Source organism: Trichoplusia ni, chromosome 2 (genome assembly GCF_003590095.1).
Source record: "Trichoplusia ni isolate ovarian cell line Hi5 chromosome 2, tn1, whole genome shotgun sequence".
In the NCBI taxonomy this organism is placed as follows: Eukaryota; Metazoa; Arthropoda; class Insecta; order Lepidoptera; family Noctuidae; genus Trichoplusia; species Trichoplusia ni.
In genome coordinates, this window is record NC_039479.1 from 14,095,869 (window position 1) to 14,208,299 (window position 112,431).

General features: G+C 35.4%; 6 protein-coding genes across 6 annotated transcripts; all 6 read right to left on the reverse strand.

Annotated features, from left to right (window-relative positions):
- Positions 1 to 35,152: 35,152 nt before the first annotated feature.
- LOC113508304 (proton channel OtopLc-like) lies at positions 35,153 to 51,990 on the reverse strand. The gene is made up of 15 exons (XM_026891257.1): positions 51,706 to 51,990; positions 49,012 to 49,185; positions 42,031 to 42,106; positions 41,752 to 41,814; positions 39,874 to 40,027; positions 39,200 to 39,305; positions 38,904 to 39,053; positions 38,608 to 38,761; positions 37,690 to 37,886; positions 37,188 to 37,353; positions 36,741 to 36,881; positions 36,492 to 36,594; positions 36,127 to 36,282; positions 35,754 to 36,003; positions 35,153 to 35,610 (listed from the first exon to the last, which is right to left on the reverse strand). Exons 1-15 carry the CDS (start codon positions 51,862 to 51,864, stop codon positions 35,290 to 35,292), a joined length of 2,370 nt encoding a protein of 789 aa, XP_026747058.1. The 5' UTR covers positions 51,865 to 51,990; the 3' UTR covers positions 35,153 to 35,289.
- Positions 51,991 to 54,271: 2,281 nt separating this feature from the next.
- LOC113508307 lies at positions 54,272 to 58,551 on the reverse strand. Its single transcript, XM_026891259.1, has 8 exons — positions 58,377 to 58,551; positions 57,410 to 57,571; positions 56,955 to 57,307; positions 56,309 to 56,474; positions 55,692 to 55,787; positions 55,149 to 55,247; positions 54,711 to 54,922; positions 54,272 to 54,553 (listed from the first exon to the last, which is right to left on the reverse strand). Exons 1-8 carry the CDS (start codon positions 58,530 to 58,532, stop codon positions 54,310 to 54,312), a joined length of 1,488 nt encoding a protein of 495 aa, XP_026747060.1. The 5' UTR covers positions 58,533 to 58,551; the 3' UTR covers positions 54,272 to 54,309.
- Positions 58,552 to 58,604: 53 nt separating this feature from the next.
- Positions 58,605 to 60,940, reverse strand: LOC113508306 (organic cation transporter protein-like). The gene has a single exon (XM_026891258.1). It carries the CDS (start codon positions 60,918 to 60,920, stop codon positions 59,304 to 59,306), a length of 1,617 nt encoding a protein of 538 aa, XP_026747059.1. The 5' UTR covers positions 60,921 to 60,940; the 3' UTR covers positions 58,605 to 59,303.
- Positions 60,941 to 61,745: 805 nt separating this feature from the next.
- Positions 61,746 to 68,173, reverse strand: LOC113508308. Its single transcript, XM_026891260.1, has 8 exons — positions 67,931 to 68,173; positions 67,578 to 67,695; positions 66,460 to 66,565; positions 64,844 to 64,988; positions 63,587 to 63,679; positions 63,056 to 63,154; positions 62,086 to 62,300; positions 61,746 to 61,987 (listed from the first exon to the last, which is right to left on the reverse strand). The coding sequence occupies exons 1-8, from the start codon at positions 68,075 to 68,077 to the stop codon at positions 61,765 to 61,767; spliced, it is 1,146 nt and encodes a 381-aa protein (XP_026747061.1). The 5' UTR covers positions 68,078 to 68,173; the 3' UTR covers positions 61,746 to 61,764.
- Positions 68,174 to 71,610: 3,437 nt separating this feature from the next.
- Positions 71,611 to 73,719, reverse strand: LOC113501090. The gene has a single exon (XM_026882102.1). It carries the CDS (start codon positions 73,647 to 73,649, stop codon positions 71,667 to 71,669), a length of 1,983 nt encoding a protein of 660 aa, XP_026737903.1. The 5' UTR covers positions 73,650 to 73,719; the 3' UTR covers positions 71,611 to 71,666.
- Positions 73,720 to 83,213: 9,494 nt separating this feature from the next.
- On the reverse strand, positions 83,214 to 105,035 carry LOC113508309 (delta-sarcoglycan-like). Its single transcript, XM_026891262.1, has 7 exons — positions 104,217 to 105,035; positions 102,722 to 103,220; positions 85,090 to 85,315; positions 84,799 to 84,988; positions 84,466 to 84,658; positions 83,903 to 84,026; positions 83,214 to 83,592 (listed from the first exon to the last, which is right to left on the reverse strand). The coding sequence occupies exons 2-7, from the start codon at positions 102,805 to 102,807 to the stop codon at positions 83,398 to 83,400; spliced, it is 1,014 nt and encodes a 337-aa protein (XP_026747063.1). The 5' UTR covers positions 102,808 to 103,220; positions 104,217 to 105,035; the 3' UTR covers positions 83,214 to 83,397.
- Between the last annotated feature and the right edge of the window lie 7,396 nt (positions 105,036 to 112,431).

A 112,431-nucleotide genomic window follows, 5' to 3' on the forward strand; every position in this document is an offset into this window, starting at 1 on the left:
TTTTTATGACTGTACCCAACCGTTGCTGCACATTGCAATAAAATACATCATCCGTAAAAAACAACTGGCTTGAGGTTCATGAGATACAATACCTTGTCAGACAGAAATACCTTATTTATAAAGTTCCGTTATTACCATTTGGGTACTGAACTATTACTGTTTGACTAATAGATACTAAATGAGTAACGTTACACATGTCTTCTAATTACAGGTTTTACAAATTAAAACAATATACCATATGTTTGATATAGCAGAAAATAGATGTTACGCTTAATTAAAATACAAACATTGAGAACATAAGCTCGAAAATTGCAACATCAGCTTCGCAGGACGGAATGCATCAGAAAAACTAATCAGGTCCACGTTAGTTTTAGTTTATGTAGTACAAGCAACATTGGCTGGAGTTGCTTACAAAAGATATTGAACACAATCGGTTTTTGTAAAACTCAATCAATAGTACTCCAGTAAATTTGTGTGACCCGACAAATGCTTGTTCTGAGTCTGGGTGTCTTGAGCATGTGATTTGTATGTTTGTAAAACACCCCGCGACACAAGGATTAAATTCCTTACTGCGGGAGGCGTTAAAAAAAATACATACAATGCTTCATAGGTCAGAATGCGAGGTATTCTCATGCAAGGGGGTAAGTATTTGCTCTATGTTGATTTCTAGGGACTTAATGAAGAATAGATTACGTCATTTTTGTTTTGGTGTTAGAAAATATGTTTTAATTTTGTGCCTAAAATAGATAGGAAGAAAGATAATGAAATACATTATCATAGTGCAGCGGGATGCCCGCAGGGGCGCGTGAAAAGCGCGCCACCTTCGGGGGGTTCGATTCTAGATCAAGAGAAGCGTTTGTGTGATCGAGTGCTTATCCTGATCCTGGGTGTCCATGTGCATCGATGACACAACGATTAAATTAATATTACAGTGAGAAGGTTTTATTTCAAGCAGGACCTTTTAGGCACTTACCACAGTATTGCTTCTAAAAATGACTGACTTACTTTAAAATAGCTTAGACATAAAACAAAATAAAAAAAGGATTAAAAAATATATGTACTATTGAGAAACTTAAAGTCTTAAAAACCTCAAAGGTTATTTTACGTATATGTTTGAAATCAAAGTTATAAGAAAGAAGTAAGTGCATTTTTTTTCCTGCAAAATAATAGCTGTGTGTAACTTTACACCTGGTTTCATGGTGCACGATCGGATGATGCACGATTTTTCTTCCAGTGATGTTGCTTATCGTATTAAACGAAAATTTTGTAATGATTTAAAAGTTTCTGTGTGTAATTGCACTTGTTTAGTGAGACTATACCACCGGATATTTTAAGGGTTCTGTAGCTAATGTGTGAAAACGGAATTATATTACTGAGGCTCCGATGTCTGAACGACAGTTGTCACCAGATTTACCTCATGGCTATCACATAGCTAGACAGTTGACAATTTCACACATGATTATATTATATTATTTCTGATACTGCTGAACATTAACAGGCAAACTACGGATATACCAATATCCATAGTTTACCAATTTGTTTTTCGTTAGCTTATTTGTGCAGAACCGTCGGTGTTGCAACTATGACTTTTTTATCATATCAATATAGTGCCAAAATTATTGCAGTGATGAGTAACAAACGTTTATTTAGGTCATTATTAATTTTGCTCTACCCAATTTTCGAATAATCTGAAATTTTGGCGTCATTTATATTGGGTGTCCACGCAATAAATATTATGATATTACATATAGGTAAAAAAAGTTTAAATTCGTTTGAATTGGTGTTCGAGCACTGATTCCAAACCAAAACAGCAATCTAAAAATCTTTTATTTGAATCCTAACTTATTGCCAATACAATTTCATATGAAAGCATTTTATAATATTCTTAAAGCATCTATAGAATTGTTTTGGTCTTTTCAGCGGTGCTGATATGAATGTGCTATTTTAGAAATAGTTTTAAATTGTAATCTCTACTTTTTGCAATCGTTTATTATTAATACTTTATTTTATATCTATACTAATATATAAAGCTGAAGAGTTTGTTTGTTTGTTTGAACGCGCTAATCTCAGGAACTACTGGTCCAAATTGAAAAAATATTTTTGTGTTGAATAGACCATTCAACAAGGAAGGCTTTAGTCTATAAACCAACACGCTGCGCCTAATAGGAGCAAAGATACAATGGAAAATGTGAAAAAAACAGGGCAGGTATAAATCATAACTTATATCTTCTACCCACGGGGACGAAGTCGCGGGCAACAGCTAGTTGCTTATAAAACAGTGATCCTTTTAAAAAAAGTGTTCAGATATTTTTCCACAGAATTCTGCTTTGTTATTTAAAAAGAAAAATAGTTTAAAAACATGTTACCTGTGTTCTTTGAAGGCGTAGGCAGAGTTATGACGCACGCCCACACTGCAACAACATCTACAGTGAGCTAGAAAACAGCATACAAAAGGTGTAACAATAGACGCAGCTCACAGAAAACGCAGACAATGTATCTCTTACACCTACATACTAAATCCTAAAGGACAGATTTTATCCATGGACAGTATTAAACTCTCTGTAAATATAATATTTTTAAACTAGCTGAAGGTATATTTTGCATCGCCACGCTACGTGAAAAAAAGATGCACTTGTTTCACGTGTATTAAGTGTTTCGAAAGACGTTTTCTCTTAAGTTATCGTTTATTTTCTGCGAAACTTACTAATACATAACACTCAAAACCGATTGACTAACTAAACGAATCCTTTTATAATGTTAGTTATCCTCCTCCGAGCGGCTTGACCGATTTTTATTTTTAATGTCTTTTTATATTTAGTAGTTCTGAGAATCGACTACTAATGGCAAAGCAACGATTGCTAGCAAGCAACGGAGCCGGTTCCGGAATCTTAATACAGGCAGTGGTGGTGGTGGCAGGTGGCAGCGCAACAAAATTTTATCTAAAGATAATGAATTGACAATGGTTTTTTTATGATAACTCAAAACACTAATTTTATCTATTAAAAAAGCCTGTTATGGTATGTGTTAATTTTTAATGTATTAAAATACACACACAATATATACTGATTGATTTACATATCCGTCAGATACTTGCCAAGCATTTAACCTCAGAATGTTACTCTGTTTTCAATAATAAACCACTTTTAAACCATTTTTTTCTAGTTTTTTTATTTACGACTAATTCTTGCTCACTATGCTTACCTATTCTAATGAAAAGTGTCTTGTTTCAGTTTTTGTCGGAATTTCTGTTATTTCATATAGATATATTTTCAAACTATTTCCCTCTTAGCACACCTACTTATAAGGTAGTTTCCGTGTAAGATTTACAATTTTTAAACTTGTGTTAAATTATCAAATATTTTTACTTAATACTCTTGTTACTTTAAACGGACTTCATACTATGTAATACACACAGTTTATATCTTTAAGTAATTATATGTACGTATGTATATCTTCAAGCATATTGTTAAACCAAAACAATTTTTTAATTAAAAAAAGAAAATTTTGGAGTCTACTTTTTATAATAAGGGAATAATGTCAACTTGTGACTTACTTATGGCCTATACATATATATATCGTCAAATACGACTTATAAATAAATGAACTCGGTAAATAAAATACAATAACTGCTTAAAAACATTTTTTATTTCGTAATAGCTAACACAGATAAGATGGCGTAGCGCTACGGCACGGAGAACTGCGTAGCGACCTGTAAATATATTTGTAGCAGGGTGTAACCGTAGCAATCCGTAGTAAGCCTAAGGATTAAAATTGGTCAGGTCATGCCGAATCAGTTTCAACCCAGTTATGAAACGTTCGACATCAGAATTGAGAAAGGCATATAAATATGTATGTTCAACATTGTCAATATATTTTTAACCATTTTTTTTTACCTATAAATAAAGGTAAACAAAATGGTTCTATTTAAGTACTTTTGAGATGAAATTTTAGAGATATATTTTTGTTACCATTAAAGCAGATTTTATTTAAGTCATATATCTAAATTATTATATTTATGTTTTTTTACGGACCAGGACTTTATAAAATAAAAACTGTGACGATATTGTTAACATCCAGTCGAACATAATTTCAACCTATTTATCATAAAATTAATCAAAATTGGTGTCATAAAGACATACAACTGATCAATTTCATACTAACAAGAGAACATAAAACATGGACCGCATTGTGAAACAACATTGTCAAGAATAGCAACATTTTACACTGTCTTCTGAAGTAAATACTTTTAATCTTAATAAGGACTATCTAATTACATAATTAATTAGACGAATAAAGAATTGCGTACATTGTTCCACAGATAATTTGTTAGTTAAATTAATTTATTAAATAACCACTTTTTGTACGATTTTACTTAATTATTAACAGCATATTCTTATTATTTTTTAATATTAAAACCTTTGGATTTCTAAATAAATTCAATAAAACAGGCATTATGTTCAATTATTATTTTTGCAAACATAAACAATACTGTCACATAAAAACTGTATATCTTAAAAAAAATACAAATTTTTAATTATTTAAGAATTATTCTACTTGCGAAGAAGTCTAAATAAAGTGCCTAAAAAGCTCTAATTAAAAACAAAGTTTAAAGGTTTGATTATGAATAAACTATTGATAATTGAGTCCAGCATACAAAAAGTACCTAAAATTCAAGCAAATGAATACAGAATATTAGCATGAACATCTATTTTGGATCATAATATGTTCCTTACAGGCTGTCTATTACGTGACGTCAAAGCGCGCATCAACGTTGGTGCGCAAATGATGATCATAGTCCGACATGCTAATGATCCCATTCATAGTCATCTGCATTGATATGGAGCTATTATTACTTGCAACTACAGACTCCATCTACCATTTGTCAATGAAAACCCGATGGTTACGTTACACAGACTTATCTCCTAATTGAAGACCAATCATGTTTAATTGATTAATGGACTAATTCTGGTGGCAAGTGGATCTAGTTTCTATTATTGTTGTCTTCATCTGTGTACTGATAGTACCAACCGATTATGGTATTGGAGGATTATTACAGCAAATAATGGAAAACATTTGAATGTAATTATTGTTATAACATAGTTAAATTAAATTATATTTATTAAACGCTTGCACTTAATTTGTAGTCCGACCTATTTAAAAACCAAGGAGTTTGGTATAAACGTCACACTTATTAACATACTAATTAATAAACAAGTAATTATTTTCATTTCTTATGAATCCTCCGAGGTCTTCTTTTTCTTAATTACGCTCTTATAGCTTATTAGTGTACTTACTAGCGAACGTAATTTGTTTTTGTGTTCTCATATACATGCCTTGAAAGCTTTTCATAAAAGTAATATTAATATTGTTCCATAATGAGCACTATCTGTGATGCGACCTAAGATATTGACATCCTCTTCCGAGTATAGGTAAATGGGTTTTAGAGTGCTGCGTAAACATTATATTAACTTATATCGGATACAATGTCGTTGACTCATTTAATTATGTTGCATTCTGGTCCAGCTAATACTTACTAATTAAACCAGGCAAGCATCAATCCATTAGGCCAAAACAATTGCATTCAAATTGGCAGCAACAGAATGTCAGATAATGTTCGTAATTCAGTTATCGGTGTTCCACATCGGCGCGGGCTCGCCCACCAGGAATCAGCGCTTGCCATTTGCACCGCTCAATGCAACGAAATGGCGAAAAAAATGATTTGGATATTCAGAAAGCGAGAAACGAATGGCCACCCGGTTATTGTCGGCTCCCATACAGCCTCCAAATGGACAGCGCTCGTTCAATTTCGATACTTTTACAACACAATAGGTGGGAGTAAGGCGTGTTCACTCACCTGTCAAATTAAAAAAGCACTTGCACATTCAAAATAAACTATAGGCCGCGAGCATTCAGAACGTAACAATATCAAGAATACATATATGTACGTGTAGATAGGATTTCAATTATGTTCTAACAGGACTTAAAATGATTGAGTCCTAGGTAGTATCCAACTTGATGGGGTCTTTTTGTAGTCTGGTGTTCTCTCTCGCCGAGTGACGTTCACCGCACATTTTGCAGGTTTCGTCGACAACGAACCAATTTTAATCACGGTTCCGTTATCCCGAAACCCGAATTATATGCGGATTCTTCATAAACATCTTCATGTTTCTTTCTTCATTTTGAAGGGTACTGCTGTACTTGTAGGGTAAGCGAAAACTAAATATGTATTGTAAAATAAATTTTGAAAACCACACTGCTTAAAGAACATGACTATGAGTTCAATTTCTCCTTTTGATATATCATAATCATAATCTGGTTCCATTATATATTATTCACCAAATCTACTGCAATTCAAACCGCTTGGCATTTTCAATTATGTAATTAAAGGCATTATAGTTCCCTTAAAATAAAATTATGATTAGTTTGCAGCGAAAGTAAGTCTCACCATAATTTTAATCAAGAAATGGATGGGCAATTAATTAATTAGGCAGTGCCCTCGCTTAGCAAACAAACGACTTGATTACTGTCTCTTGCGGCCATCGCGACAAGTCTGTTGTTTTGTTTTTAAGAATATTTTCCTTCCGTCCCTTAAATAAAGATTTACTTAACAAGTAACGGTTTGCTTTGCCTTTGATATTCGGTATATAAAATGAATATTCATACACAAAAATGTAAAAATGTACACACAGTAAGAGGCCAGTATATAATAACGTAAAAGTTTCATGTTATGATAACATAACAGGAACTCGTCATTCAAACTATAACAAAGCTCATACATAACCCAATTTTCTGTAGTAACACTACCTCATATCTTACACAAGCAAAAAAGACACCAAAAGTAAGTAGGCCACTAACAATTAGTTCAACAAAGAGTTTGTCTCCCCTATCGTCCGTCTGTCGTACAAGATTAACGGACGTTTAAGCATTCCCTCCGCAACAGATGACCAATTGTTCGTTCTCCCATAACGGCAGCTAAAAGTTTTCCCATTTATTCAGTGCTCATACGTCAAGTGAGTGTGGCGGGACGGCGGCGGGGCGGCGGCGGCGCGCGGCGGCCCGACGCGTTCCGGCGCGATAAGGCGGCGGGCCCATTGTCGCAGCGTCGGCGCACGTTTCCTCCGCTGCCGTCGAGCCTACCGCATTGTTCCCCTCGTAATGAACAAACTTATTCCCGAGCCTAATGCTGCAAAAGCGCTGCCGACTCCCAAATTCGCTCACTTTACCGTTATCTCGCAATTGTCAACTTGTACCTTTACATTGTACATTACACGCATCGCGACAATGCCGCTATAATAGTCCGAAACCCATCGGCCTACTTTTGTTTGAATAGTGTTAGAGGAATATTGAATGTGTACTCACATTAGCACAATTTGGCGTAGGGTTGTTTGACAAGGCCCGAGATCTATCAAGATTCAAATTCTGTTAAGTACTTATAAAGAGTAATTGATGTCATGTTGATCGTGTAAAACTTATTGATCATACCATTTTAAATTATCTGATTCAGTATATTACAGTAAATATGATTTCTGTCATAAGCTGCCGAATTCAGACGAGATAAATTCTAATTCCAGTATAAGTAGATAATATATAAATTCTACGAACGTAGTAATTTCATAGAGATGCTAAATGTACAGTTACATTACTACATAAATATCAAATCAATACGACGTTCATTAATTAGCGACGGCCGTAAAAGGCTAATTGATCGTCTTATATTTCAGTAAGCAAACCTGTTCGAGATCCGATGAAATGCTTCACCTGTTAAGCACAATGTCTGTTTGTATATTTATTGGTGCATTTTCAGCGATATGAATGATGGCCAGTTATTTGAACAAACAATTACGTTCGTGTATATTTTTACTAATGGTTCGGTGTGGGCGCCTCGCTCCCGCTCTATTATCCGGCAGACGCCCGCCAAGAGACTGCCTCCCCGACCCTCTCCAACTCTTAGCCTACGTATTATGCATTCTCCGTGGCGCCAAAATTTCTTATTCATTCGAATATATTCAAAAATATTTCATAGTAGTAGCTCTCCATTTTCAATGACGAAAAAATTTGAGTCGAGCCGGCAATAGCTCCGAAGGGAGAAAATCGTATTTCGATCGAAAAGAGGGGCAAATCTTTTATGTAATATGAGATTGTCATCGCGATTATTACAGGCAAATAGAATACGCCGGATCAGTAAGTAGGTTATCTTCTTGCTTCCTTTGGCCGGAATCACTTTATTGGATGTTGTTAGGTACTCACTTTATTTTTGCGATTGTCACTTCTAAGAAACTGTAAAAATTGTTGCCGCTGAAATTAACTTTAAAATAAATTTTGTTTAGGGAAGGCTGTCGACTAGAACCATATTGCTGAAAGCAAAGTATATTATTTAATTGATTAAAACTAAGAATACATTGTCCGTATATCTAAATACCTATACTCTTACTTTATACTGACAGATAATCTTAAAAACAAAATAAGGTGTATGAACTGGTGCGTTTCTTTTCTTTCACAAGAATCAAAACTTTTATCGTTCGTGAAGTGACATCAATTTGTAAGAAAATGCTTTTCCGTCGCCGGTGAGTCGAATTACTCCCAAACAAATGCCTGTCGCGGGGTTGTTATCTCGTAAGTTTATAAGAAAGTGTGTGCCATAGTAGAAAAGTTTATAAGGGATGATTTTGTAAAATCGCTCCGCTGCGCTGTATGAATTTCTCGATAAAACGACATTGTGTACTGTATCATTACTAGACTCCATACGCGCAACACGTATTTACAAGTCTTTTATGCATCAAAGCTTTAATTGCATCGAGTTGAAGGCGACAGTCGCGGAGCGCTGCGTCGCGCTAAGGCACCTTATACAGGAGCAGATGTGCGGAAAAATCACAGATTATTAGCCGGCTCATACGGAAAGCGCCGGCAACGACATATTCATATTTAAATGTCACGTTGCGACTGCAGCCCGGGAGAGTTAACTCATGTGTGCGCGACGACGCGGTTTGCTTAACTACGATAAAATGTGTCGCGCTCAAGAATTACATCGTTGTTTTTACATGGCTTCTTGAGTCTGCACGTTGTGCGCAGGTGAAATTAATTTTACTTTTTCCATGAGATAAAATTTTAAAATGTTGAAGCACCAACATATTTTGTGTCGTCAAGTGCTATAATCTCGTCTTGCATAAAGCTTTATTTTGTGTTACATTTCAATCTTGATGACCGCCGTCGGTTGGATTTCATAATGCTTAATACACGAAACCCTATTGAAAGAGAGATTAAATTTTTCATCAGCTCTTTGATATACTTTCTTAAACGTATCGGTACTGTCGACTTGTGCCGTCTCGAGAAAAGATAGTCACTCAGTGCTCAATATAAGAAGGAAGTCCTATAAAGAAGAAATTGAATGGAATTTTATCTCCGGGCAAAATAAATATTATAAAACTAGGTTCGCGCTGGTTATATGGTATATAGCCGCCGAGATGTAAATAAATTTACTTTCTAGAGAAAAATTGTGTTCGCAAACTTAATTTGGCGCGAGGGGCAAACGTTTCCTCGTGTTTTTGTAGACAACCTCAGTTTGGACGATAATTATCGGATGCCTTTTTACCTGAGTTGAAGAGTCTGAAAACAAAATCTTGTAAATACCTCCAGTCTCTAATATACAAAAAAAACTTATAGATAATTCTAGGAATTAATTCAATCAAAGGTCGTTAAAGTTTACAAATAAACATTATTAATTCACAAAAGAGTGCTTTTAAAACAACAAGAACATTTTCGAAGTTCCACAATAGACTCGGAATCGCCGACCACAATGAAAATAATAGCAACAGAGTATTTTGTCGATAGACAATCAAAACGAGTTATAGAATTACAAAGAATAGAAAGATCCTCTCTTAAATTTCCAACTAGGTACAATACAAAGGGATAAAAATGTTGGTTGCAATTTTGCGGAGAGTCACCGGCTCAATCCCGCCTCGCTCCGGGGAGCTAAACCGAATTTATGGTTTGAAAATTAAACTTAAATTGGATATTGCCGGGTTATTTTTAACCATTTGCATTTAGTTATCAAAAAGCCTTGTATTAATTTCATATTTCGTTAAAAGCTCTTGATTGCATGCTAATTTATTAAATACAAATTTCTTTTTAAACGATGCTTTATTAAGATAAAGAAATTGCAAAATAAATTACAAAAATTTCGGAACAAAAATTTTGTTTTAAAGAAAAATTTTTAAACCTTTCTCAATTCTAATTGTATTTACATATCATTGCCTTAAATGTTATTAATGTAACAGGATTATTGTTATGCTTCTGAATGTTGATACATTTATACATGAGCGTGCAATATGAAAGCTCTTGGGCTAATTGTGGCGGCGAGCGCGGGCTCGGTACACCACTGCCGTGTGTTTGTGGCACTAGGCTTTTCTGTAACAGCATCCATTCTAGCCCACTATTTATATCATCATATTAGAACTATAGTCACAACTCATCTTCATCTTCAGGTGTGGCTACCTCTTGATAACCCTTGAATACAGTGACGTTTTGTACTAATATAGCTGACACGTGTACACATAAAAGTTTAAACAATTACCAGTTCCAGTCAATCGGACGCACACATGAGGTGAACTATTTGTATATTGTATATTGTTTGCATTGATTTTGTTTTTTATGAAGTTTATATAAAGTTCGCGACTCTTGCATTGTAGTACAAACAAATCTCACAAAACAAATATCGTTTTCAAGTCGGATTGCACGACGCACGCACTCGTATGTTTTGTTTGGAGAAATAACTTTTTATTGTTACTGGTTTCGAGAAATGTATTTCGAAAGCACGGAACCTCAAAGAGATGTTAAAAAACGATTTAACGTAGTTTAATGTAAATAGTAATTTTATGAAAAAAAGCAAAATAAGATGTGAATCTGACACGTGTTTGTTGAATTTCGATTTATGTTATGGCGGTTTTACTTTCGTACTAACAATTTATCAAATGGATGAAGCTAGTAGTTCAACAAGTGCACAAAAACTGTGAGCGAAGGAAAACAAGAAAAACTGTTGAGATTACTTTTGTACATCGTGTTGACATAGAAAGCTTTTATCACCCTTTTTATAGGGGGAGAAATCCCTGACACATATTTAAATAGGCAAACAATACCACGGCAAGAACAAACAGAAATGGAACAGTGGAAGGTGTTATTTTTTTCAAAGGAAAATAAGTATTTTGAAAATTAAAATGTCTCTAATCGAAGATCTTAATTAAATAAGATGTTATTTAGTACCAAGAGATCGACTTCTCAGAAATCATGCCACTTAGATGTACTTGCTGAATTTCATTGATGAATAAGATCACTCAATATATTCGACTTCGTAACCCCTCATTCAGAGCTCGTTTGTAAGATGTATCTTTCGAGAAGCAAGGGTTGCCACACGCTAAATGTAATCATTTTGCCAAATTATGAATATAGCTTCAGATTACGAGAATGATTTTTCGCTAAACAACCGTTGAACAAATCTTGGTGTATAAACGAGTAACCGGAGCCGGGAAAATGACACGCCATATTTTAAGTATCGGAGGAAAGTCGACACGAAGGCGACACCTGGAGGAGGAGACAGGTGTTCACCACCCCTGTTCCGCCTTCCGTCGCCCTCTTTATTGATATTACGGTCGGCGCATTAACCACTCCACGCGTTGTGTATTGGCTTTCACATGAGGGCACTACAATAAAACTAGATCGTGCCTTGAAATAAACCAGATAGAAACACGTCACTCCGCTGTATCAGTCATCTTCAGGGTGATTTCATTCCAAAGACAACTACAGCGACATAAAAGCCCCTGTATACCTCGTTGTTACTCCACTGGGTTTGTATTAAAATGTATTGAATGCACCCAATAAAATTGCAATATTATTGCTTATTGTTTCATTTCGATAACTCGAACTCAAGTGGAAATATAAAGCAATTGGTAGAAATGCAAACAGGGAATGCGGATTTTTATAAGAATTGAAGAAATATTAAATGGGCAGTCTACAGATGCCTTTGGTTGATGATTAATAGAAGATGAACATTCAAAGTGTAGTGTGAGAGTGCAGCGCCGGTGGGCACGGAGCCGCGCCGCCACCGGACCGCAATAACGAGAGAGAGCCGCTCCATTACGGATAAGAGAGCTTATATTTCTACGGTCGCCGCGACGATTGCCGTCTGTAATTGTATCCGGTTCGTCTGCGACTTACAAATACGCAGCTCTTAGCTTCAGCTTTTAGTTACCTTTGCTGTAGTTTCAATCCGGAACCTATAATTTTGTTTAACGATTGAGCTACCCTGGCTAGCGGAGGACGCTCTATCATTTTGCAAATAATTGTGGTCTTTGATGTCCGTATAAATTTATTTCAAAGGCTATGATCGCGTGCACTTCGGAGTAACTAACTCTACAAATGTACAAAATGAAGCTACGTAAAACGAAACCGTTTACTTGGCTTGTTAGTCTCCAGTCCACCTGGGATAAAAGTTTCCAGCTAGCTGGCTTCATCTGGCGCGACCACACAACATCTGCCAGACTTAGGAACACTTTAATTAGTTACGCCTACCTTTACTTCCCAAGTAGTATGTTTGAATATGTTTACTACTTAAAAAAGGTTAGTCCAGTTTAAACTTTGACTGTCAGTTTTAAAATACTTTCAGTTTGAGGAAGTATTCGGGTTATTTAGATCTTTGATTAAATAACAAAGCGTAAAGTTTGTGAGGGGCCAGCTAATCAATTTGCGAGTTACAACAAAGTAAGTATTAATAATGTTATTTTATCCCGTTAGAAGTTGATTAATTTAGATTCGCGTAAAATTGAACTTAATCTTTTGAAAGTTAAGGATATTATTTTTAAACATTTTGTTGGAATTGAAATGAAACTACTTTTACGGATTTTATCGCGGTTTAATTTTAGATTTTAGTTCCCGACGTTTCGAAACCTTTGCAGGTATCATGGTCATGTCAACCTAAGAAACCACTATTTTGTTGGAAATTTTACCCATTCAAGACGTTACATCGTTGATGGAGTGATTAATTATGCTCATTAAGTTAAATAAATAAACATTTAATCTTACTGAGTTGACTAAATTGTTCAAACCGTCCCTCTCCATTACTTAAGTTGAAAGTTAAAAAATAAGCAGCAAATGGATATTATTAAGTAGAGCGACGACGACAAGCTATTCGGGATTTCCCTGTAAAGCCGTTTTCAATAGATGGCGCGGGTAATAAGCTCAGCGATGGCCTATTACGAGCTAGCGAGAGAAATTCGTATCACAGCCCACGGAGTATCAGTGGCGTGCAACTTTTATGGTACAGCTGCAGATTGAACCATAGAAACTAGTCACAATCGAAATCGATTAGAAATAGCCATGGACTGTCCGCAAATTACAACAATTGTTCGCTCGACACGTATGGCCATACACTGCAATTTGAGATGAAATTTATGCGCTGTATGCGACGCGTTACAATTTTTTCCAACAATACATGCGCCAGGTGTGGGTTAAGATAATATTTCTGTGTTTTTTGTTGGAATAGGTTTTTACTGAGACTTCGTATTGTGTCTGTGGTTTTTCAAGCGGCTAGAGGATCTAAATCAACAATCCCCTTTTCTTCAGCAGGATAAACACGACTTGGCTAATGGTGCGTTGTTATTTCAAGGTTCCGACTGCCGGTTTGGTATTTCTTACCTGAATCTCTGTACTGTGCTCAGTCATTGTGCTTAAAAGCACATGATGTACAAATATGGGTAAAAGAAAATCCTCAAGATTTGGCAGTGCGTTAAACAATTGTAAGTGTAAAAATAATAATAGTGCGCTATACGTTTGTAATATTAGCAACCAAAAATATTTTATTGTTAATTTTCAAAATTTAATATATGGCTTAATCAGATTTTCGTGCTGGTTAAGAAAATGAACCCAGGACGTCAGCCTAGCCAATCAAATATCACAATGAACAAAGCGTAGGCTGTCACCGCGTTATCCTCCTCTTAAATGAGCTGGCTGAGATTGCTATAATGTCGCCAAATTTAATTGAATAAGGCTCGCTTACATTTTACGACACGGCGGGCGGCGCGGCGAGCTAAAGCCGCGGCATTAATCTCCTAGGTAAAATCAATTGCCAAAAATTGTATTTACACAGACGTAAGCCGTTCAATTTAAAGCCTTATCCGTGAGTGGTAAGTTGTATTTTCGCATGAACGACATGTCAAGGAAGGAGAATCATATCAAAGTAAATTATTTTCTGGTTTACCATCATTTACGAAAGTGCACATCTCTCTTGTGTAGTTTGAGGTCGGTAATAGGTTTTGGGTGGATCCCTGAAGGTTCATTTCAGGGTGACTGAAGGTGGAAGCCGACTTTTTATTGAGAAATTTATAGAGCGGTGTTTAAGAGCGTCACCGTGCGGCTGGAGCGCGCGCCACCGACGCGGCCGTCCCGGTGAAGACATCTCGCTGCCCCTTTATTGCTTGCCTCAAATTAATGTCTCGACCTCATAGCAAAGGATTTTCTACTTTGTGGAAACGTTTAACGGATTTTATTACGCAAATATTTTATGAGAAAAGGAAACAAGTATTTATTTTGATAAGTCTTTGGAGTAATCCAAACAGCCACAAAATAGATTATGTTTTAATTGTGTTAGTGTTTGATATTCTTAGAAAGGCGTTACAATATATAACAATATGTTTGTTTTCATATTTCTATTAGGCAGTAGCACTCGATTTTCATGCAGTCCGTGCATCTCAGTGATCACAACAATGACTAACTAGAAGCGGTATATTCCATGGATGTTTTGTTCGTCACGGTATTATGGCTTGGTAAGGACAGGCCGGGGCGGGCCGGTGCGTGTAATTTTCAGATTAGTTTGTTCAGTAAGCGAGGCTGCCGGCGAGCCGCAAATATGTGGGCAATAATAACGTCAGGCCGCCATACCCGACGCCGGCGCCACTCCGGCCACCGCCGCTAACGAATTCTTCTGATAAAGTGACATAATAACACACGGAGCAATTACTTATATTAGATACTCGTCACGTGGTATGACCAGTATAGTACTATGTGAAAGTTAGCCTTGCATTAATTGTGAATTAGTTCTCATAAAGCGTTAATTAATTGTTTTTTTAGAGATGATTTTTATTGTAATATAGTATCGAAAAATAAATACTAGTTCATCCAGATGTTTATTATCAGTTTCGCTGGCAATAAATAAAGTCGTATTATATTCTTGAGCGGACGATCTCGCAGCTCTATAAATCATTTTTATTGTGCTGTCGAAGGGTCCTCGGTAATGGTGGAGTTCGACGGTAAATTGGGTCGAATCTTACAATAAATAGATAATGCTTAACACCAGACTCGTATCAACAAAAGCACGCTGACTTGTATAATATCTGTGTATCATTTTCATTTGAATTCAGTTAAGGAATACGTTTTATTATTCGTAGGTACTTAATGTCTTCGCCTTGTCATGGAGCTGTGAAATTTTGTGTCATGGAAGATTGCAGAAAGAAAATATGGCGTTAAAGATGACCATTTCACATACGGTAATGAGCCCATAATCTCTGTGTTAATAATTTTATAAGGGTCTGAAATATCTTTTGAACATCGATTATTTAAAATAGAACAATAAAAGTCACTGCATTACGATGTCAAGTTACTGTGATAAATTACAAAGTTTATGAACCGCATCAATATTCACAATAAAACGTATACGCGGTTCACTAGTTTGTTACTATTAAACCGTTCACAATAAGAACGATCGCTCGGGGACAGGAGCGGCGCGCGCGCCGATAACCTCGCCTCGGAAACAATGAATGCTTTGACATTATTTCCGGTTGTTGGATCGCACGCTATCCAACACGCCTCATTTCATCTCTCCTTCACAATGCAGAAAGACTTACACAACAGATACAAATATAAATATATGTAACTAGGTATATAGACGAGCCTCGACTCCATCCAGTAGTCTATATGCAAATACCGTTTCACTATTTCATCATTTATCGACATAAGTGGCTGTGACGCAACTACGTAAAGCCCTGCGTATCTAGAAAACATTAGAGCAACCGCAAACTTTCCTAAGTAATAAAAACTTATGCGTTTGAGATGATGTTTGCAGTAAAATCTAGTATTTGCTTTGAGAAGTAACTATGAGTTGTACGGCTTTAATAACAAGATTTCTTGGTAAATATTAATATGATGTCCGTTTAATATCCCAACTGCTTTACTGTACCTAGTAGCCAACTTGCTTTCATAATGTTTTAATATATCCAACGTACGTTATAATAACAATTTTCTAAATTGTTTCACTATATGCTAGAAAAAAGTTCCCAGTGTTTGTGTGCAAAACAAAAGCTTAGCTTCAAAACGGTTTCAGAGAATGTTACAAAATGTTTCCTTGTTTTATATCATTTGATGTTTATAAACTGTTATAACTCTGTTGGGTTAATAGCCGCCCCGTGCCGCTCGTAACCAAACTAACCTTTAAAATATAAAACAAAGTATTTTATATAACGCGGAGTGGGAAAACAGAGATGTTAACGGCGTGTAAGTTATGTAGCCTGCTTCTCGGTCTACCTGCCGAGACCATTATGCGTAAGGAGCTTATATGAATGTATGGATTTCATAATATTCTGCTTTCTCTGCTTGTTTAAAATAAAATGTGTTTAACATTGTTGGTTTTTTAGTGCTTTTTATAAACAGCCTGTATTAGAAAATTTTCTTACAGGAAATAAGTAAAAGACAGAAGTTGTATTAAAATATTCGATCTGTTAATTTAGAATTATTTTGAAACTAACTATTTAAAGAAATCCGAGCTCTAATAGGAGCAATATCTCTGAATTGCCTAGAATCCCTATAATCAGTGTGAAGTGCGAAGGGATCTGCAGGAAATATACGGAAGGCAATTGCAGGCGTCTTGGCACGATAGTGTCTCATTTAAACGTAACTTTACAACAAGTACGTGTTTACTGAAATATCCATTTCGCTTATCGAGTGTACCCTCAATAAGCTTCTCGATATAAAACTGGTATAAAGGGAGGTTATTTGGTTCCGCAAGCAATAAAGCGGTTCCTTGAGGACAATGAAAACTGCACTTGTCGTCTGAACGGACGTTCAGTTTGCTCCACTAACTTCAAAATATTACCCATCCGATGTCCCTTTTATGTTATATTGTAAACTAATAAAATATCTTTAAGTGATGTTTTAATAGCTTTTTTAGTGTCATGTCAATATTCGATACTTGACGATCTTTATTCGTTTATATTTTATAAGATTACTGTTAAAAGTATATCACAAAATGGAATTACTGTAATTACAGTTTACGTAGTTTAAGTTCAAATCTTAAAAAAATCCTATCAAACATCTAGAACAATAGAGTTAGTTGTTGTGAGTCGAGTGATCGGCAAAGTGCAGCAAGATTGGGTCCATTGCGGCGGCACAAAGGAGTCGTCTTGACGAGCTCGTTAGGGCCAGAGGTCGGTTCACACAATCAGAGTCAACCTCGAGGCGACAACTAAGTCTTCTCTAAACCACTTGTTAAATTCAGACGTACCGATTTGATTTATTGCATAAATAATTAGCAGTTTGTTTGCAGTGTAAAGTTTATTTTAATAAAGATTTATTTCACTGGGTCATGATTTCAATGATTGACATGATTTAAATCAGTTAATAGAAAAACTAATAATTAATAAACAATAGAAAACTTTGATAAATAAAATAAACGAAAATTTCTATGGAAAAGTGTTCATATATACGATGAATAGTTAACCAAATTGTTTAAGCGAATTTATTCGCCGTATTCAACGCTTCGAATAGTTTACTGAAAACAAAAACCTCAAGCTGTAAAATAAAATCATATAAACGAATACTGCGAAGATAAAAACGGACAGCGCAGTATTTTTGATAAAGCAATTCCAATAAGCCCACGCACGATTACTTTTATTGAGGGGATTAAAGTGCACTGGTCGTGTAACGAAGTTCATTTATGAATGCGGCTGGAACGGCCGCCATTGCGACGGGAAATCTTAAAAATCCTTTAAATGTTTCTCTCAGGTCGCCTTATTAAGCGATCCTAGAAGTAATTGTGGTAGACTTACAAAGTTAAGCGAGCGGAGGTAAGCTCGCCGACCGTGAACGCTCATAATCGTTATTTCGTCTGCGGACTTGAGATTGTAAGCGACGCCGGCCTATGTTGCCGTCTGCCTATTATGCCTTGTCCGAGATGGGGATGTTTTAATGAACTTATCGGTACGGTAATCAGCTTTTAGAGATAAGTCTACATTTTAAAACGGTTATTATTTTTCGACACGATTATTCCAGTGATAAATAAAAACAAATGAACGGTGAATGTGAAAAAGTGAATGAATAGTGTCTGTTAAGAACAAATTAATATATCCTACAGATACTGCGCTGATACAGAAGAAGATCAATACGATCAAATTACAAAACAATTGTCTACTAATTAATTGGAAGTACACAACTTATGCGGAAGACGTCTTATTACGTTGTTTATGGCTTGGCGTAGGTGAATTCTCCGTATGAGAATATAATATATCAGATATTAAGTTCAATATGTCACAGTATTGACCAGTAAGTCGTACAAAATGAATTGATAAGCCTCATTGCCACCTTTCTTCCGACTAGCACACTTTATTGGCCAGTGTCCGGAAGGCACGCTGTCTTTCGCCGAGCAATTCCAATTGACATACGTGCGAGTGTATGACTCGGTGAAATGGTGAAGTTATCGAATCAGGGTACATTCGAGTGCATGCATGACACCTAGTGTGACGTAGAGCCGCCAGCCTATTCACGCCGGCGCGTCTCTCTGTGCGGCTCTAGCCGTACGTGTTCACAATAGTCGCTCTATGGCGGGCAGAATTCGATCAATCTAGTTCGTCCTGAACTGCTTCTATATGCCTATTGGGTAATGATTGTGCGCTGTCCATTGTCCGCTTGTATTAAAATGACAATGTATGGAGAGCTGATAGCGCGTGACGACGGTCGGTGCTTAACATCTTCGAACGGCTGAAATTACTACCTCGTAAACTCTCGAATGCTACTTTGAATATACCTTGATTTGAACGTGGACTTTAGTTACCAAATCATATTTCAGAAGGAACGATTATTCTTTGCAAAAGATATAAAGTACTAAAATGTTTCGACAGATGGTAACAAAACGTTTACGCAAAATCTCGAAAGAAGTCTTGTAAAAGTATTAGTTTTGTTTTCATAATGATGACGTAATTTGTAAAGTCCCTGCTAACATAACAAAGTTTGATTGGTTTCAAAATCACACGAAGTCGTGGGATCGTCAAAACTCATTAAAAAGTAAATAGAAATGTCGCAAAACCAATCAAATGTAGGAATGTGAAATGTGTTTGTACGTTTTTTATACAATCTCAGCAATATTTGTTTTCAATATAGCCGGCGATGATGTCAATAATTTAAGATAAGAACGTATATTGAGCCCCTTGAAGTCGGATGTCCGGTGCGACTCGGGTATTAGATTGCCATTACGTATGAGGCGCTCACTAAATACTTCCTACTAAAAATGAAAGGGAAGAGCCCTTTATTCTCTTACTCGTGTAGAGGTTTCAGTACTAGGAGCATAACAAAATTCTATAACGGCCAATTGAGGTCTTGAATGCATTTTATGACATCATAAAGCGTATATAATAAAACACTACCCAAGTATTCAGTGAGTGAAAATAAAAATGATGACGAGTTTGTACACAGTGGTTGGTAGAGTGGCTCTGAGCCACTGTTTCATTACTAGATGACTCGGCCGATGGGTGAAAAGCTGGAATTTCCCTTTGTTATAAAGCATTTTGCTGCTGTCCTGTACTGTTAGTTGATTTTGAACTCGAATCTCATACACAATGAGATCATTTCTCAATCGTACGCGCTCTTCATTAATCAAACGGTACAGATCCGCGTGGGAGCTTTTTCAATTTTATGGTATGTTGTAGTAAGTTTGTTTTTCAACTTACTCTCACCACTTGTGCTTACTGTTGTCGTTAAAATGAAGATTTTGTTTTATACTTATTAAATTCTTTTTTAATAGCTTATGAAGTTAAATCGGACTCAGATTTTATGAGGAAGGTATTAAAATAATAAAATAAATTTATTTAGTCAATTTTATTTTTAGATTATCTAAAGATATTTTTACTTTAAGATTTATAGAATATTATACCATAAAAATATTGTAAACCTAAAAAAAGAAGATCTAGTTCTGTATCATTTAAAAAAGATAAACCTATGATAAATATATATGAGATAAATATATTTTTGTTTTAATTTTGTAATGTTTTTTCTGACTGCTTTTTATTTAAAGCGAATAAAAAACATAACACCAACAAAAGATCTGACTATTTAAAAATATTCCGTAGAAATAATTAGGTACTCTGTTAATAAACATTTCAAATAAAATAGGCAAAGTAATACCGGATTACATTATGAAATTGATTTAAAATGTAATTAAAATATCAGATGTAGTCGGTAAAGCTCGATAAATTGAACCGCAAAGCAAACATAATTATTAAACTTATTGTTAAAGTGAAAACGTTGTGTACAGAACAATAGAGATGTCTTTCCTTATTGGAAATGATAAATAAGCCGATCGTTTTCTACACAATACTTGTTTTATTATTTTATTTCGCGTAGTTTGAAAACTTCAATAAAGATTGGAGCTTAAGTACTCGTTTCATTCCCTGGTATGTTATTTGTTCCAAAATTCGTTGTTTGTGAAAGGCGCATGTCATTGCATACTCTATCATGTTTAACGGCAAATGAGTTACATTGTTTTATTTGAGTATACGATACAACGTAAATATAGATATTTTAATAAGACGCTAATAAATAAAAGTTGCCGAAATTCGTAACTTTGACATCTGTTTCTGTATTGTTCTATATTGTTTAAGATTTAAATTAATTAAAAAAAAAAAACAATTTTTTGAAACTTAAAAGCATATTGAATTCGCTTACTGATGTTTCTTTAAATATATCTTTTTTTTTCTTTTTTATTACGAACATAAAAGTTTAAAATGTCAAAATGATTGTCGACATAAGGTTGTCATTTTCTTTTCAGTAAATGATACAGGAAAATATGACACGTAGCATATGTTTTTTTAAGAGTCCGAATATTTCTCTGATAGTATAATATATTTTTTACGGACTCTATGCAATGTCGAGTTCTATCAGAAATCTTAATTTTCATTGATTCTGGTTATGAGCTTCTTTTTAATTAAATTACGTAGTAAATACAATTTTTAACTGATTTAACTACTAGTTAATTTTTGTTTGTTAAAAATGTTTTTTTTTATTACGTACGTATTAAAAAAAACGAAACCGCTTTCATTTAAATCGTGAGTATTCTCAAGAAGATGTTATTTGGAGAAAAAAGGGTCAGAAATTTATCAATACGGTGACCAATAGCCGTCTTAATCACGGCTGACGTCAGTATGGACAATGTTTAATACGGTGATACACAAAGTAGGTCAGGTAGAAGTTCCGCGAAATACCCGTTGATGGCATAAACTATAATTACTATTATATAACTCAGCAACTCTCAGTAGTTCCTAGAAAATATTTAACCGACTTTTTAAATATTATACGCGCAGAAGAAAATCGATCGAGAGTTAAAATCAATGTAATAAATTCAATAAGTGATGAAAATAATGTATTTTGGACTATATATCTAGTTTTAATTGACTTTAAACCAGAAATGAATTATTTGACCCGAGCGGAGTTGAGTTACAGTCTTGTTCTCCAACTTTAGTACTTTAAATTGTTCCTGTAATCTGAAAGTTTATTAATTAGATGTAAAAAATCGTTTGATGGAGGTAATTTAAGTTTATTCAAATAAAACTCTGATTTTATTGATAAGCCCTTTATTTACGCGAAATCGGTTGATCAGAAGTTCGCGGAAAGGCAGATAAATTTAAAAATAAATATTTCGAAAAAAATAATCAAGTTTTAATTTTCCACCTTAGCCAAATTGAAGTTAATAGAGCTTAGATAAAGGTGTATGAATTACACTTCTCAGGAGAAATTGCTTTTTAATCGAATGAAATGTTCACTTACCCTGGAGGCGGGCGGCGCGCGGCTCGGCGACGGCGGCGGGACTGCGGCCGGGCCCGGAGCGAGCCGCCCGTGCGGCTCCAGCTCGCGACCACAACTGATGTTCCAGCGCGTAAACTTCCCTCGAGCGCGTCATCACTCACCCCATTCCCGTGCCGGCCAATCATCTGTGGGCGACACCGGCGGAGCCTACCGGGCCCGCACGAGAGCCCCCGAACGGTGGGGTGGCGATTGGATCTTTTAATCTGAAACGTAAATGCATACAAAAAGAAAACGACTGAGCTGTAAGCTACCGTGCACGGGTTGTAGGCTGAAACGAGTCGTGCAACAGGTAAAGCTTTTCAGACTCAATTTGAAAGACTGCTGCTTAAACAACTTGCCCATAATTTGTCAAGTGGGTGTTTTGGGAGAAGAATTTGCGAACACTCAATCCTTTTCAGAGTGTCTATTTTTAATGCAGTGGGCATCGAAAACTCAGCGCATGTGAAACATTTTGATTTTTATTCTTTCAAAAGCTTCAAAGAAGAAAACGTTTTTGATTTGTTTGTAGATCTTTTTGAAGAAACATGCAACAAAATTATACTATACTATAAAATAATAAATGCGGACAACATCACATACATTGTTCTGAACCCAAAGTAAGTTGCTAAAGCACTTGTGTTATGGAATTCAGATACAACGAAGGTACCACATACACCCAGACCCGAGACAATGTAGAAATGTGATTTTTTACATTGACCCGACCGGGGATCGAACCCGGGACCTCAGAGCTAGCGGCACCTTGAAACCGGTGCGTACACCACTCAACCACGGAGGTCGTCTACAAACACACTATACAAACAACAAAATTATACTTTTTATAAACCTTCATAGGCCCCTTTCCCTATTGTTGTATATGAACTTATACTATTTGTAAAATTAATAAATTATTAATACACAGGGATTTATCGCAAAATAAAATTTAAATATATTTTTGGAATTAAGAGTAACAACCAATAAACATCATCAGCAAAGTGTTTTCCCAACTTTGTTGGGGTCTGCTTCATGTCTCACCAGATGCAGCTAAATACTAATGTTTTACAAGAAGCGACTACCTATTTGACCTCTTCAACCCAGTTAGGTATCTTGGAAGCACGATATCCCTTAGCGAGACTGGTTGTCAGACTTTTTAGCATCTTCGATTGTGAAAGATTGCACGTGTTGACATACATAGTCACCCATCCACGGACCAACCTTATCAAGCGTAGCTTAACCTGCGATCGCCCTACTTGTGCAGTTGTAGCTTAGCCACGAGCTCAAGTAACGAACGAGAGTAATGTGAAAATTTGTCAATTTATAATTTACCCTATTTACAATTCTAATTATTTGTATACATTCGCGAGGGAGACCGAATTAAATCATAATTTATTCCTGGGGCGGGTTTTTCGTAATAGACTGGATGCTCGTGATTTTTCATTCCTGCTTAACTTTACAGTTGAATCTTTAGTTATAATGTTCAATTTTACCCCAACAAAGAATTCAACGACACAAAAATTCTATAAAAAAATGGGTTATAAATATATCAAATATAAAGCAAGGACCTTTTACTTATGCGACACGAAACACTATTTTAAATACCGATTCCATTAGTTGCGTATCATTAAAATTAATTGGTCTACCTCCAAAATCCTATTAGCCTGCACCACAAAAGACGTGCTGTGTATGTTTAATTGGAATCCTTTCAATTATATTGTGTAGGAACACGTTACTAGTGGGACATTAGATTACTTGTTTAATTCTTGACCACAGAAGCCGTAATCTAAGTTGTAAACTAAATCTTGGGTTTGGTTCCGTCTCACATATCCCGTAACGCCGGTAAGCCGGGCTCGCCTGCTATTTGAATGCTCCTCGAACGACCACGAATTAGTATGCGCGCTCCATTCGGGCCACCGCCGTCCCAATGGGCCGTAAGCGCCTCTATTCTATACCACTTAATCGTCTGGCAATTTTTTGTATTTAGATTTGTAGCGTCAATAAAAATGTTGAGATAATTTTCATAATTTTGTGAGTTGTATTTGATAACTGGAATTTACTTTGAAATACAGTAGCAGTGACATTAGTTCCAGGCATTAGGATAAATAAGAAGAGATGCGCTGAAAGGCTATGTCTTTGACTCCAGTACTTCTAACAAGAAAGTAAATCGTTAATTGCTTATGTTCTGCGTTTACACTAAAAATATCTTAATTTTATTAGCATCAAAAATAAAATAAATGAATAAAAACGCTTAAAAGAATACGTTCAGACAATAAAATAAGCGTTCTTGAATTCTGCAACAATTAACTAAAATACGATTCGCCAGTCTACTACATATGTTAGAACATTCAGATTACAGAATAGCCCACCGCCGAGGTTCAATTTGTAACCGGGATCTTGGGATATGTTCATTTAGTGTAATACACAACTACCACGGAATCATTCCGCCGGTGCCTGAATTATGTAAATATCCGAATACATATTCGTGCGAATGTTCCTACAACTTGAACTTCACTTGTTTTCATATTTATTATGGAAATATTGGTATGAATGTTTGGGAAAGGATTGTAGACTTTTAAAGAGATTCGTTTTTATATAGTTTTTTTCGGAATTGAAGCTATACATTGCCGGCTTTCTTCAATATAGATTCGGTATTTGATTTAAAAATCTGTTTGGTCCGTCAAACAGATTTCCAAAAGATACTGGATACGTAGTTTTTCTTTTATTTCGTAAATCAATAATAAAGTGGATACAGTGGTTAAAAATCTTGTGTGACGTCGATTACATGTACGCTTTTTACTAGCAAGTGACCCTAGCACTACAATATTAAAGTGCTTTTTGTCTTGATTACTTTTTAATATTTTAATAAAATGAAAAATACCTATTAAATATTTTTTGGAAAACTGTCAGACGGACTAACCGGATTGATATTGTTAGATTTAAAATGTTATAATGTAATGTTTCAATGTTAGAGTGAAATATTATGTTATATTTTAACAGAGCTATAGTGTGGTCAATATTTACAGAAATACTTTGAGTTTCTTCTTCTATATGTAAATTTGTTATACTGGGATTTACAATAGAGTACTGGTTCTAGTATTTTCCTTTTGTTTGAAAGTCTTGAAAAATATTTATGTATCCATGTTATCTAAGCATTACTGTATTTTATTTCAAGAAGCTTGAATTCAATATTGTATAAAGTTTTGCAGTCGATACGATACATATGATTTATTCTTACCCTTTATGTGGGTTACAAAGATTTTCTATTTATGATATAATCATTTCAGTACTTATTTACTTTAGTTTCTGACTAAAAGCTAAGGAACACTTGATACCGAAACAACCGGTCAAGGGAGAGTTCGAAGGTCACTTTCAAGAAATTTGTGGCTATTCCTTAAAATTTATTGTCATCAACCAACAAATTTATGACCGTAACCAGTGTTGCTTAACATCGGTCTTTAAAATTAGTATTTCTTGTTTTAACTGGAGCGAAAGCTAAACAGTAGCTATCATGTTTTATGAGATGAAACCTGATGAAAGAAGGGCGGACGTACGGAAGGATAGACATATTCTGAGAAAGCGGACTCTCATTAATAGGGTACTGTTTTTATTTTGAGATACGGATATAACCTAAGAAGCACTAATGTTCCTGCAAGCTAATCTGTCATCTTAAAGAACCTAATTCATTCCAAACAAAATTAGACTAGTACCACAATCACCCCTAATTTTCTAGTACACAATATACATATTCTAAAACAGTGGTGAGTCATATCAAATGTCTAAATAGCACGGAGATACACGTGTAATGGAAACAATGCCACCGGCCCAAGATAACGCAAACCACATCAAGATACGTAAAAGCCCACTTCGGAACTCGCACTGCCTGGCCTACGCTACGACCAGTTTCTAAGCTTACTATGTTCAGTCCCTCTCTATGTACAGACAGTAACAAAAGTCCCGAATACTGATAGATTTGCAAGGCTCATTGGCCCAAATTCCGAAATTGTCGATAAATGAATGGAAATTGGACCAAGTTGACACTATTCGTATTATTTTAAACATTTTTCAAAATTCAAAATAGGAATAGTATCAAATTTTATCCATTTCCCATTCATTCATCGGCCATTCTAAATAGCAGAATCGGGGCCCTTGGAAACAATCTAAAACAACAACTCAGGCAATGAAGTAGCTAAAGTAAGTAAATACTTGAATTTTACTTCAAAGTTTGTGAGTGTCAAGGTTTTGTTGTAAATATGTTTATAAGTTCGAAAATATTTATTATGGCCCTATTTTGTCATGTTTATTGACGCGCTGTCGGGATATAACTCAGGTTATTAGGCGACTTTCAAACTAACTTTATTGAATAACATAAGCGGTTATGTTAAAATGATTTCTAATTTTAGTTTGTTTAAGGTCGATTGAATTGAATGAAATTTGTTGTGTTTCGGAACTGTTGACAAAAATAGAGATGTAAGGAGTTTTTTTGAATTAATTTACCGTGAAACCCGTTAAACGATTTTATAATACAGGATAATTTTTAATTTTTGTCCTTTGGCTGGGCTGAAGAATGTATTTTTTTTATAGATATAAAAATAAAATAAAATTGAAGATAAAACTGTTAATGAAAATGCATGAACACAATTTATGCCACTCTCTCATATCATCAGTCCTCCATTTCGAACTTTTATGTATCTTCTAAAATAAAACAATAACGAAGACGTCCGAAACAAAAGTTAAGTAAATGCGGACATGTAGGTAATACTCACTGGATGTTAGGGGTTTGGAGAAAACACTTAATGTGAGGTCGAAAGTCTATCAAAAAGCGAACAGCATGACTTGAAGGCGGTGCGGAACTCGAGACCCGTTTGCACTACTTGCTATTTAGAAGAGGGTGAGTTTCACTGGAATTGGACTGAGTTTTATTTAGTTTCTTGAAGGTTCTTTTCTATAAGAACAACATTGTAACGTTTTGAAGATGCCTACGTAAAATAAAATAAACTTTTGATTTTGACTGGTAAAGGTACTAAAGATTGACATTCTCTGTAGATATATGATTATTGCGATTGAATATTGGTAAGGACACCGCGGAGTAAATATATGACTATTTACTTTTTCTTCATCATGTTCGAACTAAGCGAATCGTGCTATAATTTGGTTTTAGTTTTAGAAAAATGAATCTAGGCAGTTACAGTACTACACAACCAAAGCGACTAATGACGATCATTATTTATATGACGGATGACATCACCATTGAATGACATGTATCTAAATTACAATCATAAAAAATATTAAATTATTATTCGCACGTAAATATTTATTATCAACTTATCGAGGCGCGGGTTCGATCCCAACGCAGCTCAGACAAAGTATTAATGGGACTTTTCGAAAGTTATATGCATGTACTTTTTTAAATTATTTTAACAGGACAAACTGACAAACGATGAGGAAAAACATCGTGGGGAAACCTATATTCTAAATTGCCAACTAGGAGAGAGCTACCGTGGTGATTAATGCTTAAATAGCCTATACGGGAAGAGGCCAGTGCTTAGCAAAGGGACGTATAGAAGCTGGTTTTATTATCATAAATTCATATATTACTATTAAATTGTGCGAAAATAAAATAACATTATAGACAATTATTCGTGACTTTACTAAATTTCCCTTGTCTTCTATCATGATTTTATCTATACCGACAACATGTCATAATGAGTAATGATTGACTTATCTATTCTTTATCTTAATTAGCATTTCATATTTCTTTCATTACATCATGTAATCTATAGATGTCCATTGATAGAAACGGAAAGGTGATTAATGATTGTCAATCTCTTGAACGTGCTCTATCACATGTAGATATAATTCTGAGAATCGATTCACATTCCGAAATGTAAACTTTTGTACCGTACACTGATCTATAATTTGATCGTTACAGTTTTACACGTTAATTGCCTACACCGAAAAGTCAAATATTTCAGTCAAGTAAGGTTATATTGACTTGACTGTGGCTCATGGAAAAATCAATTATCAATCAATTATCTTCCATGTATAAAAAAAAATGCAATACTAAAACCACAATAACAAAGTGAAAAATACTGTTCAATTAATATGGATGCCACTCGACTTCACAAAACAAAGCTAATTGTTGTAATGAAAATTGCAGGCAAGTGCAGTGTCGTGTTGGAACGCGCCTCAGTGCGCCCGGAAGCGTTGTTAAAGGCATTATTATCCGGACGGTCGCGCTGCAAATAAATCGTCTGCCGAGCGCCCGCTCTTTCGATTATCTTCAAATCTTCATTACACCGACGTATGCTCTCACGCCTCCTGCACTACGTTTTATATTGCAGGCGTGAATTAAACGACGATTGGAAGGTTATGATGCTAATGATATAAGGGTGTTTATTGTTTATTTAAATTTATTTTGTTTTCTAATTAAAGGCTAAGGCTTATAAGGTTAGACAGATAAACAAATTAGTTTCTGTCAAAATACCGTAACAAATTAAATGTAATTTACTTATTCAGTTACCTTATGTCATATGTACAATATTGAGCCTCATTAAAATGTAAAGCGACTCAAACATCAATGTGAGAGGAACATGTATGAAACTCGTAATACCTAGCTACTAATTACAAAAGTTACCAATACCTCTTGAAAATATTAATGGGAGCTTGCAACGTGAAATGCATACAGGTACGAAATTTAACGTGAATACATGAAACTGGCGTACCGAGTTGATGGTTACTCGTATTACGAATTGAACATTGCAAGAAAATTCCATCCGACATGTTTCAAACTCAATGAAGCAATGGAAGTTTAGCTCAGTTACAAACTTTTAATGAAACACGGTTAGTTGATCTCTCTACAGGATATTTTGATGAAGTATAACGTTAATAAAAATCTTGTTAATATAACTAATTTGATGATCATTAAAATTTACATTGCCTTTCTTGATGAAATTGACGCAACATCTAAAGTCTATCAAAAGTTGTTTACCGTGTATATTTTTTTCCGAATGTCTAGAAAGTGTATGACGTATTAGCAGATCTATTTGAATAATATATTGATATTTTTTTACGATAAATGGCTGGGAATAATTGAATTTGTCGTGTGTTTGATGATTATGGAATCAAGTGAATTCAAACACTAAATGGTCGACAGCTGTGATATAAAAAAAAACATCATAATCCACATCGTAAATTCCAAAGTACTCTTTTCGTTATCTATAGATTAATTACTTAACGTTTTAAATAAATATACCGAAACATTTTTGTACAAGATTTATTAATTAATCTTAAGATTATAAAGATTAAGATTTCGTAATTGCGCTTTAAATCAATCGTCTTCTTTCATTCGCTACTTTTAAATTCAAACTTGTTACTATACAGTGCGAAAAAAGGTGATATGGCATTATTTTCATTGAGCTGAATGTTTACGAAACCTTCCGCGATACAGGGAATTAAATCACTAGTGGAAAGTTGATATAAAAAGTACACCAATTTTCAACGTAGATTGTTTGATGCACCACGAAATGTATACAAAGTTGACTTTCAAACAACAACAAAATTAAGGGCAACACAAACAAGCGTAATTGGTGCATCAAACTTGAGAAAGTAGTTAGAGTGATTTTATTGAAATGTCAGCCGAAGTCCGGTGACAGGCGCGCCACCGGATATTGATTTACAGCGGCCGATGGCGGCGGGTTCCGCTGCACAGATACACTGGCACATTAGCTTTGTGCGTCAACGTGCCTAATTAACTTCCTCGCTGTACTGTAATGGAATGGAAGACTAAATGCGATTTTGTTGACGTGATCTATTTTAACTGGCCTCTTTGAGGAACCTGTTTCCTTGTAAAACTAATTATTGATCGTTAAAGCATGACAGCCTTCCTAATAAAGTGATATTTATTTAGTAGCTTATATAGCTACTAAATACACGGAGCGTTTTAAAATAACCCTTCGGTTGAGCGGTAAGCCTCACTACCTCTCACCTCTCCACCATCATTCAGAACGTTGCACAAATACTCGGTAAACTGCCCTCGCACTTTTGCCAAATACTCCTTTGAATAAAGTTTAGGTAGGACTGCCGTGTTCATTAGCTGTCGATAATACCCTGCTGATTACATAACTGTTAATATGGCTGAGCTTGACCATCAGGTAAATCCAAACAGTCGGAATCAGAGTAATGCTCTCTAAACGTTTGATATGGAATGAATAACATCACAGGCTTGTTACAAATGGATGAGCTGCGCGGCCCGACTCACCAATCGTGTTTACGTGCATTCTATTTGTTTCATATTACTGGATGTGGCGTTTCAATTTAGTAATGTGTCTACTTATGTGTGCCTTCAGTTGCTGTTTGGCTATTTTACACTGTGTAGCGTTACCGAAATTGAGTTGTTTTGTGAATGTTTTGAACAGTTTATTTATTTAAAGCGGGAAACGTTTAAAGACTTTAGATTATACTACTATTGGAATAAATATGGATATTCTGTATCGTATTCCTATTAGCCATTTATTTATGATTTGAAAAAATAATAAATAAGATACAATACACTTATTAGATGAACATAAATGTGTGTTGAAAGCGATACACAATATTTAGTAGTTCCAGGGTACAGCCGAGTGGGGCGAGCGGCGCGGCGGCGGGGACACGATTCTCTCACTCGACAGATCACCTGAAAGTGTACCACTTAATAACTCACATCCTCTCGCGGTTCAGTGGGCAGCCGCTGGATCGTCACATATCTCTAAATATGGCCGGCGAAGCGTGACGTCGCCGCGTCGCCTGCACAGTTACAACACTCGGATTAAGCCACACCTCTGCCTCTGTCACGTGCGTTACACCGATTAAATACCAAATTAACGAAGCGCTTTCATCTCTCATTTTGTGTGTAACATACTATTATTTGGGTTCAATGTTTAACCAAACATATTAACAACAACATGATAACTATGCATAAACCAAATGTGCTATTCCAAAAAGGGGTTATTTCTCGACAATGTTCCCAAAAATGTCAGTAAACAAAATAAATGCAGTATCTAACGTTGATAAGAACTACAAGCAAGGAAGAGTTACTGATAACAATTACTGGATATTTACCTAACTAGAATAAACTACGTGTATCTATTGAAGAGTATAATAATATTCATTGGGCTCGGGCAATTTTCCGGGTGAGCGGCGACGCGTCTTTGATCAGTATTAGCAGCGACTATATCCGAGAATAGTAAAATTTAAGAATTTATGTTGTAAAACATTTTGATAAACTTGCATAATAATTTTAAACTCCGTCACTTTTCCATAATACTTTACAATATTGTTGTGTGTGTAAGGTTTTACACTTAAAACAATCTAAAGAGTTCTCGTGACGTAACACTACCCTGTATTGAAACATGTCAAAGAACATCACTAAAAGCATTTTCCAAAATACTTGTTCCCCAAAGTAATTCAATTTTACACCCCAAATAAGTGAACGCCAAGCACGAGTGGGTTGATCACTGGTTGTTTGTCTCAACATGTCGAAGGGACGGGTCGCAAGGGTTGACTGACACGTCTTGTAAGCCACGCATTACCTTTAAGCATTACTTCCAGTATGTTTAGAAGTAATTATGCATACCACAATGACTTACAAACGATTTAGTGTAATCAGGGAAAATTGAAACGTACACGAGAAAATTATTCAATCGAACGAAAATTTAGCTTAAACATACTTTCAAAGTGTTGATTTCGAAAATAATATGTTGGAAGAAAAAACGTTACGTGTAAAAGTAACCCAGTGTAACTTTTAGAGCATTTGATATTTCCGCCGGTCAGCACTTTGCTTTTAGCGAAATATTTCAGTAATATATTGAATCTGTTAAGGAATGTCCACCAAAATTGGTACATCATATTTAATTAGGTGACTTTGTACCTTCCTAGGAAAGTGTGGTGCGTTTGACATTTTCTTTTATCTTTGTCACAACGGTTTAAGTATTATGTAAAGACAAAAGACCAAACTAGTAATAAATTGCGGTTTAATATCTGGTATAAAATTCAATTCCGATTGAAATAATTTATAATATTTCAGGCAGATAATAATAACTGTATTTTTATTTATTTATATAAGGTAAACTTCATATTACATTTTGTAAAAGAATATCAAGTTACAATAAAACATTTAATTATCTTAATTATTTTATGTAATAAGTTTGAAAATGTACATCAGTGTTATTTATTTCGACTACAAATACTTGCTTTGTTCAAGCCTTAAACCTCCGAACTGTTTGATGAATTAATCAAGTTACTCTTTTGGGAAAACATGAAACAAAAAACAATCAGAACGTTACTATATGATACTACAGGGTACTTCAAAATCGGATTTCCTTCACACATACTGATTTCTAAGACCGAAACTAAGTTGGTGCGTCCTTACCTGTAGAGGGTGTAGAGTAGTGGAGATAGCAGATTGCCTCTTAATGTCGGCGAAGCGTCGCTCAGATCGTGGAGGACTTCCCGCACTGTTACACTCCTAATGCGATTGATGTAGAGCTAATACCTGTGACGCCGGCGCCTGATAATGTTTGTTAACGTCGGGAAATACACAGACAGGACCGATATTATGTTTTACTAGGAACTCCTTGGAACTTGAGAATTTTATTGGGCTTTCAGCTTGCTATAGAAAAGGATATTGGTATGAGTGATAGTGATAGTGATCGCTCAAATGTATGGAATCGACATCACTTCTTGATGAGTCACTGGTGATTTTGACTTTTCACTGGTAAAAATAACTTTCAAAATATATTTGTAGGTAAGTAGTGGTTTTTTAATGTGAAAGCTAATAAAATGTTTGAGGAATAAAGTAGTTAATTAATTAATTTTGTATATTTTATACAGGGATTTTAGTGTTATTTAAGAATTTAATCAACTGTTTGACTTATTTTATTTTGGTTTCAATAAAGATGTTTTTCCACAAGTTAGATGCAGATCGCGTGCACGACTGGTGGACAACAAAGCGCGTGTGCGCACATAGGTCACGCGTGGTGGGGAGGGTTCCGGCGTGTCGCGCCCTTCCGGTGTGCGCGGGCGCCGCCTCGAGCGTGACCGCGGCCACTACCGTGCGCCATAATATCCCATTGTCATCTAATAAATGGAGTCTAGCCATCTATAACAAATATTTCATGCACACACGAATAATGCACACTAAAAACTATTAAACATTTTAAGCGTGAAGGCTCTTTTAGGTTAATGAATACCATCAAAAAGCTTTAATATTTCAATTAACAATTTTAAGCAAAACCGTATTTAAACAAAGCACTTAGTAACAGGCAATTGACGGAACGTAGTTCGCGGTTTCGTTTCATTAGTCTTAAATGGAAATTCGATTTAACTGTTGTTTATTACAAGGCCCATAATATAAACCAATTAGTACGCACGGAAAAGGCTTTCATGATGCAATTAATGCACACGGGTAAAAGTGTCCTGAAAAACAAAGGGGTATTAATTTTAATAGTGACATGCTATGTGTGTAATGGCAGGCGGCCACCTGAGCAGCTGCCGTAAAATATTTTCATTATCTTTATTTACGTTGGAATTGTAGTTAAAATAAACTTTTCATTATGCTACCTTCAATCGGATTATTGGGATAGCCAAATGTGGACTAAAGTGAAAGATCAGTGGAGCATTGAATGCCTTTATCAACCGTCAGTCACGTGTTCAAATTTTGTCAATACAACGCGGTGGTTATTCAGAAGAGATCGGAAACAATTAGACAGCAGTGGCATTGGTCAGCCGAGCGCATATCCGTGCGTCGCGCTGCCCTACTGATTTACTCACGAATATTTTCCAGTACCGCTCTGACATGGAAATAGCTACACAACTAAACAATTTTAAACCTTATTTCTCTCCATAATAGGTTTGTTATCGAAACTCTAGGTAACCATTGATGTATATTCCCTTTTAAAATTAATTCAACTTATTTTAATTCATGGAATGAATATGAATATCGGTCAGCATGTTTGTATGAGATGGCATTTAATCAATGCTCACATAACTGAACTGAGGGGTGGGGCACCGTTTCACAGAATTCGATGTTGGTACATATAAAGTATAATTGTTTTCTGCGAGAATATAATGAACCCAATAAGTCTTTATATTATTATTGAAATAAACTTGAAGAAAACAAAAAACCTAGTAATTATTGTTACGTAGTATCAGATTATTGAAATAGTCGTTTTGTTGGAAACGAAGCAAGGCATAAATTCGTGTAATCAAATCGCCTTAAAGAATATTCTGAAAGGATAATAAATTATGTCGATATGAGCGTGTGATGCTCCGTACATTCTTCTCAGTCCATCTAAAAAGTATATTCATAGCCATTACAAGGCAAACAAAAGCGTTTACCATTTAGAGGCATGATTGTGAAATCGTAGCAACATATTGCGTGCTAATTATAATGATGATAGATGCAGTTTATGTATGCATGCAGTGTCTGATGTAACCGTGGCCAGTAACTAGTTTGTATCTCGGGCGGCGGCTAAGTGCGCTGCTCCCGACTGTCCGAGTACTTAACCTAATATTGGGTAATTGCATCAGGGGCCGCAACATTAATTAACAAGCTCTCAGCTCCCTCAGTTGGTCAGCTAAGACGCTGTATTGATACGTGCTTAGTGGTCGCGTGCAACCGCCTACACCTGTCCGATTAGTTAGCACTTGTATTAAGTACTGTGTAATATACAGTTATGGTGAACATTTACTTGGTATAATTACCTTATAAGTACCATTTTCATTTTCACTTTGTGAAAGGTATGTCTATGATTCTTCATCTAATTAAAAATACAACTATAAATCAATTTACAAAACATTTATTGTATAGTTCGTGTAAAAATCTTAAATAATATTTTAAGTATTATAAAATAAAGCAATATACTATTTAATCTCCTTTTAAAACTAAATACAAATAGGTTGATACTTATAGGTTAGTTTTGTGACAGTATATACATTCGTTCATCTGAAATTCCTGACTAGTTGTAGGGTTATCGATATTTATATACAACAGTTATCTACGTGATGCAATTAAATTACGCACCAAGTAATTGGCGTGACAATAGACTACTTAAACTAATATGGGCTACGTGTGATGTGGATTAAATCTAAGGCTATTTACAAAAACGTGTTGAATTATAAATGAGATGAGAGTCATCACGAAATTAGCTAAAATGATGAATGCCGTCGAAAGAACTAATGCTCTGAGCCAGGTTTATAAGCGGAGTCCCAGATATCTGCAAAACAAACGCTTGAATGGAACCTGTAGAACATGATCAAAGGCAAGCTGATATGGCCTAGTATTGACCAGATGACTTTGCCGTAGTACTCGTATCTCTCGTCGAGGCTGTCAGGGGACTTGTACGAGAACGTGTTGAAGATCCACATGGCCACGTTAGCAGTGAGGAGGAACATGAGCACCTCACGACCTGGTTTTTTCCGCCTGAGCTTCTTGGAGTTGCTGCAGCGGCGGAGACCGTCCATGATCAGCGGGGTCTGGATCAGTACTTGTATGACCTGAGGTAAGAGGATTTGTTAACTACTGTATACTATCAAGAGGAACGAATGTAGCGGGTTAATTTTATGATTCACTGTAAAAATGTATTGAGTAATTGTAATTGTAATTTCTGAAATTTTATATCTAGGAATAAACGACTCACCATGACGACAAAGTCGATGCTCTTCACAATGTTTTCAAAGGTGATGGTAGCAACCAAAGAGAAGGCCGTCTCCATGAAGAAGGCAGGCAAACAGATGAACAGCAATACGTCATCAAGGAGAGATATCGGATGTTCGTTAATGTCTAGCTGACGCATCTGGTTCCAAGCGATCAGAGCAGCTAACAGTAGGAGAGTGTGAAGACCAAGTCTTGTGACCGAGTTCAGAAGGTAACCAACTTCAACGAAATCGCTAAAAAAGAAATACTAATTAGTCTCCTCAAAAATACACAAAAGCCATAATGAAGATCCATCGAACATGTATGTTCAGTTTTAGAAAATACTATTTGTGGAGACGATTCCGAAATTAACTTACTCTCCAACACTGCTGAAAACGAAGCCAATAATGAGCATCCCGGTGATGATGACCATGACGATGAGACCAAGGAACAGACCACGGTTGGAGGCGTGGCAGTCAGCGTAGATCACGATGTTACTGGTAAAGTCATTGTCTTCGTTTGCAGTCGGTATTCTGAATGGAAGAAATATTATCTGATAAGATTGCGGCATTTTTTTTATAATTATAGGAGACATATGTTTTTTCAATAAAAAATAAAGATTTAAGAGGCGTTATATTGCTAAATAGGCATTTATATTCCTAAGACATACATGGGCCCAAATAGTGAAGCTGAACAAAAGGCCTGAATATAAAGCTCTATTATGAAGAAAACATTTTCTTACTTGCAAAGGTGGTAGTTGTCATCACTCGTAGAGTTGATGTCTGAGCCGTTGTCTTCATTGTCACAATTGCCAATGTTACTCCAAATGATGTAATATATCGCGACTGGAATTAAATTAAGAATATCATAAATTAAAACAATATTTTTTAGGCCTAAATTTTTAATTTATTTAACACTCAGTAGGAAGTCAACATTTAACATTGTTTCCCCAACCACATCCAAAAAAATTTAAAGAAACGTTGATACATACCAATGAGAATATTGAATTCCACGTTGAACGGGTAGAGGTACGGCGAAAAATTCTCATATATCGAACTAATTGCCGCCGTACTGTTGCAGTTCGGGTTGTATAGATTGCTAACGTTTATGAATCTTTCATCTATCGACAGTGCTGAAATTAGAAATAATTGGTTACATATTTTACTTAAAGTCATAATTCTAACACCTCTAATATTTCAATAAATCAGAATTTACGGATACATTTGATTTAAATTACATTCGGCTAGAGAGATACGTGTCATTTATGTATATAACGGTACCAAATGTACAATCATCAAGAAAAAAGGCCTTTTAGGAAAATGATATTTTGGAAATGCGTTATTCTAGTAAATACATTCTGGTACTAATGAAATCGCAGTACCCAAAGAGGTTGAAAATAAGCTTCTGATCAACATTTGCAAAAATTTGAGATTCTCACCATGTTCATTGATAGAGTGGTTGTCACTGAAGTCTGAGTATCCCGCAGAACTGTCTCTCGAGCTAGCGTAGAGCGTCAAACTAAGGAGAGTCTCACGAACGATAGCAGATATCCAGAAGCACAGACTGCTGCCAATAAGGTGCATAAACGCGAAGTGAGCCAGACTCTGAAATATTACAATATCTGTATTAATGCACTAGTATTAGGTAGTATTGGAACCGCACGTCCTAATATATTTGATGAATCATCGTAAAATGCCTTACATAAGAGGGGTTTTAATTTATCAGATTGTAAATTTATGGCATAGCAATAAAAGTCTCAGGATTATGACATGCTGTTTCTTTACGAGGGTCTATATCTATTTTTATATTAAATTGCTTATGAATCAGTTTTAATGCAATGTTAACATATAATTGATTAAGTGTTTAAAGGTTCAATCCAGGCTTTAATTTGGAATATAAATCTTAATTAGTTAACTACTGAAACAATTACGGACACGAACCTGCGCTTTTAATATGATGACATTAGAATATTTGAAGATGAAGTATAGCTGAAGGAAGCAGTAAGCTGGCAGCATGACATCGAGAACAACTTGTAAGATCTTCACACACTCGTCGTTATCAATGTTGTTATCCATCAGCTGACCGACCTGCACGGCCAGCAGAAGTAGAGAGTGGACCAAGTGTCCTAGAGCGAAACCTGAAATAAAAATGTGACATAATTAACAATTAATTAATATGCAAAACATTTTTGTTCTAAAAAAGTTTAAATAACTATAATATTACAGTTATAACTACACCTAATAAAATCGTATGTTATAAAATAGTATGTTATTGACAAACCGTCAAAAAAAAATCGTACGATAATTGTATTATTAGTTTTTTTTTCAGCTGTTCTTTTGAGTCTATCACACACAAAATGAGATCATAAACGTGATGTACATTTAGGATAAGTTGTGGTTAAATTTGGTTGTTGATTAAACACCAGTTTGGCACAGAAATTCCAGGATTCAGAAGTCAATTGTCTAATTAATGGCATCACTATTTTGGCGCCTTAGCTCCGTAGATCCAATCAGTATTTTAGCAGTTCACTTCATTTTTGTCTGATAAAGTGTAAAGATAACGTGTAGATTATCGTTTTATAATATAAGTCGGTTTATGTCACTTGTGAGATATTAGAAGCCAAATTCTGAGAACTACCGGAATATTGTCCAATTTTCCGTTTTGTGTTTCATTAATGGACGATCATTCTTATTCTGTGTTCGCGACTTCAAAATATCAAACTAATGGCAATGATTAAGAGCTCGTCATGTGGTCGCCTTTTACTGTACCAAATATCATTTTTGACCCTCTCATTTACAAAAGAGAAGGTAAAGAAATTGGGTACATGTATACTTGTACGAGTTTAAATGAGCTCTTACCTGCAGCTCCCATCTTAAGGTAGAAGCTCCCAGAATGCCTGCCCTGGCTGAAGCAGTACTCGTGTTTGTTGGGGATCAGCACCGGAGGAGGCATTCCCGGGGGCCTGTACGAGTCAGGGGTGCGGTCTCCTGGCGTTACAGATCCAAGTTGTTCCTGGAAAATAGACCGCACAATTTTAACAGGGGAATTTTCACACTCTATCTTTTTAGTCCGATTTCAAGGTCTACGGAACAAGTCATAAATATGTTTGAAAATGTTCTTATTAATGATAAGTAATGTCAAAGATTTTGCTCACCTCTTGTTTCCTAAAGTAATCCAAAACTTTCTCTTCATGTTGAGCTTTGATTTTATGGTTCTTAACTGCTATGGATTTATATCTATTTATATCGATTATTAAGAATAAAACGTAAATCATTCCAATTCCGCAAAGAACAATTGAATAAACCTGTAACACAAAATATTACTTATGTAAAACAGTTCTAAGCAAGAATGACGAAAAAAGAAACCGAAGTAAAACAAAAAATTAATACATCCATTAACATTAGTTGTTGGTTAATATTTCAGACTAGTAAAAAAGCATTATTGTCTCACCTCAGAAATCTGTAGATCGACGAAACTGTCTCCCAAGTAGATAATTAATCCCAGAGTGATAATTAAAATTGCGTACATGCAACTCATTACTAGCGTCACGTACCTCCTGCAAAAAATATTTTACATTTCATTTAAAGGCTGAAAAGGACAGCCTGTGAATTGGGCCGTGATTGATCGGTAAACTATGGCGGAAACCACGCCCAGAACAAGCACTATGTATGGAAATCAGGACAAACTGTACGAAAAATCCAGATGCAACAGTTAATTGTTATTGTTTTATTAACCGATCCTTTTTTCGTAGCCTTTAAAAAAATTAAAGTCTATTTCAGAAAAGGTAAGTAAATATACTAACGGGATCGATAATTAAAAAAAAGCTAAGATACGTTACGTAACTAAAATTTGAAATATTTACAAGATTTTGATAAAAAGAATCAGATAAGCATTTAGCTGTCCGCTGCTGTGCCCATTGAATCAACCACTAATTTTTTACCATTAAATTTAAGCCCAATACATGTAAAGTGCGAATAAAGTTATGAGTATTGAAATCGTACCACAACACATATTAATACTTGACAGCCGAATCTGTTCAGATACAGTTTCTTAAAACCGGGATTTTAATCTTTACTACCTTGTGATTAGATCTATTTTACATCACATAAGAAACGATTGCATACTTGGTCTGTTTCTTGTTCTCCTCAGGGTCGGTGGGTGGTGGCGCATGAGTTTCCACCGAGCGTATGGACTGCGCGTCCATCGTCGCGACGGACCTCTTACGAGGTGTCGCACTGCCTCGTGTCTCATTCTGCGGCATGTACAGCCGGTAGCTATCTGTTGAAGATAAATTATACAAAAATAATAACACAAGTGCATAAATATAATTCGTTTAGTAGTCGTTTCGCCCTAAATTGGTTCGAGAAAAGTGCATTACAATTTTTTTGTGGACCTGATTCGCCCGCTATTGAACTTGTAACGGGTGAATCGGCTCCTAAAATATATTCAAAATTAAAAATAGTTTTTGCTCGATTCGGGCGAACCAGAATAGGGCGAAAGTACTACGAAGCCATATAATTACTAAAGCTATTAGGCAACATGCTTTGATTCTTAATCCTAACTCTCTAGGTAACAAAGAAGCTTTGTAACTTTGTGTTACTTAAACCAGAAAAATAAAAACAATTTGAAAAGCCCTTTGATATAAATTTCATGAAGTATTAATTTAACTGGTTTAAAATAAAACAATGCACGTTGACATGTAGCAGGTAATTACTTGCAAAAAGACCTGTTTATGCAGGAAAATTGATTAAATTGAAATGCTTTACATAAGCTGGTAACATATCGATATTCTCTCCCCGTTTAAATAGGTCATCGGATCGCGACGCATCGTTACTGTAATTAACGCACGGCTCTTTTGTCGTAGTCGCTTTAGAGGTAATCGATCGTGGCTTCACTCGGTGTTATTAATTGTAAAGGTTATCTGGACTTAGAGAGTATTACATTACGATATCATGTTTTTAACGTCATCATTCATAACATTCTGTACGTCACTTTAGAGATTGGCTTCAGTATTTACGTCCCTATCACAAACCGCATGTGTATCACTATCAGATGCCTTTAAAAAAACTAACGCAATCTTTTCTCAAACTAAGCAAAGCTTGTTCTATGAGTACTAGACAATTTATAAATCTACGGTATGTATGGGTGGGAATCGAACCCAAGACCTTCGATATTTGTGGCAAAACTGAAAACAAAATTCATCATAAATTGCTTGAAAATAATATATTAATAGTTCATAGTAATTGAACCATGTACGATTACGCGACAATCTTACAAAAAGAACTGAAATCTGTATTTTTCCATCAAATCATATCATAGCAAAATATATCTTTATTTAAGTTGCAATTATCAGTTTATACTTTATCAGTTAATTCGCCAATCATGAATCAATTATCCGGCCGAGACGACTTGGATTAGCAGTTATCATTTCAAGATTACGTAATGAGTTAACAAATAGTCCGTGACATTAACTGTTACGTGGTAAGTGATAACTGCGAAAATGTCCTATGCAAGGCCAGAAAATACGCGGCTGATAATTTGAACATTGAAGTAACGCGGAAGGTTGATTACGGACATACTAAGATTATAATATTTGTATTACAAGGGGACTATCTAAACTGACAAACTATCAGAATGACAGAGCTTTCAAATCTCCAATTTTCATACTCTAAGGTTTGTATGCATGATGCATACGATGGTCGGTCTGTAATAAGGATGCAAATAACTTTGGTGCTGAAAAACACATACGTAGGCCTCACACGTGGCCACCGCATTGATAACGCCACATAGCGGTAATGTTATTATCAGGTAGCATAAAAATTGCTTTGTTGATTTATATACGTTTCCTCATTTAATCTATAATATCGAATAAATTCTTGTTTAATGAGGTAATTTCACGAAACAAATTGCGTCAATGGCTAAGTAATTGCGGCAATCATTTAGTTTTCTGTGCACTTTCAGCATGTACTTCTAGATCAATGTTCTAAGTTTCAAATACTCACTTAATGATTTTGCGTCTCCATTTCTTAAGTTCCCATTGTATGACAGTGGACTGGCACGATCACCTGATAAAATACAAATCATGCTGATTTAAGATGTAGATACAGAAGACCACAAAGTCAAGTCATCTTTGCCCCTTTAATATTAATAAGCTGACAATATCAGTTCTTCCAGTGATATACTTATCTTATTATAAGCACATTATCTTAATCATTAGTAAAATACTCCTTTAAAATTTGAAAATATTTACAGTCAACTTATGTTTTGACCATTTTACTAACCAATAGGTGTTAAAGATCCAGTTTCCTCTCTACCGGCCATTAATATCCTGGGCGACTGCCTTTCGCTTGCTGAATCCTGCGGACAACAAACGTGGAATTTAGAAACTCGATATAATCCGCGATGGACTGCAAATTCCTGCAAATTCATATCTGCATAGCAACGGGAAAAGGCTAAAAAAGTGGCAAACATGAACATCGAAAGCCGTATAAAATCGGATTAATAACTTCATTAGCCGCTTGTTTCTCTCGATCGACACCACCCTGTATTTCACTATAATCCCATTACGGTGTTCCACGTTCCTCTGCAACGAATTTCGGCCCGCGCTGTAAACGCTGAACGAAAAAACGCTTTGTATACAATATCCACTATACTCAAAGTGAACAACACTGTTTTGTTCGAAAACAGAATACATTAACTTTTTGAAAACTTTTGTTAAGTAGTTTTGAACAAAATAAATTATTTTTATTGTTGGTTAAGAAGCAGATTATATTTCCTTATAACAAAATAGCAATAAAATTAGGGTCATCTTTTTAAAACTTAGAAAGTACGGACCAAAGCGATAGCATAAGTCGAGATCAAAGTTTAGTGTGACTAACCACGATATCATAAACGAACTTTGAAGTAAACTTTATCCTACGAGTAAGTCAATCTGTTTTCCAATCTAATTTTGTTCATTTATTTCAGGCTAGGCAAGCGCCTGTATAAAGTCTAAAGGTTAATCAACAGGCAAAGTGAAGATTGAAAGTCAATTAATAAAGTTTGTCATTCCTATATACAATCGGATGACTTTTCGAATGAACATGTTTTGTAACCTTAGCAGTGGATGTAAGGGAAATAAAAAGTAGAGATCGAATTTTCATTAGGCGAGGCGTTGGGGCGGCACGGTGTGTCCGCACTCGGTATTAACAGGCAGGTGGGGGAGGCGGGGAGAGGGAGGGGAGGGGGAGCGAGGGTGGCGCGCGGCCGGCTGGACTCAAAAGGTTTACAGTTGGCTGCGCGAGAGTGACCCGCCTCACAAACACGGCCCGCGCTCACCGCTCGACGCTATGGAAGTGTACCGACGCTTTACAAACCTTTTATAAATTTATTTTTGTTGCAGGAATGATCATTTTGATAGACAGCTTTCATTAATACATTCTACTGGACATTGTGAGCCAGTTTTAAAGGAGGTCATTCTCAACTGCATTTACGACGAAATTGAATAAACCGCTGCTTTACAATTTATTCATTTGCATGATTTACTGAGGTAATTAATTAATTTAATAGGATTAAAAAGATACGAATCTGTATATCATATAATGTGAATGACACTAATATATTAAGCTAAGGAATTTGATTTTTTGAATGTGCTAATCTCTGGAAATTACAGAAGGATTTAATAAATCTTTTTGCGGTTAACACTATAACTGTTAAGACAAAATAAGTATATTGTATACTTAGGGTATGCTATGAGTATAAAAGTCGTTTCAAGCTTAAAAGAAAAAAAGCGAGGGCAAAGAGAATTAGTAAGATTAACTAAAGAAAACTTAAAACTTTGCGGTCATGTACTGTTAACGTTGCTGTTAAATAGTGAGTTAGAACTACGAAACCAAATTCAACTACATTTTTTTTACACCATGCGTTAGTAGTATTACGTTTTTTTATAATATTCTAAAAACAATAAAATTGTGTTTAAAAAAAAAAACAATTTATTTGAATACGTCAATATTTTTTTGCTAGGCGTATCCACATTGTGCTCTTGTAGAAATCATTACAACCCATTGGGTCCATATAAACGTATTCGTTGTTTAAACTACGGACGTCGCTTAAAATAAATTTACTTTGAAAACCAGCCAAAACACTGTTGCATATATCGGCGTCTATTTGTAAAATAAAAACATTTATTTTCAATAAAAATATGTCATTATCTTCTAGATGCTCTAGAATATTTGTTTTTCGTATCGTTCACTTCGTAATCGCTTAATCTAGACCTTATCATAATTAATTAGTGATGATTTTCTGATAGCGGATTTGATTTTTCGTGAAAAATATATTGGTTTCAAATACGCAACTGCAACAAAGGTTAATTTGTTGGACATTTTTAATTACAAATATTGTTTGTTCGACAATCATAAATTAATGCACTCATAAAAAGCGACATTTAGTAAAACTTATGGTGTTTAATATTGGCAACATAGGTCACATTAAATTCCGCCAATTTCAATTCTGCGTTTACATTATGCTATAATCACAAAAAAATACTAAAACTATGTCAGATAACAGGCAAAAGAGATAAACTCCAAATAAAGGCATGCTTTATCTGTACAATTACCGCACCATTTAAATTATCACGCGTAAGATACTTGAAAACCGGCTTCTAATTTACTTTTGCCTATCCTGTTGCTATCATTGATTGTTTCTCAATAAAGTTATAAATATAGAAAGATTAAATCAACGATTGCTATATTCTTAGTCGATGGCCTCTCTATTTTGGGCGTGTTTACATTCAGTTTCAAGATATCATCACCATAAAATATGACAGCCTTCACTAAATCATATTAATATACCTGCAAGATATGTGGTTATATATTTAATATATATGTAATAATATGTATATTATTAGGCCTATTTTATTAGGCCTTGTTCCGCTTTATAGCTGTTTTTCAAGGTTTTCTAGAAGAGTTAAAAACTCAACTTTGAACTTATAATATGTTATTATTTTTCCGCCAACTTTTATTTGTAATTATTAAACTTTTACTTAACTTTTCATTTTTTTATCATTGTAGATAATAATAACGATTTAAAAATTATATTTTTTATATTTACTTCTGGTGTTTGGAAAAAATATTTTATATCGAGTTTGGTGGAACTTTATTTTCTGAACATCAATTTTATGTTCACTGATGTGGCTCTTCATTTACATATAATGAAGCTACAATGAACCTATCAGTCATTATCGCGATAGGGAAACCCTATGCTATAAATAAACAATTACTCATGTGATTTTATTGCACCCTTTATGTTCATTTGCGTGCACGCATTTGTAACGTGCATATTTGTTATAAACAATAAATTTTTCCACTAGTTTTATGATTATAGTCTATCATATAACAACGAAAATAAGTATTATAAAATAATAAAATGTCCTAAGATTAACTCTATGGTCTTTTTGTATTTATATACAGAAAAATGACAAAGCAAATGGTATCAAGAATTCCATTGTATTATAAAAACATAAAGTTTTATAGCTAGCTTTTCAACTGATTCTCTTAAACAATTTTCTCTTCTATGAATATATTTCAAAACATGAATTTCTTACGAAATATTTAACAAACATTTAAACCTGCAGGGCTGTGCGTATGCAGTTTGTCAATACAGAATACCCTTAAACAGAGTTGTGAAAGAAAAACAGAAGAACAACAATTATACAATGACTCTGCTAAAATTGTCTCCGTGTCAATCTTTGGTTAGCAGTCAGAGTATGCCCCAAACCTGAAGTTGTACTTAGTGCAATGAACGTAAGAATTAAAGCTTGGTATTAAATAAACATTCTTGGAGCTGATAGTAAGCCGATAAACGGGGGAAAAATAATGATCCATCTAATCAGACTAATTTAACATTTTAGAGAAAAATCGCTAGTCTAAGATGATCCGACGCTTTCCCAATAGGCATAAAGAAATGATCACATTATTTGTGAGTCACTATTATGTAGCGGATACTATCACATGAACGTATAGGCCGGCCGATAAGGTTCGTTAAGGAGATCGCATACTTCTGATTACTTAGATAATGTACAGATCTTGCGTGCGATTAATTTGTAAAGCGGAGTTTTGTACTGCTATTTTTCTGTATGCAATATTTTTAATCTCGATACAGGTATTTTTTTTCCAACCTCAATAGAAGCTGACAAGTAAATTTTTTTTTATATATGTATATTGAAAGAGTTTTACAATTAATGTAACGCCTTATCATCTTTCTAACCAAGTAATTCTATTTTATGTAGCTTTTAATATAAAATCCTAGTGGCGATGCAGCCTTAGGTGCGGGTTCAGGATTGGCCCTTAAAGATGTTTGTACTGGGTTTCGATTCAATATTAATGGTAAGTCGTCATTACTACACAAGGCAATAAAATCATCTTTATATATTTGCAACATTATTCCTATCTATTTGATCAAAGAAGAATCTTGATTTTTTTCGAATAAAGAGCTAAATAAAATTACGTAAATGATAGGTATGATACGTAATGATACTAATATCTTATTTTCAAATTACACTTAATTAGATGTGACGTCAACAGATAATATAATTTCGCAATATTTGTAAAGTAATTGTTTTGTTTTACCCCAGGTTTTGTACAAACAACATGTGAGTAGGTACTTATGTTGTGTCGTGTGGTGCAGGTTCGATCCTAACACATGAAAAGGAGTAATGCAACTTTTTCGAAGTCATGCCTATGTACCTACTTTCTTAATTATTCTGATAAATCGATGATAAACGGTGGAGGACAAATCGTAAGAAAGCTCGCATTACAAATGTTGGAACGCAAATTCACCACCTCGCCGTAACCTAGTATGGGGATAAATGCTGAAACATTCCCTGTATGTCCCTATGCCGGGAGGCCCGTGCCTAGGACAGGATTAAAAAGATGGCCTATAGATCGACGTACAACTCGAATAATAAACTTTGTATAACTTATATTATAGCGTAGTACAATACGTAGAGCACATTTTTTCCAACTGCTACTTTTGCGTAGCACTAAGACAAAATGGCAGGTCTGCGCTCAGCAATTGTTTTAGGAAAATAAATTCTTTTCAAAGTAGGTATGTATACGGTATTTATTTAGGTACTTAAAAAGGTACACGATCTTACAAAAGATAATTAAACACATGTTAAATTAAGTAAGCGATTGATTTATGTCAGTGGTACTTTTATTTGGTTTGGTAACGACTAAGAAACCAAAGAAAAGTATTGATATTTTACATTTGCTTTTCGTCGCATTTTATTTTTAAAAGAGTTTTGTACAAACACACACCAAGATTGTCTACTGGTTTTAATTACCCCATATTGTCGGGTTAAAGGGAGGCTTACCATATTATTTATGGTTTGAAAGTCATAAAAGCTAGACCTACACGTGCAATTTTCTTTACGATAAAATTGTTTACTTGCAATGGCGCCATTAATAATATGTTTATCTCTTTTTGTAATCTTTGTGATTCGCGATCAGAAGAAAATGCACTATCTACCATTGATACTTAAGATAAGATTAATCGAAAGGCTCTAAAAGCCTTTTAGTGCATAATTCACGCTGAAGTTATACTGTATCAAAACACATTAAATTTTTCAACATTCCGCACGTTGATAAGTTTAACCCTAAAGAATTTAATTCTTATGAATTTCCTTATTTTTAATTAAATTTCCGCGACAAACAAAGATCGCACGCAAAACTACTAAAAGTTATCTATTAATTAAAATACGACAAGCTGATGGATATCAAAGAGGAAAATCGGTTAAGGAAATATAGCTTGAAACAATAAAGCTAACTCTAACAAGGTTGTATTCCTGCCTACATACTAAATACGATATCGGGCGGTTGTAACAGTTAATCTAGTTGGCCTATAAGTGAATTTATGACGTGTGTGCCGGCAAGCTGAGGTAGACGCAGTAAATACTCGTTACCAGCTGATATAACCGCATCGACTGGCTTGTTAGTGGTTTAATGGACCTACCAATTAATTGAGTGTCAATCAGAGTGGTTACCGAATTGGCAGCGCCTTTCGAAACGCCGAAATTCCAAGTATAAATGCAATTTTAATACAGCTTCGGAAACGTGAAATGTGTGCTGGATAAAGATATTTTTTTTATGAAATTAAAATATTTTGTTTTCGATGAATTTTATTTTATCATTTATGTATTGTTCATACTCGATCGATGTACGAGTATCTAGGTACGCCGCGGTCACGCTCAAACTCCGGGTGAATGACCGTTCTCAATTATGATAATGTAAATCACGTTCATAATCATCTGTTCATAGGCTTCCGTGTAACGAACATATACATACGCTGTGACATGTAGACTACAGAAAAGCGAATTAGAATTAGATATTAAGTTAGATTATGTGAAAAAATAATTATACTAATGGAAATAAAACTATAAGATTAAAACAAAATGTTAAAATAAAAATAAAATGTTTATCTTTAAACAAAAAAGTTACAAATAAACCGAGCCCTGTTAAAAATACTTATAATCATAATTAAAAAGGAGCATGCATCTTATAATGAACGAACAGCAAATAATAAACGTTATTGAGACCGGAGTATTACATCAACACATTTGCTGAAATGACAACCGCTTCAGCGCAAAAATGACGCTGACACAGGAAACAAAAGACAAGTGTCTAACTATCGGCAGCCGAGAAGCGCATTGTTACCGCGTCATACTTTGTGTGTATTATGAAGCGCGGCATCGTTCGCCACTGTTCCGCTGAAGTTACAAAGTAATGTTAATTATTTATAACTGGTAACACAGTGTAAACGTGTCCTCCTGACTCATTTTGGAGTCGACCTAAAGAGGCTGGTCATCTACCCTTGAGTTTGTTATCATTTTATAGTCTTTGTTTGTTGAATTTGCAATCTTAGATGAATGAATTAGATAGGAATGGATAGATGGATGATACCAAGTAAAAGATTTTTACGATAAGACTTAGAACAGCTTTTTATAGCGACTTGTTCAGCAATGCTTTTTAATTGATGAATTTTATCAATCAGATACAGAACGACGGAACCACGTGAAGATTTTTTTTGCATTTCATGATTATATTTATGTATATTTTTATATTAAAAAGAATGACTTAAGCACTAAGTAATTTAATTCATGTGTCGCGGGGGGTTTCGCAATACGCACCCATACCCAGGGCAAGCATTTGCTGATCACACAAACGTTCGTTCTACGCGGGGATAGGATTGGATTCAATTATTTTGAGCTCTATTAACGAGGTACTTACGCTTCTCTCGATATCTGGGTGGTACATAACATTCCTCTGCGGTCTCCGGCGAGCTGCCCTCGCTGCTGTGGCGGTCAGCAGGTTTCCCGACATGGGTCCTGGCTGCGACATGGTACGCCTGCGACCCAGCTGGTCCTCCGAGCTGGAGCCGTTGCCGACAGATTCATTATGTACCTGCCATCAAATATACAACCGGTTAGTGTAAAAAATCATTTAGACGACCTGTTGTGGAATAAGCCAGTGTTTCGCTTCCACGAATTGTATGTAGGAATATACTATAAACCAGTTGTCATAAACAAGAATACAGGCTTTCATAAAAAAATATAGTGCAGTTGCAATGTTACGATTTTGCAAAACATTGTTTTTTACATTCAATTTAGGTGGCTAAGGTACGAACAAACGTTCGTATGTCGTGAGAGGAAACTGAGCGTTTGATTGAAAATCCATTGTATTTCTTTCTTTTTTCAGTATTTTCCTATTTTATTAAAAAAGTTTAATCGGACCGCTGATATAAATAGTAAGTATGTAGAATTTATTATAGCTAAGATCGAATTAATGAAAAAATGACTGCTATAATATAAGTTATATAAAGTTTATTATTCGAGTTGTACGTCGATCTATAGGCCATCTATTTAATCCTGTCCTAGGCACGGGCCTCCGGGAGGGCACGTTCATGTGTTTTCAAAGCAGAATTCAAAATAGTAAATTGGCCTTTGCCGAAATATCTTGTGTTTTTGTATACAAAGTAAGGATACCAGAAATAAACAGGTGAAAATCGTTCATTGCTTTAAATTTAAAATATATACAAAAGAAAAAAATATATAAAATTTAAACTATCTTTAATTAATCAAAGCAAAAGTCAGCAACACAAATCAATACCAAAGCGAGCTTAACTATAGATTATTTTTTTAATTACTATCGACGTCATCATCATGTGACTTATATCTGTCGTTATCTACTTGTTTTATATACCTCACTTACATGCAACTTATGATGACGTCTTCTCTGTTTACTGAAAGGTATCAATTAATGTAAGTCAGTATAATTCTGTCTATCTTTCAAGACCCTTTTCTCACGAAAACATGGAGGTATCAAGCTCTTCTTTAAATCAGTGAGAAAAAGAAATTTCTAAGTCAGTCAACGTCTATGCCGCACATTCTCGATCCTTTTTTTCATAATTCTTGCAGGGGAATCAAAACATACAGAGTGCTTCCCATAAACTCAGAATCTCACGCAGAAGCAACGTTTGAAGAAATATCACAAAAACCGTAGTTTTTGGGTACATCCCCGATAATTAATATTTTTATTATACTAACAAACTTTACTTTTTACGTGTTCGAACGGAAACTTCGGTGTATGACTTCGACTCACACTTGGCTGATTTTTTGTAATGGCGAGTCCTTTCTAGAAAGACATAGACTTTAATGTTAAAGACATTTTCTTAAAAACTGCTGTACCGAAAACTTAATCCTTGTCTCACGGGAGTTTGCTTATCATATGAGGGGATCGAACCTGCGACACGTCGCATTAATATTCGATTATTTAATTTATAACGAACTGTGCTACTCACGTGACAATCAAAATTTGTGGGTTGGCACTGTCTCCGATGATAAAACAATTAGGCTTTGTTCACACACACAATGATAAACTATGCAATATTGCAGAAACGATAACCGCTTGTGTCATAAACAATAGAGTAATAGCACTATTCAGGTTTATCGAATCTTAATTGGATGTTGGTCCACTAGTTTAAACAATTGGGACTCACGTTGAGGCATTGTGTATCAATATGTATGGTCGTCCGGTAACTGGTATCGTAGCTATACATCTCGGCTCAGAGTAAGACGCTTAGCGCCGTGATAGGCACATGACAGACCTTCGGACAGACTGTCCACAATTTTAGCATAACTGTCGACAAATACTTCGACAAAGCTATATTGTGCGGATTTTCGCTTTGTGATTGTAATTAGCATTCTAATATTTGTTTAAAGAACGCTTTGTTAGCTATGAATACTATTCTTAGAGTTCATGTAAAACTTAATAGGCCTTTTTAATGATTTCTAAAGCATTGCATTACTTCATGTAGGTATGTATTTCGTAGACTCAGTTTCCGGGACAATTTATAAATATAATAGTGATGCTTATTTTATTTCTTATTTGCGTGAGTGATGGAAATATTCATGGTTCTAAAATGATTGATACTTTTTTCGTCTCATCATACAAAATCATTTATAAACGTTTTAACGTTGAAAAGATCTATTTTGAACGAAACAGACATAGAGTATATGATTATATTTATAGTTTCAAAACGATTCCCGCTGCAGGGAATTTTATCTTTGTGTCGCGGGGTTTCACAAACACATGCATAAAACACCCAGACTCGGGAAAAGCATTGTGGATCACACAATCATTGTTCTGCGCGGGGATCAAACCCGCGTAGAATAAACGGCACACTTCGCGCACTGTTCGTTTGGCTTTGTGACCACAGCCACTTCATCATTCACACATATAAAGGCTCAAGAGGTTCGTATCACATTGGTGAGTGACTTTTCTACAACCCGACGAACGTACAACCGACCCTAAATCGCGATTAATTGGCGTCTAAAATAAAATCAAACCAATAGGTCTGTGAACTGCCTTTGATACTACTTATGACCCAAATTAGTAATAAATAGATATTTAATAATTACATACCCCTGGATCATCATCTGTCGGTGTTTCTATAATGTCTGGACTCTGCTCTTCACCAAATTGTTGCAACGATGTTTCCGAATGAAATTTCTTGTCTCCCAATTTTCCTCTGTTTATAATTTCGTCCAAAACAAATTTCTTTGCAGTATTTGTGTCCGTCATTTTCCAATTTTATTTTTTCTTTTATGAGTTAAAAAACCTAGTTGTTTTTTTCCTTAATTTAAAATGTAGAGATAACTATTTAGACCGCATGATTGTTGACACTCAGCCAGTGCGATTTAGATTGCAAATGAATTAAAAATAAAAATTTATGATCGATAATAATGTACGTTATCAAGTAAACATATCTACAATAAAGGTGTAATTATCACGACTTCTTCGCGATTGTAGTATACTTCCTATTTGTTTTTTCCGTTTATAAAACGCAAGAGATTTGATAAATCTATTAATTATGTATCTACTGTTAACTTATTAAATAGACCTTCACTGACGGCCACCGTGCCTGTTCCAATGATACTGATTACTCATTTGTTCATTTTGATCAGATCTAATTGATTGATAAAAATATTTGTAACTATTGTTTCATCAATGGTATTCATATTATAATCACGTGATTACTTTAAATAGTTTTGATACTATTAAGACACTTGTTTTCTACCTGCTTGATGAAATTGTGCCCATGAGGTACTTTTTTTAATAGTGGCATACGAAAATTGGGACTCATTAATTAATTATAGTAAGATAGATACAAATGTAAATAAAAAATAGCTACCAACGTTAAGCGTTGGTCATTTGACTCACATCAAATTCGTACGATAGCGTAACTCGCTAATCTCGTTGTGAAACAGTAAAGGCACGTGCTGTGTCATTTGGTTTTTCTGATCGATTTTAATTATGACGTTTTAATTACTTTAGTACATGAAATTAAAGTGAAAATTAGCGTGATTAGATTTATATCTCATATTCTTTTGACTATCAAGGTTCTTTCGAAGAGTCTCTATAAACTAAACAACTGACTTGATATGGTATGTACTGAAATGGAAAACGTAAAATATGGAAGGTACATAAAACGCTGATAGTAATTCCAATATTCCAAGGTCGTTACTGAACTACAAATATTTAAGCTGATTAATCACAGGTTAAGGAGGCTTGATACGGTAGGTTCCTACGTCTTATGAAATGTTATTAAAAGTTAGAAAGTCTGACAACCAGACTAAGGGGTATCGTGTAGTCCAGATAACTGGGTTGAGGATGTCAGATGGCTAGTTGCTCCATGTAAACCACTGGTACATAGCTGCATCTGGTCAGAATGGTAGCCGACACCAGCATCGTTGGGACCGTATTTCCAATATGAGTTCTGTTCATGATAGATAGATTTTCGTATTTTTAAACATAGATACCTCTTGTATACTCGTATAGAAAATTACTGGTTTCAATTTTAAAGGTTTAATGCTTTATTTATGATTTTTGCTCCAGCCCACAAGATAAGCGCCACCTTTTAAAGTACGTATTAATATAATATCTAGCTACTAAAATTATGTAAAAATGGTGACTTCAAAGTTGTGAATGGCGGTTTTACAATAATACAAAATTATATTTCAACACACTGCAATATCGGTCGGGTCTAAATGCAGTTGTAGTTTCTCGGCTGTTTTAATCGATCGACCATTGTTCATATTACATAATTTGTAAACTTAATACATTTATTCTTTATCATTATTTATGATAACTTTTGTGTTCTTGCATAAAAAGTTGTAAGAGTTGTATGTCAACAGTCTGAATGTATAATGAGTAAGATTTTATGGCTTTGTGGAAGTAACTGTCATGATGATGTTTATTATTATGTAGGTACTGATGACTTTTAAGCTTATTGTTGAGTGTTTAAATTGTATTTTACAGTTTTCGTTTTAGTTTCAGTTCTCATGCACGGGTTAATCAAATTTTGTAAACCGTTTTTGAAATTAGGGGCTGTTAATTGTTTTTTCCTAGCTCATAAAGTCGTAGTGTAAAACTTGGTGTTCACACAAGGAAAACAAATAAATATTTTTTGTGATAAATTTAATACAATCGGACTATTGATGTAAGCTTGGCTTTAATTCTGATGTGATATTTAACCACTACACATTTATAACACCTAATAACTCCGATAAAAACGTGAAAATTCAATACCATAAAAACAGGTAATTGTATTATTTTTTTATGTATTACTCACTACTGTTCCGACTAATCAGTAGTAAACCTTAGGAGAATCGCTTTTATTGAAAGATAATCTTAGAATTTCCCGCCAGAGGTAAAACAAGAGGTAATATAAAAGCAGAAAAACGAGTAATAAGTAAAAGTCGGAATCGCCACAACGAAAGTACAAAAAGGCCTGAAAAAAAAATCGTTTGGTCGCATACATATTTTTTTCGACCCAACCTTCTACAAATTTATGCCTGTGTGTTTATTTTTGCAGGTCATCTAAACTAGTCAAAGACAAAAACACAAAAAAACTAAATATTTCAAAGACAAATATATTTGAAAAATCTAAATAAGTAATTAAAAACATATTTGAAATGGAAATAAATAAGTTAAGAAGTAGGAAGTAATAGTGCTGAAACAAATCGTTCACTGGTTCATCAGTTTGCTGAGCACCGCCTTCAGCTCTATGGAGAAATCCGAGACGGGGAGAGCGAGGTCCTGCGTGGAAGGCATAATGGCCTTGTCCTGTCCCTGGCCCTTTATCACGAAGTCTGAAGGGACTATGAAGGGCTGCTTCTTGTCCCCGCCTGGTGCGTGCAGCTCTTTGAGGAACGGAGGCATTGCCAGTTGAGGGTGCTTCACTAACCACTGCTGGAACGCTTTCGTTGCCCTAAAACAACCAAGAGGTATTTGGAAACGTTTCGTGATGTTCATTTATGCACACGATAATTTTTTTGCTAGGCATTTAAGAACAAAGGTATAGTATTCCGTTCTTTCCTATGTCAAAGAAAAGCAGCTGACTATTACACTGGTAATGTGGCACTTACGTTAGATGCTGTATGTCCTCCCAGACGCAAGCCATGCTGCGAAGGTCCTCAGGTATCTTGACTCCGTGCCATAGGTTGCCAGTGTTGTTCTGCGGCGGCACATGCTTCAGTTTGTGCGGCAAGCTGGAGCCGAACGCCATCAAATGTGCTGGACTGGTCTCCGCTTTGATATCGAATGCTATCTGTCTCCTCAGAGCCTTCAAGCATGATGCCTGAAATAATCCACATACTTAAACATGTATTAACAGCCTATTAAAAATTTACAATTTGGTTAAATGTCGTTTTTAGCTATAATTAAATCCGAGTCTGTTTTACATAGTTCCATCGATGGAATGAGTCATTGCTATTCTTGTAGTTGATTTGCTTACTGTTTAGGCAAAAACAAGTAAAGAGATATTTTTTAGTTTACTTTACATGGAAAATAAAGAATTATTTTACCTTGTGTACGCCAGTATGGGTAGCAATGGTCTTGAGAACGCACGGTATGATTTTGGGGTCGAGAACCAGGCCACGAGAAGCATGCTCGTCAAACCATACCTGAAATAGAGAAATATATAAATAACATACACTAAAAATATTTATTAATTACTTAATTTAAAAAAGAGGCCATATTGTAAAAACCACTCATGAATTCCTAAATTGCAATTCATGCTCTTGCATCTCATGAAAATCTTTGGTTTGTTAAACTAACTTGTTCATTTTAAATAAAATACTTTGTACTCTTGAGAATGCAGTTCTTTAAACAAAACTACATATGTAACTTGCTTTTTTCTGACGAAGTCATTGACATGTATGGACTTTCGTATATGTATATAGTTTTTATCCCGATTTTATGTTCGTCCCGTGGGTCATTTTCGATTTATAGTGGTCGGAGCCGCTGGTAACAGCGAGTTAATATAAGTTTGACAAAAATAAGTAATTGCGTATGGATTATAATATTTTTAAGCAAGCCTTATAAAAAAATATGTTAAATGATTTTACCTGAAACAAGGCTTCGATATCCTCGGGTCTCTTGATTTCACTCTTGAATTCAACGTTACCCAAACCAACCCACCAATTGAAGAAGTCATTCGAGATCTAAAAAAATACAAAATTAAATCAAATTATAGTTGTTTAAAAATGTGTTGATTAAAATGATATTTAAATTGGATTACAAAAAAAGAATCGAAGACTTTGGCATGATTAAGTATCAACTTTTACTTGCGTGGAGATTGTTCATCACTCGTCATGGTTAGAACAAATAAAAAAACGCCAATCAATGGGAGTTCGGACTTGCAGCTAGGAAGCTTCCGGACCAAAGAAAACCAAATTTACAACTAAACTTGATCCATCTTTATGACTGTACCAACCGCAAGTAATCCTCGATTTTAATTAATTGTTATAGAGGAAACAGAAATACAAAACAAAAATCTGCTATTACGGTTCAGTTAAAAAAACTGTCATTTGTTAGAGCTCAAACAACATGTCCCCATGCCACGGTTCAGCACGTATGGATAAGATTATTTTGACTGTATGAATAAGATGACAACGGATTTTACGCCTTATTCGAATTTGGGTAATTACATAAATGTGATTTAATATTGCGTAATAAGACTTACTTGTTTTGTTCTAATTTCTGCTCTCTTGCTGAATTCATCGGAGGCGGACACTTCGAAGGTCTTTTGTTTGTATTTGGACTTCCACTTGATCATGTCAGTCTCGGATTCGTTGCAGTAAAGCATCTCGTAATAAGGATTTTTAAAACGATGACGTTTCCTATGCGTCCTGAAATAATTATTTGTCACTTTTTGAACGACTTCAGGGCTAAGGAATTTAATCCTCGTGTCGCGGGAGGTTGCACAAACTTTCAAGTCACATGCCCAAAGACACTAATTAGGACAAGTATTCGTGAATGACACAGATGCTTGTCCCAGGCAGGGATCGAACCCACGACGAAGCGTCGCGGTCATTGGATTGAGCGTGGTGGCCGCAACCACTCGGCTATCCGCGCAGTCAAGTCGGGCAGAATCATTACTTATTTTGCGTTCTCTAAAACAGAGTAAAGACAGAAATGTGATATTAAACATTTATTACAAAAAAATTACTTCGAAAGTATGTATTGTTGTGTGGGTGTGTAGATATTGTTTTGCATCTTTCCAAATGGTTCCACTTATATTTACGGTTGTAATTTTATACAAAATGTCTCCAGAATGTTGTTAGAAGTGGTGTGGCTCTCACTGAAAGTAGAAACAATAATTAGCTTACTGTGCGCTGCCTTGTTTAACAGCTAAGTCATCATCGGTTTCAGCTTCAGAGTCTTCTTTTTCTAATTTTTCCAACGTGTCAAAGGTTTCAGATTGATTTACACTCCTTAATTTACCGGAATGTGATTTGGACAAAGCTTTTGAAAGAAATCTGGAGAATGTTTTAGATAACATTTTAGATAAAGATTTTGATACGTTTAATGATCTAGCCGATGGTAACGTCTTGACTTTGTCTTCACTCGCGTTGCCGGAGGACTCAGACCAGGTCTCAGCTGTTTGCTCATCGTGAGTCTGTTCTTCTGTCAAGGAGGGCTCGTATTCGCTCATAATCGAAAACTGAGGCTGTGATGATGCCTGTTAATATAATAACATTAATTTCAATAAATGTTGGTATGAAGGAATATTTTGAGTTAGTTAGAATCAAAACAGTAAATCAAAAATAATAGGACTACTTACAAATTTAGACAAATAAAACTGCTCCGATGGGACGACGGTAGAGGGCTCACTTTGAGGTTCATATTCCACCTCATCCTCGCCCAATTGAAATATCTTCGCAATACGTTGAAAGATTACCGGTCCTACCAATTCACGAACAGTTTCACTGTTTGTTTCCCAGAACTGAAAAAGTAAAAATATTTTGTAGCCAAGTATAAAGTTTTTATATGTTTTTTGTAGGTTCTGTGTCTAGTTAGTCATGATCAGTTCATAACATCATAAATGAAGAAAAATTGATAAAATATATAAGAGTCATCATTGCTCGGTGAAAGTCGAGTTATGACTCACGTAATTCATGCACCCGTGCAAAACGTTCCGTCAAAACGCCTATTGTTGTAGTCCGAGCAATTTTCAACTCGTCAAATCAAATCAAATCATTTATTATATCGCTGGCTATAAAGGATAGCTGAACATCATCGGTAGCTTGCTGATAAAACAAATCAATAGACAGACTAAGAAACTTAAAATTTAAGCAATGTATATTTTACGTTCAGATACATAATTATAATATAAGCAAATTACGTTATTCATTAATTTTACAGCCCTTATTAAATGAAAGCTCGGTATAGCTATACTGAGTAATAGTAGTATGTTGTAACACACTTTAAATCTTTCGATCATCAATTAATTATTATATACGATGATTGGTATATTGGTATATGGTACAATTTTAATATTTCCAAATGAATATTAATTTGCTTCGTATACTATGGATGGCTTGTATCTGGTTAGTGCATAAAAGGCTCTCTGTGTCATAAAACTTTTCTTACGGGGAGAACATTCAGCCCGCGTTTGGGGGATAAATGAGACCGGGGAGTATTACATTTTTACCTTATTAAACCAGTAGTCAGCATAGAAAGAGGTTTGTTTTAATTCTTATATAATTATCTCATATAGCATTATCGATATTCTATCAGGAATGAGTCACCTGTTCATCTTTGTAGGATAGCTCCAACTCCTTGATAACATTCTTCCAGTGCACTTTGACGGAAGCTTCATTTTGTTCGTAGCGAGACGGAGTTATAACTCTAATATGTCTCGGCCTGTCCCAAGATTTAATGATGGGACGCTTCCCGCAAGGCATCTTAGACGAACGAAATGTATCCCAGAATATATATTTAAAAAATTACTAAGGTTAGAAATAATACAGCTTATATGTACGAAATTTTTTCTTTTATTTTGCTTGACAGCGGATACGAAAAGAAAAAGGTTTGCGAGTGCACCATAACCACTAAGCAGCTCTTATATTTCTAACTTAAATGTAATTGAGTGTAACTAAAATACAATATTTATATTTCTACGTTTTTTGATTTAGGTAATCCTTTAATTTATACATCACTCGTGACAGAGATACTCAATAATAATAATTTATATTGACATTCACATAATACTACTAGAACTAATACCGTTATATAATAACAATAATTTTACTTCTATTTAGATTTAAGAAAAGTAATACTAGAAACTATATGAATTACTTATTTACATTTTAAAACTATAACACTAATTATGAATACAAAATAACTAACAATTTAACCTATAAGACAAACAAGTCTTAAATTTGTTTACGTTATTTTTCTTTTAAAAATAGCTTATCCGATTTAAATAGGTACAAAAATAAATCAAAATAGAATATTTTATGTTATTTCATAATCACTTTTAACAACGCCATCTATTCGTCACGATGTAAACTGTTTCATCGCATGGAAATCTAGCGGAGGAGGGAAACTGTTTCATGAAAAGTGATAAGCTGTTCAAAGTTTGATTAGTTTAAAGGGAAATGGATAGATGGCGTTGTATCACAAAATGTAACGGTAATAATGCAAAAAATAATGAAGGATGAAAATGTCCCAAATTAGTCTTTGCCAAGGCGTTCAGCTTCTTCAATGGTATCAGGAACTTTTAACCCTAGTGTTTCAGGTTGAGACAGAACTAATAGAGCAGATAATATTGCTGTAGTTGCAAATATTACAGAGGGAATACCAGACCAGTACACCATTAATGCAGGAGTTAAAGGTGCTACGATGGAGCCTATACGGCCCAACATAGAGGAAAAGCCCAAAAACGAATGCCTGTATCTTGTTGGGTATAACTCAGCTGTATACAAATACAATGACGTCATGACAAGACCTATGCAGAACTTGCCTAGTAAATAAAGAATTAATGTTACAGTGTACAGACTTTTGGAGACAAAAGCAAACGCTAAACAACAAATGCCACAGACCATGAACCCACAAAACAAAGTGATTCTTCTTCCAATTTTGTCTAAAACCAAGACGGCGGTCCAAAAGCCAGGTATTTCGATTGCAGCTATCAGAATATAATTTAGATATATACTGCCTGTCAAATTGACGGAGTTTATAGATAGACCATAATAAATTAACACAGTCGTCATCCACAAGATAGGAGTCGTGCAACACCGCCGCAGTAGTACAGGAGATTTGATAACTTTAAAAAATAAATTTTCGTCAGATACACGCCTATTTTCTTCTACTTGTCGCGGTATGAATGTTAGCAAGAAGTTCATGTTTTTATCCGAAATAACTTTATTGTTTAGCCGCGCTGCATACTGCAGCGTAGCCTTGCCTTCCTCCTGCTTGTCTTTACTGAGTAACCAGCGATGGCTCTCAGAAAGTATCCAGTGGTAAGATACAATTAGGAATACAGGAACGAAAAGCACCAAGGTAAGAGTTCTCCATGGGCGTATAGCATAAGCGAGAAGGCCGAGAATAACTTGCCCCATTGCAAACATACTAGACATAGTGGCGCTTGTTCGAACACGATATTTGGGTCCTACAATTTCTGCAGCAAGTATATAGGCAGCGCTGAAAGAACCTCCGCCGATCGCGGTTTGCATAAATTGCAATGCGGTGTACATCGCAAAGTTTACCGAGAATGCACGAATCAAACCTACCAATGCTATGTTAAAACAAAAGAAAACGATCGACATTCGACGCCCGAAACGGTCTGATATGAACCCAGCGAGCACTAGCGCAACCATTCCTCCGGCACTGTTCAGTGTCCCTGGTAACGCTCGCAACCATTCTTTACATTCTATACCATAATCGTACACAATAGTGTTAGTTCTCTCGTATACGTAGCCGTCGCATGGTACGATCGTATCTCTGTCGAATAGGCTCACAGGACAAAGGTCGCCGGCTGACGCACCGCTGACGTTGTTGGCGGCGAAGCGATAGCAATTATCAAAACCGGAGTCAGTGGTTGGCACGGCGTTTGTTATCCAAGTCGGCGAATACTCTGGTTCTCGTCCATCACATTCTGGTACCGCACACCGAGTGGGGAGGTTGCCGGCGGTGAAGATGTAGTCTCCCGCCATGAACGCACTAACAAGCGCGGGAAATGCCAACAAAGCTATAGTGACGAGTTGGTATTTTCCGAACTGGCCCACTTCACTGTATAACACAGAATCAAACTCCGTGTGACACTCGCTGGCACTCTCTTTCCTCTCCATATTGAGTGATTACTAATACTCTAAATACCATCAATATGATAATCTAAAAGTTCTTTCTGTTTTATATAAGGTGAGATATGATTGTTATCAAAAAAGCAAATAAACCTTATCTACAATCTAATAGGTAGTAAAAATCCTACAGTTTTAGATGTTAGTACGTATCACACGGCCATGCATAATTTGTTTATCAAGGAATAATATAGTGAAAATAATGTCGCTTGAAATGTTCCGCGAACGACACGACTGCACGACTACGCGAGTATCACTTGTCATTCTTACAGAGACAGCCAGTTGTTAATAGAGTATAACATTCAATATTATGAAACCTGACGCTCGCGTTTTAATGTAAAATGCAGACGCTACTGATCTACATTGAAGTACTTTGCACCTATTCGATGTTGCATTGTATTGCGATGTTTAAATAAATGTTCGAGGAACGTCAAGGCCACATATTTTATTAAAATTAATTACTAACATGATTTCGAAATATAAAATACACAAATATATAATAGCATAGTTAACCAAGAAGAACATCAGTAGATTGAGGCTGTAAATTTATCTAATGCTCAGTTAGATTAATCATTATATGTGATAAGCATTGTGAAGAGTTGATAACACTATCGACCAACATTCAACTTGAACATAAGTAGCTCAAGGACGATGGAAGGTATCTATACAGTAACTACGGACGCTGTACATTATTCTAAAAAAACTATTTCTAGTGCACAACATAAAACTCACTATCAAAACATTTGTAACGCAACTCCGGGGCTTAGGGCAGAATTGCAGTCCTATGCTCGTGCTTATAAGTACTTTCTTACTTCTCTTCCAAAAAACAAAATCTCTAAAGATCAGCCAACTCGGAGAGTTTTCTATGAATATTTTCGATTTGCGCTGGCGCTGGCGTGTCGCGGGGAGATCCGACTGGAGGGGTTATTTGGTACTCCGCCTCGAAAGTGAGCCTTGCGTCCAGGACAGCAGGGTCGAATAGACCGAGGCTGTTTAAGTAGGGCGGGCGCCTGTGTTCAGGGTGCTCAATCATCCAGCGACAGTATTCCTTGACACTCCTGTAAAATAGTAAAGAAGCTCACAGCAAATCATGGTTTTGAAATGATTAATGTACTTAGCTACAGGAGCCTCTCGTAATCATGCAAGGTAAAGTTACCTAAGGTTTGTAATCCCTTCCCATACAGTCTTGAGTGTGACCAGGTCTTTAGGCACGTGGCGCGCAGACCGCCACAGTTTCTTGGTATGGTTCCGCGGCCCGTGGTACTGGTCGAACATCGGCAGGCTCTGGTTGAAGGCTGTAATTTCTGTGGGACGCCGCTCTGCCCGGATGTCTTTTGTAATTTCACGTTGCAAGGTCGAATATCTTGATAGCTAGTTAAAAAGTTTTTGTTTTGTATAAATTATAATTCTATTTAGGGAAGACCTTTTGCACAGTGGGCCACAAAAAAGATTTTTTTTATGAACTTCTTAAAAACTAAATGTGTCTAGATAGGTTTACTTTTTTTGCTCGTTTCTCTTTCAACATCAGTATTTATATACCTTCCACAAAGGTTTCGTTTAACTGGCCTACTTTTTGGCCATAAAACTGTTGAGTATGCATTTCGCTACAGTAGCTATCGTGATTTCGCTGGCAATCGGACTACTGCACTGCACTGTTTGTTGTGACAACAAATCGATGTTTTAGGCAAGAAGACACTTTTAAAAGTCAAAAGTAAAGCAATATGTAGCATCAGTTTTACTTAAATTAAAAATACAGTCCAGAAAGATGGAAACGTTAATTTACTACACCAATTAGTTATTTAGACATTATAAGCTCGTGAAGGTAAAAATCAAAGTTAAAATAACGGTGGTGTAAAAAAACTTTTTTGTGTGAACAAAGGGTGACGATTACAACGAACCGGATAGTTTTTTGGAAGGCAACAAAGAGAACAAATCAGAGAAGAGAAAAAAATTAAAAAGCTATTTCTAGCGAGCGGTATAAATATTGACCTACATTAAGAGAAAATATTTACTGATAGTAAAATTACGATTTTTTTGTCGTACATGAACGTTCCTTCATTCTTATCGATGCTTATGCTACACATTAATTGCCGAGAAATAAACAATAAATACTTTAAATATATTACCTGTGGATTGCCGGTAACGGTTGCTATTTTATCGTCGACACACGGCAGTTCTCTTGGCACTACTCGGAGACTTCTCGCGACGTGTGTATCGAACTCTATCTGCAAATAGACGACCGGCTATTAATATATGTTTTCGCTATGCGAATTAAGAAGGTTATGATTAATTGACAACATCAAATGACAATCACTATGCAATGTTCTCAAATGTCTATCTAAGTAACGTGTTACGTTATTATAATGTTAAATACTTTGTTGGTATGTACTTACGAATGGAAATAGGTACAGTCAGTATCAAATTCATTCACAGCCATAAGTTTTAGAAACGGCAAAAATGAACGAAATGCAATAATTGGTTTTAAAGCCTTATAAAACAATGGCATCTGTAAATATACTCGTAGCTCAGTACTACGTCGAAGTATTTTGTAAATCTGATCGCTTTAATGAACTTTTGACGCTGACTGATATTTTGCCCACTCCGCATTAAACTTGGTCCAAATTAGATAACTATGTTCATTGTATATAATTACTTACTTGAAACAATTCCTTTATAGCTTTCGGTGTAAACAATTTGGACTGTTGATCCCCTCCTAATTGTTTCATGTATTCACAGAACTCGTTTGCAATCTGTACAAGTTTTAACAATTTATTAGAGTCGATGTATACTATACTATAACAGTCGCTGCGTTGCCTGCTGTCCATTACATAACCAATAAATCAGAAGTTGTCATGGTTTAATTAAGTACATTTTGATTAATTAATTTGTATTCAGGTAAACCTCATGTAATAAAGTGTCAGTTCATTGTGGTTTTAAACGTACCTACTCTCTTTTCTGGAATTTAGTGTTGTGCGCATGCAGTTTATATGCTATAAACGAATCACAATACAATCTAGGGAGAAGAGCCACTTAAAAAAACAACATTAACTATTTTGTTGTTTCTGAATAAGCGTTTCAGATTAATAAACTCTACTGGTTGAAATAAAATTGATACTCTGCGATAGTATTATGTATCTAATTCCCAAAAAAGGACAGCCATTGATAGTGAAATTTGGATGACTATTGCCCCAAAATTTATACTCGTTTGACGTTGTGTTGAATACAACAATTTAAAATAAATGCGGACATACTTACCAAACAACATCGATGTCACTTTTCAATGGAAAACGAGTTATACCTACTGCTATTTCAAACGTAATTTGTTGGTCTAATTGACAACGTGAGCTGACATAAGTAATTCAAGACTGGTGAACAATGCATCGTAAACAATTCACTGATGTGTGGTGGTCACAACTATAAGTATGCAACTTCATTAGGAAATTTGATCTAGATTATCTCTACAATATTGTTGCTATTGTAAAAGAGAGCGCGCGTTCACGTTCATAACCGTAACAATCTTACTACAGGACGAAATTGTATTAAGTGCTCCGACCCATATCATGGTTCTAAATACCTTAGACTGGGTCAGTGGCTAGTGACTTTGACAACTATACCGGAGGTCGTGGGTTCGATTCCGACCCAGGACAAATGTTTTTATGTTTAGCACAAACATTTGTTCTGTGTCTGGATGTAATTAATCTATATTATGTATAAATTTATAAATATAAATATTATGTAAATAATAAATTATGTAAGTATGTTTATCAGTACTCATAATAGCTTTGTTTAGTTTGATACTAGATGGCGTTGTGTGAAAGTTGTGATACCTTAATGATAATTTTTTGTTTGAATGGTGAATTAGTTTTGACTCTCATGAAAATAACTCTAAAATAATAAACTTATACTTCACTTACCCTGTCAGTGAGATCATCAGCCTTCTTAACGAGGCTCTTTTCTTCTTCCTTCTCGGGTTTCAAGTAGCGCGTCGCCCACGTTATTTGTTCACGCACAGGTTTACTCAGTAACTCTTGGTAGATGTTCGGTTTATCTTCTTCATCGCTATATTAAACAAAATGTAACTGGAAGACAGAACTTTAAGCAAGAAATTCTATGATTGTATACATCTCCTAAGATATTTACTAAAGTTAAATGAAGGAAAAGTCAATTTTGTTACTAAACTAATGACTTACGGTTATCGTATTTATTTTAACAACATTTTATAAAGAACCCTTCGAAAATAAACCTTGTTTAGATCAAAAATATTTTCCTGGTTCTTAAAGACTGGTTAAATAATAGGTAAATGTCACATTTTTTAAAACAATTTTTGTCGCGAGTCTGACTCACACTTCACCGGTATGTTTAACGGAAGTTTCTTTTTTTGGAGAAATTAGTTTGTCAGTCAAAATTAAGTTTGCATTTTAAAATTTGCATTATCATCCACCACTACGTCAGATGATGATTATAAGCTCAAATTTTCCATCAAGGTGATTAGTTTATTGCATTTGATTAGGGTCGCCGCACACTGACTATCGGCCACAACCACAAAACATTTCACAGTATTTCCTTTAGTATTTATAGGGCCTCATCACGGTTGAAGCTATCGGTCGCTACACGCTACAAATCGTCGCTGCTCGCTTCTCTATAAACGATGGATAAAGAGTACAGCCAATATGCCTGCGGCGACGTTTTGCAGTTGTGGCCGGTGGTCCGTGTGCGGCGCTCGTAATCAAAGGCATCTCACCGTTCCCTCGAAAAAATGACGTCATGTGACGGTTAGGTCGCGGTCGGGTTGAAATTTCAGATTAAGAATTTATATGACCCAACGCGTTAATAATAATATTATTATTTCTTATATACGAAATGTTTTCTTTAATTTTCTTAATTAATTACGAAACAATTTAATAACGAAAAATACTATTTCATACACATGAGAGATAAAAGCTATTTTTTATCGCAAACATTGTTAGCGAACGAATAAAAAACATACAAAATTAATGCAAACAGTATCCTTTGAGAAGTTTTAACGCTTGCAGCAGTCTGTTGTATGTAGTTTTACTTATTATTAGTATTCATGACTGTTTCCACGTAATCGACATAAGAATAAAATACTTTATTAGCACACACATACTAGAACATTTACCTTCGAGTTTGAGCGTTTAAATACGTGTGCTATGAAATATAGATAATAAATATAATTTAATAGACATGCGAGAAGAAATAAAAGGATGCAATTAAAATTTAAATATTGATTAGCTTCTAAAATTAGCTACGATTATTATAAAGGTGCAACAAGTTTAATAATCCTAGCTTTACAGTAGTCTAACCTAACCATATCTCTTATAAGAAAATAAATGAAATTACTACGTTTTTTTGGCTCTACGACACCCTTGCAAATCGCACAAAAGTCAACAACAACAAAAACGTCAATTATGACACAAAAGTTACTACTACACCTTATAGAATAGGCTTCCTTAAACAGTTTTTTCTAAATGTTTTAAATACAACTAATATTCATTATATCACCACTAACCTTGGGTAGAATTCGACGTCGGTATCGGAATCCAACTCCCTGTCTACATGGAGACACTTCTTCGGAGATATCTGTGGCTCCTTCACGCGTCGCCGAGGAAGCCTTACTGCAAACATTAAAACGAGATAAAAACAATAAACAGCTGTTCTGTAAGCAAACAATAGTTGTACAAATACTTACGAGTAAGTTTTAATTAATACTCTCATTAATCATGCTACTTATAGTTAATACCGATGCACTCTATTATCATAATAAGTAATACGTAATGCACAGTACTATGCTGAAATTATTCTTATAATCCTTTGTCTAGACTTATAAGTGTCTTGTTTAAAGTCACACATTCAGAGACCAAATGCTATTTATGGTTTTACTAGGTATTGTGTGTAAGTTTTATGCAGAAGTAATGGGTTACTCCGGTATATCTTTTGACGAGCGTATACGCAGCGCAGACAAAGCGACACCTGCGTAGTCGCGGCGGCAACCGAACATACGATGGACGAACCTAAGTGTAAACGTGCCCTTAATGTAAACATTGATCTTTCCTTATAATCTGTGTATCGATAAGCCCTGAATTACGTAACCCTATTATACCTATCTCCAACACGACAGTATGTCGTCCTACGCTTTTTATTTTATTCATTACTCACGAACGCCTACTTAATTGTCAATTCGGATAATCTCTTTTTGAGTATCCATATAAAACTCCCCGTAATGAGTTTACGTTATTACGTTTCCTTAATATTATATTCCTATTTTAGGCAACACAATACGTTCAGCAAGGTTTTATTTTTTAAAATGCTGTCAGCCCAAATTGAAACAAACCATGACTCATATTATCTGCATTCAATGAATTTCCATTCATTTTGTGTGTAAAAGCTAGAACTTGCTTGATCGATGTTACTTAAGGACTCGAGACTGTGATGTGAACTTACAAGTATCAAGAGAGCAATAGAGAGTAGTGGTGTACATTCGATAAACAATTATTAGTAAATATCTTAGTATGCTACCCTAATAACGGTGACAAATTAATTTTATCATAACGTTATTCATCCACAACTTAAGTTCTTATTCAGAAATATCCAATTTAATTGAGGAGAAAGTGGATGTTATATAAATACCTTTAATTGGTTTCGGTTCCTCCTCTTCAATGGTTGTCTTTGGTATTTTTAGAGTTTCGCAAACCCTCTCATAAGTATCTGGTGGTAGTACTTTTGCTAGAAGCTTACTTTTATCTAACTGAAAGAATAAATAAAAATGGCAGGTATTCATTTGATAAACTTATTCGAAAACGCCACATTAAATGAAAGGTAAAAATATAACATGGACCATATAGGTGCTCGATTATGCCCCACCTAGACTATCAGCCGTTCGAATTTCAATAAAAATCGGTGCAGCATTTGTGGAGATCAGTTGGTTCAAGCATATACGTACATCTCTCTTTCAGTGTACTAATATAGATTTAGGTACTTACCGCAGATTCAGTGTACGTGTCCAGCTCATGAAACACACCTGCCCAATACTTTCTATTTTCACGCATCATTTCCGACATATGATTTGTCTCTTTAAGTTTATATATTTTGCGAGGTTTTCGCTTCTGTTCGTCATAAATGTTGTCCATATTGACTGTAGGTAAGTGTGTATCGTTGTATGGTGTGTGTCAGTGGAACCCGCATAGATTTAATAAAAAGCTGTCAGCCAGCGCGCGGCGGCCGCGACAAGTGATTCCAGTGTTCAACGCTGCCCGTGAACAAACGCAGACAATTTCTGTACAGACCTACCAACATGGTAGACGCTCCAAAATTACTTTTTTATCAATATGAGTTCCTTACTAAGCTTGGCGTGTACATTACGTTTTTAAAATAATGTTTCACATGGTATTATTTGTTGAATTAAATAAAAACGATAAGGTTTATAATTTGGCTCTGGAAGCTAGAGCAGTTTCAAAATCAGAGAAATTCTTTTTCAATTTTGTATTCACTTTTTAGAAATTAGGTATACCAGTACCTAATTTCTAATTTCCCGTTTTAAAAACTGAACATTAAAAACGTGCTTTTTTATGTTTTTTCAACGATTTGTTCTCTAGAAATATTACTGAGCAATTTTTAGTTAACTATGACGCAATTGTGAATAAATTAACTCTTTTCATAAAATTCAAGAACTTTAAGAAGCTAATATATAAAAATATTAGCTTCTTAAAGCAATCTATTTTATGTAAAGTCCTGTGTGTGACATTGTTAAGTCTATGGGTTGTTGACGCGTTACCATGGACACCACATAAACACGTAGCGTCGCCTATTTCCAACCTGCAACCTGCACCTCGCCGGGAAACACTTTTAAAACTCCAAAATCTATACGGCTTGTATTCAAAACTAGCTGAGGTTTAACACTTTCTATTGGATGGTTAAACATATATTTTTACAAAAGTGTGCTAAATATCAATCTTATTTTTATACTTTATTTAAAAACTATCGATCAATAATCAATTTCACAAAATTACCTATCCAACTGTTTTTTACTTAATTGTGGGAATTGTGTAAGGAAATTGTGTCAAACATACTTCTACTTACTTTACTCTGATCACCTTCATTATGCTCGATACTCACACACTATAACACTCTTATAAAACAAAACAGTTTAAATCAATAAATTTATTATTTGGTCAAAGGGAAACGCACAAACATGTTTTAAATTCCTTCGCGGTATGTATTTCGACAGTATAGTGCAGTGTCGCTTCGTTTGATCAATAGTCGCTCGCCCCTCAGCGCGACCAACACACTCTTGTATGGGTTTTCAGTTTAAATGTGTTGTGTGGAATCATTTACAGGCTATATTATTATGAATATCAACCTTATATATTAATGCAGTGTTATGATAAATAATATACATATATTTATTGAAACTACTTCTAATCAATTTAGTCCCATTATTTTAGTAGTTTATATTTAAGTATGTATCATGCAATTGACATCTAGGGACATAATAGCAAGTCAGGCAATAAGTTTTAGGTATAAACTACGATATACTTCGATATAGTTTATTGTCTTTTATGTATTCAACGTTCACGTAAATCTCAGAATCCTAACAATTACTAGTTCTCTAGCAATCCCTATGTTTCGTTATAAGGATGACATCTGCTAAAAGGTTGAAACTAAATCAAGTTACAATTTTATTTTCTCAAATGTTAACAGGAAAAATACAATTACGAGTACAATTTATGCCACTCGGGAGAGTTCTCCAGTATTATTTTTCAGACAGCATCCTCTGAAAAATATTTAGACAAAATTCAACAGCCGTACTATTCAATCGCTCAATTGAAAATATTGTCTTTCTGCACGCATCACTGATAAGTATCTAGCTATGTAGACCCTTAAATTAAAAAATGCATGTTATGTATTTTTAAAGATTGTCAGCTTATGTTTTTATCAGTGAGTAGAAGTACAGCTTAAAATTTAAAGTAAATTAACTTTACTAGCAGTTGGTATAAAATAGGAACGGAATCAGAAGATGAATGAACTCTTTACGTTAAAGTTAGCAAGTTTATTCAGACTGTGCAGTTATGTCAGATTTCACGGGAACTGGCGCTTAACACAATATTATGGAATGGCAAAACGTCAACTTAGCATAACACTGTTTAACTTCACCCGGCGATAGTAAAATTGGAATAAAAGTCGACTTCAACTCGCTCTTATGACCAAGGTTTCACCTCATTGCTTATATTAAATGATTAAGCTTTATTACAATTAATATAACTACATTTTTTTACTATAAAACGAATCTAAAAAAAAATGCAGAAGTTATTTAGTTTCTTATACATTCAAAGATAATGAAATGATCGAGTCAGAAACACGATTATAAAGAATGAAAACACTTTCCAAGCTAGTTGAATAAGTAATTCAACGTCTCAGAATTCTTTACAGACTGCATCGCTCTCCGCTTGTATCGATAAGTTTAAAGTGAGGCGCTTTCTCTGTTTCAAGTATTTATGGGCATATTGTTTCTGTTTCTTTATAAGTAAGCTTCAATGCCGATAGCCGAACAACCGCTTTTGTGCAAGGTACTTCAGGCAGCAATAGATACGGCATAAATTATCTACTAACAAACGTACTGCGGAATGCTTTATTCTTGTTTATTGTTACATCTTGATTGTCTTCCAGACTCACTCCTGTCAGTTTATTGCGACATCGAACAAGATTATGTTTAATTAAATAAACAAGACTTGTCTCTTTGGCTTAAATTTGAAAGTCAACAAAATGTAATTATTTCTGGTAAACAAATAATGAATTAATGTGAACGCAAACAGTGCAAATAAGTAATTAAGAGTTCATAAACCAAAAAAAAGAAATTTAAACTATTATTCTGTAAGCTTTAAAGAAAATTTGCAAATTATCAAAAAATTACATATTTTTATCAGATAACTCCACACTCAGTTTCTATACATGTTCATTTAAATTTAATAAAACAACAATTAACACGGCAACACGAGTAATGTTATGCTAAATGCGAGTCATGTTGGGAATGCGATGAGTCGCGTCGCGTCGTCGTCGCCGCGTCACGTTGACGACTTAATAAGTTAACTTGTTACGGGACTGTGTAAATTTACCTTAACACCCAATATTGCTCACAACCATCCCTACATTATTCTTAGCTAACGATCTAATTTATATCATTGTAACGTAGGTATATGTTTGCCGAAATTATGCCTATAAATTGTTTTGACTGTAATGAGTAATTAAATTACAATTTTCAATTTATTTGTAATAAATATAATAGCTGTGGTGTTAACAGCACAGATATTTATGATTATGATTATATTTTCTACGTGGAATTCATAGTTTGTATTACTATTTTTTTTAATACATTGATTCTTCATTTTATTGAATTACATAATCTGTCTTGTCATACTCGTCACAACAAGTTACATGTACTTCAGCCTTACATAACCTAAATATATATAAGTAACTGTAAGCCAACAAGGACAAATGAATAGAGTTTAGTGAGAAACCGCAAAGACACATCGAGTAATTTGTGATCTCCGTCAGCAGTTTATACTCTCACCTGGTTTAATTGGACCTACGTTTTGTTTATATTGGCAAGGTGATGTATGAGAACCACATATTAAGCCGTCTTAACAGGAAATTGAAGAAATGAAGGGAAAATTAAATATAATTTATTAAAGCCAAAATGTTAACAATAAAAATAATTATCAATTATTTGATGGTGTAGGTAAAATCAAAATCTCCGTCAGTAAATATGCCAAGTAAATTGGGATTATTATTGATAATGCGTTGTAGAGAAACCTTACGTCTCAAGAGTATTTTTTGGAGTTCGTCACTTGGGGACTCTTTTACATCGCTGGGATACAGTTCGGGCGGAACCTGCTGATAGTGGTCCATGCAAGGACAAGTAAAGTCAGTCACTAGATCCTCTTGACTCGAATATTGTGTCTCGACATGATGGTAAAGCTCTTTTGTTTTCGCAAAAGGCAAATCTTGTGTTACTATAGCTTTAGGATCAACGAGTTCAGGAGGAATTACTTTTCCAGGTGTCGGTTCAAGTATAGTTTTTACTCTCTGATATTTTTCTTCAGAGAAATCTAAATAGTCGTTCAAGTAAGGAAAACTAAATTTCTTAGTCCAATCTTGACAATTCCTTACAGGACATTCACGTAGCAAACGAATGTCATCCATGAGCAGAGGTTCGAGAGACGAGTCGCTCTTATCAGCGCTAGCGGATTCTGATACATGAACGGTAGAGGGCTCGCTGGACGTGACAGGCGATGGCGGCTTAGCGGGAGGATCCCGACATTTGCAACGTTGTGATTCAAGAAAATCTCTTACTTCATCCATCCGACCGCATTTAGCGTAAATAAACTTTCTTTGAAGTCTAACGTACGGTAAGTCAACATCAGACGGCAGAGTCTCTCTACTTCCATAAAGAAGTCGATAATCAGTTTCAAGAAGGTTGCCCTCAATTACAAATGGTTGTTCGCACTCAGTTTCCTTAGGCTCGGGGGGTTCAGGAAATTTTAATATGTTTAGATCGTCCGTATCTATGAGAATAGATGGCGACTTTACGGGCGCCTTTTGTATCTCATTTAATTGCAAAACAACCATCTTCTCTAAATCAAGCAAAAAAGTCGTTTGTTCAGGTAGCAGTTTCAGACTAAAACTTACAAATTTTAAAAATAATTGCAGTATCTTTTTTATTTTCTCCTCCCATTCCTTGTTGATATCAGATATTTGTCTTTCTTTCTTTTTAAAAGCTCCTATAACATCGTCTCGTTCCTTAATTTTTTGTTGTTTTTCAGCAATTTCAGTACTTTGTATATTATCTAAAATAAATTTGCGTATCTTACATTTTTTTCTCTCTGTGCACATCACATACATGGTGCTTGTAGTGTTCTGAGCTTCAATTTGATTGTAAAAAGCTTTAATGGCATCATTTCTCTCGTGAACCGCATGGTTAACTAGTTGACTATTCCGATATATTTCATTATGTAGAAGAATTTTATAATAATGTTTGATTTTATTGATTTCACTAACGTGACGTTCTTGTAATATTTTTTCCAAGCTAATTCTTTCTTTGTTTAGTTTTTCTTTGATTTCATTATTTAAATCGCTAATAATACTAGAATGCGCGGCAAGAAGCACTGTTGACACTTCGGTTCTTAAGTGGTTTTCGAGTTCTTGAAGACTTTTTTCATAAAATATGTTTATCTCTTTCATCAAAGTTTTACTTTTGTTTGTGAGAATGTCGTGATAAATAGCTTTTACTTTTTTAGCTACAGCAGCTTTTTCATGTTCTAAAATGTGACTCCAGGCGGCATCATTGTCATTGATGACATCGTGCATGTACTTCAAGAATCTAGATCGCTCTCGGTCCAGCACATCGTCACCGATTTCTAGAATACCTTCATGAGCAGCTCCTCTTGTTATTTTTGACGTAAATGGTGGCTTTAAATCCAAGATCCCAATCAGCAAGTCACTCGGAGATACCCATTCATCAACCCAATCTGGTTCTTCTTGTTGACGTTCATACTTATGGCTCTCTGGCTTTTTTTTTGCTTCTTCTTTTTTCTTTTTTTCTTGTATATCACTAGAATCATCGTAGAAGAAATTTTCCGCATAAATGCTGGTTACTCGTTCCCCTTTATCTTCGTTTAACGTATGTACAATATCAAGCCTCTCCATGTTTTGTAAATGTAAAAAACTATATTTGTAATGTCATTTTTTAAAATAAGTAATTATCGCAGACAGTCTCTGTCTACGGTGACTATATTTGAACAATGTGTCATAGACAATTAAACGAAATAAAACTATTTTGACAGCATGATTTGTTATAAGTTTTCATGGGCTTTAATTTAATAAAAAAACTCTCTCAGATATTATTAATCTTAAAGCAATTAACTCAGTAAAGTTCACCTAAGTAATACTTATTTCAACTTGAAAACATTACGTAGTGACCGTAAAACACTGAGCAAAGCAGGTGGTTAATGAGTTTTCTGGCACTTACGAAATAACAGTTTGGTATTCAAACTGGCGAACGTGTCGACGGCCTACCTGTGATTAGCGGTGGTGATGTAAAGCGGCCTGAAGCCCCTGCCGCTAGATTTAATTAAATACTTCCTTCTACCACCCACCTACCTACTATTTCACTTTATCTACTGGGCGCTTTATTGCTCCGCCGCTACATTGTATACGCTTAGCTCTGGCCACGAATATGACATTATTTCACTTGTAATACACGAATCACTATCGTAAATATCATTTATAGTAAAAACAGTCAATTTCGCCGAGCGGATCGCACGTTCACGGAGCATGTGATAATAAATTACGGACATATCTCGACTTCATTCTCATTACGGATGCGGCAATGTCCGTCGGAGTTTTGTCATAATTCAGTCTCGGTTGAAATTATTTCCGCTGGGTCTGATGAGAAAACTAGAGGTGGAGAGCTCGAAATGTAAGTATTCGCGCAACAAGCCGTGGAATAACGACGGGGCATATTTCATTCTTAACGAAGTTAAATTTCCGGGAAGGTCCTGTAAGAGCGTGCGTAACTCTGATAAAAGGCTACACGGCCACAATACCGATTTCATGTTTGGGACGTTTTAGAAATGATGAACACACACAATAACTCAATAAAAGTTTAACTCTATAAGTAATTCATATTTCTGCAATGACTTTTATAATTATATATTTATATAAAGAAAAACTGCAAAGAAAGTTTAGGTCGGGATGTCCAAAAGTTCGGGAACGTTTGACGTGCTTACAATAAAACAACGTCCATAACTCAGAAACTGAGAACAAGTTGGATTGTTTTCTACACATCATATCGGCAAATAAATCTTTCGGCCGCTTATCTGCCGTCAAACTTAATTCTCATGCATAATTCATAGCGTCGATTTCATGTGGAGAGGGAAAGTTCCTGAAGTCGATACAACCTGGCTCGCCGCCGCCGCACCGTGCCGCGCCGCTCGCCTGACTGCCGTCTGATAGTCGCGCCTGGACTTTGCTTACTTATAGTTTTGGCTTCTTGTTTGCACATTCGACACGCTTAGTTGACACCCAGTGCTTAACATATATTAGGTTTTGTTTGGTGTGGTCTCTAATTTTGAAAAGGCACGTTATTCATGCACATTATTTTTTAATATTATTGTGAAATATTTTTGAATAAGATTATATTCAAAATTGAAATACAGCAAGAATTTAAAGTCCACTGTAGTACATTTTATACAAATAGCAGTAAAGTAACGTTTGGTTCACGGCCAGAGGGGATCGCGTTGTCGCGTCGCGTCCCACAGACATCTAGTACAATATTTCATACTTACAGAAAACAAGTTAGCGGAATAGTTGTGAGAAAACACAGCGTGCCGCTAACAGATAAAGTAGCTCCACACGACATCACCTCCCGAGCGACAGTCGCAGCCCATTTTTGATTAAACTTTCCAAGATATATGTGTTTTATTTAAATAATACGAAAATAAATAACTTGTTGACTAGGCCGTTTGTACCGGTATAACGATAATTCTGGACAAAAATTACTGTAAAGAAAGACGTGTTTAAAAATACAATTCGGCTACATTTTATTTGTCAATTCACTTGAATTAAAGTGAGGTGTCGCCTACAACTATCAACACAAGCGCAACATAATCATATCTATTTTTTTTAATGCTTCTCGGATTTCAACATAACAATTATACCAGAATATTTTTTATTTCCGAAATTCAACGTTTCTATTGCTTTGTTAATTAATCACGAAATACTATGAAACGCACAGTTCTTAATTGTACTGAGAAATACGATAGTTATATTTTTGTGGACAAATTGGATGTCGAATGAGTGATCAGGTAGAGAGCGAGCGAACTGACGCCGCCGGAATGAATTTCTCATCAAAAAACCGCTTTATGTCAAAGCTATTAATTGAATGTTCTGTGTATATTATTGGCTGTGACTGTATCTATAAATGCGTTTATCAGAACTACCGTATCAACATTCTAACGAATCCACATTTTTAATTACTCTTAGTCTTAAAAAAACTTCGAAGCATTTTATTCTAATTTTTTTACAAACTCAAGAACAGCCTTTATAAGTCCAGCATTATAGTCAGCCATGTTCGTCTGATACGTGCGGCGTATTTGCTCGTTTACTGCATTTGAATTCGGAACACCAACTCGCAAGAAAGAGTTTTAGTATTTGTCCAGTGCAGCCAAACTGACACACGGAATGGTAAATTTTATCGTCTGAGCACAAGTTGTCCTCTACCTTGACTTTTCTCTATTTGCTTACGCCTAAATATAGCCTCAAATTATTTAATATTTTTCTCCTGATACACAGTTTTCCTATTTAACTTAACTTTTTTAGAAAAATAAACCAAATTGATATGTTATCCTATGTGTAAACGTAAATTAAACATTCCGGTTTTTTAATTGGACACTTATTTATCATTTACGAAAAACCAAATTTCAGTTCAGCAAAGCTGCGTTCTTGATAACAACCTTATAACCTTCAGTTCACAAAAGTATCTATTGATTTATGCAGCTTTCTAAAGATCACATTGTACATATTTATAATTAAAAACTGAATTTAGCTTTAGATCTGGTGATAAAATATATTACATTGTGTTACATTGTAATATGCACACTTACTTACTAAGTTGCACCGCAGCTTATAAATACTTGCCTAGAGGTTTGTACATCCGAGGAAACTGAGCGCACTGGCTCGCTGACGGCATTCGGCTGGAAACTCGCAGCAACGATAATGTTTCGTAAGCCTTGAATTAATTTACACTAAGCAATGCAAACTAATAGATAAATGTTACGTTACAAATAAATCGTAATTCAACCTTTTTTAACGGAGAACATTCATCACGAACTCCTTTTAAATAGCTTCGACTGTCACGATTCAGAATAGTCAAAGACATTAAAGTTTGACAACGAGCTGTAAACAATTACGCTATGATATTTTCGTAGCCTAATGCCCGTTCGCTTATTGGCTGAGCAGTGTTATTGCCGCTAGACACGGCACAAGAAGTGTCGCTTATAATTTCGCCGGTGTAAGATTGCGCTGTAATGTAGGGTAAGGGCTGCTTGAATTGCTGTATTTCCTTAATAGTCTGCATTTACCCTCGCCGACAATTTGTGACAAGAGCGTGAGCTAAATTGTCGCCAAGAGGAAATAAACTAATTTACTTATATACGACATTCATAAACTGCGGAGTTAGTTAAAATACAAAGTGAGCACTGAAAAGTGAATAATAGAATGAAACGGAACAATGAACATACTGTCCTCTTTTTAATTTATTTTTAAGACTGTGCATGACAAGCGGGCGCTAAGAGTCCATTAGTAATGCTTAAAACAAGCTCTTAAAACTCGTGGAATGCTCTCAAAGTCATTACCAAAGCTAGTATTTTTGTGTAAAGTAGGTCCGATAAACCTGCAGCGCAGCGCCCCAAACGTCTAAAGTGTTCATAAGGAAAAAATGTTTTTAATTTCAAGGAACACGTACACCGTCTTAAATCTTAGCTCACATTAACTAAGACAGTTGTAGTCTCAGAGGTATTTTAATAATGAATTCTTTTTAGCTGGCACGTAGTTAATACGAGCATTGCCATTTTAATGAAGGGTGTCATAAAACGTGTCATTGTTGGTGGTAAAGTGCAGACGATGCCGGCAGCGCCCTGAGTTTAATGCCTCGCATTAACACTATCGCTCGCGCGAGCCGGATTAGCGGTACACTTTATAAACTTGCATATGCATCGCATCGCTTCACGGACACCCACACGTATTAAAGATACACTACTGATTCCCAACAAAGTTTCGTAAGTGTACGGGACTGGACGGGTTTACCGTCTTTAAATGTCAGATTAATTTGGGCAGAAACGATAAATTAATTTGAATGGCACTTCGGAATATTAATTGAGCCTATAACGCACCTTTCGATTACGCTCGGAGTGGAGTTGCGATTGTTGAGGTATTTAGCTGCAGATATGTGTATGTAGACATCAAACGTCCGGGGCCCAAATGCTTGCTCGGAATCCGATTCTATCCCAGTGCTCACTATCCGTAGTTTGGTTGCATTACATTAGATTAGACACTGCTCGCATTCCTGTTGCTCTAAATTCAACTGATTGTAACAATAAGTCTTTGGATACAGTTCGGTGTTGTACAACTTGTGCAATGTTTACTCGAAATTTGTAATGCTGTATAAATATTTTCGGTGTACACTGTTACGATTAGAACAGTAAAAGTAAAAGTTAGTAGTTTATTCGCAGACAGTTTTGTGTTGTGTGCTATGTAAAATGGTAAAGAAGAACATCAAAGGGTAACACGTTAGATAAGTGTTTTAGAAGTTTGTTGTTCGGGTCAGAAAGCGACGTGTTAATTTTATTGGAGGGGCGGTGACGTTTGTCTGACGTGACGCAGGTCGGCTTGAAGACGGTCCACTCGCGGACAATTGAATCATAAAGGTACACGTGACTTCCCTTGCAACCTCACACAACATTAGAACGCTTTATTTCACCTAGCATTGTACAGAGATCTCCTTTCTGTTGTACACCTCGTTGTTCAGTGTTCCACGATACTACGTGGTCAAAATAGTATAATGGTCATTTAATGTAGACCTTAAACTGACCTTCAAGTGTATCCTTTATATAATAGCTGATTTGATTTGACCGGATTTTTTTGTTCATACAAACCTTTTTAATCTATAAAAACAACGTTGATAATACTCATCTATCTATTTAAAGTGCAAATCGTAGTTAAACGTAGATAAACATAATAGTTAATACACTCCATCCATACTACATATCCTCCATTGAATTTCCATCCCAATGGAAATAGGTAATTTAATAGTAGAGATGCAATCAGCAACACACGATGTACATTTATCATAACATACGTGATATTCTAAGTCAGCTTCCTATAATAATCCCCAGTAGCTTCCGAGTGTCGTAATCAAATCCTGTCGGGGCGAGTGTCCTAATCGAGGCAGACCACGCTCGACCTCCGTCAAATCGGGCTAAGGAACACGACTGGAGTGTCACAGCGACACAGATAACTGCAGGCGACTGTGCTCCACTACGCCCGAGCCGACCCGACTTGACCGAGCGACGCCGACCGGCCGCCCGGATCACAAATCTGTTGTATTGTTACAATTTTATAAAAACAGAAGAAGTTATCGGTTTGGTCCCTTGTTTCAATTAAGGATGGATTATGTGTTATACTTTTCTGTATTTGCGTTTATTAAAAAAAGTTTCAGCTCTTTTCATTGTGTGCTGGAAATCTGAGCACTACAGTATATTTAAAGAAGGAATAAGTGTTTTTTTTAATACTTCATCTGTAGGACAACTACTTCACATAAATATAAACAATTTCAGTTTGGAACAAATCAATATTAAGCTCGTAAATAATAAAGTCGCTTACGATATTGGGCATACGTTTCTAAGCAATTGTCTTCTCGTTTTGCTACGAATTTATATTGTCAACGACAGGAGGTGTCGGGCCGCTTAGAGCGTTGGCCTCCCTGAAACATATTTCACTACATAAATCATAACTTTATTTCCTCTCGCTCAGATGCCGCGGAGCGAGGTGTCTTTGAAATAGCTTTAAGAGTTCCCGCACGGCTATACCGCAACAAAGGACTCCGAAATTCAATTAGGTGTAGATGGAACTCAGAGACTAATATTATTTCTTAATATTTCATTGAATGCATGAAACTGAACACTAGTTTTCTGTACACGTTACGGAATTTTATGTTGCAAACATAAAATAATTTCAATAGGACATTGCATCAAAATTGACTTGCAATGTCCTATTTATTTGACTTACCTATGGAGTTTAGTTCTCAAATCTTTTAATAAGGTTTTATCTAAGGATAGCCTTAAAGTGTTTTAAAACAAACTCTAAAAATGTTTTCCAGACGCAATCGCTTTAGAACACAAACAATAGCTTTGCAAACGAATAAGATTTATGTAACGATAGTGTATACCTGTAAACAAAACGAGCCACCTTACTAATTTGCGATCATTTTAGCGGTGTTTCCTGCCAATTAGCCGCCTTAAAACATCGCGGCGGCAAACAAAGGGGGCTGGCTCATGAATTTATTGTTAGGTTACTGTCTTAAGTTATTTAAGTGTTCGTAGAGCGGCGTTATTCACGTGCGAAGCCGCGCAGAATGCAGCTTCCTGCGACAATTTATCATGAATCTTTAATTAAACTTTAGCCACGACTGTTCACAGTCTCATTGTGCCTCACAATAAATCCGTCGTATCGATTGTACATTATTAATTGTACGCCACTCGTTATTAAGAGGACGTGTTGTCAAGACATTTCTTGTTAAAAAAATATATATTCTATGTGACGATCGTCTAATTAGTATTCGAATGCTTTTAAGTTAGAAATCAGTGGCTATAAAGAAATCTGAATTATCTATTCCTTTTAATTAATATTTTCATTTCTAACTTTATGACGGTTCAAAAGAAATACTTTCCGCTAGACAATTTCTATTTAACTAAAGTCATATCAACGGTACAGGCGGTCCTGTCCGGTAAAGTAAACTATTCTCGAACGAGTCTCGGGGGACCTACTAGTCAATAGACAATGTATCGGAATGCAGCCGTAATACAGCCCGCCGTGCCCGTCGTGATATAAGAATCCCACACAATATCACAAATGCTAGTGTAGTGGTGTATGCTAATTTCCTGACACGTAATTTCAGAGATTATGCAGCATTCGCTTGCATTTCTTTTACTAATATGTTGTTAGGGAAAATGTTTATATTGTTGTGTCGTCTAATTTAAATTATTTGAATAGTTGGTACTAGGAGTATTATGGTCATTGAAGTTCTTGTGCATAAAACGAATGATTAGGTATCATTCGGTGTAAAACGTTTTAACTTAGTTGAGTATTTTTTTAGCTTATTTTACGATAGTTTTATTTTAATTAGTATTAGAATCTAAAGTTTGTTTTTGATTTAACAAACTACCTTGTCTGTTATTTAAGATAACTATAATAGTTCTATGAACGTGCATAAATCCATCCAGCTCGGTTTGCGAAAACTGTCTTTAAACCAAATTAAATGATGAAAGTTTTCAAGTTATTCCGAGTTCGTTTTATAATAAAATTACCTGTGTCAGTTTGCCGGTAGAATTCAATTAAGAAGTTTTTGAATATTTTATATTTGTAATGGGGATTGTGGCTGTAATTAATAGTAACATTATTTTTACGTTAAAGTAGTCTCGGACCTTTTCTTGTAACAAAGTACAAAGGGACCGGGAGTTAGTAATCAGGGGCGTTCAAAGAATGTGAGAATCCTCTGTAAGAACACATATTTCTGTGTAAAGCTTGAGTGCGTGTGTTATTGTTTATGTGTTGAATATTGTTGTTTGTTTCTTTTGCTAAAGTATTTACTAGACAGAACTTTGTTATCCAACAACGTCGAAGTAAAATATAATAATGACATGCTATGACGGGGTGGTCGTGTCTTCAATAGTGGACGAATAAATTCAATCCGAAATAATACATCAAACAAAATCACATCGACATAATATGCGTATTTACTTAAGTAATTCCATAAATTACATATATTTACAACAATATCAACAAACGTTTACGTCTAATATACATTTTCCTATGCGTAACAGATTAGCTATACATCATTATAAATCTCTACATAAAGTCTATACATTAATGTTTACTACAAGTATTGCGTATAATTGTTTATATATAATGTTCCCTATGACATGTAGACTCAACTTACCCTTTTAGCCGAAAATAAATGGTTAAAAGTGAAATGTCCGTACATTGTTTAGACCAGAAGGTTCGTAACACTTACTAGTACATTATTTTATTTTAAAGCGTAAACACTAAATATAAAAATTCGTGATGGAAATGCGACATTTATACATTATTTCTAATTGTTTTTCGGTTCAGAAACTCGAAACAATCGTATGAAATATGGTTAGTTCATGTTATGTGCAATGCAATAAATATGCAATTTAACCAAAAAACATTAAAATAAACCTTAGTTGTTTGTTTTGATTATTTCAACGTAAACGAAATACTTAAACCACGTTTAAACCAAATTTGCTCATCCAGTGTATTTACAGATACGTAAACCAAATACAGGAAGGTGAACATTTAAATCAGACATTATTTTATTCATAGAGCATAATTTAAAATGTATGAAAACATATTCGTTCAGCCAATCGTTATTCTAAACGCGATCCAAAAGGCACTAGATTTTATTATAATATTACTTGAATTGATACGTTTTTGAAAGTCGTTGTAATTGTTTTTCATGAATTTATTATTAGACGATAAATTATTATGTTTTTATGTGTAATATTAATAACTAAATTAAATTCGCCTGTTAATTATTATAATAGTGCAAAACTTTTATGGTTCAAACAGATTTAGAGGTTTTTAAAAGAATGTATCCGGGTAATAAAAGTATGTAGTGTATTAAAAATACATGTTTTTTAGTTTTCAGTAACTCTATGATAATTGGCTATCGCTGAGTCAATGTGTTCGAAGCGAAAGCTTTAACTGAATACTATTAGTATTAAAAAATATAATGTGATGAACCTTATTAGCGAATTGTTTACAGATCGTAATTGATATCGTTGTAATCTTATTTAATACTTTGAATGGTATTTTATGTCCGTAATAAATATAATACATTATTAATTTCAACAATAATGTTTTACCGAAGCAAATAACAAAAACAATTAGATTAATGTTAAGCACAACCGGCCTGAGATTCGAAAACACAATTTCTATTCGCGTATTACATAAAAAACATTTGTAGCTACGAGTATAGGTATAATACTGTACTATAGAAACTTTCACTGGTAGGTGAAAGTTTTGGAAAGTAACGATCGATTTAAATCCATTAGAAGTGAGAATGTTTGTATTGTTTACGATATATAAACTTTCAGGCAACTACAACCAAATTGCACGTGTATTCACAAAATTTTAACAAATCATTTCATGATCTCATTAATTTGGCAGAACACAAACACTTCTAGTCAGAAAGGCCAATTATAATAGTATTTAATAATGCCTCATATCAAAAAAGTTAACACTTCGACTACGAACTAATGTGATAAATACATATGTACTTCAATATACATACTAGCGCTTAAAACACCGCGAAAGTAATTATCAACAAGCTTCAACAATGTCACAGGATAAAACAAAAAACGACAGCTCTGAGGCGTAATAGGAGATATGTACGTATTCACCCTTATGTAACTAACTTGCTTAAGATCTGAGGACTGGAAGTCTCTCTATGGTGATGAAACTTCTAATTGTTCTTAGACATCTGAAAAATTTTGATCATCTCCGGATACACCTCAAAACTGCAATCATTTTTAATTTCATATAAATGAATGTCTCTCACGATATAAAAATGTCACAGGATCACAATTTAAATTCATCATCGGCATATAAGGCTCTCCTCCCTGGCTGCGCAGGCGCCGTGGGGCGGGGCTAGGAATAGCTTGCCGTTCGCGCATGCGCACAGCTGGTATATGTTCTGGTGATGCGGGTCGTGCATGTGCGCAGCTGATGGCGGTAGCGGTAATGCCGACTTTAATTTTGGCATGAATATACTGGGCGCATCGAGGCGAATCTGTAAAATATAAAAAGAATGTTGTTGGCAGGGAACGTTAATTGACATCTACATTAATTGACTCAATAAGAAAATACACTTTTTTGTGATGATATTTGTTTTTGTATTTTTTACTAAAATTGCCTTTTAATCGAAAAGTATAAACCATTTACTGCACGAAGTTACGAAAACATTTAAAATAGATTATCATTCAAAACAAAGAAAGTTAGGTACAATTAATTTCAGTCAGTAGGTATTCTCTTTTCAATTAAAATATGAAGCTAAAATGCAGGAGACAGATGCGTTGTTCGCTTGTTAGGAGAGCGCTCACCGAGCCGGCGACGGATCTGAGTCGGAAGGTCGTGAGGCAGCTGGCGCTGATGTCTCCGGCGCGGGACTCCACCACTATGTTCTGTGCGGCGTGCATCTCCAGCGAACGCGTCGGTGACTCTAACCTGCGAGATTACATCAAGTGACATGTGATACAGAAATGACTGTTTTTGTAAGTAGTTCCAGGCTTTGACGCCCGGGTTTTAGAACGCTTAGCAAAATTAGGACTTGTACATAATCTGTCCAATCAATCTGTCAATCCTAATCATCAAAACTAAAATTCTCACAAAGTGATTTGGGCAAGATGCTGTTTGCACCTTACCTTACCCTTACCTGTACCTTTTAAATTCGTAAATTTAATATGCACTTGAATGTGTATCAATTTAAGAGCATATTCAATTTAAGAAGCTTATGCCAAAGTTACGCTTTTGATTGTGCAACAAACTTCAATACGTGCTTTATACCAACATAACAGTATGTCTGGCTAACGAGTTGAAACTTCCGCAGCGACCAAGACAAAGCATGTTCAAATTTGGTGAAGTCCGAATACTCAAACATACTTACACGAGTGGTTTCGAGGGGGGCGCTTTGACTAGGGGTGTCTGCGCGGCGGACTGTACTGTGACCCCGGCGGGACTGACCACCGTCAGGGTTTCGGCACCCACGGTCACCGTGTCCTGCCCCGCGCCAAGCAGCAGCGCTCCTCTTGCATCGCGCACTTCTAGCCGAGCAACATTCAACTCAAAGCGATCATGTCCTAAAAAGATATGTTTTTTATAACACCAACAAAAGCAAATTCTCGACGGCAAAGATATAATCCTTTACTTTCCAAGTTTATTATGTAAGCACAGTAAAATGACATTGTTGTAAAAGTTAAAAGACAATATTAAAGCTCACCTAGATATAATCTACTCTGCAGCATTCCGTGCTTGTCCCGAGTAGAAACGGTAAAATTTCGAGAAGCTTCCATGTAAATTGGATGTCCTCGACGTGACTTGATGGTGGACGCGAATAGGGAATCCAGCATTAGAGCTTGTCCTAATAACTGTAAGCCACCCGGTACAATGCGGAGTTGACCCATTCCTTCCTAAAATAAAATGGCGGATTCGTAAGATCGGCAAAAATGTTTATTCTCAAACAGACATTCTACAAAGAACCTGATATGCTTAAAAAAGACAGAGATCTTACAGAATTAAAATCCAGCACTTTGAGAACCCACAGCGTCAAGGCGAGATTGACGATCATCATAAGCATAAGTGCCATAACAAGGATGTACAGACATTTTTTCCGCCAGCCGTAGATTCCTACTTTGAATTGGCTATTATAACTGTTCCTGATCGAGTCTGCCTTTGTGTCTCTACTGGTATTGTTGTGCAAGATCGGCTCGGGGGTGATCTTGTCAGCGTACGGAATCCTGCAAGAAAAATACTTGTTTAAAACAATACGCCTCTGATCGGAAAATGCAAATATCGTTTTGAATCGTTGTATTGCGGTGGACGTACTTTGTAGTAAACAAATCTGTCTGATACAAATAAACGGAGAGATACATTTAAAGGATTTTTATTCTGTGAGATGTTTTACTTTCAATTAAAGCTTTATAGTGTATTTGTTCATCATTATAATTGTATTTATTATTTGCACGTATTATTTATTTGCACGTAAACGTTTTGGCATTGATTTGGTTTTACATTCCAATTTGTCGAGCTGGACGCGGGCAGCGCGGCGAGCGGCGACGGCAGGTCTCCCGCGTATTGCCGCTATTAAAACAGCCTGTTTTTACTTCGACAGAAAATAAATTCATTTTTATATTCAGATTTCGTTTTACTGTTTTTTTTTCAACTACGCTTTTATAGCTGCATAATAAACATTCCAAATATTCGTGTATGACGTGCTTAATCCGACAATCGTAAATCCTTAATTCATATTTTGTCGACGGACGGTTATATTTTTATTTGTTTGCTGCCAATAAGATTATGTTATAACGCTAGAGCTGATATAATATTATCAGTATCTGTGCAGCAGTATCTGTATACAACTTCCAATAATGGTAGAATAAAAATTAGTTCTTAATATATTAATCAATGTTTCTAAAGGATAATTAATTATCTAACATAAAAAGAGAGTTGCAAAAGTACGGGAAAGCCTTATTAATGCATAAATATTTATCCACGTACGCTTATAAAAAACTAGTTAATCAAGTATTACACAATACAATATAAAAACCACTTTCTGTATCAGATGTCTCTTAATGGAGGTTCTCTTTGTATAGCCGCCCTCGGCACAGATATTACATTTTCCTTTCACTTACATCTAAAGGTACTGCTCTTCTATTCTTAAGCCTTTAACAGGTACCTCGAAGAGATTTAAGGAGTTTCTGAACATAATTTATTGAGTGCTGTATAAACAATAAAACATTTTTAGACTTCAGAGTCTGTATTACTAAGCCACAGCTTTTTATCCGTCTTTCCGACTCTCCGTCCGTCTATCACCAGTCTATAATCTCATGAATAGTGAAAGCTATAATATCGAATTAAGATCATGGTTTACCATCGGTGTAAGCAATTAATTTATGGGGCGGGCACCCAAAAATTTGCTCATCAGTTACCGACCCTAAGTATCGCGAGTTTTTTTTTTAATTTATGGAAAACTGACTGCTGAGAAACTATAAAATAAAAATAAACGAGTTTTATATGAGTGCATAAACTGCTGAATAAATGCAAAGATATGCTATCGCTTAAAGAGTTAGTGTTGGGTTAGCTTCGTACAGAGATTATAGCGTTCATCGACGTCAGCGTTTTTCAAACAACAAGATTTTCATGCGATAGCAACGTTAACTTTGCATAAACAAAACAATATACTGTATAGTCACATACATAAACAATTAAAAATAAACTCGGGGAGAACTTTAATTTATAAAATTAATTTCAAATTACCATCTGTTTTTATAATGTTTCAAAGCTGTCATAATACCATACTATTGGCTCTACATTTGTATAAAACTATTGTTAACAATTATAACAAAAAGAAACCTTAATTACGTCAGCAACAACTTAATTAAAAGCAGGCCTGAACGTAATCCAGTGCAGCTCGAGTTCAGTGCGACAGTAACAATGGTTATGAGGCGGTTAAACGATTTATAGTACGGTAGTGTCCAATATTTACTATTTTACCAAAACATATTTCTGGACGACGTGTACAAAAGCACCCCATCCGATATTCGTGAAACTGGCCACCGTCAGCGAGCGAGGGTCATAAATTTACAAGGATTCAAGCACGACAGGGCAATGCACACTGAAAAATTCTAGTAAGCTCCCTCTAAGGATGTAAGGGATATATTTACAAGTGCGCCGAGTAACGGAGAAGAATAACCCTCCAGTGTCTCGTCGCGCGACCAATCGTGTTACATTAGGATAGCATGAGAGACACTAAAATCACATCTTACAGTTTAAATAACGGATATTTTATTCTCAGTTTTGTTATTCCTTAGTTTTAATCCAAACAAACCTTTTCTACCTTCACGTTACCTTATTTAAACATGAAAGCTCAACACTATTTATCACTTTCACAACGGACCACGTAATTTAATTAAAAACAACAAACAGATCATCTGCTTACATTGTTAGCACATGTTGAAAAACGAGAAAGTCTGACGTTGCATTTAAAATAGTTTAGCGGGAGACAATTCTATTTATAACGCTCAAAGTACTTAACAGAAAATGCATTTCCAGTGCAAACTTCAGTCAGTTGACATGCAGAGTGCATTTGACCACATGGGATTTCGATCTTGACAATGTTTCTTGTAGAAAATGTATGTTGTTAATTTTGTTTAGGTTTGCAAATGTAGGTGAAATGTTTGTTTTTCTAAGATTTCCATACTCAAGGGGTAAAAACGAAACTAGTACAGAGGAGAGACAGAGGGCGGACAGAGGGCAGACGGACAAACAGCAGAGCGCTGTTTGTCCGTCTGCCACTAGGCTGCATCTCATGAAGTGTTATAGCCAGACAGATAATTCTAATTAAAGTCGTAGAAAATATTTAAATTCGAATATTTATCTAGAGCGTTGTACCAAATAAAGTATACATTTATAATTCATCCCCACGGTAGTCAGCCCTAATTGATTTCGACCAACAAGCTGCAACCTCTGTAGTAGAGATTAGTGCCTACATACGTGTGAGCACAGGGTTACCAGAGCACTGAGCAAATATAAATAACAATATAACTAAACACACTCGCTATGACAGTTTAAGATTTAAATTCTTAAAAACGAGTGAAGCATTTTTTTATTTTATTAAAATGATGTAATCCTTGTGTAGCAAGGAGTTTTACAATCATTTAAGTAACATACACAATATATAATATACAAACCCAGACTCAGAACAAGTAGTTATTCGCAGTTCAAACAAACGGTTGTCTTACGCGGGTATCGAATCTGAAACTCGAGGCGTACAGTGGGTTGAGTGACCTTGACCTTTCGGATATTTTTGGAGTCGGTAGATTTAGTTTATCAGCTGTAGTTTGTTTTTTAATTTATACACCAGCTATTTCAAGAAAATAATAAAAAACATAAGTCATTCACAAACAGCAATAATCTTGAGCAGCAATTATTGAGTGCAGTTCTCGCTATTTTTTGGGCAAGTTTAGGCGGATAGTTAAGTTTCCTACTCAATGTTATTTTGGTATTATCTTTGGAGAGTTAGTTGCCTGTATTTCATTTCCAGTAAAGGAGATGGCCTTATCAAATGAATTTATGAAGTATTTATTTATGAATTTAAACTGACCCTAGTGTGGCTTATATACGCGGCTTGTGAGTGGTATCTTTACAAAATAAATTTACATATATAAGCAAAAGTATATACTATACTCGTAAGTCGGAGAAAGTATTATAACTCATCGAATTTTCAAAACATGACTTATCTTTAAATACATAAGCTCAGTTAATAAAAAGTGATTCAATAAAAAAGGAAGCATTTTACCTCGGAGACTTGAAAAAATAAAAGTAGGTGAAATCTGTGCGAGGTTTGTGCACTTTATCTCCCGGTCCAGTCCCGCAACACGTTTGGAGGGTTTACGCGGCATTAGAAACCAATTACACGAATAATACCTACCGGGTTCCGTCTTTATACCTCTCACTTTAGATCAACGGAAAAAAACCTCATGTTGTTATGTTTTCTCACTTATTATGCTAACTCCAACGCTCTCAACATAATACCAAAATTACTCCACACTAAGAGGTAAATAACATAATACTATTATAATGCTGATTAATGTGATGTTCCGCTTACGATTAGTTAACGTTACGATGTGTCAGGGATGTTATATTATTGTATTATATACATAATAGAGATAAAAGGTAGAAATGGGGTGGAATCTAATAAATTCTCTGTGCGGAAGCGTAAACGATGTACGCAGAGACGGGCACGTAGCATCGCCTCCGAGCGGCGTAGCCCGTAGCCTCGTAGCTCGTAGCCGTGCTCGGTAGCCGGAGGGGCGGGCACCGCAAATGAGCCATATTAATCATCCCCCATCACGGCACCTCGACTTTTGAGCTTCCTCTGTTGCCAGATTCTCCTTAATAAGGCAACCTTTTTCTTCTCCGAAATAAATGGAACATAATGAAATAGTGCTTAAAAAGTTAATATTTTTGCCAAATGTGCAATGTTTATAAATAGACATTAATTTGATTGAAAAATATAAATAATATTATTAACTTGTGTAGATATAAACTTAGAACGGACACTGGTTACGGTTTTATTCTTGCTGATTTTTCATTTCAATATTTTATATTCTATTTAAAGATATTGAAAACAATAGCAGCACATTGTCTCTAGTGCATTGTACCAGAAAATATGAATGCATTCTCTTATAAACCACTCCTGCATTAAACAAAAGCAACAAATATAGACTGTTTTGGTTTTAAAACGGAGCTAAATATGCAATAGGTTATTACGGGCCGCGGTTTTGAACGTCGTCGTGTAGTCTGGTTCAAATTTAGATCGTGGCTGTACACGCTAAAATTTCGATTATGGTAAAAAATTGCTTTCAAAATATGTTATTTATATTGTGTCACCTATTGCCAAAATAAAATAAATGAGAATAATTGATATTTCTATTGAAATTGATTGTACTGACTCGACACACGCTATTACTTAAGCCATTTTTTGAGTTTTGTAAAACTCATTCATCTCAAATCCATTGTTTGAGTTTTTGTCTTTTGTAGAAAACGAGATACTGAACATTGTAACTGATATCTCTTTAATCAAAAAAATCAATTAAACACCATACAAAAATGCTTTTTTCGTAAACTTAATGACTACAGACTCATAAAGTCTTATTGCATTAAACCAGTTTGGTTTTAAACCACACACCTCGCCGTTGAGTCTCCCGGCTACAAAGGAACATCATTTCATATTCGGTGCTCAATTTTGAATGCAGTAATAACAGGAAAACCCCTCGCCGGCGACTGCCAGATATATCGCATTATTTAAAGAGATTGATGCCACGAAATATATTCGAAACAAAAGTTATTCGACAACTTCTGTTGTGCTTAATGTCATTGTAGCCGGACGTCTCATACGAGTTCAGTAATATATGTTGTGAAGTGGAATTGGAACATATTCAACTGGTATTGTACTCGTGTATCAGAGATTATCAGTTGTTCGGCTAGCGCAGTAAATAGCGCGCTAACATTGTTTGCGCGTTATGACAGATTTAGTGGCTTGTATAAAATTAGTGGTATTTAAAAGGGAGCGCTAGGTGGGATAGTTTAGCAGCGTGTGCTAATTGAGCGTTTCAGCACGCGCTGGCGGCCGGAATGCGCGGCCGCCGCACATTCGTTAGCAATATTCCGCTAACGAACCAAACTAATGGCTATTAAGTTGAATAACGTAGCACTTTGCGCCACGAATACCGTACACAGTCGCACTGACAGATGTTCCGAGAATCATACATACCGGCCTTTTCACGTACTCAATTTTTCACAACGTTTTTGCATCCATATTGGTAAAATATATGCCATTCACTGAGCATTGAATATTTTATTGCGTGTGTATATCTTTGTCATCGCAGAGGCACGTAGACCACTGCAATGGAATATATGCAATACATCTTGTCGGTACAAGTGAAGCTAAATTTACGGCAGATTCCTGGTTCATAGAAATTGATTTGAAATGAATAAAAAATAGTATAAGGATGTTTTATAGAATTATATAAAGAATTGATTAATTTTATGTATGCTGTTGGTTGAGAATGCGGCTTAGTGTACTTATTACGCTTGGGCTATTGTTAAAAAAATAATGATAGTATTTAAAGACGTCGCCCACGTTGTTTCGTGGTAATTCACAAACATTCAAATCAGATGCACACGAATGTTTGTTTTACGTGAAGATCGAGCTCGCGACCCATCGCACTCTATCGGTTTGACGTGGTCCCCATACCGAGGCTTTAAACCATTTTTTTTTATTTTCAAGACCTCTCAAAGAGTCTCAAAAGTCGCACATTATGGTCATTTCATAAACTGGTAATTTTATCAAACCATTACCCTCTTCTTTAAGTCCTCGATATGAATTAAAAATCACCATTTAAATGGACACAGTTCTGAAAAAAAAACAAGATACTACACAGGTAAATTTTGTTCCTCCTTAAACAATTTCAATGACGGTCGCTTGTATTGTATTCTGAAAATAAGAAAATCCACAGCCTACTCAGGGTGTCACCCCTGAGTAGGCTGTGTAAGCTCAGACGATGGGAGAGCTATAAATTAAGTTTTCAATTTGCCAATGACGCATCGCTAAGACCGCGAACCGAGCACCCCTTGCTAATATATTTCGAAGATGGTCGCTTTCATGTTCCTCATACCGTTTTCCACTTTTGTTTTTATAATAATTCTATGAGTACATTCAGAACGCAACCAGTCAAGCATAATATTATTATTACCATTCCATGAAATTCACCACATTCATTTGTACAGACGGCAATGAACGTAGAACATATCGGTTAAGGCTATTACGTATTTAAATGATCAAATTATGTTTAGTTGTGTACATTTCATAAATACAGAGGATGTTTAACGCGGAGGGTCGACGCCGTCGGTCGGTTGCATGCAGCAAAATGCAGCGTAGCTCCATTATGTGGGTCATAAATCAAGTGCATTGAAATCTCCTTCCTCCTTCGTGTCGGTGAGCCATCGAGCGACGGATATTTGAACTAATGCACCACCGAACCGACAACGCTACGCCGCTCTACTTTGTAGCCGCTTGTAGCGAGTCCGCGCCCTATCTACGCCTCTCTTAAACTTACTGTTCGCACCCGAACATTCGGGACAGTAAGTTTTATGTAAGACTTCATGTTTCTGATGTTGGAATTTCTATTTGCTCCTTTGATAATCTATATCTACTCATTGATAGTACATTTATTTTATATGACCTTTTATTTCAATGTAATTTATCTACAATATTAAAAGTTCGAGGTAAGGGATAATGTATCAAAGGCAATCCTAACTACGAGTATTTATTCTATGAGATAGCTCGCGCAGCCTTTTCCGTTAAGCGTAAACAGTTAGCTCGAATACAAAATTATTTATTCCCAGAACCAATTACATTTAAGTTAATGCAATACGCTTCTGTAGCATCCTGTAAACAGTATCGTGAACGTGTAGGTAGGTTCACATTAAGGATACAAACTCCATGGATTTATAGAGTGCATATTGTTTTATTTAGACAAGAATGTCGGGAACTACAACAAAGTTATGTGACATTCATGTGTGGGACACAATGGGCGGGCGAGGCCACCCGCGCTGCGAGGACATCCTTTCACTCACTACTACTCAATGGGTTTTGCATGTAGCATTCTGTACCCGCATACAAGCTCGCGACTGCTCGCTCTAATATTTCTATCGTCGCCAAATTGTTACCTATTGACTGCATTGGATGTTAATCTGCATACATTAAGTGTAATTCAAGCCATTTTGAACGATGAAATTGTATGTGGACTGTACGTGATTATATATTTGAAGCAATAAAAGAATAAATTAGTGTATTGGACTGTTTTATGTAGCCTTCCTCATTATTAAATACATAATTAAAGGGAATAATGAAAAGCTGTGTTTTACATCAATTAACGTAATATTTCTTTTGTTTCCATTTTGTAGTCGAAGTTATTTTTATCTAATAAAAACAAAACTACAAAATAAATATTCTAAAACTTTACATCGGGTACAACGCTAACTACGATACCACAGTACCATACACAAAAACTTCGATCTATGAAAGCACTTTTTGACGCCAGCTCCGCTTTAAAAAGTCTCTGTTCCAAAACATTTTATATCAATCCGGAATTTTTCCACACATGCAAGCAGATAAAGAATGCGTGCACTGTGTGAACAAAAAAGGTGAGACATCCAATTTGGAGCAATCAATTGTCACTGGGTCGTGTTATATAACATCAGCATGTGACAACGTGGGTGCATGGAATAGGCAGCGGGTGTCATGTATGGGTTAATACCTCGCCTGAGAGACGTGTCGCCCGCCTCAGCGAAACGTCAAAGGGAAATTGAAAATTAATTTATGCTCCTAAACCTAAAGCTCTCGGCAATTGTAAATCACAGGCTTGGAACTCTTCATGTCCGACGTACCGTGTATCGTGTGACTCGTGCACTATTCATATACCATAATATAATAATACCATATTGAGTTCAACAAATATCCATTCGGTCAGTTCAGATTTTGTTAATTTACTGCCATGTTTATTCATAAAATGTCTATTGTACCAGTTCTTCTAATTACCTGATCATTTTTTGATTTGTTCGAAATTTCAGAGACATTATTAAACTCTCTCTCTATTATACCTTTGTTTACGTTTAAGAAGAAAAGAAATATAAAAAAATAACTTAAATAAACTGCGTTAAAGATATTTTAATACTCTATAAAAACTCGAAAAATAAAAACAGTCCAACAGCTCCGTATTTTAACGTTAACGGCTTATTTATTCAATAGTTAACAAAAAAACAAGTTGTTTGCTCTCGAAAATGTTGACCGAACATCGTGGCAAGTCTTCGCAGTAACCGCGGGTCACGGAACTACTCGTAACTTGCTACTTTAAAAATATTTCGTGAATTTAAACTAGCAGCATATTTACACTTGTAAGATTTAAACTCAAGCCAACTTTCTAGTGTTTATGTTTTCTTCTCTTTAGTGTTTTAACCTAATTTCTGTCAAGTTTTTGAGGTACGTAATTTTTATTTTCAAAATACTTGGGTTTCATGTAATATAATTAAAAAGCTTTTAATATAAAAAAAGATCTAAAAAGTATATAAAAATGTTACAAACGTGGTGCTCTTTCTACAAAATTCAGGAAGTTTTAGTATTACAAAGTTAAATACAAAATACCGCGCGGCCATGTTGTAGTGATCATATTTTAAGCTGCTCTGCATTTTACGTGGGCTCGCTTTGAAACTCAATTTATTAAATAACTAACTTACTAAATAACGCGATGCATTGATCCCTTTTAATGTAGAATATTTCGTTGTTCCTCGAATAGTTATTAAATATAGACAGCATGCAAAAGGTAGTGTTATATACATATGTTTGAAATGTGAACGTACACTGTGGCCCGGCTCTACTAAAATAATCAGGGATAATACAGATACCTGATTATACTCAGTCCGACAGAGGACTACCCATTAGTTTACTATTGTGATTTGAGGTGTGAGTGTGTACCATAACCAACAATCAAAATTCACAACACCTTGTGAAACTGCACATTAGATAGAGTAGAGCCAGCCCCAAATGACTACACCCCATAGAAACAATCGACGCTCTAGGTAGCGTCTTTAACCGCGCACATGTAACCAACTGAACGCACTCGCGGGACGACTCCAAAAAGAGTCGTAAATACTCCCGACGCCGCTCACTTATAAATTAGGATCATAAAGCAGTTGCCTAACTTTGTTGGCGGCACGACGACCATAAAACAACGCTTACCCGGGGGATCGGTGGCACTCGTCTCATGCATCGCTCCTGATCTTTCAATCCTGGATTATAATGTTATGACGGTTACTGATTTTATCCCAAATAATGAATTAGAAATAATTTGGGAATTGTTTAGTTGCTAGATTTATATTTTTGTCCCCAAAAATAACCTGTCATTCACTTTTTAGGAGACATCTTACCTTCAGAGGGGTTGCGGGCTAATCACATGTGACACATGGCCACACTTATGTTAGTAAATTGTGCTCAATATGCATGTGTCTTGACTTTAAAGGTCAGTGAAGTAACTTATCCTGGTGAATAGTTTGTGTTTCATAATCAAGCCTACTTATTAAAAGTAGAGCAATTAATTCCATACTTATTTAAACTGCGTCCTTAAGTATACAAAACATAACCATTAGTAATTATTAAAACAGCCAAAAAGAGTATTTCAAAAAATCATCCCGTCAACTGATTAAACTCGAGCTTATAATCAAAATAAGAATGTAAAAAACTTAGTTGTAAGATACTTTTACAAAATTGGGTATCTCCCGTAACCCCCCACCATCTCATCAATAACACTTATTTCCAATATGCATTTCGAAGTTACTCAAGCACACGTTCAAAAAGAACCGGAGTGTGGAGTGAGGGCTCAACCCATTGTATTGATTAACATAATCAGTACATGCATTGTGAAATACTGCACCGGGCCAATACGTAACATCATTACAGAACGAATGAAATGAATCATTAAGTCTGTCAGCATTCCATCAATTAGCATTCGCGGATTGTAAAATTGAATTATATTCATATTAACAGGTGACCACAATTTTATAATTAGTTTATCCATAACTTGCGTTCGGTACGTATTAGTTTAACATCTAGTTGATAAATTGTGTACGTTAATTAGGCAATTGTTCAAATATAACAGTCGAAACGCATTATGTTTATTAATTTCAATAGCTGTACCAATGTTCACCACTAATGGAATATGGCTATTAAATACATATGCATACTTAATTTAAACGTCGTGATTAAATCCGATATGTAGTATTTGTTGTAAAACTGCAAACATATTCTGAGATATTGAGCAACAAAGCAATCCTAACTCAGTGTTTGAAACAGTTATCTTTTTATTTGGCGGCGGCAGATGTGGAAGTTTAACTCATCATTTCGAGATCGCGAAATCGCTTGGAAGTAATTCGCGAAGGCGAGTTCGCCGCAGACGCTTTACTTACAGCACTTGAAGTTAGTTGGGACAAAGTTGGCCGGCTCCGCCACTCATACACTTCGTAACGACAACTTACTCACTTTTGCTCACTTGGAGCTTAACGCCCGCGGATACCGAGTGGGTTTTAAATGTGCTCGCAGACCGCTTAATTATTTTACCCATTAATTAAATACATTTATAGTCAAAACTATTAGTTGATTAGTGTGGAGCAAACTGCGAGCTCTATTTCAATTTTCCATTCAAACACAAATGAGGTACAACGTTTTATCCACTGTTTATAATTCGCACTCTATATTTCTATAAATTTTTGCCCTAATCGAAGCATTGGTAATGTCAATACCTATGAATACAAGCCGCGTACATTAAAAGAAAATAAATCCATATTTCCTTCCACGCAGGCACCTGTATGTAGTTCCTCTAAGAGTAACGCGAGTGTAAATAATTCAGTCGATGCGAAGCTTGCTCCCGCGGGCTTTGCAGCGAATACCAACATCTGATCTGTGATTGCGCACGATAAATCTATTCCTCTCAACACACTGTTGTTTATCCCTCGTAAATATTCTATAGCAAATAAATATTTTCACATCTCATTTAACGTTTTGTAGTAACGTAATAAGTATTTGTTTTGGTAAAATTCAAGTTTGGTAAAATTGTCCACAAATAAAAGGTAAAAGAGAATAAAAGGCGACAATAATGCCTAGGTATGGAATGTTCGCCCCGTGGCTGGGTGGGTAAACAAGCCAAAGCCGTGTGAATACGTGACACGCAATACAAATCGCGGCCGCTGCACGCCAAACCCGCGCTAGAATTCACACCTATTCAATTGTTATTTTGACGATTATGCCATATCCGATTGGTATGCATCAATAGTATTATTGTTAATTTTAGTTGTAATGCACCTAATTTATATTGCGTTGTACTGCTGTAAATTTAATTTCATATTTTATATCAAGTTAAGTAATAAACTTTCATAAATTAGCTTGCTCCTACTTGCTTTGTTATTAAACTGCAGAATTATTTCGTGTCATAGACAAGAAGAACTATACAGAGCTATGAAAGACCTCTAAAATGAATTATCTTATTATAGTTTAGCAGTCTAGATAATACAGGAGGGATAGATATTTATTTGGACTTATTAAATGAAAAATAAAATAACTAAGACCATTTTGTTAAGTGGCTTAGGAATGGGTAGAACAATTTGACTGTCGGTCTTCTAATTCATTGCCTTTCTAACCTAACTTCTTAATAAAAATAAACGTCATAACAAAAAATGTCGATGATAGTAATTGCAAGTCGTACAATTAATTCTAAATGTGTATTAAAATAAGAGTATACAAACTGCAATCTTATCCTGGTGATAAATTTTATAACTCAATTCGATTATTTTGTTTAAATTCAATTGCAAACTGACAACGAATTTAAATGTGATAAAATTTATTTTCGACAATTAATACCTACAACTAAAATCCATACAAACTCCGCGCAGGTAATGTTTCAAGCAAGGAAAATAATAACGCATTGCAAATTGCAATCTTTTGTGGAGTTCGATTCGAGTAATCAAATAAACCGCTACTGAAATGATTTCGTGATTCCAAATATTTTAATTGACAAACAGAAATGCCGGGAAAATAGCGCTTAAATTGTGCTTGCATTTGCGGGATGTTAATTCAATGAATAAACATCACGTCAGAACAACATCAAATTCCACTTCCTACTAGCTATGGCGATGCCTCACTTGGCGTGCAATTAAATTAAGCGCTCACCATTTTTATACAGACGAAATAAAAGGAAATCTGGAAATCAATAAACATTTACCCGTAGCTCGGTGAGGTAAACTATGATTACCGAGAATGTCAGTCTTATTACCGCACACATTGTCCCTCCAAGTAAATTCATTATACCAGGATCCATAGCATCTAAAACACCTTTTGCGTGACTTCATGTAATTATCAAATTTACTCGGATGCCATACATTCAGATTTCATAAAACAAATTGTTGGTTTTACTAAAACTTTCCTTCAATTGTATTAGTTGAAAATTGATCGCTAATGTTGTTCGAAATTTTTGATCGTTAACCTAATTCAGTCGATCGACCGCCGTGACGTATGAGGCATGCTACTTGCTAACCCTGCCGAGGTAATGACGGGGCTATAAGAGGCTCTAGCGAGTCTGTATCTACGAGTACAAGTGTTTGTTTCAACGGAACATAAAATTTACATGTACATAAGTTATTTGCGCCGGAGGTGCGTCGGCTCGTAAATCTCGCGACAAGGGGATTTCTGTTTGTGAAGTTTCTTTTTTATTTCCACTTTATCTGTGTAACGCAAAGGACTGTGAATACTCAGGCGCAACTCGCGAACCCGCTCAACTTCAATAAATCAATTTGTGCACTTACCCGTACTTATAATGTTCTTAGAGAGTGGAGTTCGGCACGTGTCGAGACCGACTCTGAATATGTTTGAATTTCATCGCAGTGTGTGGACGTAATTCTCTATTTATGAACACGGGATACTTGTGAAACACTTTCGAGTACGTTTTTGTGTTCCTAATTGAGCAGAGTTTGTTCTGCGTAATAAGTCTAACTAATTTAAATGAATGTGTTTATATGTACTTGTATGTATGTTTTATTTATTCATAACAATGTTTACCCCGTAAAGTGGGTTGTTGAGATCGGTCAGGCTATCAATTTAGCCTACAATATACGAGTATATTCTCCATTAAATAAATTGCAGTATATTAAATTTCATAAGTTTGTTTCATTTCTTCATGCTATTTTAATTAAATTAACAGGTATCGGCACACAATTATTTTATTTGCCCCGCCTGTTAAATGTATAAACTTAAGTGCGGTATTCAATCGAATCTCGAAAGATTGGAAGCCGACATTGCTTGGTAAAACTTGGAAAGTCATGAAGATATTATTATTAGAATAGGAATTGCTTTATAGCTTTTTTTAAAACGGATCTAATACAACCCTAATACTTAGCTCATAGTATTTACTACGTCTTATAATATCGTAGAACTAAAAATGTAAACGAGTAACAAATTATCCGCATTAAAAAGCACAACCTTTTGCTCACAACAATCCCCGAAAATTGAATCAAAGGCTTTTAACTATCATTAAAAGATTCAAGCATTTCAACCGAAATAAAATAAGCAGCCGAAACCTTTCGTCCGGTTCGTCGTGTTCATTTTGCATCACAAAGTTAGATGTGTTTGTCGTTCTATTTTAAACGCGATAACGCCAACTTTCCAGTCCTCGAAATGTGAATACCTTGTTGCGAAAATGTGACTAACGGAAACTGTGTACAAGTAACTCGGCTGTCCTACGGTGGCTCACAGCGCGCGTTCCCGCCACCCTCACACACTGCCGCGCCGTGCCGCGCCGCGCCGCGCCGAGCCGGCCGCCGACACCAACCCATTCAAATTTCTTTATTATTACAACAAACAACGTTATTCACTTCTTACCCCACGTTTTTTATTATATTAATATATTATCCGTGTAACAAACACAAAGGAAACTAAGTAAAATACAAGTTAACGCCTGCAGCATTTGAATTTACATGCATAACAATATATCACGGCAAATCCTTTTTGAGGTTGACGTTAACGTTTATGGAAGACAAAATTATGATTTTGTCCGTTCATTAAGTTTCAGTTGAAATATCATGTCATAAATAAGAACATACTCATAATTCTCTTTTTTATATTTTTAAAGTAACAAAAAAAATGTTTTCTCCCTGAATAAGGCGTTAAGTATACTATACTTTAAACACACACATTTTTCATACATCTTTACATATTTTTCCGTAGGATTCACAAGGTTACTTTACGCGATAAATCAAAATGCATCGGATAAAATTGGTGGCGTTCTAAATGTAATAGTACAGAGCTCTGTTCACTATCCGTCGGTAACTTACAAGAACGGTCGAATTAAACTAACACTAGAGAAAGTAAATGGAGAAACACTGAACATCATAAAAGAGCCGCTAGTGAATTTAAATGTACCTACAAAAGTTCACTCGGTCCCGTTTCCTTACCGGCCGCGGTCACAAACTTTCTACACTTAATTTATATGAAAATTTCTTTTGTTATGACTTTAACATATGATTCGCTTAAAAATGTAAAAGTAACCTTAATAATAAGCCACCAAAATACATTTCGCTTTGCAGGCTTTTTTTTCATTTTTGCAATTATCTGCAAACCTGGGTTTATTATAGTATGAACCCTCATTTAAGGAAAGCAAAAGACAAACACGTTTTTGCACATTTCCACAAATTTATTGCCTCGTGCTCTGAATAAAAATGATTGTGAAGTGAGACATAAACATTACACAATATTATATTATTTTGAAAGAGTCAAGCTAAATTAACAGGAACAAGAATAAGTAGGAAGGGCCAAAGTTAACTTTCACTTGAAATTAATGAAGATTACAAAATTCACGGCCATTGAGTTCCCCGCCTCGTCGAACCTTTGACTCTAACTTGCTTGTTAGACTAAATTGAGAGAAATAATAGGACTCATTTGTTTGGTTTAAAGGTTTCCATTGCCAGCCGGCAGCGGAAATTATTATTTTACCGCAATCAAAACGTCCAATAAAGTAATTGTCCTGTTAATTGTGAATTATTAATATCACAATAAACTTTGTTTTGTTTAAAATTGCATTCGATGTTACTGACGTGTGTACGTGCTGCAATACCCCAGGTGTTATTTGTCTAGGTTTTTGGGTTTAAGCAGAGTTCTATTTTTAAACTGTGTTTTTAGAAAAAAAAACACTAAGATTTATCACGTTTTTAAATTATGACTAATGCTATTCAGCAATTCATGCTTTTTTTTATCCAGATACATTTTTCCAGTTATATTTGTTAGATATTAGTTAGTTAATTATTATACATGTAGAGATCTCACAAGTACCTTAACTAAAACTCGTTGAACTAAAACACATTGAAATAATTTTGTTCCGCATTATTTAATCGATCATTGTGCAATACCGCATGGGAGCTATGATGAACGTGGGTGTATAGCCTCCTGATAACCTCAGCCCGCCCCACTGGGGATAACAATATTATAATACACTTCCCACGTATTTCAACAATACTGTTATTTATTTCTACGAATATTTTAAATGTTAAAGTTTGGAAGATTGTATATTTATCACTTACAAAGTCCTACAATTTTGACTCACAGTTTACAATCTGAATAGAAAGTGTTTTTCTGATAAATTCGGCACAAGAACTGAAATAAGTATATAATATTATCGGATGGAAATAAAAACCGTATTTAACTTATCTGCTAGGAACTTTGGTATTTTTATCAGTACACCAAAAGTATTTTAAGAATTATTAGGTTAGAATTGTTAGGTAGAATTATTGATTTAAAAAAAATATTTTTGAACATGGTTTTTTAGAAACAAGAGAACAATATTATATTAAAAAACTATAATCAAATGAGCAGTACCTTAGTTCAAAGTTCAGTGTGATTTTTATTAAATTTTATGATCATATAAATAAAAAACCAAAAAAAAAAAATGTGTTTTTGTAAGGCTTTTATTCAAATAGTTTTATGCATTGCCAAAAACTAGATACCTATGAATAAAATGTTGTCTAAATTTCTTGAACTGTTAAAATATAATTTTCTCAACCCTTGAAGATGGACAGTAATATCATTAATTGAATAATATTACATAAATTAACGTGTGAGATCAAAACGAAACTCAAAACTTAAAATCAAAACACCTCAAACACGCAAATTGTTTTTCCGACGGATAGAATAGAGACTAGGAACTTAGAGCTTTATTTCAATTTTTTAATTTGTAGGTCCCGTTCTCGGTGTCTTTATAATATTGACCTAACTAATCACTATCGTAACAAAAGTCAGCATTACTTAATATGGTGTTCAAGTATTCTTAAATTTTCTAATTTTCCGCGCAATTTACCATAATTTTTCTTTCATAAGAACCTTCTGTTGACAATAACAAATACAACAAAAAAAGATTTATCGAAATCGGTCTAGCCGTTTACGCGTGATGCCGTGACCAAGGGAAATAGGGCTTCATTTTTATACATATAGACTTGCTGGTTATATAAAACTGACAATATAACTATGTATTAAATAATGCGCTTAATGAACACGTTGTTTGCATTTTTAAACAATAATGCAACAAATCGCTCGTGGTTTGCCCATTAAAATGTTGAGAATCCATTTTGATATGTTCATGATAACAGAATGGGTTTTTGTTAACACATTGTTATAAATTCATGAATGTTTGTTAAATTAGTGCGATACTTTAGATGTATAAATGTGCTCTCTTTTTTATGTTTAGGAGTTCTCAAGTAAAAGTGTACCAGAATCAGTTCTTCACGTAAGATATCAAAGTCACAGTCAGTTTTAAAGTCACAATTCTAGTATATTTTACAAAGTAGAGTTACCAGCAGAAATAATTGTTTAGATTTTCATTGTATTCTTTATACCCTATAAATACGCTCTTACAAAAAGGTCTGAGGCTACATATACTGATGGCCACAGCTACATTTTCAAAGGCTTAAAACCTTTCAAATGTAGCTGTAACTACTTAAGCGAACCTAGATAAACGTACGATAAGTAATGTTAAATGTGAAAGCATACTCACTTTCGACCTTTGTGGTCTGTGTAGACGATGTGGTTCCTGGCGGCGGGAGTGTGCCGGCCTCGGGCCAGCGGCTGTGGCTCCATCATCCGCGCACCATGCTCCGCTCAGCGCCGCCGCCGCTCACTAGCCATGCAGAAACTCCCGCTGCGAGCCTCACAACACTCCCGAACTGTCTGACTGGTCCGTTAGTGGCCGCTTCGCTGAATTACTCCCCGCTCGGCGCGTTTAACAAGTTCGGATGGCCGGCTTGTTAGAGCTCGCTGTTCTCCGCCGACATTGTATACACAGTTTCGACTTCTTAGCTGTGAAAGTTTCACCCGCTCTGTTGATTTTGTTTGTTAACATTGTCCTGTTCAAGAACTGTTCTAGATTTATCTCCTTTGTGTTTGTTCACTTTGTAAAATCAAGCTTGATATGGACATTCCGTTTTGTTTCGGGTTTGTCTGTTGTACGTTTATTTTTCAAACTGTATAAGTTTGATTTATAGAAAATCGCACATCTGTAACGGAAAGCTAGTTGTAAAGTTTTCTTTTTCTGCTGCGACGGGTTATGAAAGAAGTGATATAAAACAAAGTTACATTGAATGGAACAGAAAACCCCCGTAGTACCTTCTTCACTAGTAAGTACTCTATTTAAAAACCTATTGCCTTAAGCGATTACTATCTTTATATAAGATTATAAGGTTCATGAAACTTGTCCCTAACCTTACGGAGGGTTACGCAACAATATACACTGATGTACATTAGAGGACAATATACCTGTATACAACGAAGTATATAAAACTGTTTACATAAGCACTTATTTATCTTCTACGGGTAGGCGGAGCTTGGGATCGAGGCGGGCTTATTTGGAATCGACAAGGAGGTGGAGTGGAGGCATCTACTTGCTTATCAATACCCACTCCGTACATATAGACAAATGATTCGTAAAAACATGAAAAGAAAAGAGGCTTAGTAACAGTAGAAATATTTACTGACACGTATAAGTATTGAATTATTTAAGACACAAAATTAATACCAACCGAAAGAAAGATCAATTAAAAGGCCCACTAATAGAAACAGATACCTATTTTATGAAACAAATATTTCGTAAAGGTTAAAACGTTTTCTCATTTCATAAATTATATTTCGCAAGACAGTGTAAAAATGGGCTTTAATTAACTGGGGAATGTTGGCGAAACGGCAAATATGCCAAGATCGGCCAGGCGAGCCGCGCCGCCCGCGCCCGCCCGGCCACGCTAACTACGATTTACATTCCCTCTTATTTATTTACAAGATACAGCAACACAATTTAATTTAATTTAGAGACTCCCGTAATTTTGTTTTAACCGACTAGTGAATTATTTATCAATATGGTAATTGAACACGCACAGTCCAATCTGAGCGTCGGAATTTTCAAATAACTATTCATTTTAAAATCAAATTCAGCTGTCATAACACTGGTAGAATATTCAAAATAGAATATAGCCAATCGAACGAAAATGTGAAATACTCACTTCTATTATTCCCCAACAATTTTGTGTCGGCCGCATATATGCATGATTTGATGAAAATATCACTGCTTTTAACTTTATAAAAGCATACATATAACAAACAATAAAGTACGTTATTTCATTAATTTATCTCCCGTAGGACAATCCTAGTTACATTTAACAAACACTGTTTCTGAAGAGCAAAGGTAACTGAATGCCCGTCCCGCGTCACGAAATAAGTTACGCTCTCGGCGCGGCTACGGACACGGAGCCCAATGCACTCGCTTCGAAGGCTCGCAGCCGACTGAGCGCTGTACTCTTTGCTCTGAAACAGTATCCTTACAGCCCGAGTGGTTCAAATGAATTTCCACCATACGATCCGTTACACAAAGTCGGGTTTCAATTACAACTCACCTATGAAAGCCTATGCCGACGATGGAGTGAGAATTTTAGGGAATCCGTCACGAAAATTTAATTCTTCGTCCGCGAACATAATGACGGCTTTAGAACTGAAGATGACGCGAGTCTCAAAATTTTCGTGAGATGACAAGCTTGCGGAGTAGAAACCTCTATGCTTAAGATCTGAGGGTTCATATTGCAGGTAATGTGCCGCGAGAGAGGCGGTCGTAAGGCTTTAAGGGGTGGCGCGTAAAACAGGCGCATGCGTAAATCTCTTGAATTATTTCTCAAACTCTGAACTAAGTTGAACTGATTAGTGTTTGAGTCACAAGTAAAAAATATTATCGACAGATTGAACAAATCAATTATGTAGGTACCAGATTTCTGTTAAAGTCCGCCATATTCTATCCGTCTTCATTTTCTTTTAATTATTTAGTTTAGACTTTTTTTGGTTACTTGTTATTTTTTGGTATTTTCTTTTTCCATTCTATTCGAAGCAAATAACAAAACTATACCTCGAGAATCCACATTTTTGTAATATGAATGTTAATTGTATTACATTATCTACATTAAATACACCAGCATTCTCGGAAGTGTTTTTTAATGCACTCTAATATCAACCAAAGACAGTTTTTTCTTAAAAGAGTGCCTATTTATTTATTATTCCGGCCTCCTAAACCTTAAAATCAGTCGTTGTTACTATTTTGGCGAACTTAATTGTCACGTATGAACTTATGAAATGCAAAAATCAAATGAAACAACAACATCAGGCAAATAACAACTTATACTTATTTGTTATCATTTATACCGGTCTAGTTACAAGAACATACCCTACATAAATTATTTAAGAGGCTTAATTTTTTACTTACCTGTAAGTACTAACTTAGGCTAAGATTTTACTTATCAAGTTATGAACATTCACAGCATTTTTTCTTTTATATGCGCGAAAAATAAAATTTATGTAATATGCTTTCCTTCTAGGCGTGTAAAGAAGAACTTGAGACATTTTTTTTATAACTTCATTTGTTTTTAACAATAATTTAATTCAGCATTAACCATTAAAATGAGTCAAATAACAAAAACATAAAACACAGACAATAAAAAAAACGATATATAAATTGCGAGCAATAATATTCGATATACATTTTGCGTTTCTCGATTTTTTTCGGCAAAATTATTAAAAACCTTTCAAACAAAAATCGTTTCTTAATGCCGCCGTGTCTAAATTTAGAAACAATTTTCTTTCTAAGCACAATATTAGGATAGTCAAATTATCTCAAGTTTGTTGAAATGAATACAGTATTTCACTAATCCACTTCATGGTTAGTCCCTTTAGCAAACTAATAAAATACCATTAAGAAAAACATAAGTTAAACAGGGCTATTAAGAAAATGTACGGCGAGAAATATTAGTGGGGGTGTCCGCGTTCGATGTAACTCTCAATATGAGCTTTGTAACCGCTTTGTGCCGCCATTTCTTGTGTCACTGCATTGAATATATCGGGTGCTTTCCTTTGTGCACGGAATATTGCTCGTCTTTTGTCGAAATGAACGTTACCTTCCCAAGAGTTGTTTCAGCAAAGAATTTCGCGATTGCAAAGTAATATTTCCCCTTAAGAATTTCGATGTGTTTCTTTCATGTCAAAGATGACTTTACTTCAGATTATATTGTGTCGGGAAATGTTATTTGAACTTCGATTTTCAATATCAACGGTTCTTTTGCGAGTTGTTCGCAAATATTCCTGGGGCGGTATCGATCATTCTGTTCTGTTTTTTATTGGTAATTTGTCTCATCTCCTTTACGCTACAGAATTGGAACGTAGGTGTCTCTTTGTGAATTACGCAGTTTTAATTTATTAAAATAGAGATGGTCCAAGTTAATAAGTGTAATTATTACAGAGTAAATCCTTTGTCTACGTAATTGCATTGGCTTTGCCGTTTCAAGTCCAATAGCCATCTGACCACCAATTAGAGAGGGATTAGCGACGGTGGGAGATCGCGTCGTGTAATATACTCTTGAGATTGCTTGTTAATTATTTATTTCAGAGAAATTCCTCGGACTTTATAGCTGACAAATAGGAAACAGGTAATTGGTTATAAAATGATTCCACATACTTCATTAAAGTATAATAATTTAATAAAATAGAGATTTCTTTTCGCAAAACAAAGATGATTTCCCAAAGATTTTATGCAACGGTTTTTAACATATGATATCAAAATTGTATTGGCTATTCAAGAAATATGGAAAATCAAAATTTATTTTAAGGATCGGATAATATATTTTCATGTAGTTATAGGTTCTCAAATATATTGTCATCAAGTGTAGACTACAAAATATATGAGTGCATGTCTATACCAATTGAACTAATTATTATATTTAAATCTTCATGCATGAAACTGTGGTAAATTTGGTAGTAAAAACCAATTTCAGAATACGAGTTCGAGACTAGTTAAAAAATGACGACTCTAAAGCAATAAATATTCTTCAAATAACAAAACATTTAAAAGCAAATGAAAAGCTTAAGTATCTGCGATTGTAGAGGTATAAAAATATCTAACTTACACGAAACTAAATATGAGAACAATGGAACAAGAACAAAAGTACCCGAACGCCAATTACATGAGCCATGAAAACAAATCCAAAATATCAGTATAATTTGTTCTTCAGTAATTATGAATGGTCTGGAGCCGTAGTGCAGTAAAAGCGGAACGTATGCTGTCCACGTTACCCGTTACATTACTGCGACGGCGACGACACGAAACGTACTCAGCGCCGGCTTCGATGGCCGCACAACACACGCGCCGAACAAACTTGCTACACGAAGGGATATTGCGTCCAACAAGAGTGCGAAGACAACATCTCAAAAAAGTCATATAAAAAAAAGGTTGGTATATAAAATCAACACGAAAGTCAAGGCAACGATGACAACTTTTTTTTTGTAACGATGTAGTAATGATGAACGGGTTTACTCACACGTATTTATCGGGGTTGTCCGACTAGTTTCGGACCCAACCGGAGTCCTTAATCATGAGCTGAAGCGGCGGGGTCGCGAGTCGAATTTTAATGTTCAATATTTATAATTGCGTAGCGCGCTTATACAATTCACTGGACAGACCGATCACTCGTGGGCTTTCTTATGTGCGGTGTTTACTTATCTAGTGCAATTATCGACTTAATTGAAAAAACAGTTTACTAACACACTAAAGACATAGAAAAAGAAACATGGCCGGAATAAAATGTCAGAAGTTAATAAATTAATTTCGAAAGAAAAAAAATCTACCTTACAGCATCTTCATGAATATTTCTATCTAAAAGATGAGTCTAAGACTCAGTTACTATGTTTATAATTTAATTAAACGAAGTCCGTTGTGATTTTATCTCGGCATAAGCTCGACGAAGTGTTTGCTCGTCCGTAGGTCCATTTGCCACCGCGCTCAACTAACTGCTAATTAAGGCTGGATTACTGACCGGACCCGGCCACCGCTACTTACTGTTTACAACTAGATTTGAAGACAAAGGAAATAATGTGCCGAACAATACCTTTAATTAACAGAAAATAGCTTCCTTCCCTGTTGCTAATGCACGGAATGTTAATGTAACACTTAGCGGCGAGTTTTACTTACTCATTTATATGCATGTAGGCGAAGGGAGTTTTTTACTCGCCCATGTTATTGTTGTTTGCTATCAGCCCAATCGGAAGTTTTATTGACACTTGCCTCTATGACTTTTGTTTTTTTCTGTTATTTTTTGTAGTTTTTGTGAAACTCCTTTACTTTGTTATTGATACTTTAATAAAACCGGTCGAGTGTTAGACTAAAGAGAAATAAGTGGGATGGTTGATAAATTTTGTACTTTTAAATTATTTTTTGACCCGGAAACAAATTTAACAACCGTTAACTTCCCCGTCGTTCTTTATTTTTAGTAGATATTTTTTGCTATAGCGGCCACAATTAAATAGATCTCATATGAAAATATTAACTGTCTGTCAGACTAGCTACCATACTCCATGAGATAAAGCCTAGTCTCATCCGGACGGATAGACAGCTGAGCCTCAGTAACAGAGTCCCATTTCACCCAATGGGTACGGAACCCTAAAAAGTGGAAATAGTTGTATGTCAATTTTAGTCAATTACTAAAATATCACCTATTTTATATTTGCTATCAACAAGTACAACAATTCAATAAACAAAAACCTTTATAAGTTACTATTAAAATAAAAATACAATAATCAGAAAATAGTCAGTTGTCCGACAAAGAGCTTAAATACTTGGAGTCCACAAAGGCCGGACGGAATATCTGGTGTCATTTTATTTTACAGTTCATAAATAAAAGTTGTAGCAGACGATAATATCAATATCGGCTGGTAATACAGCACGGTACAGTAAATGTAGTTGTTTATTCTCGCAACGTCTGCAATACTACCCGCAAATAACAGAAAGAGCAAGTCCTCAGGGCATCGCTTTAGCTTTTCAATTTCCCTTTCGGAATTATTCGCGCTAATCGAATACGACCGCCGGGGTCTAGGGACGCGGTCGCGATGATTCATTCATGAGACTAATGTCGCAATCCCACTCAGATATCAGGTATTATTGTGGTCAATAGCACTTACGCCGGCGTCGTTTGCCGCTCCTCTCCTCAGACGAGCTTTAACTTACCGTGTAGGGTTTGGACGGTACGTTCTCGATACGTGCCGTTTACGGTGAGACAAGTGACAACTATAGTGATGTGAGCGCAGTGGCTTTACATTTGAATTTATTTAGGCAACATATTGAAGTATTGCAAGTATTACATATTACAAATTAAACAAAAATACATTTTAATCATAGATTAAAGAGGAAAGCCATTTAAAATAGATTTTAGATACTGGAACGCATTTGATTTTTGTGATGAAAAATATTAAACTAAACTAAAATTAAATGTGAAATCTAACACACAATGCGTATTAAAGAAATAAATTCATTTTCAGAATATTGTGCACAACCAATTCATTCGTCGGGCGTCCTATACTAGATCATCGTTCATCATTGTTTAATAATCTGGAATAATAGAAACAATCCGATACACAAACAATGTCCATAGAAAGTTGGAGCGCATTGTTCGATATGAGGGTAGGAAGGCGTTGCATCGCGGCGTGGCAGCGTCGGTGCAAATGATGAGGCGCGAGGTATTGTCGCAGCATTAATGAGCGGGCCGGCCGGGACAGCCGCGCGGAAGAGGAAAATTAAACTCCTGGGCCCCCGGCTCGTGTTCATTACTCCACACCCGATTACTCCACCGCTGTTTGTGAATGCAGCTCTAAAGTACCACTGAAAGAGGCAACATTGGAATTAGAAACTGTGATAATTAGTGCTCAACTAGAATAAATATAGCAGCTACTTTTAATGCGCTGCTGCAGCTACTTTAACATAAATATGTATCTGTGTTTGTTGTTTGGAATGCGACGCGGTATAACAGAGGGAGGTAGCCTCTATTTGTTTTTCATTTTATTCTTCATTCAGAACAGTGGTAGAAACATAAAGTCCGTGGGGTATTGCTTTAAGATTTCAATTTCCTTTCCGGAATTACTTGTACTCTAATCGAACACGCGTCAGGGGACGCGGGGGGCGGCGGGGAGCATCACAACCGCAAATTACTCCGGCACTCTGCGTACGAATGTTTAAAATGTATTACTGAGATATTTACAACGACGTTCTTGTTGCACGAGGGTTAATGTCTAATGACCTTTAATTATTTATAATTTATATCGAACCAATATATCAACTGATATACATTTTGGGAACAATATTCTACTTTTGTTTCAAATGTACTAAGTTCTTTCCTCAATAATAAATTTATTATTTTACCTTCTATAACAATTTTTTTACAATTTAACAACTAAACTATGTGAGAGTCAAATCAATCATAATCACTAACGGTTTCCAAAATAATGTAAAATACTTGTTAATTCGTGTAATTCCATGAAATTGGAGTGAGATAATAGATTTGAAATAAGTTTTTATGCATGGTAACGTCAGTAAGTTATGTCGGGGCGGGCGGAGGCGCGCGACAGGCACCGGCTGATTGTAAAGCGCTCACAGACGGAGCCTATTCGATTTCACGGCTCGGCGCGTCCGATATTTATTGTCATCGGTGCAGTTGTACGACACGGCGCCTATTGAACCGCGCTGAAAAATCTCCATTTCCGAAAACGGACGAAAACATTCCGCTGATATCCGACTTGTAAAAAAAGTTTGCTACAGTTACAACGACAAAAACTGTCATGTCGACGCGGTTTTAACAATCGTTACTTGAATATGTTTGCAAGCAGCTACACGACACTTGTCTCGTTAGTAAAAAGTGATGTTACGTACGATTTATCACCTGCACACGACACGGAAGGCCCCGGAGCCGAGCTTCCTTTAAAACCTGTCACCACTGAGAACTGAAATGAAAACAAACGCGTGGATTTACACACTTGAAATATAGTAGCGACGCAAATCTACCGGCCGAATAATCAACAGCGGTATTAATTTATTTTAATTAAATTTTCATGAGTTATTTGAGGTTCGGTGAGTCCTATAGAGCTACGTGTGAAAACCATTGTGTATCTAGTTATACAGTGAATGTTAAGCATGTTAAACTACATTGCGATAAATATAGTTAATAATAAAATGTTGGCAATACATTTAACCAATTACAATGCAAACTATTTAGTAGCCGCACGATGTTTTAACACAGATATTTTAAATTAACACATTTGAAACTAATTTTATATGCATACGATCTTTTTGTGTGTTTTAGCAACGACTAGATAATAGAATTAATTGATAAAACATATTTTGCAAATATGTATCATTTTCTTAAATTTTAAGCTTCTAGGATTCTCAATTTAGAAGTTAAGCATAATTACTTAAACTATCTATATACTGACCACATATCGTCTAAGCCACAAAACAAATGATACAGCCACACTCGAGCACATTAAGAATATAAGTTAGAAACACGTTCGTAAGCTTGAGCAGACAAATGATAATCTCGTGTACGCCATCAAATTTAGCAAACAGTTTGCGAAGTTATCTCGCGGTCGATAGCCAACGCTCGCCAAGGGTTAACTACTGACCTCTGATCATGTTTGGCCGAACAATTAAACTGAGCCAGTACATTAAAAAGCTGCCAATACTGGACAAAACTGAATAGACTATAAAGTCATTTGCAGTGAAAAGCGTAAATTGTACGGTGGTAACTCAATATCTGTGAAGATAGTTAATTGGTACAATGCCAACTCGGTGGATATCTTTGTTTTAATTCAATTGTCTCGAAGCTAATGCACTCGGTGGAGCAATCTTAACCGTGTCCCGCCTGATTATGGTAACTTTTCACGTTACATTACCAACTTGTTTACCTACTTATCTACAGTAAGATTTTTGACAACCACTGCTTCATATTTTGCTAGCTGATCTGGAAAACTTCGTGGCGCATGGCTAATTTGTGAATATGAACCATTCAGTACGCTACTTACCCATACCCAATCAAGAAACAAACATTGAAATCGGTCCAGTAGATTAGGGGGACTTCAGTGACAAACGTCTCTTCTCTTTCAGATTTAGGATTATTATTAAACAAAGTAGACATGTTAATAATAAAATTGTTTTTATTTACGTTAATTGAAACTTTGTTCTGACGTCAATTTCTAGTAAACAGCCAGGTTAAACGAAATCGGCAAACAAGAAAGTCATAATAATCTCAACAAAAGAGAAACCTCAAAAATCACAAGCTTAGCCGCACGGAGCACGAACGAATTCCGGATGAGTTCAGAACTATTGAGCAGACAGCGGCGGCCGCGGCGGCTGTGTGCTTAGCT

Bases quoted from the DNA above. Each gene is read 5' to 3' on its own strand.
- LOC113508304 (XM_026891257.1), bottom strand. From the start codon at position 51,864: ATGACGGACACAAATACTGCAAAGAAATTTGTTTTGGACGAAATTATA. The intron at 40,028-41,751 runs GTGAGTATTTGA...TATCTTCAACAG, and splicing joins TGGAGACGCAAAATCATTAA to ATAGCTACCGGCTGTACATG. The intron at 37,887-38,607 runs GTAAGAGCTCAT...TTTTTATTTCAG, and splicing joins CCTTAAGATGGGAGCTGCAG to GTTTCGCTCTAGGACACTTG.
- LOC113508307 (XM_026891259.1), bottom strand. From the start codon at position 58,532: ATGCCTTGCGGGAAGCGTCCCATCATTAAATCTTGGGACAGGCCGAGA. The intron at 55,248-55,691 runs GTAAAATCATTT...TCTCTATTTCAG, and splicing joins ATATCGAAGCCTTGTTTCAG to GTATGGTTTGACGAGCATGC. The intron at 54,554-54,710 runs GTAAGTGCCACA...TGGTTGTTTTAG, and splicing joins GAGGACATACAGCATCTAAC to GGCAACGAAAGCGTTCCAGC.
- LOC113508306 (XM_026891258.1), bottom strand. From the start codon at position 60,920: ATGGAGAGGAAAGAGAGTGCCAGCGAGTGTCACACGGAGTTTGATTCT.
- LOC113508308 (XM_026891260.1), bottom strand. From the start codon at position 68,077: ATGGACAACATTTATGACGAACAGAAGCGAAAACCTCGCAAAATATAT. The intron at 63,680-64,843 runs GTAAGTGAAGTA...AAACTTGTACAG, and splicing joins CTGATGATCTCACTGACAGG to ATTGCAAACGAGTTCTGTGA. The intron at 63,155-63,586 runs GTAAGTAATTAT...GTCTATTTGCAG, and splicing joins CTATAAAGGAATTGTTTCAA to ATAGAGTTCGATACACACGT.
- LOC113501090 (XM_026882102.1), bottom strand. From the start codon at position 73,649: ATGGAGAGGCTTGATATTGTACATACGTTAAACGAAGATAAAGGGGAA.
- LOC113508309 (XM_026891262.1), bottom strand. From the start codon at position 102,807: ATGATGGAGCCACAGCCGCTGGCCCGAGGCCGGCACACTCCCGCCGCC. The intron at 85,316-102,721 runs GTGAGTATGCTT...TTTTTCTTGCAG, and splicing joins ACAGACCACAAAGGTCGAAA to GATTCCGTACGCTGACAAGA. The intron at 84,989-85,089 runs GTAAGATCTCTG...ATTTTATTTTAG, and splicing joins AAGTGCTGGATTTTAATTCT to GAAGGAATGGGTCAACTCCG.